Source organism: Oncorhynchus masou, chromosome 6 (assembly GCF_036934945.1).
Source record: "Oncorhynchus masou masou isolate Uvic2021 chromosome 6, UVic_Omas_1.1, whole genome shotgun sequence".
Classification (NCBI taxonomy): Eukaryota; Metazoa; Chordata; class Actinopteri; order Salmoniformes; family Salmonidae; genus Oncorhynchus; species Oncorhynchus masou.
In genome coordinates this window covers 32,607,939-32,752,117 of record NC_088217.1, presented here as the reverse complement: position 1 = coordinate 32,752,117, position 144,179 = coordinate 32,607,939, and the positions used below count along the sequence as shown (strand labels likewise).

Here is a 144,179-nt window from a genome sequence, read left to right as displayed (position 1 = left end):
AGGCCTAGAAAATTTGGATAGGCATTCTATCTACTTAATTTATTTTGCAACATGCACGGTATATTATTTCATAATACAATTGTTTTATACTAGTGTATAGTACTTGGAGCAACCTCGTTACATATACAAATAATTACATATCCCAGCATATTAAAATAATACAGTAACTTTAGACCAGTTGCCAACTTGCCAACAACATAAAACTCATCTTCAGACGCACTTTAATCTCGATGTGCAAACAAGCCTATATTTGATGTTACAATTTATACTGCGGCGGGCAGTAGTACTATAAAATGGTACCTTACCTTTAGTAGACGTATCATAAGGCCTGACCTACATCACAAGGTGCAGACGGCGAGGGTTTGAGTTGAATATGGTGATGATTTCATCATAATCCAATGTATCTGTCAATTCACGCTCAAAAGACAGCAAACTGAAGTGGTTCAGCCTGGCGCTTGTCATTGATGTGGGAAGACGATTTTTTTTCCTAGTTGTTCTTGAGAAAAGTTTCTCCACACTGATGTCATTGGAAGTGTGACAATGATCCTTAACAGAGAGTCTATATTAGGGAAAATATTGTCAGGGCAGCTGTCAAGTACACTCATTATGAGGAAAAGTAATTATTTCCCATGTTCATCTTGCGACCCAACTGCTGAATAAAAACAGTGAATTCAGCATCCTCAATTGATATTGCATAATGATCGCATGTGGTCTTCAGCTGCTCTATAAGGCCGCAGGTTTAGGATTCTTTGGAAAAGAAGGCTGCCACTTGCATGAACCCATATGTGTCTTGAAGTCTTGAGTTCAACTCAGTAACACAGTTGAAGTCGGAAGTGTACATGCACCTTAGCCAAATACATTTAAACTCAGTATTCACAATTCCTGACATTTAATCCTAATAAAGATTCCCTGTCTTAGGTCAGTTAAGATCACCACATTATTTTAAGAATGTGAAATGTCAGAATAATAATAGAGATAATGATTTATTACATTTACATTACATTTAAGTCATTTAGCAGACGCTCTTATCCAGAGCGACTTACAAATTGGTGAATTCACCTTCTGACATCCAGTGGAACAGCCACTTTACAATAGTGCATCTAAATCATTAAGGGGGGGGGTGGTGAGAAGGATTACTTATCCTATCCTAGGTATTCCTTGAAGAGGTGGGGTTTCAGGTGTCTCCGGAAGGTGGTGATTGACTCCGCTGTCCTGGCGTCGTGAGGGAGTTTGTTCCACCATTGGGGGCCAGAGCAGCGAACAGTTTTGACTGGGCTGAGCGGGAACTGTACTTCCTCAATGGTAGGGAGGCGAGCAGGCCAGAGGTGGATGAACGCAGTGCCCTTGCTTGGGTGTAGGGCCTGATCAGAGCCTGGAGGTACTGCGGTGCCGTTCCCCTCACAGCTCCGTAGGCAAGCACCATGGTCTTGTAGCGGATGCGAGCTTCAACTGGAAGCCAGTGGAGAGAGCGGAGGAGCGGGGTGACGTGAGAGAACTTGGGAAGGTTGAACACCAGACGGGCTGCGGCGTTCTGGATGAGTTGTAGGGGTTTAATGGCACAGGCAGGGAGCCCAGCCAGCAGCGAGTTGCAGTAATCCAGACGGGAGATGACAAGTGCCTGGATTAGGACCTGCGCCGCTTCCTGTGTGAGGCAGGGTCGTACTCTGCGGATGTTGTAGAGCATGAACCTACAGGAACGGGCCACCGCCATGATGTTGGTTGAGAATGACAGGGTGTTGTCCAGGATCACGCCAAGGTTCTTAGCGCTCTGGGAGGAGGACACAATGGAGTTGTCAACCGTGATGGCGAGATCATGGAACGGGCAGTCCTTCCCCGGGAGGAAGAGCAGCTCCGTCTTGCCGAGGTTCAGCTTGAGGTGGTGATCCGTCATCCACACTGATATGTCTGCCAGACATGCAGAGATGCGATTCGCCACCTGGTCATCAGAAGGGGGAAAGGAGAAGATTAATTGTGTGTCGTCTGCATAGCAATGATAGGAGAGACCATGTGAGGTTATGACAGAGCCAAGTGACTTGGTGTATAGCGAGAATAGGAGAGGGCCTAGAACAGAGCCCTGGGGGACACCAGTGGTGAGAGCGCGTGGCGAGGAGACAGATTCTCGCCACGCCACCTGGTAGGAGCGACCTGTCAGGTAGGACGCAATCCAAGCGTGGGCCGCGCCGGAGATGCCCAACTCGGAGAGGGTGGAGAGGAGGATCTGATGGTTCACAGTATCGAAGGCAGCCGATAGGTCTAGAAGGATGAGAGCAGAGGAGAGAGAGTTAGCTTTAGCAGTGCGGAGCGCCTCCGTGATGCAGAGAAGAGCAGTCTCAGTTGAATGACTAGTCTTGAAACCTGACTGATTTGGATCAAGAAGGTCATTCTGAGAGAGATAGCGGGAGAGCTGGCCAAGGACGGCACGTTCAAGAGTTTTGGAGAGAAAAGAAAGAAGGGATACTGGTCTGTAGTTGTTGACATCGGAGGGATCGAGTGTAGGTTTTTTCAGAAGGGGTGCAACTCTCGCTCTCTTGAAGACGGAAGGGACGTAGCCAGCGGTCAGGGATGAGTTGATGAGCGAGGTGAGGTAAGGGAGAAGGTCCCCGGAAATGGTCTGGAGGAGAGAGGAGGGGATAGGGTCGAGCGGGCAGGTTGTTGGGCGGCCGGCCGTCACAAGAAGCGAGATTTCATCTGGAGAGAGAGGGGAGAAAGAGGTCAGAGCACAGGGTAGGGCAGTGTGAGCAGAACCAGCGGTGTCGTTTGACTTAGCAAACGAGGATCGGATGTCGTCGACCTTCTTTTCAAAATGGTTGACGAAGTCATCTGCAGAGAGGGAGGAGGGGGGGAGGGGGAGGAGGATTCAGGAGGGAGGAGAAGGTGGCAAAGAGCTTCCTAGGGTTAGAGGCAGATGCTTGGAATTTAGAGTGGTAGAAAGTGGCTTTAGCAGCAGAGACAGAGGAGGAAAATGTAGAGAGGAGGAGTGAAAGGATGCCAGGTCCGCAGGGAAGTTTTCCTCCATTTCCGCTCGGCTGCCCGGAGCTCTGTTCTGTGAGCTCGCAATGAGTCATCGAGCCACGGAGCGGGAGGGGAGGACCGAGCCGGCCTGGAGGATAGGGGACATAGAGAGTCAAAGGATGCAGAAAGGGAAGAGAGGAGGGTTGAGGAGGCAGAGTCAGGAGAAAGGTTGGAGAAGGTATGAGCAGAGGGAAGAGATGAAAGGATGGAAGAGGAAAGAGTAGAGGGGGAGAGAGAGCGAAGGTTGGGACGGCGCGATACCATCCGAGTAGGGGCAGTGTGGGAAGTGTTGGATGAGAGCGAGAGGGAAAAGGATACAAGGTAGTGGTCGGAGACTTGGAGGGGAGTTGCAGTGAGGTTAGTGGAAGAACAGCATCTAGTAAAGATGAGGTCGAGCGTATTGCCTGCCTTGTGAGTAGGGGGAAGGTGAGAGGGTGAGGTCAAAAGAGGAGAGGAGTGGAAAGAAGGAGGCAGAGAGGAATGAGTCAAAGGTAGACGTGGGGAGGTTAAAGTCGCCCAGGACTGTGAGAGGTGAGCCGTCCTCAGGAAAGGAGCTTATCAAGGCATCAAGCTCATTGATGAACTCTCCGAGGGAACCTGGAGGGCGATAAATGATAAGAATGTTAAGCTTGAAAGGGCTGGTAACTGTGACAGCATGGAATTCAAAGGAGGCGATAGATAGATGGGTAAGGGAGAGAGAGAGAATGACCACTTGGGAGAGATGAGGATCCCGGTGCCACCACCCCGCTGACCAGAAGCTCTCGGGGTGTGCGAGAACACGTGGGCGGACGAAGAGAGAGCAGTAGGAGTAGCAGTGTTATCTGTGGTGATCCATGTTTCCGTCAGTGCCAGGAAGTCGAGGGACTGGAGGGAGGCATAGGCTGAGATGAACTCTGCCTTGTTGGCCGCAGATCGGCAGTTCCAGAGGCTACCGGAGACCAGGAACTCCACGTGGGTCGTGCGCGCTGGGACCACCAGATTAGGGTGGCCGCGGCCACGCGGTGTGGAGCGTTTGTATGGTCTGTGCAGAGAGGAGAGAACAGGGATAGATAGACACATAGTTAACAGGGTACAGAAGAGGCTACGCTAATGCAAAGGAGATTGAATGACAAGTGGACTACACGTCTCGAATGTTCAGAAAGTTAAGCTTACGTAGCAAGAATCTTATTGACTAAAATGATTGAAATGAAACAGTACTGCTGGAGTAGGCTAGCTGGTAGTGGCTGCGATGTTGACACTACACTAATCAAGTCGTTCCGTCGAGTGTAATAGTTTCTACAGTGCTGCTATTCGGGGGCTAGCTGGCTAGCTAGCAAGGTTAAGCGTTCCGTTACTTTAAAAGAACGACAATAGCTGGCTGGCTGACCTAGAAAATCGCTCTAGGCTACACAATTGTCTTAGATACAAAGACGGCTATGTAGCTAGCTAGCTACGATCAAACAAAACAAACCGTTGTACTGTAATAGTTACTACAGTGCTGCTATTCGGGGCTAGCTGGCTAGCTACGTTAGAAGAACGACAATAGCTGGCCAGCTAACCTAGAAAATCGCTCTAGGCTACACAATTGTCTTAGATACAAAGACGGCTATGTAGCTAGCTAGCTACGATCAAACAAAACAAACCGTTGTACTGTAATAGTTACTACAGTGCTGCTATTCGGGGGCTAGCTGGCTAGCTACGTTAGAAGAACGACAATAGCTGGCCAGCTAACCTAGAAAATCGCTCTAGACTACACAATTGTCTTAGATACAAAGACGGCTATGTAGCTGGCTAGCTACGATCAAACAAATCAAACCGTTGTACTGTAATGAAGTGAAATGAAAATGTGATACTACCTGTGGAACGACGCGGAATGTTGACCGGGTAGTTGGAGTTCAATTCGGTAGAGGTTGGCTAGCTGTTGGCTAGCTAGCTAGCAGCATTTCCTACGTTAAGGACGACAAATAGCTGGCTAGCTAACCTCGGTAAATTAAGATAATCACTCTAAGTCTACACACTCTAAACTGCACAATTATCTTGGATACGAAGACAACTATGTAGCTAGCTGACACTACGCTAATCGAGTCGTTCAGTTGAGTGTAATAGTTTCTACAGTGCTAGTGGACAGTGGATGTTAGCTAGCTGCTTAGCTAGCTGCTGGGCAGATACGTTAGGACGACGAAATACGATAATTATGCAATTGTCGTTGATACAAAGACGGCTATGTAGCTGGCTAAGAAGAAGTTGCTAAGATTAGACAAATCAAACCGTTGTACTATAACGAAATGTAATGAAAAGTTATAAAAAGTTATACTACCTGCGGACCGAAGTGTAGATGCGGCCGCTCGCTCCAACCGGAACCGGAAACCGGTTATTACAGGTTTTATTTCTTTCATCACATTCCCAGTGGGTCAGAAGTTTACATACACTCAATTAGTATTTGGTAGCGTTGCCTTTAAATTGCTTAACTTGGGTCAAACGTTGTGGGTAGCTTTCCACAAGCATCCCACAAACAAGTTGGATGAATTTTGGCCTATTCCTCCTGACAGAGCTGGTGTAACTGAGTGAGGTTTGCAGGCCTCCTTGCTCGCACACGCTTTTTTAGTTCTGCCCACAAATTTTCTATAGGAATGAGTTCAGGGCTTGGGAGGAAATTATGGCTGGAGACGAATGCCTTCCATGGAAGCAGACGCAGGGAGAAAAGGGAGGACAGTGACGACGCAGGGGTTGGCGGCCACAGTGTAAGCCCAAAAGACAGCCCAGGAATGAGCCAGAGACCGTCAGGGAGGAATGAGCCAGAGCCCGTCAGGGAGTTGAAGGAGGAACTCAACGAAAGATTCCGGAGAGAGGTGGTGGCGATGAGAGTGCTGCAGAGCGGGCGTGCTGAGGAGCGTGACACAAGTCCGGTGTCATCTGCACCATGTATCTCGCCTCCAGTGGGCCTCCCCAGTCCGGTACGTCCTGTGTTTCCTCCATGTACTCGCCCTGAAGTGTGTGTCACCGTTCCAGTACAATTTGTGCCGGTTCTACGCAGCAGGTCTCCAGTGCGCCTCCACAGCCCAGTACGTCCTGTGCTAGCTCCCCGCACTCAATGTGCGGAGTCTGTCATCATTCCGCCACCATCTGTGCCAGCTCTACGCACCAGGTCTCAGGTGCGCCTCCACAGTCCAGTACGTCCTGCCCCTTGCACTCTCCCTGAAGTGCGTGTCACCAGTCTGCTGCCACCTGTGCCAGCCCCACACATCAGGCCTCCAGTGCGCCTCCCCAGTCCAGAGCTTCAGGCGACGTTCCCTGGTCCGGAGCTTCAGGCGACGTTCCCCAGGTCCAGAGCTTCAGGCGATGGTCCACGGTCCAGAACCTCCTGCGGTGGTCCGGAACCTCCAGATCCATGGCCGGAGCGTTCACCTGCATCGATGCCCAGTCTAAGCACGGCGTCCAGTCCCGCTCCATGGCAGGAGTCTTCCTCTGCGCCGATCCCCAGTCCAGGGACGGCGTCCAGTCCCGCTCCATGGCAGGAGCCTTCCTCTGCGCCGATGTCCAGGCACGGCGTCCAGTCCCGCTCCATGGCAGGAGCCTTCCTCTGCGCCGATCCCCAGTCCAGGCACGGCGTCCAGTCCCGCTCCATGGCAGGAGCCTTCCTCTGCGCCGATCCCCAGTCCAGGGACGGCGTCCAGTCCCGCTCCATGGCAGGAGCCTTCCTCTGCGCCGATGTCCAGTCCAGGCACGGCGTCCAGTCCAGCTCCAAGGCAGGAGCCCTTCTCTGCGCCGATCCCCAGTCCAGGGACGGCGTCCAGTCCCGCTCCATGGCAGGAGCCTTCCTCTGCGCGATGTCCAGTCCAGGCAGGTCCAGTCCCCTCCATCTCTGCGCCGATGTCCAGTCCCCAGTCCATGGCAGGAGCCCTTCTCTGCGCCCGCGTCCAGTCCCGCTCCATGGCAGGAGCCTTCCTCTGCGCCGATGTCCAGTCCAGGCACGGCGGTCACCTCAGATCCATGGCCGGAGCCTTCTTCGGTGCCTAGTCCGTGTGCGGCGTACAACCCAGCTCTATGGTCGGGGCCCTCTGCGCCGAAGGCCCAGTCCGGGTATGGCATTCTACCTGGCTCTATGCCCGGACCCATAGTCTGGGGGGGCAAACGTAGAAAAGCTGCTTTTGCAAAATCACTAGTGTCAAACAATTTACTAGACAATTTACTAAACATGACTAACAGGAATAAAAACCTCTTGTTCTGGATTTGTTGTAACAGGGCATCGGCTTCTAATTTGGCTTGTCCACAATAACAATATATATTTTTATAAAATAAAAATAAAAATATATATATTTTTATTTTATTTTATTGCAACAATAATAACAATATTACAGAATATTTCAGGACATCATTAATATGTGACAAGGCATTGAGATATTAACAGACATTCAGAGACATCACCTCTAATAATTTTTACAATTTTTAAGTTTCACAAGTGTGAGGGATTTATAAGACATTTGTACGTCGTCCACTTTGTACATTTGCACGTCGTCCAACCCCCCCCCCTTCCCCAATGGAGAGCTCCCTTTACCTTATAAGGAAGAAATCACCAGCCACACACATTTTGCATTAATATACATAATGGGACAAAATCACTCTCAATCAGTTTAACAATTTCGAGATTGATGATGTTTCTCATATGAAGAATGAGAACACCAAAAAAATTGTCAGAATGTACTTTTACATAAACATTTTGAAACTGTAAAGGATATCATCAACATGTTCTCATCCTTGTAAATTGGGAAATTATGTAACCAAATAATGAAAACCACATATTTAACAATATGACACTTTTAAATATATAAAACCAATGTATTCAATGTTCGTGTCTGCTAGATACAATCCATTACTTGTATAGAAACATCTTTGTCCAAATGATATAGGCTCCCCTATAAAGTATTGTACATGGTGTGTTCCGGTTAGTGCATAGGGTCATGAAAGAGCCATGACAAGTGTACTACTTCCGTCTTCTCCTCCCCAGCGGATATAGAGAAATGGTAAGATCATTTATGTGGTTTACTATGAAAATAAAGACATTTCGACGTTATTTCAACATCAGTCATACGATGAGCAGTATATTGAATATGACATTATTCGTGGTTTACGCGAGGTCTGCGTTAATGCGTATGTTTATCGCTAGATTTGGTTTGGTAGCTAACGTTAGTTAGCATCCCCACCCAAAATGTGAAATCTGTTTTATCTAGTGATGTAACTCTAAGGTACGTTTTTTTTTTTTTAAACTAGTGCCAAATACTGTAATGTAAAGTATCCTTTCAAATGTATTCATAAATATAAACAATTTAGCTAGTTACCCGAAAATGTATCTGTAGTAGTGCATCAGGGAGGTCGCATCTGTTCTTGGATGTTACTATCAAGATTGTAAATTCAAAACGAATACCATGAGTAAATATTCTCATGCCCCATTGCAATATATACCGAACACTAGCTGGTAGAAGAGGGTAGTTTGCCATCTTGCTAGCAATCTCGCTAGTAAGGCAGCCAGCCTAGGTATTTAAGACCGCAAATGTTGTCCAAATTTCTGGCCCCAGGGAATATCAGTTTTAATTTGGTGTAAACTGTGGATTCCAAAAGGCTTTAAATATCATTTAACACCAAAAAAATGGATCCTGGAAGGGAACTTTATGCATCTTAAACACTTTTTGTCAGTGGATGTAGGCGTTTTTGCGATGTCCCCAGGTGTTATTTATCAACTTCCACTAGATCAAACCATAACATTTTTTAACCTGTCTTTTATAGTCCAAGTTAGTCTCTTTTATATATTTTTTTTCATGATGATTTTATATAAGATTTCCTGTGTCCCTGATCACTTTCCACCCTGTTAGTTTGTAAATCTCCATCTTAAGAAAACAACTCCTTCCTATAATGACACCACATTCAGGAAGTGTCATTTCTTTATATAAAAAGTTGTATCTATTTGTTCATGTTAGTCTGTATGTCGCACTCATACATTTCCACCCTGTTAAGCTAAGCATTTTTTTTAAATGAAAATGTTAAAATATGTTTGATAGAGAAGATAAAGTCCTGTTCAAGTTTTCACAATTATGCTAGATCAATCTTGCTCACTCAGAGCTATGGCTAATTTAGGTTTAACACATCCACCCTGTTAGGATTATGCACTTAACAAACTTGAAAATGCACCCAAAAATGTTGTAAGTACCTGAGCTTGAGTTTTTCTGTTGTGCACTGTCCAGTCAAACATGTCCCTTTTCTGATAGAATAATAAAAGTGTGTGTGTGTGTATCGCATACTAGGAATGACCCAGCTCACTATGCACTAGCCACTGATCATGACTCTAGGTTCCATTACATTCCACATAAGTCAACTTATGTACTGGGGTGTTTTGGTTAGAGCCCGGATGCTTGGTCTGAACTAGCCCAAAGGCCGGCAGATGGCGATATTGATCTGGTATTGAGGGTTTCATCTTACCATCCAAACGCATTGTATGCAGCTGGCAATACACTCGTATCCCCGTGGACTGGTTCGTACCAAAAACATTCTCCATCCAGGCTGTAAAGGCATCAATTTCATCCTTAACTATATGTATTAATGGCGAGGAGGGGGACGGGGACGGACGGTGGAAATATGCGTACTTTATGAAACACCACTTTTCCACCACCATGCCAATGCTCCTACTTGATGTTGCGCCCTTCATTCAGTTAGGGGTAAACAGACTGCTGCAACCTGATTGGCCTATCATACCTCGGCATTAGCCACTTCAGCATGGTGGTTGAAATTTTTTTGTAAAAGAAGAAGGCATATTCCTTTATTTTTGCCTTTTAAATCTAGTTAAGGAAAAATTGTCGCCTTTACACCCTGACTGGAGAATGTTTTCGGTACGAACCGGTCCATGGGGGCTGCCTACAATACGTTTTGGATGGAAACTCCTCAATCTCGCCGCCTGTCGGCCTCTGGGCTAGGTCTGACCATTAACCCCCATCACTTTGGAAGCATAAGGACCTAAACATTCATATCAGCAGGAAATTATTTTCTAAAATCAGTTATATTGTTACACAGCTGTTGATGTGCGTGTTTATGAACAATATGAAGACAGCCGACTACTTGTGCTAATTAGCTATCTGCGTCTCCTAATTATAGGTCGCCCGATTAATCGGAATGGACGATTTTAATTAGAGTCGATTTCAAGTTTTCATAACAATCGGAAATCTGTATTTTTGGACACCGATTTGGCCTATTATTTTACACCTTTATGCGTCATTTAACTAGGCAAGTCAGTTAAGAACACAATCTTATTTTCAATGACTGCCTAGGAACGGTGGGTTAACTGCCTGTTCAGGGGCAGAATGACAGATTTGTACCTTGTCAGCTCGGAGATTCAATCTTGCAACCTTACAGTTAACTAGTCCAACGCTCTATAACCACCTGATTACATTGCACTCCACGAGGAGACTGCCTGTTACGCGAATGCAGTAAGCCAAGGTAAGTTGCTAGCTAGCATTAAACTTAAAAAACAAATCAATCATAATCACTAGTTAACTACACATGGTTGATGATATTACTAGTTTATCTAGCGTGTCCTGCGTTGCATATAATCGATGCTGTGCGTATTCGCAAAAAAGGACTGTCTTGCGCCAATGTGTATTGATTTTAAGAAAGGCATTGATGTTTATGGTTAGATACACAAGTATATATTTTTAAACCTGCATATTTAGTTAATATTGCTTGCTAACCTGTCTCGTTGCCAACTCTGAAGACTATTTCTCCCTATCAAAGACAGCCAACTTCGGCAAACGGGATGATTTAACAAAAGCGCATTTGCACAAAAGCACAATCGTTGCATGACTGTACCTAACCATAAACATCAATGCCTTTCTTAAAATCAATACGCAGAAGTGTGTGTGGTGTGTGTGTGTGTATATATATATATATATATATATATATATTTTTTTTTAAACCTGCATATTTAGCTAAAATAAATCCAGGTTAGCAGGCAATATTAACCAGGTGAAATTGTGTCACTTCTCTTGCGTTTATTGCACGCAGTCAGTATATATGCAACAGTTTGGGCTGCCTAATTTGCCAGAATTGTATGTAATTATGACATAACATTGAAGGTTGTGCAATGTAACAGGAATATTTAGACTTATGGATGCCACCAGTTTAGATAAAATACGGAACGGTTCTGTATTTCACTGAAAGAATAAACATGTTTTTTTCGAGATAGTTTTGACCATCTTAATGACCTAAGGCTCGTATTTCTGTGTGTTATGTTATAATTAAGTCTATGATTTGATAGAGCAGTCGGACTGAGTGGCGGTAGGCAGCAGCAGGCTCGTAAGCATTCATTCAAACAGCACTTTTGTGCGTTTTGCCAGCAGCTCGTCGCTGTGCTTCAAGCATTGCTGTTTAACCGATATGAAATGGCTAGCTAGTTAGCGGGTTGCGCGCTAATAGCGTTTCAAACGTCACTCGCTCTGAGACTTGGAGTGGTTGTTCCCCTTGCTCTGCAAGGGCTGTGGCTTTTGCGGCGCGATGGGTAACGCTGCTTCGAGAGTGGCTGTCGATGTGTTCCTGGTTCGAGCCCAGGTTGGGGCAAAAGGGACGGAAGCTATACTGTTACACTGGCAATACTAAAGTGCCTATAAGAACATCCAATAGTCAAAGGTATATGACATACAAATCATATAGAGAAATTGTCCTAAAATAACTACAACCTAACTTCTTACCTGGGAATATTGAAGGCTCCTGTTAAAAGGAACCACCAGCTTTCATATGTTCTCATGTTCTGAGCAAAGAACTTTAATGCTAGCTTTTTACATGGCACTTACTGGCACACACTTTTACATGGCACACACTTTTACTTTCTTCTCCAACACTTTTTAAAAATATTATTTAAACCAAATTTAACAAGTTAAATTTTATTTGAGGCTAAATTGATTTTGATATATCATATTAAGTTAAAATAAGTGTTAATTCAGTATTGTTGTAATTGTCATTTGGGGTGGCAGAGTAGCCTAGTGGTTAGGGCGTTGGGCTAGTAACTGGAAGGTTGCAAGTTCAAATCCCCGAGCTGACAAGGTACAAATCTGTCGTTCTGCCCCTGAACAGGCAGTTAACCCACTGTTCCTAGGCCGTCATTGAAAATAAGAATTTGTTCTTAACTGACTTGCTTGGTTAAATAAAGGTAAAAAATAAATAATTACAAATACATTTAAAAAATCGGCCGATTAATCAGTATCGGCTTCTTTTTGGTCCTCCGATAATCGGCATCGGCTTCGAAAAATCATAATCGGTTGACCTCTGCTCCTAACACCTGTATAAATGGAAGCTAGACACCATAAACATGTCACTGAAAAATACTGTTGACTGCAAATGTTAAAACCGGTTACAGTAAGTGTTGTATTTTGCATTTGAAATTATTTTGATGTAAGAATTGATTCACGTTCCAGAGGTAATTCGCCTTTAAACAGAACATGTAAGGTCCTTGGACTATTAAGAAGTAACAGTAGACTCCTTTAGTCCATTGTAGAACTAGCTATGCACCTGCATCTTTCCTGAATTATTTTTGCTTTGCAGTAAGTAGGTCCAGAGTCTAGATTTCGCTTCCTTATACTCAACACACATAGGGTTGCAAACTTGTCCACTGAAATATTCTCGGCCCAAATCTGATGCAGACTGGATTGAAGTAGCTAGATATTTTCATCCTGAAAATGCAAATCGTGGCAGTGCATTCTACAGCTGTAAGGCCTTAGGCCTGAGCCAATGTGTGCCAACTGTCCTTATCTATTATAGTCTATGTGAAACAGTGGTGTACTTTTAAAGTCACATACGAATGTAATGGTGCAATTGTTCAAACCATGAAAGGCTTCAGCGTGACTAGGCTATATTCTAGGGGTTTCAGTATGTACTCATGCGGTCAATATACTTCCTCTTTACATTTGAGGGATGCAGGGTATATCATTTTAATGGTGATTTCACTAATGTTCAGCAGTCAACGATTTTGCATATATATTTTTGAATGGGGTTGATGGGCCTTTTTAAAACTTTTACTGACTAATGTGTTGGTGAGTTTCTGTGATAGTGAAATCAGTGTAAAATCTGCACTGCAGCCCAAGCCCAGCCATGAGCCTTTGCTATGGAATAAACATTATGCCAGGAATTCTAGCTACAATCCTAGGTCTGCATGCTTGACAGTACTTTTACCTTTCCTCTCGTAAAGAGGTGTCGGGATAAGGGCCATTTAGCTAATAGTTTGAGAATAGTAGGTGGCGTGAGGCGGTATTTGGTCGGCAGGGGTAGAGGCTTCCCTCTTCTAACGTTTCTTTCTCCACTCCCTTTCCTCTCTCCCTCAGACAGCGACTCTGCGCCCGTACCTCAACGCTGTGCGTGCCACGCTGCAGGCCGCCCTCTGTCTGGAGAACTTCTCCTCTCAGGTGGTGGAGCGCCACAACAAGCCAGAGGTGGAGGTCCGGTGAGTGTCGGTGTTTGTTTGTGAGTGTGCTTGACCTAGCATATGTATGCTATCCCCCTCAGGAGAGTGTGTTTGACCTAGCATGTGTATGCTATCCCCCTCAGGAGAGTGTGTTTGACCTAGCATGTGTATGCTATCCCCCTCAGGAGAGTGTGTTTGACCTAGCATGTGTATGTTATCCCCCTCCGGAGAGTGTGTTTGACCTAGCATGTGTATGTTATCCCCCTCTGGAGAGTGTGTTTGACCTAGCATGTGTATGTTATCCCCCTCTGGAGAGTGTGTTTGACCTAGCATGTGTATGTTATCCCCTCTGGAGAGTGTGTTTGACCTAGCATGTGTATGTTATCCCCCTCTGGAGAGTGTGTTTGACCTAGCATGTGTATGTTATCCCCCTCAGGAGAGTGTGTTTGACCTAGCATGTGTATGTTATCCCCCTCAGGAGAGTGTGTTTGACCTAGCATGTGTATGTTATCCCCCTCCGGAGAGTGTGTTTGACCTAGCATGTGTATGCTATCCCCCTCAGGAGAGTGTGTTTGACCTAGCATGTGTATGCTATCCCCCTCAGGAGAGTGTGTTTGACCTAGCATGTGTATGCTATCCCCCTCAGGAGAGTGTGTTTGACCTAGCATATGTATGTTATCCCCCTCAGGAGAGTGTGTTTGACCTAGCATGTGTATGTTATCCCCCTCAGGAGCAGTAAAGAGTTGCTGCTGCAGCCAGTCATCATCAGTCGTAATGACAAGGAGAAGGTTCTTATCGAGGGCTCCATCAACTCAGTCCGAGTCAGCATCGCTGTCAAGCAGGTCAGGGATATTATTTATTCTAATGTGTATAGTCGATAACCTGTCCTTTACAGGTGCAGTTGACAGGCTTGATTTTGGTGACTTTAATACTTTATTTAAACTATAAGGCCTGGTGGGGTGTAGATGGCCAACATACCACGGCTAAGGGTTATTCTTATGCAAAACACAACGCGGAGTGCCCTTAGGCGTGGTATGTAAAGCCATATACCACAAACCCCTGAGGTACTTTATTGCTATTATAAAAGGGTTACTAATGTAATTACAACAGTAAACAATACGTTTTGTGTCATACCTGTGGTATATTGTCTGATATACCACAGCTTTAAACCAAACTACCTGATTTATAATTAAGCAATAACGCATGAGGAGGTGTGGTACATGGTCAATATACCACAGCTAAGGACTGTTCTTAATCTAAAATCTATTTAAATAAACACAATTACACAGCAATCTAAACGCCATACCCCATAATGACAAAGCAAAAACAGTTTTTTAGAATGTTTAGAAATGTATTATAAACAGAAATGCCTATTTACATAAGTATTCAGACCCTTTGCTATGAGACTTGAAACTGAGCTCAGGTGCATCCCGTTTCCACTGATCATCCTTGATGTTTCTATAACTTGATTGGAGGCCAGCTGTGGTAAATTCAATTGATTGGACATGATTTGGAAAGGCACAGAGCAAAAACCAAGCCATGAGGTCGCCGGAATTGTCCGTAGAGGGCCGCTTGGAATTTGCCATAAGGCACTTGAAGACTCACAGACCATGAGAAACAAGACTCTCTGGTCTGATGAAACCAATATTGAACTCTTTAGCCTGAATTCCAAGTGTTACGTCTGTAGGAAACCTGCCACCATCCCTATGGTGAAGCAGGATTATGCTGTGGGGATGTTTTTCAGCGGCGGGGACTTGGAGACTAGTCAGGATCTCGGCAAAGATGAACGGAGCAAAGTACAGAGAACCTTAATGAAAATTCTGCCTGGGTCAAAGGTTCACCTTCCAACCCTAAGCACTCAGCCAAGACAATGCAGGAGTGGCTTTGGGACAAGACTCTGAGTGGCCCAGCCAAAGCCTGGACTTGAACCCAATCAAACATCTCAGGAGAGACCTGAAAAATAGCTGTGCAGCGATGCTCCCCATCCAACCTGACAGATCTGCAGAGAAGAATGGGAGAAACTCCCCAAATACAGGTGTGCCGAGCTTGTAGCGTCACACCCTTGTAGACTCAAGGCTGTAATCACTGCCAATGGTGCTTCAACAAAGTACTGAGTAAAGGGTCTGAATACTTATGTAAATGTGATATTTTAGTTTTTTATTATTTATTAGAAAAAATGTCTACCTGTTTTTGCTTTGTCATTATGGGATAGTGTGCACATTTGGGGGGGGGGGGAATGAGGCTGTAACCTAACAAAATGTGGGAAAAGTCAAGGGGTCTGAATACTTTCTGAAGGTATGTTGACCATATATCGCAAACCCCCGAGGTGCCTTATTGCTATTATAAATGGGTTACGAACGTAATTAGTAGTAAAAATAAATGTAATGTCATACCTGTGGTACACGGTCTGATACACCATAGCTGTCAGCCAATCAACATTCAGGGCTCGAACCACCCAGTTCATAATAATATTTTTAATATTCCTATCTTGTTGCGTTGTCGTTACCCAAACAGAAGAGCATAGATGGAAGGGCAGCTGTACCAATTTTTTTTCTTTTTTTCTCTCTGTTCTGTGAGGCTGTGTTGGTTTGTCATAGACATGAAATTTACTACTGTGATTAGTTGTTTTTTTTACAACCTGGTGACAATTGGTGGCTATTAGCACCCACCAATCACAGGACAGCAGTTCTGAGTCTGACTGCCTTGTTTATTGGTGTGTCACTGCAGGCGGATGAGATTGAGAAGATCCTTTGCCATAAATTCATGCGCTTCATGATGATGAGAGCTGAGAACTTCTTCATCCTGAGGAGGAAACCGGTGGAGGTGAGAGGACTGGTGGTACAACCAACATCTCAAACTTATCACATCGAATGGTCACCCAAATGGTCTTTTTTTTTTTGTCACTCAGACAACATTTTCTGTTAAGAATTGGGATTTATTAGCCCCCCCTTTTTCTCCTTCATTCATCCGCAGGGTTATGACATCAGTTTCCTCATCACCAACTTTCACACGGAGCAGATGTACAAGCACAAGCTGGTGGACTTCGTCATCCACTTCATGGAGGAGATCGACAAGGAGATCAGCGAGATGAAGTTGTCTGTCAACGCCAGGGCCCGTATCGTCGCAGAGGAGTTCCTCAAAAATGTAAGTCTTCATGTCTGTCCTTCTCACCTAGAAGTTTTAAGTTTTATCTGACATCCATGTTTTGACTTCCGCAGTTCTAAGAAAATTCCCAAACATTCCTTACGCTGATCACGACCGTCATCATGGTTTCTGAGGGGTCCGCATCACAGGACGGAGAGGGGGAGGGGAAAACATTGTGACCAGTCATTCGCAATGGAAAAAAGTAAAGATGCATCAGACCAATGGGGTGTTGCCCTACGTCATTGAGGTATCCCTGTGCTCAAAAATATTGATGTTTGTACATACTTAATATTCACAGCCTCGTTTAATTTCTGCCCTTTAGAACAAAGCATTAAATCAGGGCGGGTCCTTAAAATAGAATCCTAATCAATGTTAATGAGCACAGGGAAATGCATGGAGATATCTGATAATTGAAACTATTTGTTTTTTTATATAAATATTATATTCAGACTGTTGCTAAGTTTTTGTTACAACACCTGTTTCTTGTGATAATACACACAGAGCAGACCCTATCATTGATGGAAATGATTGTGATAATAGTGCTGGCAGTGATGAATAAATCCCTTTATTGTTTGTTTGTATTTTGCTGTGTTATTTTACCATAATAGTGTATTGCTTGGACCTGTTTCTTTTTATGAGAAATTTGACATCGCATTCATTAATCAAACTATTTGGGTAAATTTGTAGACGAAATGCCAGCTAGCTTGTTGGGACCTGCCAGATGAAATGTTTGTTTCTACGCAACATGCCATAGATGTATTACAACTGTATGAGACTGGCACCTTGTTAGCTACTACATCATGAATACTATAAATATCTTCAACTATCTAGTAGGCTTTGGTTTGAATTCATATCGTTATTTTATATGGCTGTTAGTAGACCATGGCATTTGCAACGCCAGGACAGGGTGACCCTGGGAATCAAACCCACTCCACTATGTAAAATGTATCCACGCATAACTTTAAATCTCTACTACCAGTAAATCCATTGGACATTAAGGTAACACTATTTGGATAGGCAATCTGTAGATGCTCTATAGTGTAACATGTTCAACTATCTATTAGCTCTAACCATAATTCTAAACCTAGCCCTAAAGGTAACCTTGGCAAGCAGTTTCTTATCAACAGTTTTGATAGTATGACATGGAAAATTTGAACTATCCAAATAAATTGTGACTGAAAGTAATAATTAGGCTACCAACATTCTCAACAACTGTGTGGCCTTGCACACCTCAAACTCAATCATCAAATATGCAGATGGGAGTATGGTAGTGCGCTTGATTACCAACAATGACGAGACAGCCTACAGGGAGGTGGTGAGAGCACTCAGAGTGGTGTCAGTAAAACAACCTCACACTACGTCAACAAAGGAGATGATCATGGACTTCAGGAAACCGCAGAGGGAGCACTGCCCTATCCACATCGAAGGGACATCAGTGGAGAAGGTGCAAAGCTTCAAGGTCCTTGGCGTATACATCAGAGACAAACTGAAATGGTACACTCACACAGTGTGGTGACAGCGCCTCTTCAACCTTAGGAGGCTGAAAAAATTTGGCTTGTCACCCAAAACCCTGACACTTTTACAGATGTGCAATCGAGAGCATCCTGTCGGGCTGGATCACAGCCTGGTACAGAAACTGTACCGCAAGGCTCTCCAGAGGGTGGTGCAATCTGAACAAGGCATCACTGGTGGCAAACTACCTGCCCTCCATGACACATACCGCACCCGATGTCACAAAGGCCAAAAGATCAAGGACATCAACCACTTAAGCCACTGCCTGTTCACCCCGCTATCATCCAGAAGGCGAGGTCAGTACAGGTGCAACAAGGCTGGGACCGAAAGACTGAAAAAAAAGAAGCTTTTATCTCAAGGCCATTAGACTGTTAAATCACTTGCACAGACTTGGAATTACTGGCCACTTTAATGTTTACATATGTTTCATTACTCATCTCACATGTATATACTGTATTATATCCTATTCTACTGTATCTGTCTCTGCGGATCTGACATTGCTCGCCCAATATATTTTTAATTCCATTGCTTTATATTTGTCTATTGCTGTGAAATTGTTAGATATTACTGCACTGTTAGAACTAAAAACACACGCATTTCGCTACACCCGCAATAACTTCTAAATGTTTATGTGACAAAGAAAATTTGATTTGAAATAAAACATCCTGCTTCTGTTGCCTGTTTGAGTGTTTGTTTAATAGCCTACTGATTCCGTGAGCAACAAGCTTCATGCAACGGCATAATGTCGGATAAAGCAATTTCACAGATTCTGCTGTTTATAATTACAAGCATAGCAAAGATTAAGGCTTTACTTTTCTCTCCCGTTAGAACAGACTTGTATTACTAATTTATTTACTGTTTACACTGTTCCAAACAGGCAGAAAAATCATATTGTAATCGAACAGCACCTTTTTGTGACAGACAATGTGCACGCAGCTCTCACACCTATACCCTCCTTTTTCTCGATCTCCTTGTAATTATTACAATTATTATTTTTACAAGTAATGTCTTTATCATTAGTAGGCTTTGTATAGTAAATAGCCTTGTATAACTACCATCGAGCTGTAGGCCTAAGAGCGCGTCCTGTTTAGTCTTACCATAACTTAACGTTAGGCCTATATTTCAATATATACGCTACTGTATAAATCATGCTATCACACATAATAAAATACATGCATGCTTTGAAATGCAATTAAGCATTTTTGTTTTAAAATTAAATAACAAAGGGAGCGTTACACCGAGGAATGAGCGTTACACCGAGGCCTGTACTCTGGAGCAGGATCAATTTGGAGGTGGAGGGTCCGGTAGGATCTGTCATGGTCTAGGGTGGTGTGTCACAGCATCATCGGACTGAGCTTGTCGTCACTGCAGGCAATCTCAACGCTGTGCGTTACAGGGAAGACATCCTCCTCCCTCATGTGGTACCCTTCCTGCAGGCTCATCCTGACATGACCCTCCAGCATGACAATGCCACCAGCCATACGGATCGTTCTGTGCTTGATTTCCTGCAAGACAGAAACGTCAGTGTTCTGCCATGGCCAGCGAACAGCCCACATGTCTGTGGAGCTTGTTCAGTTTATGTCTCAGTTGTTGAATCTTATGTTCATACAAATATTTACACGTTAAGTTAAGAAAATAAACGCAGTAGACAGTGACAGGATATTTTTTTTTTTTGCTGAGTTTATATTAATTTCTAAAATGTATAGCTGGTTTGAGGTTAAGTCATTGAAGTTCAGAGCTATTGACCATTTAAAATATTGTCCTTGCAGCAGACCAATCTTAAAGTGTCTTCACTGACAGTTTTTCAACCACTATAAATTTCTTAACAAACTATAGTTTTAGCAAGTCGGTCAGGACATCTACTTTGTGCATGACACAAGTAATTCTTCCAACAATTGTTTACAGACAGATTATTTCACTTATAATTCACTGTATCACAATTCCAGTGGGTCAGAAGTTTAGATACACTAGGTTGACTGTGCCTTTAAACTACTTGGAAAATTCCTGAAAATTGTCATGGCTTTAGAAGCTTCTGATAGGCTAATTGACATCATTTGAGTCAATTGGAGGTGTACCTGTGGATGCATTTCAAGGCCTACCTACAAACTCAGTGCCTCTTTGCTTGACATCATGGGAAAACCAAAAGAAATCAGCCAAGACCTCAAAAAAAAAAAAAATGGTAGACCTCCACAAGTCTGGTCCATCCTTGGGAGCAATTTCCAAACGCCTGAAGATACCACGTTCATCTGTACAAGCAATAGTACACAAGTATAAACACCATGGGACCACGCAGCCGCCATACCACTCAGGAAAGACACGCGTCCTGTCTCCTAGAGATGAACGTACTTTGGTACGAAAAGTGAGTCCTATATCGACATAACCTGAAAGGCCACCCAGCAAGGAAGAAGCCACTGCTCTAAAACCATCATAAACAAGCCAGACTACAGTTTGCAACATCACATGGAAACTTACCTTTTGGAGCAATGTCCTCTGGTCTGATGAAAGAAAAATAGAACTGTTTGGCCATAATGACCATCATTATGTATGGAGGAAAAAGGGGGAGGCTTGCAAGCCGAGGAAAACCATCCCAACCGACCTCAATCCTATATAAAAATTTGTCGGCAGAACTGAAAAAGCATGTGTGAGCAAGGAGGCCTACAAACCTGACTCAGTTACACCAGCTCTGTCAGGAGGAATGGGCCAAAATTCAATGACAATGCTTTTGGCAATGCTACCAAATGCTAATTGAGTTTGTAAACTTCTGACCCACTGGGAATGTGATGAAAGAAAGAAAAGCTGAAATAAATCATTCTCTCTATTATTATTCTGACATTTCACATGCTTAAATTGAAGTGGTGATCCTAACTGACCTAAAACAGGGAATTTTTACTAGGATTAAATGGCAGGAATTGTGAAAAACTGAGTTTAAGTGTACTTGGCTAAGGTGTATGTAAACTTCTGATTTCAACTGTACATTATGTAATTTACTACTGGTCCTTAACTAAGGCAGAAAAATGTGAAGACTACACAAAACAGTTCAATACTTTGAGCAGAAGACAACAGCAAGAGACTTAACTCAAAATATTTATTACATTTGGATGATGTAGATATTTACATTGACAGAATCATATTCTTGACACGTTGACAAACAAGTCAAAATGAACAAACAAGACATGCTGAAAATGCTTAAAACTATATAATACCAGTGAGCGATTTAATGACATTCAACGCATTACAGACAACTGATTATGGTGATCATTACAAATATACACATTTACACATTTAAGTATCCTTAACTAGTAGACATTGAACAATAGATAAAAACATTCTAGATATAGCATATCACTGATGCAACATGGAAACAAACTTGTCAATCTCTTTAGATTTTAACTAGATGAAGATTAACTTAATTGAAAATGATAGATACGCAAACTGCCTTTATAGGAACAGACTGATTTTATACCAGACATAAAAATTACTAGCTACAATTTGTGTCCCCGCTTTAGAGTCTGCATATCACAGCCTCAAACTTGTAATGCAATAGTTAGTTTAATAGGAAATTCAACAAATACATTATTATTATTTATTTTTTTAAATGGGGTGGACAAACACTAAAATAGAAATGTACAATGTCAACATATATGGTTCTTAGACTGTGTCTGCACAGGCAGCCCAACTCTGATCTTTTGCCAAATTATTGTAAAAAGAGTTGATCTGATCGGTAAAAAGACCAATTAGTAGAAAAAGATCAGAATTGGGCTACCTGTGACAGACACGATTTCAGAAAAGCTCAACTCTACAATTTGATGAAAAGCCATATGTCCTGTATTTAAAATAGGTTTCAAATCAGATTGTCCTTATCTTGATCATATACACTCACACACATACAAAACACACTCACATGCACACACTCTCACACATACCCCGATAGTGGGGCAAATCACCATTGAACTGGATTCCAGTTGTCTAGACTTTCATTGCACAGAAGAAAAGAGAAAGATGAGGTGAACCTGAACGAGGAATATGTCCAATGAAAGATCTGGATGCGTTTTTTTTTCCAATCCCACTGCAAGGAACAAATTAAAAGAGGAATTTGGATTGATTGCTGATTGAGTAGAGGAAGTGGCCATGGTGAGTGATGTCACTCTGTAGTCTTGGGCACTGTCCCTAATCACTGGTGGGCGGGGACTGTGAACAGGGCTTCCTCCGGCATCCGTGAAGTGTCTACATTCTGTACAATGAAAAGAGATCAGTCAGCACTAGGACACAGATAAGGTTAGTCCAATTGACCCTGAACCTCTTACTCGCTCTGTTTTAGAGTGCAAGCCCAGTGAGTGCCACTTGTCTGGGGTACCTACCTCTGGCCTGTCCCTGTGGGTGTTCACAGCTTCCACGTTCAAAAAGACAGACTCTACTTTACAGCCTACAGGGACAAGAAGAGAAGAAAACAAAACAATAGTAAGAGACAGAAATAGAAAGGGAAGAGATTGAGGACAAATGTGTTTTTATGTTATTTTGTCCGAAAACTAGAGGGCAGCAGCAGTACACTGTTTAATACATAGACTAAGGCCAGGGATCAATTAGATCCGTGTTACCCCACAGTAACCAACAATTGCAGGTTTAACAGCGCTGGAGATGTCAAATTAGTAAGCAACTCTTCTTGTGTTCTTTGTCACGAAGCCACACCCATCCCACCCACGTTAGAAGTTAAGAATGAGAAAATGTAGGCTATACTTTTTCCACATTTTGCTACAGCCTAATTTTTAAAAACTGATTCAATTGTTTTTTTCCCCGACATCAATCCATAATGACAATTCAAAAACAGGTTTAGATTTTTTTGCAAATTTAATTACAAAAAAATATATAAATATCACATTTACATAAGTATTCAGACCTTTAACTTAATACTTTCTTGAAGCCCCTTTGGCAGTGATTACAGCATCAAGCCTTTTTGTGTATGACACTACAAGCTTGGCACAACTGTATTTGGGGAGTTTCTCCTAATATTCTCTGCAGATCCTCTCAAGCTCTGTCAGGTTGGATGGGGAGCGTTGCTGCACAGCTATTTTCAGGTCTCTCCAGAGATGTTCGATCGGGATCAAGTCCGGGCTATGGCTGGGCCACTCAAGGACATTCAGAGACTTGTCTCAAAGACACTCCTGTGTTGTCTTGGCTGTGTGCTTAGGGTTGTTGTCCTGTTGGAAGGTGAACCTTCACCCTAGTCTGAGTTCCTCTGGAGCAGGTTTTTATCAAGGACCTCTCTGTACTTTGCTCTGTGCATATTTCCCTCGATCCTGACTAGTCTCCCAGTCTGTCATGTGCCTTTTACTGAAGAGTGGCTTCCGTCTGGCCACTCAACCATAAAGGCTTGACTGGTGGAGTGCTGCAGAGATGGATGTCCTTCTGGAAGTTTCTCCCATCTCCATAGAGGAACTCTAGAGCTCTGTCAGTAACTATTGGGTTCTTGGTCACCTCCCTGACAAAGGCCCTTCTCCCTCGATTTCTCAGTTTGGCCAGGTGGCCAGCTCTAGGAAGTCTTGGTGGTTCCAAACTTCCTTCATTTAAGAATGATGGAAGCCACTGTTCTTAGAGACCTTCAATGCTGCCCAAAAGATGTTGTATCCTTCCCCAGATCTGTGCCTCGACACAATCCTGTCCCGGAGCTCTACGGACAATTCCTTTCGACCTCATGTCTTGGTTTTTGCTCTGACATTCACTGTCAACTGTGGGACCTTATAGACAGGTGTGTGCCTTCTAAATCATGCCCAATCAATTGAATTTACCACAGGTGGACTCCAATCCAGTTGTAGAAACATCTCAAGGATGACCAATGAAAACAGGATGCACCTGAGCTCAATTTCGAGTCTCATAGCAAAGGGTCTGAATGCTTATGTAAATAAGGGATCTGTTTTTTATTTTTAGTACATTTGCTAAATGACTAAAAAACAGTTTTTGCTCTGTCATTAGGGGTTATTGTGTGTAGATTGCTGAGGATTGTTATTTACTTAATCCATTTTAGAATAAGGCTGTAAAGTAACAAAATGTGGAAAAAGTCAAGGGATCTGAACACTTTCTGAAGGGACTGTAGAAGCAATTACACTCAAATTGAATATCATTAAATAATAAGGATTTACATCAGCCTAACGAAGGAGTAGATAACATCACACATTCCAGTGTTTGAACTTGTAACACGGCTACTTGAGATTTCTACTAATGTGACTACCAATGTGCATCCAATGGAAATGTCTGCGATAGGTATAATGCCAGGAGCCGTTTGTGGATTTGACAGATCCTACATTGCCTAAACAAAAACAACGACATGCTATGTGATTGCCAGTTACCGCGGGTTAACGCTGACCTGATTGAATCCTGGACTAACACTACTACTGTACATTTAAACAGTGGTACTGGATTAAAAGTATCCAGGTGATCCGAATCCAAGGGATGAATACATGTCATTGGAGTAAATATACATGGAATAAAGCATGTCACTGAACTCTTATGCTGTGTTACTAATACACTTTTAATGCAGTTATTGACAATAGTATACTCACCATAAGCCACAGGTGTCAGCTTCAGTACAGTGTGCAAAGGGCACTTCAGGTAAGGCAGCTCCTCTGAAAAACAAAAACAGAACGGACAACGATGCCTAAATAGATTCAATTTAGTTGTATTAGAGCTAATGCAATCCTATACCAATGCTTATCTGATCATGACAGGTGAACAGGACATGCAGAACACTCACTCTGAAAAATGTTCATTTTATAGTATAAATGAAGCTGTCATACTGGGGCGTATTACCTGCCCTTTTGACCCCTTGCCTTCCCCAGTCCCCCTGGTCACTGGGGCGTAATACCTGGCCTGGTGACGCCTGGCTGACCCCTCCCTCCACCCCCCCCCACTCGCTCTCTCTTTCTCTCGACCCCCTCTCTTTCTCTTTTCCTCTCGACCCCCCTCTCTCTTTCTCGACCCCCCTCTCGCTCTCTCGACCCCCCTCTCTCGCTCTCTCGACCCCTCTCTCTCGCTCTCTCGACCCCTCTCTCGACCCTTCTCTCAACCTCTCCCTCTCTCGACCTCTCTCCCCCGCGCTCTCAACCTCTCCCCCGCGCTCTCAACCTCTCCCCCGCGCTCTCAACCTCTCCCACTCTCTACTGATACAACCACTGAATATTATTTGACCCTGCTGGTCATCTATGAACATTTGAACATCTTGAAGAACAATCTGGCCTTAATTGCCATGTACTCCTATAATCTCCACTGGCACAGCCAGAAGAGGACTGCCCCCCCCCCCCAAGCCTGGTTCCTTCCTAGGTTCCTGCCTTTCTAGGAGTTTTTCCTAGCCGCCGCGCTTCTACGCCTGCATTGCTTGCTGTTTGGGGTTTTAGGATTAGTTTCTGTATAAGCACTTTGTGACATCTGCTGATGTAAAAAGGATTTGAAGAAATATACGCTACCTGCGCTCTTATCCAGAAAGTAAGCGAGCAGGCAGCGCATGACAGCCTGGTGACAGATGACCAGGACGTTCTCCTGCCTTTCCAGCTCCATGATGACTGGCTCCAGACGCTGCACCAGGTCCTCATAGGACTGAGGGAACAAGCAGAGGCCTGTTAACTTCATATGGCTGCAGGGGCAGTATTGAGTAGCTTGGATGAAAAGGTGCCCATTGAAAACGGCAAGCTCCTAAGTCTCAGTTGCTAATATATGCATATTATTATTAGTATTGAATAGAAAACACTCTAAAGTTTCCAAAACTGTCAAAATATTGTCTGTGAGTATAACAGAACTGAGGAAAATCAAAACAGGAAGTGGCTTCTATTTTTAACTCCATGTTCCATAGCCTCCCTTTGCTGGATTTAAAGGGATATGAACCAGATTCCTTTTCCTATCGCTTCCTCAATGTGTCAACAGTCTTCAGACATAGTTTCAGGCTTTTATTTTCAAAAATGAGCCAGAACAATAACATCGCGTCAAGTAGTCACACGAGTTTTGCTTGCGCAACAGAATTTAGACAGCCATTGTTTTCCCCTCTCCTACTGTGAAAGACATTTGCGGTTGATATATTATCAATTATATAATTTTAAAAACAACCTGAGGATTGATTATAAAAAACGTTTGACATGTTTCTGTGGACATAATGGAAACTATTTGGAATTTTCGTCTGCGCTGTCGTGACCGCTCTTTCCTGTGGATTTCTGAACATAACGCAACAAACAAACGAAGGTATCTTGGATATAAAAATCATCTTTATGGAACAAATGGAACATTTATTGTGTAACTGGGAGTCTCGTGAGTGAAAACATCCAAAGATCAAAGGTAAATGATTCATTTGATTGCTTTTCTGATTTTCGTGACCGAGCTACCTGATGCTAAGTGTACTTAATGTTTATCGATAAATTTACACAAACGCTTGGATTTCTTTCGCTGTAAAGCATAATTTCAAAATCTGACACAACAGGTGGATTAACAAAAGGCTAAGCTGTGTTTTCCTATATTGCACTTGTGATTTCATGAATATAAATATTTATAGTAATATTTATTGTATGTAGCGCTATGCTATTCAGCAGTTGTTGATGACACTTATCCCGATAGGAGGACTGCAGCCATAACAGGTTTTAACACACGCAAAAAGTGTGAGAGAGAGTGAGAGAGAGTGAGAGAGAGTGAGAGAGACAGAGAGTGAGAGAGACAGAGAGAGAGAGACACAGAGAGAGACAGAGACAGAGAGACAGAGAGAGAGAGAGACAGAGAGACAGAGAGAGAGAGAGAGAGTGAGAGAGACAGAGAGACAGAGAGAGAGAGAGAGAGAGAGAGAGAGAGAGAATTGGTGCTGTGATGGACTCACCTCTCCTTTAGGGTAGCGGTAGCGGTATTTGTCCTGGTCTCTCAGTGCAAACTCCTGAGGGAAATGTCCCTGGATCTCCTCATACATCATCTCCTCACACACACCCTGAAAGAGGGAGAGAAAACAAAACAACAAGCCTGTTTAACAGTAAATTTAGGAGACATGGTAACCGTCAATCACATTGACTGACGCAGAGAATAATCTTAGATAGATCTATAATCTATTAAATAATATATACAAACAAAATATAATACCAATAGCCAAAATAGAAACAAACATTTGCACACACATACAAACACATACAGCATCTATCTCGTTGAGAGCCTTCCACTGCTCGTAGGGCACAGCCACAGCCTCAGCTGTCTGGATGGTCCTCTTCATCTGGCTGGTCCACACCTTCAGATCTTTAATGTTCTGCTCTTGGATGAACTTCTCCAGACACTTTGCAAACTGACCAACAGGCAGGGAGAGAAATAATGACGTTACATGCAGTATATATTTCTATTATGAATAGATGGACAGACACATACAAACAAACACCTCCTTGCCCCTGCCAGACAGGCCAGAGTCTCCTCCGATGCGTCCCTTGACGTTGTGGTCACTCTCTCCATGGCGACACAGGTAGATGGAGCGTGGTGTGATGTGGATGTTCATCAGGTAGTAGACGATCCGGCTCTGGATGTGGTCCTGGACCTGGTTCACCAGGTACCTCCGGCCCACATCCATTATCTTGATGTAGGACAGATCCCTGGGGGGGGGGGGGGGGTATGGGTGACTATCAGATTTATTAGCAGTGTGAGGCTGTTAAATGACTGCGGACCTTGTCCATGTGTATTCTCACCTGTCCAATATATTGTTAAAGAGTATTCTGAAACCACTAGTGTATGTATGTGTGTGTGTGTGTACTCACTCACCTGTCTAGAACCTCATCCAGTGGCTGGTAAGAGTTCTCATAGCACTTGATCCTCTTCATGAAATCCTCAACGACCTCTTCTGTATTACAGTCTATGTAGTCAGGACTACCCAGCTTCACTTGCTGCACAGACAGACAGGAAATAAAAACAGGAAGAGGAAATGAGTCAAGAGAAATAGAGAAAGAGCATGCTAGGAGAGCATTTTAGCTAATCCTAACCCTTTTCCTAACCTTAACCCAAGTCTCCCAACCTGCCACGTTAATTATCCTAACCTGCTGCGTAAATTATTCTAACCAGCTTTGGAAAAGTAACTTCCGGTCGTAGCTGTACTCCCTCTAGTCAGAACTGAAAAACAGCTATCTCGCATCATTTCTGAAAGTTAGCCAGGGCATGTCAACATAAAGATGGTAGAAATTATAAAAATCAGGAGGCCTGTCTTACAGGAATATAAAATATCAAAGCAGAAGTCTTGAATTTCCTGCGCAATCATGTCTGATATTTTACATAACTAGTGGCCGACATACAATGTGGAAAGATAGCAGAGATAACACACACCACTATGTTCTCCGCAATGACATCAGGGTCTTCACACACAGACTCCACAAAGAACACCTGGGAGGATGAAAATGAAGATTCAGTATAAAATACACTACAGTGAAGTACACTGTACACTATAAGAAAAGTAGTGAATCCCACAAACAGACAATAACTACAGATACTAATGTCTGAATCTGGGGTTCCATACCTTAAAGCCGTTCTGTTCTGCAAACCTGGTGATGGTCCCTCTCCTCTGCCGTGTGGTGTTCGTGGCATCAAACACCTGAGGCAATCAAGGCCAAACTCCAGTCAGTCACAACATCCTCATTACATTCAGGTTAAGAGTCCTGGGAGCACCAAGCAAACCATGAACATGTATATGAGTTGCGGTGCAAACTCAAAACAAGTACTGTAGACTGAAGATCAATAGTGGGAAAAGGGTACACAAGGTTATTTCTTGCAAAGTAGCCTACATGAACTAAAGGAGGCCGTACAAGTCACTCAGTCAATATGGAAGTGGTCAGATGAAGCGGATGCTACAGGACTGTTTTGCTAGCACAGACCGGAATATGTTCCTGGATTCGTCCAATGGCATCTAGGAGTATACCACCTCAGTCGACGGCTTCATCAATAAGTGCATCGATTAATTCTTCCCCACAGTGACCATAAGTACATATCCCAACCATAAGCCATGGATTACAGGGAACATCTGCACCGAGCTAAAGGCTAGAACTGCCGCTTTCAAGGAGCGGGACACTAATCCGGACGCTTATAAGAAATCCCGCTACGCCCTCGAACCATCACAAACCATCAAACAGGCAAAGCATCAATACAGGACTAAGATTGAATCCTACTACACTGGCTCCGACCTTCATCGAATGTGGCAGAGCTTAAACTACTACAGACTACAAAGGGAAACCCAGCCGCGAGCTGCCCAGTGACGCAAGCCTACCAGACGAGCTAAATGCCTTTCATGCTCGCTTCGAGGCAAGCAACACTGAAGCATGCAAGAGAGCACCAGCCGTTCCGGACATCTGTGTGATCACGCTCTTGGTAGCAAGACCTTTAAAACATGTCAACATTCACAAAGCCACGGGGCCAGACGGATTACCAGGACATGTACTTAAAGCATGCGCGGGCGGACCAACTGGCAAGTGTCTTCACTGACATTTTCAACCTTTCCGTGGCCGAGTCTGTATGACAGTTGAAGTTGGAAGTTTACATACACTTAGGTTGGAGTCATTAAAACTCGTTTTTCAACCACTCCACAAATTTCGTGATAACAAACTATAGTTTTGGCAAGTTGGTTAGGACATCTTCTTTGTGCATGACACAAGTAATTGTAACAACAATTGTTTACAGACAGATTATTTCACTGTATCACAATTCCAGTGGGTCAGAAGTTTACATACACTAAATTGACTGTGCCTTTAAACAGCATGGAAAATTCCCAAAAATGTTGTCATGGCTTTAGAAGCTTCTGATAGGCTAATTGACATCATTGGGTCAATTGGAGGTGTACCTGTGGATGCATTTCAAGGCCTACCTTCAAACTCAGTGCCTCTTTGCTTGACATTATGGGAAAATCAAAAATAATCGCCATCAAAAGTAATCGCCAAGACCTCAGAAAACCCGGAAACTCTAGACCCACTCCAAATTGCATACCGTCTCAACAGATGACACAATCTCAATCTTTCTTGAACTGCATTGTTGGTTAAGGGCTTGTAAATAAGCATTTCACGGTAAGGTCTACACCGGTTGTATTCGGAGCATTTGACAAATAAAATGTGATTTGAATTACATTTACTGTGCACCCTTTTCCCCCAATCATCAACATCCTCATTCACAAACCGATCATGAGCCACACTTAAGTCACTGTGGATCTAACCTGGGTCCAGTCTGTTTATCTAACATTCCACTCCAAGTACTCTGTGTCTTATGTTTATCAGGACAAGGCGTGCCAAGAAGTGAAATGATAGCTAAACAGACTGGTAGTCATACTAGGATCTACTCTACTTACCGCCACCTGGCCCGCCTCCACACTCAGGTACTGGCGCACATCATTCAGCGCTGTCAGTGCACACTGCCTATGGGTGGACACATACACAACAGAATCAAAAAGATGACCAGAAAGTGACACTGTAGGTAAAGATCTACGAGAATGAACTGAATTCAAACTCCACTAATGTAAAGCAACTGGTCAAAATGTAGATATGAATGTAAATACAACTTTGTTTTTTCAACAGTCTCTGCCTATTAAAAAGACCAATAAAGAGTACATTCCCTGCAACTTTGGTCTGTAATGAGATAGAAGTAAATAGAGTGGTGGGTTTAGGCCTAACTTGACCTGTTCAGCTCATTCCAAAACCCCTCATCCAGCCTCACCTCCTGATCTTCAGCCCTCTTCATTGTCTGGACGGAAAAACTCAAAGGACTTGTAGATCTTCACACACTCTCTCCTGTACTGACCCACGTTGAACTCTAAACAACACAGACATACTATCAGTAAACCCTATTTCCTGTGTGTGTGTGTGTGTGTGTGTGTGTGACCTCAAAAGAGACAGCTAATGAGATAGCTTGAATTGGTACCTTTGGTTGGCACACCAATCCAGTTGAGATAGCGGGTCAGCTTCTTGGAGATGTAGGTCTTACCTCTGGCTGGGAGGCCAACTGTCACAATAAGGGTGGGACAGTTGGTCATACATACTGAGAGAGAGAGAGGAGATACAGAAAAATAGGGGGGAAAAATAGGAAGAGAGACAAAAAGTTGAATGACTATTGTACACAAACACAGTGAATGTCAGTGGATGGTACAGTCTGTCGTTGAATCAAATGAGACCGTGATCCATTAATGCAGAATCTAATCAACAACTCAGACCTTAATAAAGGTGGAGACTGGATGGAGTAGTTTTGTTGTATCATTTCAGAAAAGGTAAGCAGATGCAAACAGATACTTGTATACACTAGGTGATTTGTTGATGAAACAAAAACAAACTCAGCAAAAAAAGAAACGTCCTCTCACTGTCAACTGCGTTTATTTTCAACAACTGAAACATAACTGAACAAGTTCCACAGACATGTGACTAACAGAAATTGAATAATGTGTCCCTGAACAAAAAGGGGGCAAAATCAAAAGTAAGTGTCAGTATCTGGTGGGGCCACCCGCTGCATTAAGTCACCCACTGCGTCTCCTCATTGACTGCACCAGATTTGCCAGTTCTTGCTGTGAGATGTTACCTCACTCTTCCACCAAGGCACCTGCAAGTTCCCAGACATTTCTGGGGGGAATGGCCATAGCCCTCACCCTCCGATCCAACAGGTCCCAGACTTGCTCAATGGGATTGAGATCCGGGCTGTTCGCTGGCCATGGCAGAACAAGGACATTCCTGTCTTGCAGGAAATCACACACAGAACGAGCAGTATGGCTGGTGGCATTGTCATGCTGGAGGGTCATGTCAGGATGAGCCTGCAGGAAGGGTACCACATGAGGGAGGAGGATGTCTTCCCTGTAACGCACAGCATTGAGATTGGCTGCAGTGACAACCAGCTCAGTCCGATGATGCTGTGACACACCGGCCCAGACCATGACGGACCCTCCACCTCCAAATCGATCCCGCTCCAGAGTACAGGCCTCGGTCTAACGCTCATTCCTTTGACGATAAACGTGAATCCGACCACCACTGGTGAGACAAAACCGTGATTCGTCAGTGAAGAGCACTTTTCCTGTCTGGTCCAGCGATGGTGGATTTGTGCCCATAGGCAATGTTGTTGCCGGTGATGTCTGGTGAGGACCTGCCTTACAACAGGCCTACAAAGCCCTCAGTCCAGCCTCTCTCAGCCTATTGTGGACAGTCTGAGCACTGATGGAGGAATTGTGCGTTCCTGGTGTAACTCGGGCAGTTGTTGTTGCCATCCTGTACCTGTCCCGCAGGTGTGATGTTTGGATTTACCGATCCTGTGCAGGTGTTGTTACACATGGTCTGCCACTGCGAGGATGATCAGCTGTCCATCCTGTCTCCCTGTAGCGCTGTCTTAGGCGTCTCACAGTACGGAAATTGCAATTTATTGTCCTGGCCACATCTGCAGTCCTCATGCCTCCTTGCAGCATGCCTACGGCATGTTCACGCAGATGAGCAGGAACCCTGGGCATCTTTCTGTTGGTGTTTTTCAGAGTCAGTAGAAAGGCCTCTTTAGTGTCCTAAGTTTTCAATACTGTGACCTTAATTGCCTACCGTCTGTAAGCTGTTAGTGTCTTAACAACCGTTACACAGGTGTATGTTCATTAATTGTTTATTGAACAAGCATGGGAAACAGTGTTTAAACCCTTTACAATGAAGATCTGTGAAGTTATTTAGAGATTTTTACAAATGACCTTTGAAAGACAGGGTGCTGAAAAAGGGACATGTCTTTTTTTGCTGAGTTTAGCATGATTTTGGGGGATTTCCACAAAATGTCATCCATAGAAGGGTCCTTTGTATCTTAAAGCATGGGAGACAAACATCATTAACCTAAATGCGGAATCAGTCAGGAAACGCATCTCATTTTTCTAACAGAAAAACATGTGCCAATTGGCATGTTCAGCATCTCTTTAAAACTAGCAGAGATCCCACTCTGGAACTTTGATATGCCCGTAGAATATATTATGTTCAACAATATATTGAACAATTTGCCAAAACTAGAGTTATTTTATATATTTCAATATCAAATTTATAGTCATAATTTCTCAATTATGCTTTAAAAAGGATACTTTGGGATTTGGTCATTTAGCAGATACCCATAGACTTCCAGTCATTGCGCTAACGCTAGTTAGCATTGACTTGCAAAACTACCTTTCATTTCTTTCATACTGGACACAGAGACATAAATGGTATCCACAAGTTCATCTGACAATGGGGAAGTAGATAAAGTCTTGAAGTATCCAAAATCTCGACGTATCACTTTAAGATACAAATGTCCCCCTCCCCCCACCAAAAAAAGGACCCTTCTATGGATTACATGTTGTGAAAATCCCCAAAAAACATTAGAGATGCTGTGTCATGAACACTGCCAAACACTTAAGGACTGACTTGAGATCAGCCACTCCATAAAAGCCATGACCTGTTAGATACCAGAGTCTGGAGAAGCAGGTGGAAAGAAGAACGAATTGGCCAAATGAGGAAAGAGGAGAAAGTAGAGCAGAGAGGAGCAGTAGGCATGATTAAGCCTTTTGTGTTGTTGACAGAGGGACTCTAGGAAAATCGCTCACATATCTAAGAGCAAGTCAAGCAGACAATGTCTTTGGAAGAGCTGGTGAAGCTGTGAGACACACACCCACACACACACACACACACACACACACACACACACACACACACACTTCCAGATGTAATTAAAGCTGCAATATGTACGGAAATTGCAATTTATTGTCCTGGCCACATCTGCAGTCCTCATGCCTCCTTGCAGCATGCCACGGCATGTTAACAGCAGCAACCCTGGGCATCTTTCTGTTGGTGTTTTTATAGAGCTTTAGTGTCCTAAGTTTTCAATACTGTGACCTTAATTGCCACCGTCTGTAAGCTGTTAGTGTCTTAACAACCGTTACACAGGTATGTTCATTAATGTTTATTGAACAAGCATGGGAAACAGTGTTTAAACCCCATTCTTAAGTTATTTAGAGATTTTTACATTTGTGTCTTTTACTTTCATTTTTTTTTACACCAGATTCAAAAAGCTGAAAATACAATATTTTTGGTTAATGAAAATATATTTCACAACAGTTTAGATGGTACAATGATTCTCTTGCTTGTTTTGTCACATAAATTGAAATTAGGTGAACCATTAGAATTTTAGCAACCAAGAAATTGCAGAGCGACTTCTGCATATTGCACCTTTAAACTAGGGTAAATAGCAAAAAGACTTGATGCTCCTCCTCAGTGTGATCAGACTGCACACAGGCATACTATCTGGTGATCTCAGAATAACCAAGTTTCAGTGGTCACCTGGTTAGGCTTAAGTGAAACAGTCAACCAAAGTTCAAATAGAGTGACACAGCATAAAACACTGACCAACTGCTCCACTAATAACCTAGTTTGATAAAAGTAATTATGTGGCCCCCTTCAAAACAGAGGGAGAAGTAGTCTACTGTACTATAAAATCTGGCTGCTAACTGGCTATCCCTCCTCAACCATTGTAAGCCCCCCCAGTGGCCCTATTGGCTAGGATTGGGGGGCTGGATTAGTGAAATCACACAAAGCCTGGCATGGTTCTTTGTTCTCCTTTCTCCTTTCTCATTACTGTGCCAAATATACAAGCCAATGGGGGAGAAAATCACCTCTGAAATCTGCAGTGTCTGCACCTGAAAGAGGAAGAGTCTCGAGCTCAGCACAAGGAAGCATCTGGAATAGTTCAGTGGGAGACAGTGTAGTTTTTTTAGGGTGAGGACCACTAACCTATAATAAGAACAGGGAACAAATCAACCCTAAAAGACTACAGATCCCAAGCACTATTGATTGAACACTTAGTTGACTCAGCGAAAAGTAATCCGAATTCCACAGCGAGGGAGACAAACCAAGTCTGCAGCGTAATCATCCCCATAAATTAATCATCCCCATAAATAATGCCCCCCAAGGACATTTTCTTCATAAAATCCGCTGGGCCAATCACGGTTGGCACAGGAGTGAATCTGTATGTTGGACTTTAGTAGTTCGGCTGGCTGTTATTTTGCGGCGCAACAATAACAGCAACGTATATTGATAGTTTACCAGTCCCTTCTAAATGCTGCTGGGCCATGGACAGGCGGGGGTCCAAACAAACAAATAATGATACATAATCAGGCGCTCCTGTGCTATGTCAGTTCCATGTCGCCTTCACTGTGAACAGTAGCTCAAATTATGTTTAACAATCCATAGTTAATAAAATAACCTTGTTGTATTGTACATGGACATGGTTGGGTTGTGTGGTGACGGGCAAATGGGCGCATTGTCATCTTCCTTGTCAAATTCAACACAGAGCTTCCTTACCAGTTCGATACCGTAGTAGGCCATGTGCAATCGCATAATTGGCATTAATAAACAACGTTTGACAATTGTAACACCAAGAAAAACATCTTTAAAAGTCTAATCATTAGAGACGAAATGCTGCAACGTTGCACCCTTGGAGAAAATGTTGAGCGCACAAGAACCTGGTCAGGTTGCGCAACGCCGCAGTGTGCGTATAAAAATATGAATATCTAAGTTCCATGAGGTAATGTTAGGCCAACAAAATATAAAAATGTCTTAAAATCATGTGTATCTGCTGTACGCCTCCGTTGCGCCCATTGTGCGCTGTTGGCACAAGCCTGCCAAGGCAACTTACCCCTTCTCTGTGAAATGTGCTTTTCAGGTAGCCCGTTTTTACATGGCATCCATATTTTCTTTAGCGGGTTCTGAGTAAGCTCGCGGGGTGATGTTGCCATCATGACATCTTCGTTGGAAGTCATTTTGGTTGCTGCACCATGCCCCGTTTCTAAGCGACAGAAGTGGTACGTAATGCGGGCTGGTCTGCGCAACAGAGCTGCGAGGGGATGGATGTCATATCGGCTGACGAACATCAGACGTATATTATTACCGTAATGTCTCTACGCTGAGCGCATCAACTGGTGTGAAATATTCATAAATTCCGGACACCACGGTTCTTCGTGCAAGCAGCACTGACTACACCTTTAGATGATCAGATTTCAATAGTTGTGATTTATAGCCCGGTGCCTGTTTGTGCGAGCATGCCAAACATGTTTTTCATAACAAGGACAGCAATGGAATAGGCAAGACCACAAATAGATCTGGGACAAGGCTAGTTGGCTACGTTTATGACCATTTAATAAAGGTAAACAAAACGCTGTAATTTATTTTCTGCTTATTAACATTTCTATGAAAATGATCTTTAATTAACAGAGCATCTAAGTGTGTGTGTGTATTATGTTCTTGTCCAATGATCACTTGAAAAGGGAATGCCAATGTCTGGTTCAGCCTACAGGCCTCGGCTTAAATTATATACATTCATATAAAAAGTCATCTTATATAGGAAGACTTATAAAAGTTCCCGCTCAGCCCAGTCAAAACTGTTCGCTGCTCTGGCCCCCCAATGGTGGAACAAACTCCCTCACGACGCCAGGACAGCGGAGTCAATCACCACCTTCCGGAGACACCTGAAACCCCACCTCTTCAAGGAATACCTAGGATAGGATAAGTAATCCTTCTCACCCCCCCCCCCCCTTAAATGATTTAGATGCACTATTGTAAAGTGGCTGTTCCACTGGATGTCAGATGTCAGATACACCAATTTGTAAGTCGCTCTGGATAAGAGCGTCTGCTAAATGACTTAAATGTAATGTAATGTAAATGTAGCTACTGCACGTTAACTCACACGAGTTTCTTTGAAAAACAAGTCTTCTGCTGTTCACATGCAACGCACATGGGACAACACAACACATAATGCATAGCATACTGTAGATTCACTGGTTATTTACAGCATTCGGTCAGCTTTTAATCAACTATGTTTCAATGGCAATTAGTGAGTAGGGAAACTCATAATCACGCCGGTTGGCCACAAAGATGGTGGATAAAGTGAATTAAAACACGTTTATTATGCAACTATATAACAGTCGGTCTGTGTTTTGAATTGTAGCAATAGGATAAAAACAGCTTTTAAACAGTGTTGTTGTTTTATTGGCCAAATCGACACAAAGTTCTACAGAAGGAAGGTTGATGGAATATAGCATACAGTTTCCAAAGTTGGGGACTCACTTTCAGAGCAGGGGAATCACTGCGCCCCCTTGTGTCATTCCTTTGCGACAAACTGTACTTCGTAAAAACACTAGGCGGGGCTGTCTACCCACTTATTCCCTCAGAGCCACCCAGGAACATTTACTATATGGAAGCGCTTCGCTGCCGAAACCTAATTAGAGATGCAAATGATCAATCAATATCATGTTTGAATTTTATTTTCCTAAATAGGTATGCATTTTTATGTGACAAAATTCAAACTGAAAGGCCAAAAAGATATTGCATTATAATTTTCATGATTTAGTATGCTTGTCTGCTAATTAGACAAATAAATAGCAAGTGCATTTGAGATTATTTCCATGGTACTGTCCAGTACAACAGTGACACATAAAAAAAATGTAAACGCTTAAATGACAAATCATTTCTCATGTTTGTCATTTCATTTCCTTGTTGTGGTAGCATGAATTGTGACAACCCAAAAATAAAACAAATTCTCAATTGGCAATGCTTTTCTATACTTTGTGTAGTTTAATTCAAATGCTTAATTTTGCTATTTAGTTTCCTCATTTGCATTATTGTTTTCGACTTGTGTTGATTGTTAATCAAACACTGGTCAGGGTTTCGATAACGTGAGGCGTTTGCTTACTGGCAATAGTCACGCTCGCTTTGTGTACCCCTTTATTTGTAAATCCTTCTACCTGTAAAGAGATCAACAAGACCTTTCTTGACTTCATCTGGAAAAATAAGTCTCACAAACACAAAAAGTCAGTTCTCTAATAAAGGAGGTCTGGACCCAGCTAGCACAGTGGATCTGGGCCGATTTCGTCTGAGAGCAGTGGCACTCGGCCAACGTCATGTGGCCCCGAGTCTGGGACGCCAGTACTACTTATGGCTAGGATGCAGGGATTGAGCTCAGGGCAATTTCCCATGTGAATTATCTGGCCCAAATGTATTACTTGGGGCTCGGACCAATTGGGGCTACATTCTGGCAGATGATTTACAGGCTGCTTTATATAATTAATTAACATTTAATTATTTATTTATTCGTCCATATTTTCCTCATTGTTTCTGTGATAAAAAAAATACAATTAACATTTCAATTAAATTCTTTAAAGAGTCCTGTGTAGTATTTGAGTATTTTGATACTTTGTGCAATGCAATCGATATACATTCAAATCTTTGTGAATGGAACTTCCTGAGTGGCAGCGGTCTAAGACACTGAGTTGCAGTGCAAACTGCGTTTCTACAGATGCTGGGTCAAGACTCGTGCCGGCCGCGACCAGGAGACCCATGAGGCGTTGCACAATTGGCCCAGAGTCGTCAAGAGTTATGGGAGGGTTTTTCCCAGCCAGGATGTCCTTGTCCCATCATGCTGTAGCAACTCCTGTGGCGGGCGAGGCGCATGCACGCTGACACGGTCACCAGGTATATGGTGTTTCCTCCGAGACTAAATGTTTTTGTTGTGGATGGGTATAATCTGTATGTACATTTAAAATGACTAAATCGGGCTTCTGGTAAGTCGGCTGAACATTGCACAGGCCACCATCAACAGCCTGATCAACTCTATGCAAAGGTGATGTGTCACGCTGTATGAGGCAAACGGTGGTCACACTAAATACTGATTGGTTTGTGATCCACGCCTCTCTTTTTAAGGTATCTGAGACCAAGAGATGCATATCTGTATTCCCTGTCATGTGAAATCCATAGATTACGGTCTAATTTATTTATTTCAATTGACTGATTTCCTTATATGAACTGTAAATCTATGGATTTCAGATGACTAGGCAGGGGTGCACTTGGGAGCCAGGTCCAGCCAATCAAAAAAGTTTTCCCCCACAAAAGGGGTCAGAAATACTCCTCAGTTTCAACAGCTGTCTGGGTGGCTGGTCTCAGTGGTTACACATGGTTTTCAGTTATGAGGCTGGTTTGATGTACTGCCAAATTCTTCAAAATGACAGTGGAGGTGACTTATGGTAGAGAAATTAACAGTAAGTTCTCTGGCAAAAGCTCTGGTGGAACATTTCTGCAGTCAGCATGCCAATTGCAGGCTCCCTCAAAACTTGATACATCTGTGGCATTGTGTTGTGTGATCATAGCTTTCAAACTACAAAAGCTATGATCACTACAAAGATGGTTGACTCGCTTCTAGTCCTTAAGAAACTATGCAGTAATTTGTTTATGTATTATTTCTTACATTGTTAGCCCAGAAAATCTTAAGTGTTATTACATACAGCCGGGAAAAACTATTGGATTTCAGAGCGACGTCAACTTACCAATATTATGACCAGGAATACATCTTTCCCGAAGGGATCCTTTGTTTGGACCTCCACCCTGGACATTGGATCTAATTCCAGAGGCTGAACCAAAACAACGTCATCGCCGCAGGAGAGGCAGACGGAGCAGCCTCCTGGTCAGACTTAGAAAGCGAGCACACCGTTCACCGCTTCCGAGCATATTTGTCGCCAATGTCCAGTTTCTAGACAACAAGGTAGATGAAATTAGGGCATGATTAGCCTTCCAGAGAAGCATCAGAGATTGTAACATTCTCTGTTTCACGGAAACATGGCTCACTCGGGATATGCTGTCAGAGATGGTATAGCCACCGTGTTTCTTCATGCGTAGCGCCGTCATCTCTCTGGTAAGAAGAAGGGCGGAGGTGTATGCCTCATGATTAACGACTCATGGTTTAACAATAACAACATATAGGAACTCAAATCCTTTTGTTCACCCGATCTAGAATTCCTTACAATTAAATGCCGAGTCACAGCCATGTATAACCGACCACGACTTAATCTTGCTCATACCATCCTATAGGCAGAAACTGAAACAGGATGTAGCCGTGACTAGAACCATTCAACGCTGGTCTGACCAATCGGAATCCACGCTTCAAGATTGTTTTGATCACTTGGACTGGAAAATGTTCCAGGAAGCCTCAGACAATAACATTGATTTATAAGCTGACTCTGTGAGTGAGTTTATTAGGAAGTGCACAGAAGATGTTGTACCCACTGTGACTATTAAAACCTACCCCAACCAGAAACCGTGGATAGATGGCGGAATACACGCACAACTGAAAGAGCAAACCACCACATTCAACCATGGAAAGAGGTCGGGGAATATGGCCGAATATAAACAGTGTAGTTATTCCCTCCGCAAGGCAATCAAACAAGCTAAATGTTAGTATAGGGACAAAATGGAGTTGCAATTCAACGGCCCAGACACATAACATATGTGGCAGGGTCTACAGGTAATTATGGACTACAAAAAGAAAACCAACCATGTCATGGACACCGATGTCTTGCTTCCAGACAAGCTAAACACCTTCTTTGCCCACTTTGATGATAATACAGTGCCACTGACGTGGCCCGCTACCAAGGACTGCGGGCCTCCCACCTCCTTCTCCATTGGCCCCAAATATAACTGAACTAAATGACTATCACCCCATAGGACTCACTTCTGTCATCATGAAGTGCTTTGAGAGACTTGTCAAGGACCATATCACCTCCACCTTACCTGCCACCCTAGACCCACTTCAGTTTGCATACCGCTTCAACAGGTCCACAGACAAATCAATTGCTATCACACAGCACACTGCCCTATCCCATCTGGACAATACCTATGTAAGAATGCTGTTCATTTACTACAGTTCAGCATTCAACACCATAGAACCCTCCAAGCTCATCATTAAGATGACACAATCGAGAGCATCCTGTGGGGCTGTATCACCCCCTGGTACGGCAACTGCACTGCCCTCAACCGCAAGGCTCTCCAGAGGGTAGTGAGGTCTGTACAACGCATCACCGGGGGAAAACTACCTGCCCTCCAGGACACCTACACCACCCGATGTCACAGGAAGGCCATAAAGATCATCAATGACAACAACCACCCGAGCCACTGCCTGTTCACCCCGCTATCATCCAGAAGGCGAGGTCAGTACAGGTGCATCAAAGCTGGGACCGAGAGACTGAAAAACAGCTTCTATCTCAAGGCCATCAGACTGTTAAACAGCCACCACTAACATTGAGTGGCTGCTGCCATACATGTAAAAAAATGTATCACTAGCCACTTTAAACAATGCCACTTAATATAATGTTTACATACCCTACATTACTCATCTCATATGTATATACTGTACTCGATGCCATCTACTGCATCTTGCCTATGCCGTTCTGTACCATCACTCATTCATACATTTTTATGTGCATGTTCTTCATCCCTTGACACTTGTGTGTATAAGGTAGTAGTTGTGGAATTGTTAGGTTAAATTACTCGTTGGTTATTACTGCATTGTCGGAACTAGAAGCACAAGCATTTCGCTACACTTGCATTAACATCTGCTAACCATGTGTATGCGACAAATAACGTTTGATTTCATCATCGCTAAGAGTGGGCGACATTTAGTTTTGACTATTACGCTGATGAGACAGCACCAACTTTTTGAAGGCTCTAGATTTTAAACAACAGATTAATTTTTTACTAATATTCATATTTTTACTGTTAATGTGACAGGTTGAATTTATTAGATTACTGGAAAGGGGTTACGGGTTTATTTATTGTTTTAGGTGTCGATTTCACTTAATGAAACACTGTAGTATCTGAGTGTTTTGAGTAGGATTCTTCCTTCCGGACTAAGTCCCCTACAGTATGTATGTTCAGGGAGACATAGGATATCGCGTCTCAAACAACTTTTTATTAAATGTCTGGGATCAAATATCAATGATTGCTGAGAAATGCACCACATTTGCGACAGAAAAACAGTACTACATTTAGATGGGTAACAGGAACAGTCTAAGGTGAAACAGCTATCACAAATGTTGTTGGACATTGGTCTAGTAATGACACCAGGATAATTTGACATGGTTATGGTAAAGAGAGACCAGTCATATAATATGGGAGTGAATTGTTGACTTGGTGGCGAGATACATGTTGCAGTGTCCAAGGGTAGCGTATGCTAAATTAAGAGCACATAAACATTGAGGTAGATTAAAACAAACAATGAATGATCTGAAGGAGTACAGTGGACCTATCATTATTAACATGTTTTGTTTGTAGTTTAAACTTTTGGGTTGCTGAAATGGTGTAGTATAGTGAAGGCTAACAAAATGTTGTTTTTCCGGGAAAATGGGGGTTTCGTGTAGAGGTCGACCGATTAATCGGAATGGCCGACTAATTAGGGAATGATTTTCAAGTTTTCATAACAATCGGTAATCTGCATTTTTGGACACCGATTATGGCCGATTACATTGCACTCAATGAGGAGACTGCGTGGCAGACTGACTACCTTTTACGTGAGTGCAGCAAGGAGCCAAGGTAAGTTGCTAGCTAGCATTAAACTTATCTTATAAAAAACTATCAATCTTAACATAATCACAAGTCAACATAATCAACTACACATGGTTGATGATATTACTAGTTTATCCTGCGTTGCATATAATCGATGCGGTGCCTGTTAATTTATCATCGAATCACAGCCTACTTCACCAAATGGGTGATGATTTAACAGCGCATCCGCGAAAAAAGCTCCGTCGTTGCACCAATGTGTACCAAACCATAAACATCATTGCCTTTCTTTAAAATCAATACACAAGTATATATATTTTAAACCTACATATTTAGTTAATATTGCCTGCTAACATGAATTTCTTTTAACTAGGGAAATTGTCACTTCTCTTGCGTTCTGTGCAAGCAGAGTCAGGGTATATCCCGCATTTTGGGCCGCCTGGCTCGTTGTGAACTGTGTGAAGACCATTTCTTCCTAACAAAGACCGTAATTAATTTGCCAGAATTGTACAAAGTTATGACATAACACTAAAGGTTGTGCAATGTAACAGCAATATTTAGACTTAGGGATGCCACCTGTTAGATAGAATACGTAAAGGTTAGAATGAAAGAATGAATGTTTTAGTTTCCGGATATGGCCATATTAATGACCTAAGGCTCGTATTTCTGTGTTTATTATATTATAATGAAGTCTATGATTTGATATTCGATAGAGCAGTCTGACTGAGCGGTGGTAGGCAGCAGCATGCTCGTAAGCATTCATTCAAACAGCACTTTCCTGCATTTGCCAGCAGCTCTTCGCTGCGCTTCAAGCATTGCGCTGTTTATGCCTTCAAGCCTATCAACTACTGAGATTAGGCTGGCAATACTATAGTGCCTATAAGAACATCCAATAGTCATAAGGTATATGAAATACAAATGGTAGAGAGAAATAGTCCTATAATTCCTATAATAACTACAACCTAAAACTTCTTACCTGGGAATATTGAAGACTCATGTTAAACGGAACCACCAGCTTTCATATGTTCTCATGTTCTGAGCAAGGAACTTAAACGTTAGCTTTTTTACATGGCACATATTGCACTTTTACTTTCTTCGCCAACACTTTTTTTTGCGTTATTTAAACCAAATTGACATGTTTCATTATTTATTTGAGATTAAATTGATTTTGATGTATTATATTAAGTTAAAACTGTTAATTTAGTATTGTTGTAATTGTCATTTATTTACAAAATATATATATATTAAATAAATAAATAGGCCGATTAATCAGTATCGGCGTTGAAAAATCATAATCGGTCGACCTCCAGTGTCATGGTCACTCTGAAATGTTTCCCAGGGCTATGGTCTTGATGAGAGCAGTGAGTGAGATTGAGGCCAGAAATTACCAAATGTTTGTTGTTTGTTTTTACTTTAAGGTTTGCAAATACACCCACCCCCACCCACACACTTGTTATGACTATTTGTTGGTGTTTTAAAAATACTGTTTGATTTATGTGTTCTATTTCCTTTGGGTTTAGTGAGTTTTCCCATCTGTCTTAGAGCTAAGGTATGTTGAAAGTGCACACACAGAAGTGTTTATTTCCTGAGTTTTAATTAAACACATTCATTATTTTGATAAAGAAATGTACTGGAAACCTGGGATACGACATGTATGAAATGTTTGACTGTTTTTCATTAGATTTGTCTAATATAGTGTCTAAACACTTGTTTGAAGGGTTTGTATGACCTTTGACCTCTGTCCTGACTTTCCAGTGTGGTTTGATCACCCTCACTGGAAAGCCATTTGGATAATGAATTTGTCATTTGTAAAACTGATTTGAAGGTCATTTGTATTATTGATAATTATGAAGATTATAGTTCTTAGCCATATTTGTGATTTGGACCAATGTGAAGGAGAGGGCATTGCCTTTGACTAAGGGTAGGCTGCCTTAAGTCTATTTTCCTATGACCGTATGGGTACAATTCTTTTTCTTTATGGAGTTCTTAAGGGTAGTGATTTGAATTTGATTTTGTTACTTGCAATTATTTTATTTTTTGACCAGTAGTAGTGTTTTTAATTGATTTATTTATTTAATTTACACATGGGGAGTTATGTGTCAAAATGGGAGAGGTAAGTCCTCTGAGGTTTTGGATTGAAGTTTACACACCTTGAGTGATACGTAGGAGTGTATAGAGTGATATGTGAAGAAGTGTCATTTTGTGTGGTCTGTTCTGTTTTGATACAAACCTCCAGGTCTGCTGGATTGTTGGGATTTCTCCCGATGGGTTATAGGTCTAACATCCTGATCCTGTGGCTCTGCGCTGAAGTTTACAGTGTGATGAGGAGTATAAGCCAAATTGAAAAAGTTTTTTTTTAAATAGAATGTGTCGTTATTCTCTTTGACACATTTTAGTATTAATACATTGGTATTAAGTATAATTAGTAAAAGTAATAATTTATATAGTTAATGCTTGTCTGGATTTTCTGAATCAAAATTGAACTGAACTGTTGTTCTGATCGGTCCTCTCGAGGTCACCATGAAAGAGAAATCAGTCGGTGTCTTAATGCATGGAAGAGATAATTGGACCGAACAGTGCGTGTACCTCAAAACCCCCTCTAACTGGCTGAAGAAGAGCGACAAAGGCGTTCAATACAACCCTGTCCCGACCACTTCTATTGAGAGTCCTGAGCCAGCAACCGGTGTACAGCATCCGATCGGAGCGATCAACTGCTTTTCTCATGTCTTTTCTCTGAGGATTGTAACCGGAGTCCACATGGAGTGAGCATGGGTAGAAATCTGTTCCAAACTTCTCTTATGTTGCTGGTATACTGGTTGACAAACGGACAAGACATAATGGGTGGTAAAGGTGATGGAGGCTCAGGTGAGACTTTGAAATTGGGACATTATCATGGGCCATCCACTATGAACTGTAAAGCTATCCGAAGAAGACGCCAGAGGAAACAGTTATTTCCATCATCCTGATCTATTGGAGTGTGATAGATAACTAAAGCTGCTTTTATTAAATTGTTGCATTGCATTATGCATTAAATATGTGCTTTTCACGGTCTATGAAGATATAGCTTTGAATCTCAAACTGTATGCATCTTCTGTTTTTCTTCATGGGTTTGTGCAGGTGACTGTATCATGACCTCCACAGACAAGTTGCTAGAATGCTTAGAAAATGTGTTGGAGGTTGAAATGGGAGACATCACTAAGTTTTTTGGAAGTAGGCTGAGCCAGTGCTATAGCAGTTGGTCACGTGCAGGAACCCATGCAATGAGTTATTGCTTTTATGCTTCTTGTTTTATGAAGAATGTATGCATTTTCTATGTGAAATAATGTTCTTAAATCTTGTAAATGTTCTTTTAAAATTGAGAGAATTCTCAAAAATGGGGGATTATGGTGGAAGTTACAAGCTGGTTATAATACTTTAATTGCATCAAATGGTTGTATTATGCAACAGAATAGAGGGTTCTTTTAACTCTCTATTGTGTCTGTGTGAACTGAAAGTGGGCCTCTGGGAGATAACACTGACAGGAGATTTATGTCTTTGGGGATACTGCATTCCAGAGCATGAGTTAATGTTTCTCTTCTATACGGTACTAGGGAGACATGGCTCCAGTATGGCGTTGGGGGGCCAGACACTGGTCTCTACGATGAAAACACAATGAAGCAGATACTGTCTGCTGTGAATTATAATTATCTTTCACACAAATCTTAACCTTGTGACCCATTCCATAAATATGTTGTGTGTTATGTAGACTGAAGGAGGATGGACTTTGCTATAAAATGCTGTGGCTCAAACCAGCTTGTTGAGTTCTCAGTGATCACCTCCAGGGGTGATTACCGACCAACTCCATTACTGCACTAATTCAAAAATAAAGTTTGATTGTTTTGAAGGAATCTTAAGTCTCCTTTTGATTACAATAATTCCACCACAGGTAGCAGAAAGAACAGTTTGACTTGGTTGGCTGGAGTCTGACAATATTTAGGGCCTTCCTCTGATACTGGTATAGAGATCCTGGATGGCAGGGAGCTCGGCCCCAGTGATGTACTGGGCTGTACACACTACCCTCTGTAGCACCTTGTGGTCGGATGCCAAGCAGTTGCCTTACCAAGCGGTGATGCAGCCAGTCAAGATACTTTCAATTGTGGAGCTGTGGAACCTTTTGAGAATCTGAGGGCATGTCATACCAAAGTGTCCACCTGCCAAAAAGCCCCCCCCCGCTATATCAACATTTACATTTACATTTAAGTCATTTGGCAGACGCTCTTATCCAGAGCGACTTACAAATTGGAAACAGTTTGATAAGCTAATGCGTCAAATGTTGGACCTCATTACAGCCAAAATTCCATTATTTTCATCCCTGCTATGTAAACAAAGCTTATTTCCACGACAATTTCATTGATTAAGATGAAAACATTACTTTGAACTACTTTGTGTTCCGTAACATTTCAACAACAAAGTCATGTTCTTGGTTTTAGAAATATCAAAGAAAACGTGTAAACTGCATATTCATTTTCCTTTCAGATCGCAAAGTGAGCTCCCATAAAACTATTAATGTGAAAATCAGGTAAAGTCATACACTGGCTCCTCTGACTGGCATATTTTGAGCTTCCCTTGTCTTACTAAAGTATGCCATTAGTCCTATTATGATTATTTTTCCCTACCTCCATCACATGGCATAGCTCAGTAATACAGCAGTACACTTGTGGTTGAATATAATACAGGACAGACAGTTGAATAATGTTGAACTCACAAATACCAAAAAGGGAATTACAACAAATAATTAAATGAACAGCCTGTGGGGGAAAAAAAGGGGCAATATTGAAGATTGAATTATTTAAAAAAAATAATAAAATAATAATGGTGGAACAGGCGTGTAATGAACTTGTTGATTTTATTTAATATACCCACATGGCAGTTATAGACTGAAATACATGAGTATAGGTGAACATCAACACAAACAATAAAATACAATTTAGTTGGGAAAACATAAGTATGAATTACAAGTACATATAAGTAAAGTTATTTTTTTAAATCCTTTATCTCAATTCTGGTGTGTGGGATAGAGAAGCTGTGGATGCTACAAGTGGTTCTGCTGGTCACTTTCCCTGTAGTGTATCTCACTGTGCCTAGGATGATATGTCATGCACAGGTCCCTAAGCAGATTCTATCAAACCACATGACATTAACAGTAGCTGTAGATAATGTCATGAAAAGTGGGATCTTGGAGGGTGGTTGATCATGGAGGACATCAGGTGGATCAAGGTCTGGGGAAGGGATACGGTATGCGTCCCAGAACCACTAGATCCTGAAGAACAGGAGCAGATTAAAAAGGGAAAGTGAGGCATAGAAGGATGCAGAAAGAAAACACACACAGGTTTACAGGTAGATCCAGGCCTGGTTGAATTGTCCCCATATTGCTTACACCAACACAAGTGCATAGGGTCTAAGGGCTAGGTTTTGATTTGGGATTCCTCATGTCCTCTTTCTTCGCCTCATTTTTAAAACAGATTGGAGGAAAATGTCTGAGGTTCCTCACCTATAAGGGCTAAAGGACTATTATTCTTAGGTTGCTGGTTTGATTGAGCGTGTTTGCCTCCAGGCATCAGTCAGAAAGCAATGACGGCAAGGCACAGTGAACGGTTAACTTGTATACTATTATTCCTCCAAGTAATTTACAACAGGCAGAGTATGTAGAGCTATGGGATGATCACTAGGAAGGCTACCGCGTGTACCATTGACACATACCTAAGGGTGTGGAAGAGCGAATGTGTGGATTCTCAAGGAGAGAGCAAAATACAAAGTGCCATTAATATCAGGTTAACATACGTACTGTACATACTGTAGTTAAAAGTTTGGACACACCTACTCATTCAATAGTTTCTTTATTTTTACTATTTTCTACATTGTGGAATAATAGTGAAGACATCAAAACTATGAAATAACACATATAGAATCATGTATTAACCAAAAAGTGTTCATCAAATCAAAATATATTTTATATTTGAGATTCTTCAAAGTAGCCATCCTTTGCCTTGATGACAGCTTTGGACACTCTTGGCATTCTTTCAACCAGCTTCATGAGGCAGTCACCTGGAATGCATTAAATTAAAAGGTGTGCCTTAAATTATTTTGTGGAATTTCTTTCATTCTTAATGCGTTTGAGCCAATCAGTTGTGTTGGTAGGGGAGTCTTGCTTTGACCAAGAAACACAAGCAATGGACATTAGGCCTGTGGATATCTGCCCTTTGGTCTAATGAGTCCAAATGGTCTTTGTGAGACTCAGAGTAGGTTAACAGATGACCTCTGCATATTTGGTTCCCACCATGAAGCATGGAGGAGAAGGTGTGATGGTGCTTTGCTGGTGACCCGGTCTGTGATTTATTTAGAATTCAAGGCACACTTAACCAGCAATGGCTACCACAGCATTCTGCAGCGATATGCCATCTGATTTGGTGTGTCCAAACATTTGACTGGTACTGTACATATAAATACAATGACATATGACACCACTTATAATATAAACTATAAAAAGGCATCACTTTAAAGGAATTACTCATATTCCATCCATTCAGTCGTTTTTAATGTCCTCGTCGTTAATGTGTTACTACGGCCACCTAGTGGTGCTTTAGTTTAAGCCCTTTATGTGTAGTAACATGGTTAACCTCTCTGGGCAACCCGACGCGTCCCACCTTGCCAACAATAAATGCAAATGCGCTACGCCAAATGCTAATAGCACTCGTTAAAACTCCAAACGTTCATTGAAACTCACATGCAGGGTACTCAATTGAAGCTACACTCATTGTGAATCTAGCCAACAAGTCAGATTTTTAAAATGCTTTTCGGCGAAAGCATGAGAAGCTATTATCTGATAGCATGCAACACCCCGAAATACCAGAAGGTGATGTAAACAAAAGAATTAGCGTAGCCGGCGCTACACAAAACGCAGAAATAAAATATAAAACATTCATTACCTTTGACGAGCTTCTTTGTTGGCACTCCTATATGTCCCATAAACATCACAATTGGGTCTTTTTTTCGATTAAATCAGTCCTTGTATACCCAAAATGTCCATTTATGAAGACTGTGTGATCCAGGAAAAACACAGTTTTCTAAACGCAACGTTATTTTTTTAAATTAAAAAAGTTGCCTATAAACTTTGACAAAACACTTCAAAATACTTTTGTAATCCAACTTTAGGTATTAGTAAACGTTAATACGCGATCGAATTCATCACTGGGCGATCTGTATTCAATAGCATTAAGTCTTCAGACGATGGTCGATATTCTCTCTACCAAAACTTCCAGTGATGACAGGAAGTGTCTCTTCTTCGTTGAACCAAGGAATAACGTCACACCAATTGCCAAGACTGGAGACATCGTGTGGAAGCTGTAGGAATTGTCAACTGGGAGCCATCTATTTTCTCTTCCCATAGACAATACAGGCAACTGGTGCATTGATATTTTTTTTTCTTTCAGGTGATCAGTTTTCCTTGGGATTTTCCCCGAGACACACGTTCTGTTATAGTCACAGCCGTGGTTTAACCAGTTTTAGAAACTTCAGAGTGTTTTCTATCCATACATACTAATCATATGCATATACTATATTCCTGGCATGAGTAGCAGGACGTTGAAATGTTGCACGATTTTTAACAAAATGTTGAAAAAAGTAGCCCTAGCTCTAACAGGATTTATTAACCTTTTACAGCTACCCCCCTACTTTTTTCCATTTCCGCCTGAAGACATACCCAAATCTAACTGCCTGTAGCGCAGACTCAGAACCAAGGATATGCATATTCTTGATTTCATTTGAAAGAAAACACTCTGAAGTTTGTGTAAATGTGAATTGAATGTAGAAGAATATAACACAATAGATCTGGTAATACAATGAAAAACCCATACATTTTTTTTAATTTTTATTGTTGTATCATCATCTTTAAAATGAACAAGACAAAACAAACATTCAGATAGGATGATGGGGACAATTTCAGTGAAAAACATAAGAGGGCAACAGTACTTGTGCAAAGTTTCAGAATGATAACTTCCAAAATGAGTGTGCTACATGACATTTATCATGAAGTCACCCAGGTGTTATCATGAAGTCACCCAAGTAGCCCAAATGTACCCAAGGGGCCAAATTGGTGAAGTTATACATTTTGAATGGAATAACTATATACAAAATACCAAAATTGTATTCTAACACACACCCCCAAAAACTGGAAAAAAAATATATACATTTACAAAATAACATTTTCAATATTTGGAAGATCCTCAGTCCTCTACACAATATTGCGCTGCTGATGCCAGGTGCCATAGCAGTCTCTTTCTGCTGTAAAGCAGAGGGTCACCAAGCATGTGGTGCAGGTGATGGGGGACCTCATTTTGGAAAGAACACAGCGACGCCTCCATGCTGTGCCCTTTTGGCCTTGAGGCACATCCATGCCAGCAGAAATAAATTTGGGCAGATGAACACCACTTGTGGCAGGAGCTGGATGAACCAGCTTCAGTGGGGGATGGACACCTTGGCACTGGGGGCTCCCATTCGGAGTCAGTGTCACTGTGAAAGAAAATGTTCAGTTAGAATAGTTTCACATATGAGCCCTGTATCAACAGGTATAATAAACCAAGATATATATATATATATATATATATATAGAGTACAGGGAACATAAGGTTGAATATATTATTATAGACCTGCTAGATCTACTGTCTCATTTATATTATGACAGACCAGCTCGATCTACTGTCTATTATATATTATGACATTTCAACTAGATCTACTGCCCCGGGGCGGCAGGGTAAACTAGTGGTTAGATCGTTGGACTAGTAAACGGAAGGTTGCAAGTTCAAATCCCCGAGCTGACAAGGTACAAATCTGACGTTCTACCCCTGAACAGGCAATTAACCCACTGTTCCTAGGCCGTCATTGAAAATAAGAATTTGTTCTTAACTGACTTGTCTAGTTAAATAAAGGGTCAACATTTTTTTTTAAAGATCTACTGTCTTTATTATATTACAACAGACCAGCTGTATCTACTATCTCCGTTTCACTTTGACCATTGTTGTGGGCCTGCCCTCCCCACAACAGCCTCAAATCAGCTATTTCATTTCACAAATAATATTTTATATTATTAATTTCAAACAACGGCATTGGCATGATAAAAACTTACCAGTCCAAAACGATGTCCTCTCCGTTCAAAAAAATATTCCTCCATTTGGGAATCGCCAAATTAATCGTCTTCCAACAATCTCTGTCTCACTTTCCCGATCAATTTCTTCTATAATTGTGTGAACATCTGTATATCTAGACTTAGATTTAGCTTTCCCTGACTTAGTCGCCATACTGATTGATATATAAAACAGCTGAAGATGTGCTTTACAAAAACAACGCTGTGCGTAACATGCATTGCTCCTTCCGGTATGAAACTTCAATGGCGAATGACCATCTTTACACTTGAGTTTACTACATGGGTTGGTCTTCCAACACATAAACATTACATATTGCCGTTTACCTCAGCTCATTGGCTATCTACCCAGCTAGATTTCAAGACGATCAGTGGTCATTGGGTTAAAATACAGTCAAAGAAACAGCGGTCATATCATTGGTGCACAATGATGTCATTACTTGTTGTCTTCAAATCGGTTTCTTTCAGTCAATACGTCCCGCGAAATGACCCATCACGTTTGGTTGTGTTACAAACAAACCAGTTGATTGCAATGAAACCAAACATGACTGGAAAAGTCATGTTTAGTGTGTGTATTTTCATTGAATGTGTCCTCGAAAATGGAATGAGACTGAATTCACAACAAAAGCGGTTCACAAAATGTTTTGTGTTAGGCTATAAAAATGGATTTTATCAAACAAAAGACCATTCTTCGTGTAACAATGAGCATTGGGATTGCAAACAGAGGAAGATCGTCAAAGGTAAACTATTTATTTTACTGCAGTTAGTGATTTTGTTACACCTGTGCTGGTTGAAATAGTTGTTTATTGGGCTCTATCCTCAGATAATCGCATCGCATTCTTTCGCAGTAAATCCTTTTTTAAATCTGACAACGCAGTTGGATTAGCAAGATTCTAGGCTTTCGAAACATGAGAGACACTTGCATTTTCATTAATGTTTAATATGACTATTTATGTAGCGATCACCGTATGTTGTCAAATTTCACCCCGCTAACGGGTTCGGTGCGCAGAGAGGTTAATCCAACCGCGTTGTCAGATTTCAAAAAGGCTTTACGGCGAAAGAATACCATGCGATTATCTGAGGACAGCGCCCCACATCAAAATACTTTTTCAACCAGCACAGGCGTCACAAAAATCACAACTAGCGATTAAATAAATCACTTACCTTTGAAGATCTTCCTCTGTTTGAAATCCCAAGGGTCCCAGCTACACAATGAATGGTTGTTTTGTTCGATAACGTCCTTCTTTATATCAAAAAAAGTCAGTTTAGTTGGCGCCAATGATCTCACTCGTTCAACATGCAGACCAACAAATCCAAAAAGTTACCGGTAAAGTTCGTCCAAACAAGTCAAACGATGTTTATAATTCATTCTCAGGTACTCTAATATCTAAATAAACAATACAATTTAAGACGGAGAATAGTATGTTCAATAGGGAAGATGAATAACAAAGAGCGCGCATCTCATTCATGCCCGCAACAAGACTAGATACATGTATCATGACTGAGATACAAAATATCGGTCTAGAAGCTGGGCTAAATAATATTCAAGATATAGCACAATGAATTGTACGTTTAGTTAACGGCTTAATCTGATTTATTGAGTGCTATCCGATTGACAGTTTGTATATCAAGATAAAAAAGAAAGAAAGGATACCTTTCGGAGAAGTGTTCATTTTTTTGAGGAGGGGTACGACTGGCAGTCAAAGTTGGAGAGAAAGCAGCCAGTGGTCAGACATAGGAGGGAGGAGGGGTTGGGGTCGAGTTGAGTCGAGTTGAGTCGAGTGGGCAGGTTGTTGGCAAATGGACGTCACTAGACGCAGGATTTCGTCTGGAGGAAGAGGAGAGAACCAGTTACAGGACGAGGAAAAGGTAGAGGCAGAATCAGGAGGTAGAAAGATTCAAAAACAGAAGGGAGAGATGATAGGTTTTACATCGTCCAGATATTATTCATTAGTGCAGATTAAGAAGACAAGGAGAGAGTCATTTGGACTATTGAGATGTTCCCCGTTTGTTTGTCACTCACTGTTCACTGACTGACATGGTTGAAGTTTCACTCGCTGCAGTGATAGTAGGGATTCCAGAGGAATGGCGCTTTAAAAAAAACAAGGGCAACATACTGTTTGTAATTGAGACATTTTGCTATTTTAAAAAATATATAAATTGTGCAATGTACACACGTAAAATATCTGTTTCTCTTGCCTCCTGATGTTATTTTGAAAGCTTGGCTCGCATTTCTGTTGTTGCTGGGAGGAAGTTGTTTGAGAGGCCCGCACCATGGCAGCCTGGTATGGAACAAGAAAAACAAAGGATAAAACGACCTATTATGAATGTAGTAATTCAGCAAGAAATCAATTAATTTACACACATACATTGATATACAATGGGTAAAGTTATTGCTAAAATAACCTCACTGCAACAGGGTTTCTAATAATCTACTTATAGATCATAGTCTGAAACCAGCCTCTCTAATGGTAGACCCAGGTACAATCTGATCACTCATGATGACCAGAAGATTAATTTATGCAGTTCACCTTTATCCCACATTTTACAGATGATATAGCACTTTTCATATGCTACTCTGTATAAGAGATAGCTATTTAAATCAACTGAATTACAAAGACAAATAATGCAATACAAAGCTTAGCTAGCTCGCTAAATAAAGAGATTTGGAAAAGGGGTCTTACCTCACAGTAGTGTTTGCATCCATCATTTGCAGTATCCATGCTTGCTTGCAGCATGCTCATGCTAGCTAAATCAAGTTTTGCATGCAAGTAAACGTCAATGACCATGCATGGATCATGTTTTGTACTTTATTCAATAATAATCTGAGATTTAAAGATAAAAAATATCATAAATAGTGAAAATAACCTATAACAATGATCGCATTTTACCCTGAATTTTGACTGCATGCGCCTCAGGACAATCAGAACATAACAACCAGCATAGCAACGAATGCTATCAATTTGTATTCTTTCATTACGTAGACTAGGCAGATTTTGGCATGTTCTAGCAACATCCTAGCAACGGACGTTAATAGGACAGATAGAAAAATGAGACTGATATTTCACTGGCTGTATAAATGTAAAGCATCCGCTTGGCGTTTCCACTCACTACCAAATATGGCAGTGAGAGGAAGCCAAGTGGACAGCAGTGGGAGAAGATGGAACGATATGGATTTTGGACAACATTCTGCAAATTTTGTCATCGATTAAACTTTTGATCTCAATACTGTTCCCAAAACTAATCTGTTACAAACAGAGTGGACTACATTTTGTAGACCTTACCCTTTACCCAAAAAATAAAATAAAGGCATTGTTTAGAAGGAGTGCAAAAGCAAATTTAGTTATTACACACATGCACGTCACAGAGTAGGCGTTCCCTAACAGAAATATGCAAATGTTTGCTAGAACGCGCCAATAGGATCTCGCTAGCTCGTGCTTGGCTCTGCCCACCTTCTTGCTTATTCTGCCCACTATGACTAATTTGTTCCCATTTGAAACGACGGGCTATAGTCCATATTGGTTTCCTGATAAAAAATGTTACTTTGCTAATAGCTTCTCGAATCCCATTGTGTGTGTGTGGGGGAAGACTTTTTGGCTGTGGGACACTATTTGGCATGACAGCCTCCTGAATGGGGGAAGGCGTTGTTGTGCCTGCATGACTGTGTTGCTGTGTGTGGACCATGTTATTCCGTAGTGATGTAGACACCAAGGAACTTGAAGCTCTCGACCCTCTCCGCTACAGCCCTGTCAATGTGGATGGGGGCGTGCTCGACCCTCTCCGCTACAGCCCTGTCAATGTGGATGGGGGCGTGCTCGACCCTCTCCGCTACAGCCCTGTCAATGTGGATGGGGGCGTGCTCCACCCTCTCCGCTACAGCCCTGTCAATGTGGATGGGGGCGTGCTCCACCCTCTCCGCTACAGCCCTGTCAATGTGGATGGGGGCGTGCTCGGCCCTCTCAGCTACAGCCCTGTCAATGTGGATGGGGGCGTGCTCGACCCTCTCCGCTACAGCCCTGTCAGCTACAGCCCTGTCAATGTGAATGGGGGCGTGCTCGACCCTCTCAGCTACAGCCCTGTCAATGTGGATGGGGGCGTGCTCGACCCTCTCAGCTACAGCCCTGTCAATGTGGATGGGGGCGTGCTCGGCCCTCCGTTTCCTGCAGTCCACAATCAGCTCCGTTTTCTGCCCCTTAATAAAATGAATGTCTATATGGTGGTTACCTGGTCAACCTATGACGACCACACACACACGGAAAATCTTAGTCTATGCTAAACTGAGGAGTGCTCAACTGACCCTCTTCACCCCTTGCCTATATTAGGGTGACAGTGACAGCATGGTCAAAGATGTCCCAATCCCAGACTAGTCAATAAGTCAGCAGGACTAATCTCATCAGCCAATAGGTAGACACCTGCTGTACACACTTACTGGTAGGCCTAATCATCTTAGTCTCACTGACACACACAAAGTCCCTGGACTTGAGGTAGTTACTTACAGACAATGCCTGGCCCTGTTGCATGTTCATTCTATGTTTTTCATTTGGAAGCATCATTACCTAACTTCCTTTTTTTCTCTGGGTGAGAGAGAGCATTCATGGTTTCAGGAGGATGAGAAAATATGACAGAGTTAATGCTTGCCTGACGACATTGTCTGAAACTGCCATCCTAGAGTCGTGCTAATGTAAAAACAAGGGTCATTTTACAAGAGTTGATAACATCATCATATTGACCGGGTCTGGTCCAACCCATCAGTTTCTGGGACCAATTAGAACATTCAGAATGTGTTTGCATTCTAGAAGACATCAGGATGGGAAGTAAATCCACTCACCATGGAGAAGAAATGCTAGTGCGGGGCGGCAGGTAGCCTAGTGGTTAGAGCATTGGACTTGAACCGAAAGGTTGTGAGATTGAATCCCCGAGCTGTCAAGGTAAAAAACAAAAATCTGTCGTTCTGCCCCTGAACAAGGCAGTTAACCCACTGTTCCTTGGCCATCACTGAAAATAAGAATTTGTTCTTAACTGATTTGCCTATTAACACAACACATCACAGACTTGCCAAACCAGCCGGATCAAGGGTAGTTCTGGAATAACCATGAGACCTTCTTAAAGGTCTAATGTAGGAGAGCCATATCACATGCAGGAACCAGGAAGCAATACTCTTCATTTTAGAAACAAGTTACAAAAAGAATGTGTGATGATCAAGGAAACTAGCTGTGTATTTATTATGCACAGTGGGCTGCATCAACACAGATGCCATGTCCCAATGTAAAGTTACTTTCCACAATCCAAGATTTTAGAGATGATCCAACCACCCCACAGACAGAACAGACTCTGCTTTTAAAGTCAAGCTCTTTCTGAAATATCAATTACTTATTACTCTGTCACAACAACCACCACTCACCTCATCAACTCTACTCCAGCTAAAATGGGATGAGGTAATGGGCTGGCAGTGCAATGACAATTTATGGAGGGTCATACTAGCATTAATCAGTCTTCATTTCACTGCAATGGTTGGTTCTACTCTGTAGTAGGACGAGGAGTTTTTCCTTAGCCCTAACAATAGAACACAGACAGTGGCGTAGAAAGCACCCCGTGAACCAGGGGGACCCACAAGCTTTATGGACCCACTCAGATAGCATATGAACACATCATAAGCCATAGTAAAATGTTTAGAATTATAGGAAATCTGCTTTAAAACTGCAACATTTTCTTTCAACCTTATGGCAAAATGAGTATAGCATGAGATTAGCTCTTAAAAAAGCACGTTTTTAATCTGCCCCATGGCAAAATCTGTTTAATTGCAGGAAATTTGCTTTAAAAACAGCAACATTTCCTCTCAACCACATGGCAATTTTTTTAAATTACAATTCCTAAAACAAACATATCCTTTTGGGGGGTGCTTACTCGAATCTTGCCTGCTGGCATTGCAAAACTGTGCTACGCCGATGAACACAGCTCTGCATTGCAAGCCTTAACACAAACCAAAAACACACCCATACAACCAATTTCATCAGCCTCTCTCTGACCTAACTAATATCGATTCATGGAATAGTCAAAACAATTACCTCAAGGTCCTGCTTTCATTAGACGAGTATCAATGAGAAAATGAAATAAGCCTGTATTGATGATGAAATGGGCCTAAGGACATATTTTTGCATGTTAGTAATAAAATACATTCAATGCATGCTACTCTTACTCTTTGTTCATTATGCAATGTACGCTATGCTATTTAGGAAGCCAAGCATTCTTATCTGGATGGGGATAAAAAGGCTGAGCCCTGTGACCTACACACACAAACACGGATTCATGGACATGAATGAACACACACACATACACTAGTAGACAAATCCCTCCCTGGAGCCTTTAATGGGATTCTGAGTGTGGGTTGAACTTTCACACAGATAGAGAGAGGCAGAGAATGAGGATAAGGGAGAAAAAAGTAAGGAAGCAAGTGATGAGTCAAGAAAAAAAAGGATAGAAAGGGAGATTACAAGCATTTATAGACCTGGAGGCTCCGTTGTTGGCAGAGCAGCAGCCCAGAGAGATGAATATTCCCTGTGGCATACAGTCACAGTGAACACATTACTGGCCTGATCCTACCAATTCAGTCCTCTGCTTACCACAGCACACCTCCAAAACACCTCTTTTTTGTATATACCTGACATAGAAACAGGTGGACCCATAAATCTTTTAACATACACACTCACATAACCTCAAAACACTCTAGGATGAGGGGGTAAACAGCCTCTCGGTCACTCTGACCTCAGTAGCTAGGCTATTTAGTGTCTGAGACAGGGATAGAAATTAAGCTAGCCACTAGCCCGAGGCTAGTGAGCACTTTTCAGACAGGGCTAGTAGGAAATGTGCCAAACTAGCCCGAAATGCAGGTGAAATTTTATCTTTTCGAATATTGCATAGCAGATTTTGGACCAGGGCAAGTAGAAATGTTGGTACACTAGCCCGGCTGGCCAGTGCCCAAAATCCTTAAATTCTTCTGATTCTGATACTTTGGCTCTACATCCAAGATGGTGCAAATATTTTGGTGGCCCCTCTAAAAACAATGTCAATGTTTAAATGACTAATAGGGAATTGGCAAATGTTGCAACTCGGCTACCTCCCTCTGTGTGGTCTGATTGATGCTTGTAGCCACTACTCAGCTTTTTATTGTGTCTGTTCTTCTTTGTAGCGTTTTGTGATCTCATGCACCACTGTGAAGGGCACTTTACATTCATCAAATAAAAATAAAATTAGACTCAGTGGATCGACATGGGCCATAAGTAGAGCCAGGAGTTTTTTCTGCCCATATGACCTGGGCCCTGGAGTATTCCCTGGGGGGCGCAGGACGTTTTGGAGCATTCAGATATGTAATGTAAAACAAACATGCCTCTCCAACATATTCATGGCATTTCTATCTGCAACACTCGACAATGTTTGGCAAATGAACGTGGACCATGTCAGGTGACATGATCAGGTCACGTGGTCCAGCCTGACTCGGATCAATTCTGAAGAAAAGTAGCAATTGTCATCTAAATTGTAAAAAAGTTTAAAACAATTCTAATAAATGCAACAGTTGGACAATAGATGAAGAATACACTCAAGATATACAATAGGAAAATCTATTAAAAAAAATATTTTGTGCGAAAAAAAAGATATGCAAATGAGGCTCATATTATTAAATACAGCAAGTGTGTTTGCATAGATGAATAAAATAACATAAAGGGGTGGAATAGGGCTGCAACCACCAAGCAAATGCTCTGTCTAAAGTACCTGCGCTGTCTAGACTGCCTCATTAATTACTGTGTTTGTTACGTTATGTTGTAGAATTTAACAAATATCAATAGCAGGATACCCTCGGATTAAAAATCAACACGCTTGGCTCTAGATTTGGGCTCCCGAGTGGCTCAACAGTCTTAGGCACTGCATCTCAGTGCTAGAGGTGTCACTACAGACCCTGATTCGATTCCAGGCTGTATCACAACCGAGCGTGATTGGGAGTCCCAAGGGCGGGCGGCGCACAATTGGCCCAGCATCGCCGAGTTTGGCTGGGGAAGGCTGTCATTATAAATAACAATTTGTTCTTAAAACCTCTTTGGGATAGGGGGCAGCATTTTCACTTTTGGATAAACAGCGTGCCCAATTTCAACTTCCTGCTACTCATGCCAAGAATATAAGATATGCATATTATTAGTAGATTTGAATAGAAACACTCTAAAGTTTCTAAAACGGTTTGAAACATGTCTGTGAGTATAACAGAACTTATGTAGCAGGCAAAACCCCGAGGACTAACCATTCAGAATTATTTATTTTTGAGGTCGCGGTCTGTTCAATGAGTTCTCATGGGGATATGATATTTCTTAGGCACTTGTTTGCAGTTCCTACTGCTTCCTCTGGATGGCACCAGTCTTTGAAATTTGGTTGAGGTTATTCCTTTATGCAATGAAGAAGTTCAGCCATCCTAGAAAAGGGTAATGCTGTTGAGACTTGGCCAAGACTTGAAAAGTAGCGTTAGTTTCCTCTCGTCCTCTATTGAAAACAGATAAGACCCGTCTTCAATTTGATTGATTATTAACGTTTAAAAAATACCTAAAGTTGTATTACAAAAGTATGTTAAAATGTTTTGGTAAAGTTTCCTGTAAACTTTTGAGATATATTGTAGTGACTTTGTGCAAATTGGAAGCTGTTTTCTTCTGGACCAAACGCGCCAAATAAATTGACATTTTGGATATATATGGATGGAATTAATCGAACAAAAGGACCATTTGTGATGTTTATGGGACATATTGGAGTGCCAACAAAAGAAGCTTGTCAAAGGCATGTTTTATATTTTATTTCTGCGTTTTGTGTAGCGCCTGCAGGGTTGAAATATGTTACTCTTTGTTTACTGCTGTGCTATCATCAGATAATAGCTTCTTATGCTTTCGCCAAAAAGCCTTTTTGAAATCTGACATGTTGGCTGGATTCACACAAGTGTAGCTTTAATTTGCTATCTTGCATGTGTGATTTAATGAATGTTTGAATTTTATAGTATTTTACTTGATAGCTACCTCTACAAATAGCTAGCTTGAACAAAGTGTTAATAAGATAAATTAATTAAAAAGATTAAAAGCAATACAAATAAGTTCTCCAGTAGGCATCCCTGCAATTGGCCAAGTGGGACATTTGCATCCCCCTATACCAGAGAAGTTGTTCTTAACTGACTTCCCTAGTTAAATAAAAGGTTGTTTTTTTAAGTACACTAAAAAAATAATTACACCTATCTAAACATACTTTACAATGTTTGTGAGATAACATAATCACTATAATCCAAGTGTTCATATTTGAAGTGGCCTTCATTTCAACTGTATTAAATTAGTACTTCTTTCAATTCCACAAAAAATCTTTCTCTTTCCATTGATGTAATTATCAAGACAGTGCTTTAAATCCCAGAAGAAGCTTTAGAGTTCCTATAGATTCAATAAAAAGACAATGTATTCCATTGAGCTCATTTCATCCATTGCGGAGTGCGTTTGACAGGTCATTACAAAAATTCCCGCAGTCATAACATTAACAGGGAAAAACGACAGGCACAAGCAAGAGTATGAAACAGTCGCCTGAGTAAAATGGAAGCAATCAATCCAGCGAGATTTAAGTGCCAAGTGGATTTTGCACCCCTCAAACACAGGAAATAGATGGCTGAGAAAGAGGGTGGTTACTGCTGCTGATGTCATCATTGTCATCATCATCAAGCCTTCAGGCTCCATATCCCAGAACAGGGGTCTTGCATAATAGTGTAGTGTCGTAACGACTGAGTCATGGAATAACACATCAGATGTTAAAATATGGACATAGTACTACATGTTATACTGTGTAGCCTGACAACAGCAGAAGAAAATATACCTATTCAACTGCAAACATTAATGTTTGTTTTTCCATTGGTGGACACTCAGTGAAAAAGCACTGTTTGTGCACTCAAACCCTAGCCTATGTGGCCAGTCTGAAATTGTAATTAGGCTATATTCAGGGTCAAGTTCATGATGCACCCTTATATGGGACAAGACATTGATTGTTCATAAAGAAATCAGCCAAATCTACTGCTGGCATAGTTTGACACTCCCACAAATGCGCAAGAAACAGACCTAGCACTCTCGTAACAGGACTCTCGTAACAGTGTCAGTAAATTTAACTGAAGGTGTAGCTGTATATGCTGGTAGCCTAGCGGTTAGAGAATTGGACCAGTAACTGAAAGGTCGCTGCTTTGAATACCTGAGCCGCCAAGGTAAATCATCTGTTGATGTGCCCTTGGGCAAGGCACTTAACCCTAATTTGCTCCAGGGGCAGCATACTACTATGTCTGACCCTGCAAAACAAAACATTTCACGGTGCCTATTCGGTGTATGTGACAATAAAACATTTTTTGTATTAACAGAGAAAGAGCAGTTTGTCATGCCACAGACAGACTTGAGTTCACCAAGTCTTTTAGAATCCCATAGAACAGCAGATAGGTGCAGCACTGAAATGCTTGCATCTGACATACAGGAGGATCATGGTTTACAGTGACACGTGGTTCAATCAATATATTAACAAATCACAGCATTCTATGACAAGGATTGGGATTTAAAATACCACATTCAAATCCCATTTTAAACAATTTAACAAGACATTTACAAGGGCAACCCACTACCTAAATATTACATCAACAACAGGCAGCTTGTTTACAGCTGACCACTACTATGGTAAACATGCAATATGCCCCACTTCTCCAGTCCTGCAAATGAGATGCCCAAACGAAGCTTCAGTCCCGTTCAGGGACATGACTGAGTGACAACAATCCGTGATAGGCTATTTGTGGATCAAATAAGAAATGTACTACATTTACTAACAAATAACATACCATTATCATTGAATAACATTTCAACATAAATGCATTTTTATCAAATAGCCCATCGGTTGGCATCGTCACTATTCTGCTGATAAAAATGCAACATTTAGGCTACCCTAAATATGTATAATGGACAATTAACGTTCCACTAGCTAAACCACATTGCGATGCTAGCATAGGCACTATCAACAACAGTCTTTGCGAACGCTAAATTAGTATATTAATGACAAATATTCGACCCTTGCTTTCTAAAAAATAATTGACATCACTTTATTATGATTTAAGCAGGCAATAAGGCTCTGTTGTTGGAAAACTAATCTACGTGACGAGCTTGTTTACGTCCTCCGCTAGTTAGCAAACGCAACGCAATAGGGCTGCTGCACACATCGTTGAAACTCCCTCATCGCATCCAGCATAAAATGACAAGTGCTAAGACTCCACCGGCATTGTACCCTACCTGCCATGTCTCGCGTGGCTCGTGGACGGCATGAAACTCTCATTGTCCAGGTTTGAAGGAGAGCAATTGTCCAGCGTGGTTTCGTTTAATGTGAGTCTCTCCGCGGCGTTCAATGACACTGAGCGTAGAGGGTGGAGAGGATTACCGAGCGCGCAAACGCAGCAGCAGATACGCTACAACCGTTGTGTTTAAGCACAGCCACTGAGGTAGGCTATGTGATCCACTAGGTTGTGTTTTACGCTACCACAAATGAATTATATTTTAAAACACAAATGTCCCTGTTTGTTTAACTAAGCCTGTGGCAATGAGATCAGGGGTGCCAATAAGAGTTGAGTGGCGATGAGGTCAGCAAGATTGAGAATTCATAAACTCATCTATTTCACTCACTCACACACACACAATTCAAGGGAAGTTTAGTCAGAGTTCGATGGAGGATTTTACAGATTTTATTTTAGAAAGGGCTTGATTGAGCATCGTATTCTTCACTAAAACATTTTTTCAATGATGCATCATTATTTAACAGTGAATTAATTCAAAATGAAAGACAAAAGTGAAGACTTCAAATAACAACATGCTTGAGAAACAACATGCTTGTGAAAGCAGGGGGATATTTCTCCTCTCAACCTGTTATCTCTACAGCCACTGCCCGCTGTAAGAATCCATCTCTGACTGGCTTGTGGTGTCATCTGCGGAGGAGAAGACAGACATGATGAGCTGCAGAACAGGCCTGACCTGAGACAACCCCAGGGTAAGCTGACATCACAGACTGTGGATCAGATGAGATGGAGAGAGAGATACAGTAGGTCCACCTTTATGATGCTGGAGGTATTGGCGTTTCTGGAATATCTCCCTCAGTGCACTCAGGACCAGGTCAGACTCTACAGCAGAGGGCGAGCCCACCTATCATATGTGTACACACACACAATTGTATCAACCTCACATCGCCATACATTGGACATAGTCTATGACTTTGATTGACATGCCCCAGTCATGTTCTCTTACCGGTCTGAAGCTCATGGTCTTTCTGATCCTCTCAGCGAGTGCCCCTGCAGGAGGAGGAGGGGGGGCGGGCATAGAGGGAGGTTGGGGGACCCAGGGTGGGAGAGGGCTCTTGGAGACATCTCGAGAGCTGACACTCCGTGTGAGGGGGGACGGGAGAGGAGGCAGAGGCCCCTTCCTCAGGGCCAGGGAGGTGGAGGTGGAGGTCCCTGTAGCTCTGTTGGGTAAGGTCTTAGAGGCTGGACCTAATGAGAGACACCAAAACAATTCTGTCCTGTGTTCTTCAGTCTTGGCTCTGGAGACACACAGGATGGGTGCACAGGATTTTGTTCTAGCTTAACACTAACACACCTGATTCAACTAATAATCAAGGCAGTGCAAAAGATTAATCCTCTTAGCCAGCAGGGGGCCTACCTCTGTTGTTCATGTCCCTGCTGTCAGCCTCCACTCCCCCCAGACTGTAGATGAGGCTGCAGATTACTTTAGATGTGTGTCTGTCCGTCACATCCTCCTCATTTTGTCTCTCCATCCTGACCAGCTTCCTCAGAGCAGGGTCCAGCTCTCTAGTCTGCACACAAGTGAGGATGATGATGCATGTGACATTACAATAGCATTGATGACTGTGATATAACAGATATAAATGTACAATTAGAATTTTATGAATTATTCTATGATGATCATAATACGCTGTCAGATCAAAACCTTGTATTAAAAGCAATTACTCTCATCAATGTACTCTGTACATTTCATGACTCTAGGACCAATGAAATGTGTTCAAAATACCTTCTGAATTTCATAATTGTTAATTGGAGATAAGAGGTTTTCATTCGACAGCTACATAATAATGGTTGTGTTATGGATGTGTTAAAATCACAGTGGTGTCAGGTTTGTGCTCACACTGAAGCCTTGCTCTGGGTCCACTCTCACCTGGGACTCCTGTCTGTGGAGAAGATTAAATCAGCCATTTGTCTTTTACTCCATTCTAATGCAGCATCATAAAATATCTCTAATAGTAAATTGTCTGAGTCTGTCTGAGCTCAGTGTGCAGATGTACTATATTTCTCACTCTAACGCATGTGGAGATGGAGTGCTGATCTCAGATCGGCTCTGTTCCTGTTCACAGATACAGCCTGAGGAGAAGTCCACACTGCCAGTATGGTTCATCTGCCCACTAGCTCTGTCTGAGAGAGGGGGGGGAATGGGGGGTTCAGCAAAAGAGAGCAACATATAAAATATTATGGGAGAAATAGAGTGAAAAACCGAGACAGAGAGATGGGGGAAGAGGAGACAAGGGAGAGTAAGAAAGAGAAGAGGACTGGCTTGCCTGAAGCTGAGTGAGCTTATTATAATGTAAATATAATCTGAAGTGTGTGTGTTTCTCTCCAAACCTGGGGCTTGTTGGATCTGTCTCTCCACGGCTGCACAGAACCTCTCTGCCTCTGTCTCATCTGCAAAGTTCAGGCCCGCCTGGCAGTCCTAAACAAACACACACAGCCAGTGTGGGAGGTCATCAAGGACCAGAACAATAACCTTTTCAGAGCTATGCTATTAGCCAAAGCCTTTTTAGAGCCAGTGCTATTATGAGCATGTTACAGAACCAACCAACCAATGAACTCACATAACCCTGTAGGCCTAACCCTAACACTAGCCCCACACCCTGGCTCAACCCTAACCCTAGCCATTAACCTAACCCCAACCCTAGCATAACCCTAACCCTAGTCTCAATACTAACCCTATCACTAGCATAATATCCACACACTGGCTCAACCGTAGCCTCAGCCCTAACCCTAGCTTTGTGTCCATACCAGGCTCAACCTTAACCCTAAACATTAACCTAACCCCAAACCTAGGATAACCCTAACCCTAGCATAACCCTCAACCCTAACCCTATCACTAGCTTAATATCCACACACCGGCTCAACCCTAGCTTCATGTCTACCCCAGGCTCAGCCCTAACCCTAAACATTACCCTAACCCTAGCTTCATGTCCACATCCTGTTTCAACTCTAATCCTCAGCCACCACAACCCTAACCCATTTAATAGCAGAATATTAATTAATTTAATATGCCCTTAAAAGCTGTTCCATGAGCAGATTTATTTATTTGGTCATCAGGATTGAAACATAATTATAGAGTTCTGTTTGATAAGGGAATAACTTAACTCTTAAGATGTGATTTCAGGTGCATGTCACTTACATTTGCAGGGAAGGTGTGGAAGTAGGGGTGGGGTGCAGAGTATCGAAAAGGAACATACAGCTCCTGTTCCCACAGCAACTTAGATCTCTGGTAGGTTAAAGGAGAAAGAGAGTAGATTAGATAATTAAGTGTACATAAAGTTGATTGGAGGTACATAAGACACACTCCCCACCTCTCATCATGAGCCGCCGGGCTGTTACCAAGAACCACATACCGGATTTTTAACAGGGTCGTTAGCAAATTATTTTTTATAGTATTTTCTGCAGCTACCTAGCTCAAATTCTAGATGTCGGATTAAAACGAGACCATAGCATCCATAAAGTGACCATTAGACTTTAAGAAAATTGATTGTATTGACTAAAAGTTTTATTAAGTACATTTCCGTCCATTAAGAAACAAAATTGTGCTACCTTTTTGTAGCATTTCTGACAATGCTAACCATTTTTTTTTAGCCAAAGCTCAAAGTTAACACTGTGTCGGTTGCTTGGCAACAACACAGTTGCTTGCGTCAGGCTGCCAGTCATAATAATTATATATGCAAACACATCTAGGCTACTGTAGATAGCTAGCTATATTGTGGTATTCAAGCTGAGGTTAATCAATAAATACAAGCAGATATTTTGATTAGCTATGTAGCTATCTAGCTAACTTTACCTAGCTAGCTTGTACAAAGTCCAGCAGCTAGCCTCTGTAGCTAGCTAACACCAGTCAGCTGAAAGCTAGCGAAGCAAACAGGCAAGTAAAAGACGCTTGCCAATTAATGTGGTTTTATTTTGATTAGTTATATACCAGTCAGATTAGAACATTGGCATGCTCGCTAACCAAAAAGTGAGGAAAGCTACTTAGCTATATATTTTTTCAAGTAAGGTTTTCATATAAGTGTGAAGTTATATGTGCAAACTGCTTAGCTAGACACTTGTGTGTAATTGGAGAACAAACAAATATGCACAAATAAGCTAGCAAACGTCCTTGGCTGCTATGATAACGTAAGACTGTAATGTTAGCTAACGTGTATAGCCAGTTCATGCGCCACAATATCATACTTTCTTACACAAAACATAGCTAGGTAAGGTTAGTTACGTTCAGTTTAAAACCACCAAACTTTGAGAAACTGCCTTGCTAATCACATTCATTTGCATTGCACAGACCAAGCTACAGTAAGGATCGTACCCTTTTTTCAATTTTCGCCTAAAATGACATACTGTTGGAGGAAATTATAGTTGAAATGATTAATTATGTATCCATTTAAATTAGAACCATTAATTTGAATACTATTATGTTGTGGTATGAAATGTATGGGTTTTTGGTTAAACTCGGACTGAAAATGTAGGTAAAACGAATGAATTGTCTGTACCTTTGCGGGTTTAATGGAGAAGGAGGGTATATCTCTTTAGACAGATAAGAATGTTCTTTGAATTTGCCTTTAGTGGAGAAGAGTATATATTTTAGACAGATTGGAATGTTTGCTTTATGGGGGGAGTAGGAGACAATCTCCAGACCTGAAGACACTACACTATTGTGTGGATCGGAGAAAGTGTGAGAACTGATGACGTCATTTTTATCTTCTCTTTAAAATGTAATGTTCTTTGTATTTGGGGCCAGTACTCATCAAGAATAAATGCTGAACTTGTTTTTAAGACTGGTCTCTCGCTATTTCATGCAAATGATAAACTTACAACTTATTATGAAATAGATAGCCAAAACCAAATTCACACTACAAAACATATAGGAATTTAGAATTCCTCTAACACAAATCTAACTGCCTGTAGCTCAGTAGCTCAGGTCCTGAAGCAAGGATATGCATATTCTTGATACAATTTGAAAGGAAACACTTTGAAGTTTGTGGAAATGTGAATGAATGTAGGAGAATATAACACATTAGATCTGGTAAAAGACAATACAAAGAAATCATTCATTTTCTACTATTATTATTTTTTTCAGAATCTTTGAAATGCAAGAGAAAGGCAATACTTTCAGGATGGAGTCTAGGTGTATTTTGATTTTTGCCACCAAATGACAGCAGTGTGTGTGCAATGTTTCAGACTGATCCAGTGAAGAATTACACTACTGCACAGTATTTTGTATCTAGTCTGCCAGGAGTTTGCCCAAATGTGCCGAATTGGTCAATTGATACATTTTCAAGTACATAGCAATAGAGAACATACAACAATGCTATGGTAATAAAAAATCTAAGTTTACACACTCCCAGGAATGTCATACATGATGGATCATTAGCTTATACACTAACTTTCACACCTCTAGATGGCCGGACAGGATGCAGACATACCGCACGGCCATCTAGATGTGTGTCTTAGTCTAGTCTTCTTCTTCTCTGTTGCATTTCAGAGGGTCTTACCATTTTGTAACATTCAGCTCACGCTGTCGGTCACGCTGGTCTGTATTTAAATTGCAACCATTTCAACGTGTAGCCACCGCTTTCTGGTCTGTTAGTTTTAAACCATTTTACACGCCAATAGCAACCTGGCAATGTACTGGTCTCAATGGTTGATTATTCAGGGTACAGCTACAATCACTTTACACGCTGGCAGCAACCCGGCATGTTTTGGTCTAGTAGTTTTAAACCATTTTACATGCCAGTAGCAACCTGGCAATGTACTAGTCTAATGTACATTTCATTACCAGTCCTTTTATGCACTTTGTAAAAAAAGAGGTGTCCTGTTGGCATAATGTCTGTGCTCACGTCAATTATCTCATTTGGAAGGCTAAAAACATATGGCTGTCTTTTCACAAATAATTTCATATTTAATCATATAAGTTTTACAACATTTAGATGTAAACCTAATCCCTTGAATGCGTACACCTCCAGAGATGCAGTTATTTAGTTATACCATCCTTAATGATATCATAAAACAACAACTGATTTGACATGATTATTGTTTGGAGCCCCACTAACCATTTCCCAAATTATTTATGTTAGAAATATTGTTTCAACGTCCAATCTTTTGATGTTAAATTATTGCAAAGTCTCTCTCTGTTGTAACACTCAGACATTCCAGTCTCAATCCTGCAAAGGCAAGAGAAAGTTTACGGCTGGTTGTTAAGTTACATAACCGGCCCAACTTCCCTCTCTGGTGGGAGAGAGGGGGGAACTCTCTTTGATCCTCACCCATGAGGGAAAGTCATAACAGGGGATACCTAGTCAGTTGTACCACTGAGCACATTCAACCTAATGTGTCTCCTGCATTTAACCCAAACCCTCTGAATCAGAGAGGTGCAGGGGGCTGCATTAATCAACATTAGCATCATTGGCACCTGATTATTGTTGGGATTTTATACCTTGCTCAGGGGCAGAATGACAGATTTTTTCACCTTGCCGACTCGGGGATTTAACCCAGCAACCTTTTGGTTACTGGCCCAACGCTCTTAACTGCTAGGCTACCTGGGTGACATGTCTGGTGGGTATGCAGTGAAATTTTCAGCTTCCAGGAATTGTGTACAAATCCTTGCGACATGGGGCTGGCTGTGCATTATCATGCTGGAACATGAGGAGATGGTGGTGTATGAATTGCACGACAATGGGCCTCGGGATCTCATCGGGTATCTCTGCATTCAAATTGAAATTGATAAAATGCAATTGTGTTCATTGTCCATAGCTTATACCTGCCCATACCATAATCCCACCGCCACCATGGGGCACTCTGTTCACTATGTTGATATCAGTGAACCGCTTGCCCATATGACACTGTACACTCTGTCTGCCATCTGCCCGGTAAAGTTGAAACCGCGATTCACCTGTGAAGAGGACACTTCTCCAGCGTGCCAGTGGCCATCGAGGGTAAGCATTTTCCCACTGAAGTAGGACTGCAGTCAGGTCAATACCCTGGTGAGGACGACGAGCATGCAGATAAGATTCCCGAAGACAGTTTCTGACTGTTTGTGCAGAAATTCTTTGGTTGTGCAAACCCACAGTTTCATCAGCTGTCTGGGTGGCTGATCCCAGACGATCCCACAGGAGAAGAAGCCGGATGTGGTGGTACTGGACTGGCGTGGTTACACGTGGTCTGCAGTTGTGAGGCCGGTTGGACGTACTATCAAATTCTCTAAAACAACATTGGAGGCGGCTTATGCTAGGGAAATTAACATTAAATTCTCTGGCAACAGCACTGGTGGACATTCCTGCAGTCAGCATGCCAATTGCACACTCCCTCAAAACTTGAGACATCTGTGGCATTGTGTTGTGACAAAACTGCATATTTTAGAGTGGCCTTTTATTATCCCTTGCACAAGGAGCACCGGTGTAAAAAACCATGGAAATTAAAAACAAAAATATTTTAAGTGAGAGGTAGGCATTGTTCTGAAGCCAAACAATAAAGGACATTCACATGAACACAACAATGTCTATTTCACCCATGCTCTACCAAGGTTTTCCTGCACACAGCTTTGACCTACTACAGTAGCTACAGTACCAGTCAAAAGTTTGGACACACCTACTAATTAAAGGGTTTTCTTTATTTGTAAAATAATAGTGAAGACATCACACCTATGAAATTACACATATAGAATCATGTAGTAACTAGAAAAGTGTTAAACAAATCAAAATATATTTTATATTTGAGATTCTTCAAAGTAGCCACCCTTTGCCTTGATGACAGCTTTGCACACTCTTGGCATTCTCTCAACCAGCTTCACCTGGAATGCTTTTCCAACAGTCTTGAAGGAGTTCCCACATATGCTGAGCACTTATTGGCTGTTTTTCCTTCACTCTGTGGTCCAACTCATCCCAAACCATCTCAATTGGGTTGAGGTCGTCCATCTGACGCAGCACTCCATGACTCTCCTTCCTGGTCAAATAGCCCTTACACAGCCTGGAGGTGTGTTGGGTCATTGTCCTATTGAAAAACAAATGATAGTCCTTCTAAGCGCAAACCAGATGGGATGGCATATTGCTGCAGAATGATGTGGTAGCCATGCTGGTTAAGTGTGCCTTAAATTCTAAATAAATCGCAGACAGTGTCACCAGCAAAGCAACCTCACACCATCACACCTCCTCCTCCATGCTTCATGGTGAGAACCACACATGCGGAGATCATCCATTCACCTACTCTGCGACTCACAAAGACACGGTGGTTGGAACCAAAAATCTTAAATTTGGACTCATCAGACCAAAGGACATTTCCACCGGTCTATTGTCCATTGTTCATGTTTCTTGGCCCAAGCAAGTCTCTTATTATTATTGGTGTCCTTTAGTAGTGGTTTCTTTGCAGCATTTTGACCATGAAGGCCTGATTCACGCAGTCTCCTCTGAACAGTTGATGTTGAGATGTGTCTGTTACTTGAACAGTGTGAAGCATTTATTTGGGCTGAAATGTCTGAGGCTGGTAACTCTAATGAACATATCCTCTACAGCAGAGGTAACTCTAGGTCTTCAATTCTTATAGTGGTCCTCATGTGAGCCAGTTTCATCATAGCATTTGATAGTTTTTGCGACAGCAGTTGAAACTTTAAAAGTTGACATTTTCTGTATTGACTGACCTTCATGTCTTAAAGTAATGATGGACTGTCATTTCTTTGCTTATTTGAGCTGGTCTTGCCATAATATAGATTTGGTCTTTTACCAAATAGGGTTATCTTCTGTATATCCCCCCCCCCACCCACACCCACCTTCCTTGTCACAACACAACTGACTGGCTCAAACGCATTAAGAAGGAAAAAAAATAGTTTTAAGAAAAAACACCTGTTAATTTAAATGCATTCCAGGTGACTTTAAAAATAAAGAAAAAACCTTGAATGAGTAAGTGTTCTAAAACTTTGACCAGTAGTGTATGTATATATTGGTAAGAAATGGTATGTGAACCCTTTGGAATTAACTGGATTGCTGCATAAATTTTACATAAAATTCGATCTGATCTTCATCTAAGTCACAACAATTTTCACAACAATTGTCTGTATTGAATACATAATTTAAACATTCAGTGTAGGTTGGAAAAAGTATGTGAACCCCTAGGCTAATGACTTCTCCAAAAGCTAATTGGAGTCAGGAATCAGCTAACTTGGAGTTGAATCAATGAGACGAGATTGGAGATTTTGGTTAGAGCTGCCCTGCTTCATACTTGCAAGACGTGAGTTTGCTATTCACAGGAAGGATTGCCTGATGTGAACCAAGCCTCAAACAAAAGAGATCTCAGAAGACCTAAGACTAAGAATTGTTCCCTTGGATAATGCTGGAAAGGGTTACAAAAGTATCTCTAAAAGAAAGTCCACAGTAAGACAAATTTGTCTATAATTTGAGAAATGTCATTACTGTTGCTACTCTCCCTAGGAGTGGCCGTCCTGCCAAGAGGACTGCAAGAGCACAGCGCAGATCTCAATGAGGTTAAGAAGAATCCTAGAGTGTCAGCTGAAGACTTACAGAAATCTCTGGAAGCCTCTGTTGACGTGTCCACAATACATAAAACACTAAACAAGAATGGTGTTCATGGGAGGACACCACAAAAGAAGCCACTGCTGTCCAAAACATTGCTGTACGTCTGAAGTTCGCAAAAGAGCAACTGGATGTTCCACAGCGCTACAGGCAAAATATTCTGTGGACAGATTAAACTAAAGTTGAGTTGTTTGGAAGGAAAACACAACACATGTGTGGAAAAAAAGTCACAACACACCAAAATCAAAACATCATCACAGGTGGAGGGAGCATCATGGTTTGGGGCTGCTTTGCTGCCTCAGGGTCTGGACATCTTGCTATCATCGACGGAAAAATTAATTCCCAAATTTATCAAGACATTTTGCAGGAGAATGTAAGGCTATTGTCCGCCAATTGAAGCTCAACAGAAGTTAGCTGATGCAACAGGACAACAACCCAAAAGACAAGTAAATCAACAACGAAATGGCTTGAACAGAAGAAAATATTCCTTCTTGGAGTGGCTCAGTCAGTCCTGAACTCAACCCGATTGAGATGCTGTGGCATGACCTCGAGAGCGATTCACACCATACATCCCAAGAATATTGTGGAACTGAAACAGTTTTGTATAGAGGAATGGTTCAAAATTCATCCTGACTATTATGCAGATCTGATCCGCAACTACAGAAAACGTTTGGTTGAGGTTATTGCTGTCAAAGAAGGGTCAACCTGTTATTAAATCCAAGGGTTCACATGTTATGTTGGGTGCCTAATGACCAAAAAAGGATGTTATTATGATTATGTATTGCTAAAATAAAGGTTTAAGGAAATACAGGCATGCACCACATTACTACAAGCCAAAACAGCCCAAGCCTAATGGCTTGTAAGTATAAAAGCAAAGCTCGCTTTCATTTCAGAAAAGAAATCTTGAAAAGGTAGCTTAATCAGATAATGTCATACTGGTATGTGAAGAATCCAATACTTTACCTTGTACGCGGTACACATCCCATTATTGTGGAAGCATGTCCTCTAAGAGTATGAATTAGACTTTTTAAGAAGGTTTGAATTCTAAGCAACCTGCATACACATAGTTTGAAGTACATTACTAACATAGCTACTGTAGTAGGTCAAAGCTATGTACTGGAAAATCTTGGTAGAGCATGGGTGGAGTAGGAATTTTGGTGCTCATGTGAATTTCCTTTTTTTTTCTCGGCTTCAGACCTATTTCTACTTCTCATTTAAAACTTTGTTTTTGTTTTTAAATAAAATGCAGTTAATAGTCATCAGTAATATACAAAAGCCTATTGTTTTTTAAGGAACCTGTGCGCTCACGGTGACTGGTAAAGACACACACACACACACACACACACACACACGGAGAGAGATAAAGAGATTCCATTGAGGCCTGCTCTATGGAGACTGAATAAACAGGTCAACCTGGCATCTTGCCAGAGGTCAGAAGCACTTCCCGCTTTTAGTTTTAAACCAGAGACACAATGAAAACAGCCATGACAACTTAACAGCCATAAAAAAATAATAACAAATAAAATATGATATTTATGCACACTATATGGTCTCATACTATTCTGATTGCTGATTAAAAAAAATTGTAAATAAGAGAAAGAGAGAGAGAGAGAGAGAGAGGTAACTCCTCTGAAGGTCTGAGTGTCTGGTGAAGCAGGTGTTATGACTCGTTTGGTGGTTCCTCTGACCTTGACGCAGTACACACGCAGGAAGTAGGAGTGTTGTGAGCTGTCTTCAACCAGACACACTACCCCAGAGCCCTCATGCCTCCACACCTGACGCCCAGGGAAGCACACATACACCTGGGCTACTGCTGAGACCACTGCCTGAAACGGACACACACATATACACACTCACAATTTGTAACAGGTTACAGATTAGGTTCACTATTGAACACACTAGCTCTCACAGTCTCACGACAGAATTAGACGATTAAGTTCAGGCATTAACTCCGAAATCTTAAGGTTAGGCATTAACTCCAAATGGTTGAGGTAAGGGTTAAGGTTTGGGATAGGCATAAATGAAAAATCGCAAACAAATTGTCTATCGCTGGATTAGAATTTACAACCTTTGGAATCAGATGCTTAACCAAAAAATACTTGAAGGTAGCAGTGCTCACTGTTGCCCCTAGTGGACGGTTTCTACATCATCTAATACTGACTTGTATCAAGAGTGACCTTGATAGACCAATACTGACTTGTATCAAGGGTGACCTGGATGTACAATCTATATGATTGTACATTTTACACTTGTAACTTACTACTAGGTCGTGGTATTCAAAATAGATGGCATTTGTATCAACCACAACCAAATTATCACCTCTGCCCTCACACACAGCCATTTCACCTACAGGGCTTCACATGTGATTCACTAGGACTGATAACACTGGAAAGTACCTCAGGACTTTCAAAGATCATCACCATCCCTGACTGGATACTATATATTATTGTTTGTTAATTATTTCATCCTAATATTTTGTCTGCAAAGTGTTTAAAACCAAGGATACAATCCGCTACATATTTATTTGGATAATGAAGCTAAAACTTTAAATTTGGCTCTATACCACAGCCTTTTCGATTTGAGATGAAATGTTTTCTGAAGTGACAGTTCAGAATGTTACCTTTTTTTTCGAGGGTATTTAAATAAATATCTGTTTTAACATTGAGAAATTAATGCACTTTTTATGTACAGTTCCTTCAGAAAGTATTCCACCACTTTGTTGTTTTACAAAGTGGGATTAAAATGTATTTAATTGTCATTTTTTGGTCAAAATTCTACACAAAATACTCTAATGTCAAAATGGATGATGAGTGAGAAAGATGCACAAAGATCATGACCCAAATGCATGCTAACCTCTCACCAGTACTAATAATGGGGGTTAGCATTTTTGGGGGGTATCATATTTATGCCTCAGTAACTTCTTCACTCATCATTATTCATGAGTCATGATTATATGTAATCATGCTAGCACCCACAATAATGTACAAGTGTTCAAAAACATCTTCTATTCTTATTTACAATAAAAGTGATTCCAAAATCACACAATTCATTATTAACCATTAGTTTCCATTGGGCACAACATAATATGAAAAACAACTGCAAATGCATCCAACAAGTTTGTAGAGTCACAAGCCTTATGTAGTCATTGCGTGCTAGGAATATGGGACCAAACAATAAAAGTTTGACTGACTTTAATGCACTATATGTGAATTTGTCCAATTATGACACCCTCAAAGGGGGGGACTAGATACAAGTGCTTTCAATTCTAAACGATAAAACATATGTAAGAAAATATCCTCAAATAAAAGGTGACATTTGGTACTGTTGCTTCATATAAAACATTTAATCTCAAATCCAAAATTCTGGAGTCTAGTGCCAAATTAAACGTTTTAGCTTCACTGTCCAAATAAATACTTAGTGAAGTGTACATGTGGCAACAATGGGGTTGGGTGGAGAACAACAGGGAAATTAGTGAGTCCTCACTGGCCGTCAAGAGCTCAGATACATGAGAGAATGAGGAGAAATACGGAGGGATAACCAGCAACAGAAAGTGTGAACAAAGAGAGAAAGAAGAAAGAATGTTAAAGATGCCTCTAGGGGTTAAACTGACCTTACACTTGGCTCCCAGGAGAGTGAAGAGCAAAGCATTCTCACGGACCGTCAAGAGGTTGCTGAAAACTGGACATCCACATCCGCCATTGCACGCCATCCCTCACTCCTTCTCTCTTTATTCTATCTCTCTCTCTTTTTATCAGCAATTCACTGACAATTTCTGTCTATGTACCACACACTGCAGTCTCAGTCAGAGATCCAAGCTGTCCAAGTACATTTACAGTGCACAAAATGTGATTAGGCTTACCGTCCAGTACATTAATTTAGTACATCCTCATGCAAATGTATGTATGGGTATGCATGGTGTTTGAGGGACTGATGCGTATGTCAGATAAAAAATATACAGGCATAGTACTGTTTTTCACTGACACACACGTCAGTCACTTAAACAGATACACACATTTGCATGAGGAAGTACTGAGTGAAGGTGTTGTGTTGTACTCCATGTGAGACCACATCTTCATACATGATGCATGCTGACCCAAACTTCCTTAAAAATAAAAATTGATTTAATTCAAATAGATCCAGTAAATATTATTTTTTTATTTAACCAGGCAAGTCAGTTAAGAACAAATTCTTATTTACAATGACAGCCTACACCGGCCAAACTCAGACAATGCTGGGCCAATTGTGCGCTGCCTTACGGAACTCCCAATCACGGCTGGTTGTGATACAGGCTGGATTCAAACCAGGGTGTCTGTAGTGACGCCTCTAGCACTGAGATGCAGGGCCTTAGACCGCTGCGCCACCTGGGAGTCCACAAAAAAAAGGCAATGATATTATTGATCAGCCTGTGGTCGGTTGGTCTGACAGCTGGAATCTCATATGTGCTGGTGACAGAACAAGTAAAGGAAAAAGAGAGAGATAAAAGCCTCCAATCTCACATCATTCTGATTACTGCCAACAGAGGACAAACTGCTGCCATCTCAATCTTGAAGGAGTCCAATTAAAAACACATGTTGACCAACAACAATGAAAAGAGGCTACAATTTTCCTGACGAGAAGATCTGACCAGGTCCAGAAAAAACTTGTAATCAGGAAAAACTCCTGGCCCTGGTGATGATTGGTTCAAATAATGACCTTAACTCTGGAGCTCACAGTACTTTTTGCACTGTTTCGCTATGGCTATATTCATCAATCTGGCAAGAGGGCAATATTTATTTTACAATAAAGCTATGGCCTTTGGCTTGCAACTGGAATTGTTTATTTACAGAGCCTTCAGAAAGTATTCATACCCCTTGACTTATTCCACATTTTGTGATGTTAGTCTGAATTCAAAATTGATTATTTTTGTCACCCATCTACACACAATACTCCATAATGACAAAGTGAACATTTGTTTTTAGTTTTTTTGCTAATTTATTGAAAATGAAATAAATAAATGTATAATTTACGTAACTATTCACACCCCTGAGTCAATACTTTGTAGAAGCACCTTTGGTAGCAATTACAGCTGTGAGACTTTCTGGGCAAGTCTTTAAGAGCTTTCCACACTGGGATTGTGCAACATTTCCATATGATTATTTTCTTTCAAATTGTTTATTGATCATTGCTAGACAACCATTTTCAGGTCTTCCCGTAATTGTAAAGTAAATTTAAGTCAAAACTGTCACTCGGCCACTTAGGAACATCCAATGTCTTCTTGGTAAGCAACTCCAGTGCATATTTGGCCTTGTGTTTTAGGTTATTGTCCTGCTGAAAGGTGAATTCATCTCCCAGTGTCTGGTGGAAAGCAGACCGAACCAGGATTTTCCCTGGGATAATGCAAGTGCTTCGCTAAATTACGTTTCTTTTTATCCTGAAAAACTACCCAGTCCTTAATGATTACAAGCATACCTAGAACATGATGCAGCCAGCACTATACTTCAAATATGGAGAGTGGTACTCAGTAATTGTACTGGACTTGCCCCAAACACAGCACTTTGTATACAGGACAAAAAGTGAATTGCTTTGCCAAATGTTTTGCAGTATTACTTTAGTACCTTGTTGCAAACTTGATGCATGTTTTGAAATATTTTTCTGTACAGGATTCCTTATTTTTACTCTGTCAATTAGGTTAGTATTGTGCAGTAACTACAATGTTGTTGATCCATCCTTTTCTCCTATCACAGCCATTAAACTATGTAATTGTTTTAAAGTCACCATTGGCCTGAAATTCCTCTCCGGCAACTGAGTTAGGAAGGATGCTTGTATCTTTGTAGTGACTGGGTGTATTGATATATCACCCAAAGTGTAATTCATAATTTCACCATGCTCAAAGGGATATCCAATGTCTGCTCTTAACAACAACAAAAATCCATCTACCATTAGGTGCCCTTCTTTGCATTGGAAAACAACATCCATCTACCATTAGGTGCCCTTCTTTGCATTGGAAAACAACATCCATCTACCATTAGGTGCCCTTCTTTGCATTGGAAAACAACATCCATCTACATTAGGAAAACAATATCCATCTACCCCATTGTTAAACAATATCCATCTACCATTTCTTTTTCATTGGAAAACAATATCCATCTACCATTAGGTGCCCTTCTTTGCATTGGAAAACAACATCCATCTACCATTAGGTGCCCTTCTTTGCATTGGACGACCTACAGTATGTGATGAGGAGCCAGGGCAGGTTTGTCTTACTCGGGCTGCATTTTCAGTGGGAGAAAGTGGGCTTTTTGTAGTGCCTGGTTTAAGGTCTGCATTTGGTTGTGGATCACACTATGTCATCTGAGGAGGCAATAGAGGACATTTTCAATGTGTGTAGCTCCCTGTACAATGTCTTTAGGAAACCCATGGTGGCTACACAGTACAATGGAGGAAAACAGAAAATAGATTCCAGTCAGAGATGGACTGGCAACCTCACCATGGTGTCAGTCATTTTGAAATCAAGTGACAACATCACAGAGATGTTCAGTTAAATTGAATCTACTCACGCATATGGCGTTGATGTGACACTTGAGGCCACAGACTTATTGAAAGCAGTGACAGAGCCGAGTTTTAAGTTCATTGCTAATATGTGTGACAAGAATTTTTATCCCAATGTTCATAACTCAACAATCACTATAACTTTGACCAATTCCCAGACGTTTGTAAGACCCTGGTTAATGAAGAATTAGACAAAGCTCCCAGTCTGCAATAGAACCATCCTTTATTCAGAGAGTACTCTGAAAATCATACAATGCACATAGCCTTTTATACCACATGAACTCACACAGTAGAAACTCCACCTCTCTTTAGGTGGGCTGTACAAAGTTCACACTAGTTTATCACTTTTCTACCATGAACTCACATCAGTAGAAAAAAGTGAAATTGCAACCATAGCCAGCAAGAACAAATGGACCCCACTCAGTGTTCTTCAAAGATAAAACATGTGGGCATTGAAAAACTTTGTCAAAAGCTTTGGGAATGATGTTGGACTCATGAGTAAAACTGAAACATGGATAACCATTATGCTGTGCTGGGGGAAATGTCATCTACAGCAATGCCATGGATCCAAAGAAAATTCATTCTCCACCCTGAAGATGGGATTCTGTGAACACAAACTGACCATGTTACATCAGCTTTGTGTTATTTTATCCACCCTGAAGATGGGATTCTGTGAACACAAACTGACCATGTTACATCAGCTTTGTGTTATTTTATGGGTATAGGGACAATAACCAGTGAGGCCTCGTGCGTTGCTCCTATTGTCCTGGATGTCCACTTCGGTGGTACTGAAATTGGCATCCTTTCATCGTGCTGACTGGCAGTAGCCTTCTGTCCATGGTCCTGAATCATGGTTATGGTGTGTGCTGTTTTAATGAGCGTATCATGGGCTACCAGTCTCCATGGGGCTTCTCTTCATCATCGCTTGCTTTCTTGTGTGCAAAATAACAGTTGTTGTGTATATGGCTGCATTTCAGATAGGCCTACATGTTGTGTGTAACAGTAGTATAGAACTATTTAGTTTGCTTTTCTGAAACTCTCCCACAGAAAATATTGCGCGCCTGGAGAAGTGGCGGCATGGCTTATTGTAGGTTACGCTCATTGCGTAGTGTCACAAATTAGACAGAAATGTAGTCTATATAGTGCCAATTTGAGCTTGTATATCTTGGTGGGCAAACAAAAAAATTATGTTTTATGCATGCCAGGAAAGCCACAACACTAAACAATACATTCATTGCACTGTAACGGTGACAAACGGTGCCCACAAACTGTTAGGACCTGCCTAAAGCTGTACCAACAGCAGAGCTTTCTTTTCAGCAACATGGAGTGAATCCTAACCACCGCTACAACTGGCTTTCAGCGGTGCCTTGTCTGGCAGGGAAACAGTTGATACAGCCTCATTTACTGCCTTTTTAAAAACCACAGCTGATATGGCTGACTTGCTTAAACAAATGTGGTTTCTACTGACTCCTTGTGGATTTGTGTATGTGGATAAGAACCACATTCTCCTTCAATTATAACGAACGCCAAAATGAGTTTTGACCCACAAACATTATTAAATTCATGTCCCGAAATTCATGTTTATTCTTATATCATTACCACTTAGCTCTAAGTATAAGCCAGTGCAAACAAATGGGCCACAACAAGTTAGGCCTATTCGTTCAGCACTTTCAAAATGGACACAGACAGAAATTCAGATAAATGTTAGTTCCGATAAAATCAGCAAGATGTTGAGGCCTTAACTTGGCTATCCTTTAAGTCACCACACAGAGACGTGGTTAGCCTACCATTTGAAGTATTTTACTAGGCCTATGTGGTCTTAAAAGGAAGGAAAATACAATCATGAGGATACACTTTTATATACAACATACCGACGCACAGAAAACAGCCCTTGTAATATTAACTGGCCCAACAACATTATATAGTATCTCCTCCTCGTCAAGAAAAGCCCATGAGCAAATTATAATACACATAGAAAGCAAAACAATGAAATCATTCCAACATTGCCTAAATTGATGAATAAGATACTAATGAGATAGACCTATATAAGCAATAGAGATGCACAAACTATGGCATAAGGAAACGATGAGTGGATAAGAGGCAATCAGGAATTTCCATTAAGACGTTATTGTGTGAGCAATGATGGACGTAGTCAATATAACTATTTGTTCAGAACTTCTGAAAAGTACAGCGACAGAATTCAGAACATGGGTCGCTCTTACAGTATTCTCCCTGTACACCATGTCAGAACCATAGGATAAATAAAGGGGGCATACAGTGGGGCAAAAAGTATTTAGTCAGCCACCAATTGTGCAAGTTCTCCCACTTAAAAAGATGAGAGAGGCCTGTAATTTTCATCATAGGTACACTTCACCTATGACAGACAAAATGAGAAAAAAATCCAGAAAATCACATTGTAGGATTTTTAATGAATTTATTTGCAAATTATGGTGGAAAATAAGTATTTGGTCACCTACAAACAAGCAAGATCTCTGGCTCTCACAGACTTGTAACTTCTTCTTTAAGAGGCTCCTCTGTCCTCCACTCGTTACCTGTATTAATGGCACCTGTTTGAACTTGTTATCAGTATAAAAGACACCTGTCCACAACCTCAAACAGTCACACTCCAAACTCCGCTATGGCCAAGACCAAAGAGCTGTCAAAGGACACCAGAAACAAAATTGTAGACCATCACCAGGCTGGGAAGACTGAATCTGCAATAGGTAAGCAGCTTGGTTTGATGAAATCAACTGTGGGAGCAATTATTAGGAAATGGATGACATACAAGACCACTGATAATCTCCCTCGATCTGGGGCTCCATGCAAGATCTCACCCCGAGGGGTCAAAATGATCACAAGAACAGTGAGCAAAAATCCCAAAACCACACGGGTGGACCTAGTGAATGACCTGCAGAGAGCTGGGACCAAAGTAATAAAGCCTACCATCAGTAACACACTACGCCGCCAGGGACTGAAATCCTGCAGTGCCAGACGTGTCCCCCTGCTTAAGCCAGTACATGTCCAGGCCCGTCTGAAGTTTGCTAGAGAGCATTTGGATGATCCAGAAGAAGATTGGGAGAATGTCATGTGGTCAGATGAAACCAAAATATAACTTTTTGGTAAAAACTCAACTCGTTGTGTTTGGAGGACAAAGAATGCTGAGTTGCATACAAAGAACACCATACCTACTGTGAGGCATGGGGTGGAAACATCATGCTTTGGGGCTGTTTTTCTGCAAAGGGACCAGGACGACTGATCCGTGTAAAGGAAAGAATGAATGGGGCCATATATCGTGAGATTTTGAGTGGAAACCTCCTTCCATCAGCAAGGGCATTGAAGATGAAACGTGGCTGAGTCTTTCAGCATGACAATGATCCCAAACACACCGCCCGGGCAACGAAGGAGTGGATTCGTAAGAAGCATTTCAAGGTCCTGGAGTGGCCTAGCCAGTCTCCAGATCTCAACCCCATAGAAAATCTTTGGAGGGAGTTGAAAGTCCGTGTTGCCCAGCATCAATCCCAAAACATCACTGTTCTAGAGGAGATCTGCATGGAGCAATGGGCCAAAATACCAGCAACAGTGTGTGAAAACCTTGTGAAGACTTACAGAAAACATTTGACCTCTGTCATTACCAACAAAGGGTATATAACAAAGTATTGAGAAACTTTTGTTATTGACCAAATACTTATTTTCCACCAAAATTTGCAAATACATTCATTAAAAATCCTACAATGTGATTTTCTGGATTTTTTTCTCTCATTTTGTCTGTCATAGTTGACGTGTACCTATGAAGAAAATTACAGGCCTCACTCATCTTTTCTGTATAAGCAGACGATGAACGCTTACAATAGTCGATGATGACATTTTCTTTAAACAAGCTATAGGCTACCTGTGCACTACCAAGTCAGAAGAGTAGGTTAAGTTCTGAGGGGGAAAGGGACAAAATTATTAGGGTGAAGCACATGGGCTACTAACAGATTACTACACAACATGCACAAAGTATTACTTTCTTAGCTACAGTATACATATCTCCCTGGCATATTACGGTGCATTCAGAAATTATTCAGACCTCTTGACTTTTCCACATTTTGTTACGTTATAGCATTATTCTAAAATTGATTCAATTGTTGTTATCAATCTACACACAATACCCATAATGAAGAAGCAAAAAAAGCTTTTTAGAAATATTTGCAAATGTATAAAAACTTAAAAGCGGAAATATCACAAGTAATCAGACCCTTTACTCAGTACTTTATTGAAGCGCCTTTGGCAGTGGTTACAGCCTCGTGGCTTCTTGGGTATGACGCCACAATCTTGGCACACCTGTATTTGGGGAGTTTCTTCCATTCTTCTCTGCAGATCCTCTCAAGCTCTGTCAGGTTGGATGGGAAGCGTCGCTGCACAGCTATTTTCAGGTTTTCTCCAGAGACATCTGATGGGGTTCAAGTCTGGGCTCTGGATGGGAGACTCAAGGACATTCAGAGACTTGTCCCAGAGCCACCCCTGCTTTGTCTTGGCTGTGTGCTTAGTGTCATTGTCCTGTTGGAAGGTGAACCTTTGCCCCAGTCTGAATGCTCTGGAACAGGTTTTCATCAAGGATTGCTCTGTACTTTGATCCATTCATCTTTCCATTGATCCTGACTAGTCTCCCAATCCATGCCACTGAAAAACATCCCCACATCATGATGCTTCCACCACATTGCTTCAATATCAGGATGGTGCCAGATTTCATCCAGACATGACGGTTAGCATTCAAATCAAATCAAACTTTATTTGTCACATGCACTGAATACAAGTGTAGACTTACAAGCCCTTAACCAACAGTGAAGTTCAAGAAAGGCCAAAATAATTCAATCTTGGTTTCATCAGACCAGAGAATCTTATTTCTCATGGTCTGTGAGTCTTTAGGTTCCTTTTGACAAACTCCAAAGGGGCTATCATGTGCCTTTTACTGAGGAGTGGCTTCCATCTTGCCACTCTGCCATAAAGGCCTGATTGGTGGAGTACTGCAGAGATGGTTGTCCTTCTGGAACTCTGGATCTATGTTCTATGGAAACCAGTTTTTTCGCAGAAAAATCTGATCATTTATGAACAATCTTGGCCATGTTTGTTATAATTAAGGAGAAGTCTAGGTTTCTTCCTAGGTTTTGGCCTTTTTAATTCTGCTTCAACACCTGCAATAACACTTTGAGATATCATATTTTATTATTTGATTTGTACTGGGATTCTGGGAATGGATTTGATGAATATTTATAATGGCTGACTCCAACATGGCAAAAAATCACCAGATGTTTTGGAATCTATCTTTAATTCTGTGAATAAACATTGAGTATTTCTGGGATTTGATGTGGCTCTCTGCAAAATCACCGGATGTTTTGGAATCAAAACATTACTGCACGTAACGCGCCAATGTAAACTGAGATTGTTGGATATAAATATGCACATTATCGAACAAAACATACATGTATTATGTAACATGATGTCCCATGAGTGTCATCTGATGAAGATCATCAAAGGTTAGTGATTAACTTTATCCATATTTCTGCTTTTTGTGACTCCTATCTTTGGCAGGAAAAACGTTTTTATCCCTTGCTTGCTAGCTAGCCAACTACGGCTAATTTACAGTCACGTCAAACAGTGCAGACAGAATAATAAGAGTAGATGCATTTGTTTAAGCTGTTTTCTAGTGACATTTATTTGGACACATCCATAACAATGAGCTAATGAGGTATGATTTTGCCTGGCATAGAAAATGTGCTCTCTCATCAGGACACTGTTGGTCAGAGGAGCTAGCCAACAACACAGCTCACACAACTTCAAACTGAAGCTGGAAAGTCTGCAAACTAACTGCACTTCTTTTCATTTGACCTTTTTTCAATTGACATTTCTTTGTATATATCCATAAAAATGATGCCAGCTGATTCATTATTTCGACTGGCTGAGAAACGCTGCCTGCCTCTCTCTCGCCTGGGATGATGAGACAATGGAATGCTCAGTCAAATGGAACAGAGTAAATAGGCATTTAAACGTCATAGATTTAGCTGGTGGTAATTTGTGGAATAAACCCCCGCTGGAATGCGCTTTCAACCAATCAGCATTCAGGATTAGACGCACCGGTCGTATAAAAAGCAGTCGAGCATTTGAAGGAGACGTAATTACGTTAATTCAAAAGAAGGGCTTTATCAACTCCTAAGAATATTGGGGTGTTTGTATTCTGACTTTTTTTTAAACTGTGAGGAATTAATAAAATAAGTAATATAAACACAAGATCAGTAGCCTAGAGGTTTTAATAAAACATCCCCTCTTCGCTCTCCTTTCCCCTCAGCCTTTCACTGGCTGTTGCAAACCGTTGCGCATCCTCCTCCTAATCACGCACCACCTCCCCCTCCTCACTCCTCTCCCTCAAACCCCCAGCAGCAGGTCTCTTGCGTCGCTTGTTGAGCAGTGGGTTATTGGACGTGTCTAGATCTTTGATCTTCACCTGGTCATAGTCCACACGCATGGTGGACAGAGCACTGGTCATCTCCTCCTGGATGAAGACAGTACAGATACAGTGCCTTAAGAAAGTAATCATATCCTTTGACTTATTCCACATTTTGTTGTGTTACAGCCTGAATCTAAAAATGCTCACCCATCTATACACAGTACCCCATAATGACAGTGAAAAGAAAACAACATGCTTTTAGAAATTTGTGCAAACTTCGTGAAAAAGAAATACAGAAATATCTCATTTACATACAGTAACAGTAAAAAGTTTAGACACATTACTTTTTTTCCCTTCATTTTTACTATTTTCTACATTGTAAAATAATAGTGAAAACATCATAACTATGAAATAACACATATGGAATCATGTAGTAACCAAAAAAGTATTAAACAAAACAAAATATATTTTATATTTGAGATTCTTCGAAGCTTCCACCCTTCCACCCTGCCTTCATGACAGCTTTGCACACTCTTGTCATTCTCTCAACCAGCTTCATGAGGTAGTCACCTGGAATGCATTTCAATTAACAGGTGTGCCTTGTTAAAAGTTCATTTGTGAAATTTCTTTCCTTCTTAATGCGTTTGAGCCAATCAGTTGTGCTGTGACAAGGTAGGGTTGGTAAACAGAAGATAGACCTATTTGGTAAAAGACCAAGTCCACATTATGTCAAGAACAGCTCAAATAAGCCAAGAGAAATTACAGTCCATCATTACTTTAAGACCTAAAGGTCAGTCAATCTGGAAAATTACCAGCCTCAGAAAATGCAGCTGAAATAAATGCTTCCGAATTCAAGTAACAGACAAATCTCAACAACTGTTCAGAGGAGACTGAGTGAATCAGGCCTTCATGGTTGAATTGCTGAAAAGAAACCACTACTAAAGGACACCAATAATAAGAAGCGACTTGCTTGGGCCATTAAACACGAGCAACGGACAGTAGACCGGTAGAAATCTGACCTTTGGTATGATGAATCCAAATTTGAGATTTTTGGTTCCAATTGCTGTGAACTTTTGTGTCCAAACGTTTGACTGGTACTGTAAGTATTCACACCCCTGAGTCAAAATTTTGTAGAAGCACATTTACCAGGGATTACAGCTTTAAAGGGACATTTCTAAATGAAAAGGGTAGAGGAAAATAAGTAGGCAATTAGTAGACAATTTCCTTTTAAGTCGTCTTGGCTATGTCTATCAGTTTAACACATCTGGATTTGGGGATTTTCTCCCATTCTTCCTTGCAGATTTTCTCACGCTCTGTTAAGTTAGATAGAAAGCGGCAAACAGCAATATTCAAGTCTTTCTACAGATTTTCAATGGGATTCAAGTCTGGGCTTTGGCTGGGCCATTTAAGGACTTTCACATTCTTGTTCTGATGCCAATGTTGCTTTGGCTGTATGTTTGGGGTCATTGTCCTGTTGGAACATAAATATTTGACCCAGTCTAAGATCATTTGAATTATGAAGCAGGTTCTCATCAAGGATTTGCCTGTGCCTCCCAGGTGGTGCACTGGTTAAAGGTGCTGTACTGCAGCACCAGCTGTGCCATCAGAGACTCTGGGTTCGCGCCCAGGCTCTGTCGTAACCGGCTGTGACCGGGAGGTCTGTGGGGCGATGCACAATTGGCCTAGTGTCGTCTGGGTTAGGGAGGGCTTGGCTGGTAGGGATGTCCTTGTCTCATTGTGCACCAGTGACTCCTGTGGTGGGATGGGTGCATTGTGCACTAACCAAGGTTGCCAGGTACACGGTGTTTCCTCCAGCACATTGGTGCAGCTGGTTTCTGGGTTGGATGTGTGCTGTGTTAAGAAGCAGTGTGGCTTGGTTGGGTTCTGTATTGGAGGACTCATGACTTTCAACCTTTGTCTCTCCCAAGCCCGTACAGGAGTTGAAGTGATGAGACAAGATAGTAGCTACTACAACAATTGGATACCATGGAAAAAAAGGATTTGCTGTACTTGGCTCCATTCATTGTTCCCTCTATCCTTACTCTCAGTCCCTGCCACTGAAAAGCATCCTCACAGCATGATGCTGTCACCACCATGCCCTAGGCCTGCTTGCATGTTCCCTTTTCTCAGGAGTTGCTTCCATCTGGCTACTCTCCCACAAATCACAGATTAGTTCAGTGCTCCAGAGACTGATGTCCTTCTGGCAGGTTCTCCCATCTCAGTCAAGGGCTTCTGTAGTTCTGTGAGAGTGGTCATTGGGTTCTTGATCAATTCCTTTACCAAGGTCCTTCTTGCCTGGTTACTCCGTTTGGTCGTACAGCTAGCTCTAAGCAGAGTCTGGGAAGTTCCATACTTTTTCAATTTGCCAATGGTGGAGACCAGAAACATTCAACACTAGAAATGTTTTATAGCCTTCCCCAGATATATTCCTCATCACAATCTCTGAGATCTACGGACAGTTCCACGGACTTCAAGATATCGTTTCTACTCTGACATGTAGCGTCAACTGCGGGACCTTATATAGATAGGTGGGTTTCTTTCTAAACCATGTCCAAACAATTGAATTAGCCACAGGTGGACTCCAATCAAGTTGTAGAGACATCTCAAGGGTGATCAAAGGAAATTGGATGCACCAGAGCTCAATTTGGAGGGTCATAGAAAAGATGTGTGAATACTTACAGTGGGGCAAAAAAGTATTTAGTCAGCCACCAATTGTGCAAGTTCTCCCACTTAAAAAGATGAGAGGCCTGTAATTTTCATCATAGGTACAATTACAGGCCTCATCTTTTTAAGTGGGAGAACTTGCACAATTGGTGGCTGACTAAATACTTTTTGCCCCACTGTATGTCAATTAAGATATTTCTGTAATTCATTTTCAATATATTTGGCACATTTTCCTAAAAACATGTTTTCACTTTGTCATTATGTGGTATTGTGTGTAGATGGGTGAGAAATTTTTTTTATTTAATCCAGTTTGAATTCAGGCAGCAACACAACAACATTAATTACATTTGGAATAAGTCAAGGGTATGATAATGTTCTACAGGCACTGTAGACAGTTGCAATATGGGTCTTACAAATCTACTGTTTAACACCATCCAGTGGCTTCTTAATGTTAGTGTTAGATTAAACTGGGTCATTGATATGCAGTGTTTTTTCATACCACAGAGTGTCAGTGTTTGACAGCTCTCTAGACTCACCTTGACATCGTCCCACAGTTCTCTGTCCTCTGTCAGAACACGGGATGTGTGCAGAGGAGTAGGAGGAACCACCATCGACTGCTTTAATGTCAACACGTACGCACGTACACACACACACACATACACATACACACACACACACACACACACAGTGTGAATGAGTCTCATATTATCAACCGCACTCAGACAGTGTTCTCAGACATGCAGTAAGCAGCACCCTCACATTGATCCAGGGGTGGTTCATGAACTGCCCGATGGTCATCCTCTCGTTTAGGTCTGTCTTCAGCAGCTGGTTGATCAGCTGTTTGGCTACAGAGGGTATGGTCATAGATCAACAAGCATAACAAATAAAACATGAACATCAGGTAAACTAGACAAGATGTCTGTCAAAGGACTTACAAATCACAACCGTAGACGAATCCGTCCAAAATATTTTGTAATTAGCAGAACATAGTTTGTATTGCAGTGAAGCCTCCACCTCTAGTATAGACCATCCCAACCCACAGTATTCAATTGCCTCTTGTCTGACCTTCCTCCGACACTTCGGCCCACTCAGGGTTAGGGAAGTTGTACTGGCCCATCCTGATCCTCTGCTTCATCCCTGGAGAGATGGCCTGGCCCGTGTTAGAGTAGAATGGAGGGAATCCACACAGTCTGGGGATACAGCACACACTTTACTCATTCAACAGTCATTCAACAGTCATTCAACAGTCACTCAACAGTCCTTTAACAGTCATTTAATGGTCATTAAACGGTCCTTTAATGGTCCTTTAACAGTCCTTTAACAGTTCTTTAACACTCATTCAACAGCAATTCAACAGTAATTTAACCGTCCTTTAACAGTCATTTAGCAGTCTTTTAACAGTCATTTAACAGTCCTTTAACAGTCATTTAGCAGTCTTTTAAAAGTCATTTAACAGTCATTTAACAATCATTTAAAAATTCATACTAAATACAAGGAGAGCGAGAAGGAGAGGTAGAAAGCAAGTAGTGGACCATGAGGAACCGAGTGTTGAAAGAGAGGGAGAGGAGTACCAGGCAGTGAGAGGAGTACCAGGCAGTGCAAAGAAGAGAGAGTAGGAATGAGGCCCAGGAGGGAACAGTAGGGAGAGTGAGAGGAGTACCAGGCACTGCAGAGAAGGGAGAGTACGAATGAGGCCCAGGAGGGAACAGTAGGGAGAGTGAGAGGAGTACCAGGCAGTGCAGAGAAGGGAGAGTAGGAATGATGCCCAGGAGGGAACAGTAGGGAGAGTGAGAGGAGTACCAGGCACTGCAGAGAAGGGAGAGTAGGAATGAGGCCCAGGAGGGAACAGTAGGGAGAGTGAGAGGAGTACCAGGCAGTGCAGAGAATGGAGAGTAGGAATGATGCCCAGGAGGGAACAGTAGGGAGAGTGAGAGGAGTACCAGGCACTGCAGAGAAGGGAGAGTAGGAATGAGGCCCAGGAGGTAACAGTAGGGAGAGTGAGAGGAGTACCAGGCAGTGCAGAGAAGGGAGAGTAGGAATGATGCCCAGGAGGGAACAGTAGGGAGAGTGAGAGGAGTACCAGGCAGTGCAGAGAAGGGAGAGTAGGAATGATGCCCAGGAGGGAACAGTAGGGAGAGTGAGAGGAGTACCAGGCAGTGAGAGGAGTACCAGGCACTGCAGAGAAGGGAGAGTAGGAATGATGCCCAGGAGGGAACAGTAGGGAGAGTGAGAGGAGTACCAGGCAGTGCAGAGAAGGGAGAGTAGGAATGATGCCCAGGAGGGAACAGTAGGGAGAGTGAGAGGAGTACCAGGCAGTGAGAGGAGTACCAGGCAGTGAGAGGAGTACCAGGCAGTGCAGAGAAGGGAGAGTCCTGTGTGACTCAGTCGGTAGAGCATGGCGCTTGCAACGCCAAGCGTCGTGGGTTCGATTCCCGCTGGGGCCACCCATATGTAAAAGTAGTGGCCACAGCCGACTTGTAAGTCGCTTTGGACAAAAGCGTCCGCTAAATGGGATATATTTATTTATTATTATTAGTAGGAATGAGGCCCAGGAGGGAACAGTAGGGAGAGTGAGAGGAGTACCAGGCAGTGCAGAGAAGGGAGAGTAGGAATGATGCCCAGGAGGGAACAGTAGGGAGAGTGAGAGGAGTACCAGGCAGTGAGAGGAGTACCAGGCACTGCAGAGAAGGGAGAGTAAGAATGATGCCCAGGAGGGAACAGTAGGGAGAGTGAGAGGAGTACCAGGCACTGCAGAGAAGGGAGAGTAGGAATGATGCCCAGGAGGGAACAGTAGGGAGAGTGAGAGGAGTACCAGGCAGTGCAGAGAAGGGAGAGTAGGAATGATGCCCAGGAGGGAACAGTAGGGAGAGTGAGAGGAGTACCAGGCAGTGCAGAGAAGGGAGAGTAGGAATGAGGCCCAGGAGGGAACAGTAGGGAGAGTGAGAGGAGTACCAGGCAGTGCAGAGAAGGGAGAGTAGGAATGAGGCCCAGGAGGGAACAGTAGGGAGAGTGAGAGGAGTACCAGGCAGTGCAGAGAAGGGAGAGTAGGAATGAGGCCCAGGAGGGAACAGTAGGGAGAGTGAGAGTGAATAAGAAGCCTGTGACTTGATTCTCACACACCTACTGTCACACTTATAGCACAAAGACACACTAGGTACTCACAGGATGTACATGATCACGCCCAGAGACCACGTCACATGACTTGTCATACTTCTCTGGACCGAGCACCTCGGGGGCTGATGGACAGACAGACAGACAGACACAAATAGAGACCAAGAGACAACTAGTCAGGCAGACAGACAGGCAGAGACAGGGGCAATATGTGGGGAAAAGTCAACCATAAAATGTTATAGCCTACACCATTCACATCTGGATTGTATACTACACTACTACTGATGTAACAGACCCAACCACTCACCAACATAGTAAGGGGTGTAACAGGGTGTCTGGAGGGAGTTGTGGAGGGTGGTCTCCTTGGCAAAGCCAAAGTCAGGCAGTTTCAGAACACCTTTGCTCTCCTTGGTGGTGTAGAGCAGATTTTCAGGCTGTTGTGTGGAGGGAGGTGTAAAAAAGACGAAAGCACTAAGTACATCATCACTAAAACCACCAGTGGTAAAGACACCTGTCAGTGAGTGTCTGTGAGTGATGTGTGTCTAGAAGTATAGTCCCACCTTGACATCTCTGTGAGCTATGTCCATGTGGTGGAGGTACTCGATGGCCGTACCTATGTCCCTCATGATCTCTGAAGCCTCTGATTAAAAGCCATGACATAAACCTGATTAACATAGAGCATATGGGTCACCGTAAATCACAGAGCACTGTAAATGACACAACACAGTTCCCTGTCATAACTCACCTCTCTCTGTGAAAGCCTGGTCCCCTTTGGCCTGAATGCGACTGAACAGCTCCCCTCCCTCCATACTGAGACAGGAAGTAAAACAAGAGACACAGATCAGATCTTCTTAAAATTAACAAGACAACAAAGCTATTCTCCTAAACAAGGAAAGCATTGTCCCTTAGTAATTACTAGGCAATTACTGAGCCCAATCTACAGAGCCCAAAGACAATGACCAAGGATAGCGGGAACATCATTTGATGTTTGTGTAGCTTTTCATTAGGCCCAGGAGTTATTTTCTGACCACATGACCTGACCAGGAAACACTCCTGGCCCTAGTCATTAGTAATGTTTTTAAAGTCTAGACTGGCATGCTTGATAAGCTAAGAGAGAATACATACATCATAGACAGATGCATTCTGGTTTATGTGGTCTGTGTGTTCTTTACCACTCCATGACGATAACCAGGCATTTTTTCCCCTGGTACATGTTGTCATACAGGCTGAGGATGCGAACAATGTATGGACCCCCCGACACTCTCCAATGAAGCTCCATCTCCCGCCGCGCCTTAGGACTATCATGCAGAATCTGCAACCACAGAGGAGGTGGGGATAGAAACACAGAGAAAGAAGGGAGATAATACTGTGCAGGTTTCAGAAACATACAGTATTTACTATGACAAGGTATGATGATGGGTGCAGCTTGTATCTGTATTGGAACGTGAATGTGTATCTATGCAACATGTATGTGCTGTGAGTGTGTTTTTGTGTGCATGCGTACATGTTGTCTATAGCCACTTGGAGGAATTGATCAAGAGCATAATAATAGCTTCAATCAGGTTAAAAGCCCTGTGACCAATCTTAGTCCCACCGCGCTCTCTCTCTCTCTCTCTCTCTCTCTCTCTCTCTCTCTCTCTCTCTCCTCTTTCTCTCACTCTTTCACTCTTGCTCTTTCTCACTCTAACACACACACACATACACAGTCTCTCCATACTCTCATATCAGTCATTCCATCATCTGAAATACAAACCTGGACCATTCATTCATATTACAGTTTTTGTTCAGTCAATTTGGCACATATTTCAGATGTAAGTGGTATATTTTCTAAACTCCAAGTACAAAACTCTTAACTGAAAACAATTGTATTTCATGTTCAGAACCTTTGATTTTGCATTCATTGGGGTTTCACACATCTTTCATCCCTGAGTCATTCATGCAAGTTTTCCATAAAATACATTTAGTTTAGTCACCAATACATCAGATATTGATAGACTCCCCATTTAGTCATTTTAACTACCATTTAATCCAATAGTAAAAAAAGTTATATATACATTTCAAAACGGTTCTTTTTGAAGTGCTGAATAGAAAGAATGTCATACAGCATTTGATAATTCTGTAACCTGACAAGCACAATTATTTTTATAATGTGTATCCAATTACAGTTTGTGGGCATTTTGAGAAGTATGTCATTCTTACAGTTTCATTATCCCTATAGAGTACAAATGTAGGACAAATCATAAGAAACTGGGGTATTTTAAAGCAGTTGGCTATTAAAAAAAGGAGCACGGCGTTGTATGCCATTCCTGCCCCATGCAACATTGAAAAATCACCTTTTCTACGTGACTTGTACACTGATACAGTATCGCCTCTCCTGTCTCTCTGCTTGAAATCTATCGGCTTACAGTGGATAACAGAAATTCAGATAATGAGTGGAATATATTGTTTTATATTATTATTTAATTTGTTATTTAACCTTTATTTCACTGCATTGTACACTACGCTACAGTATAATTCCAAATGGTGGCAAATACCGAGCCGGATTAAGAAATCATAGGTCCCAGGTATTTGTTGTACTCAGTCAACTGAAAATGTGCTTGGAATTTCGAAACATGAGCCATTTGATGATCTGTTTAGATTTTTGTTTAGATTCTGTTTAGATTTTTGTGCTTAGAGTTTTTAATATGTACCACATACTTAAAATTGCACCAAAGTGATTGAAAAAAAATGTAATTTGCTTTGCAGGAGGATTCCCTGCAGAACATTTAGAATGAATGCTGTATTTTATAAGTGCATTCAAAATGTACCAGCAATAACACACTTGCAAAGGGATTAGATGTGAGGTTGGGAGGGATCCCATATCCCCAGACACCACAGTCAGAGAAACTAGCCTCTCCTCTGTTTATGACAGGAACTAGTGCATTGTGGGACAGGAAGGAGAGGGCAGGTTGAGATTAAACTGTTTATAGAGGAGGAACCTAATACTCAGCCTAAACATTGTTCATAACACAAACACTGACAGAACAGAACATAAGCATAAGCATGTATTCACATGTGCCAGTATAACTGATCCTCCTCCTAATCACATTTCATCCACCTATCTTTGGTGTACCTGGAAAAAAAGAATGTGGAACTATTTTGGAGATTGAGAATGTTCCAATGAAAGCGGGCTCATGGGGTTTCAGTTCTTGTTTTTTAAGAATATTTCTGGTCGCTCTCTCTCTCTCACACACACACATGCTAACTAACTGACTTTGCAGGTTTTACACAACTAGTTGACGTAGAAATGTTTCCAAATTGCTCACTATTTCAGTGGTTGACCTTCAAAGGACGGAAGTAAACACTCAACATTTAATCAGACCACAGAGCCCCGTGTCCAGAAGGATAGATAGAGCGTAGAGTGCATGCCAAGGCAGAACTTAACGACAGGGATGGACAGTTTTGGTCGCATTATATGCAAGCTTTTGCTCCAGCCCAGCACAAACACACCAGGTTAAACTAATAGTAAAGTAAACTGAAGGCCTTCATGAGTTGAATCAGGTATATCAGAACATGGCTGAAACAAAAGTCTGCACACTGGGGTCCCTGTTGCACATCCCTAATTCAGGACCTCACCAGAGTAAATCCTCCTAGATGGAACATAGAATCAGTCCAGACAGAGCATGGCATTGTCCATACAAAATTACATTGACCACAGGCACTAACACAAAACCCTCTGCATAAGACCCGGTCCCAGACAGTACATCCCTGTCTCTCCCCAGATCTGTATGTGCAGGAGTAATCTAGTTAGCTTAAAGGGCAGCACTGTTGCCGCCTGTGGCTCCTCTCCAAACCGGCTCACAGAGAGACAGTTAAATCTGCCCTGATCTATTGGTGATATCAGTGCTTACGTGGACCTATTTAAAAGAGAAACAGGCAACTTCGTCTTGTTTGTTGGTACAGTAAATATATCAGAGGAAGTAGAGGAGACTCAGGTGACAGTAACTTCCCTGCATGAATGTCAACTTCTGCACATCAGACACTCTATACTGCAAGCATGTGCACTGATGCCCACGTATGTACTGTAAATTATTGGGGATGTGACTGGCAATCATATGTTTTTAGCATTATATCCAAGGTGGGCGTATGTCCTTCATACAACTCCAACGCAAATCAGACAAAGGACTTGATTCCATTGGTACTAGCCAAACCAATAAGAAAGATGCAAGAGACTGAGGAGGAGACTGTCTGAGATGAAAGAATAGTGAATAATTGATTACTATTCTCCCCATTATCATCACCACTGAACATTATCATGTGTCCTGTCATTTACATCAGTGGGTAAGGAAAGAAAGCAAGCAAGACCTAAAATACATGGTTCCACTTGCGGCTGATGACTGATGGTCTCTCTCTTTCTCTCTCTCTCTCACACACACACACACACACACACACACACACACACACACACACACACACACACACACACACACACACACACACACACACACACACACACACACACACACACACACACACACACCTTGAGCGCACATTTATCCCCTGTATTCTTGCAGTAGCATTCCAGCACTTTCCCATTGATACCCAGTCCTAGTACTTGAGTTGTTATTTTGTAGTCCTCTGTGACTGCGTTGCGTTTGAAGTCCAGTTGGCAATGAGCGGGCAGTTGGAAGAGTGTGGGACCGCTTAGGGTGTCATTGCCTGGGATGTATGGTCCGCTGCCATCAGTCATCCCCTGAAGCTGAGGGTCGGATTGGTTCACCGACTGCTTCTCCTTCCCATTACCATTATGTTGCATGATGCGTCTCTTGCCGTGCTCTCCAGGGGAACAGAGAGAGAGTGCAAGAAGAGACAGTGGTGTCCTGGGGATATATCACCTTCCCTGTCCAGTATCAGGCTGCAGGGTCACTGAACCCCCCCCCCCCTCTCTCTCTGAGACTCAGTTATATATTTTTCAGAGGCCTTGGTCGATTTTACTTTAGATTATGGCGCAAAAAGAGGCTAACTAATCCCCAATTGTTTTATTTCTTTCGAGGAATAGCTACTCTATAATAATATTGGCACATCGACAGAATAATACTTTTCAGATTGTATATCTAGAATAGTTCAATTAAGCATTTTGAACGTCACTATGAAGGACATTCTAATTTATGGTATAGTTTACAATTGATTATGTAAAATATGATGTTGTATCTAAAAAAAATGGAACACAGGTCATTTTACCCCAGCAAATAAATTTGTACCGCATGTCCAGTTTGGTTGATCAAAATGCCAAGAACATTTCCTGCAAAACAATAAGGCCAAATAAAACCAGGATAACAGTCCTTATTCTCTCCGTTATTCTCCTCTTCTGTACCCTCGTCTGGGTCTACACCAAAGTCCCCTACGTCAGCGCAGCACAGCTCATTCACACTGCGTTTATTTTAAAGGAGCCGCTACGCGTAAAGAAGGCACTGCCAGTTTATAGCAGAGAGGAAGAGGCGAAGCGAAAGTTCACTCTCGCCAAAATTTGTCCAAAATAAACCCAACGCGTTACAATGAGCTTATTTTCGATGTAAACTTGTCACCTGTCTTCCCGCCTTTGGGACAACTACTCCCATTGTTAGGGCGGATACATTAGTATCTCGTCATTATATACAGATCTGTTCATAGGAACTCGTCAGGCATTACGAACCAATCACTAACATCCAATTCTTATCCTTACACTTGAAACAAAAAGTTGAAAGGGACAAAAATGCTAGTCAGTCAGTGGTAGTCTTTATTACCTTCACATACAAAATAATAGCCCAGTAACCATATTCCATATTCCAACATAAAAAAAGTATTTGAACTACCCTATGCAAGTACAATATTATATCTGATGCTTTAAAGTGCTATTACTGGTGCTATAAAGTGTGATTACTGTTGCTTTAAAGTGTGATTCTTGGGGCTTTAAAGTGCTATTACTGTTGCTTTAAAGTGTGATTCCTGTTTGCTTTAAAGTGTGATTATTGGGGCTTTAATGTGATATTATTGGTGCTTTAAAGTGCTATTACTGGTGCTTTAAAGTGCTATTACTGTTGCTTTAAAGTGCTATTACTGTTGCTTTAAAGTGCTATTACTGTTGCTTTAAAGTGTGATTACTGTTGCTTTAAAGTGTGATTACTGTTGCTTTAAAGTGTGATTACTGTTGCTTGAAAGTGTGATTACTGTTGCTTTGAAGGGTTATTACTGTTGCTTTGAAGTGTTATTACTGTTGCTTTGAAGTGTTATTACTGTTGCTTTGAAGTGTTATTACTGTTGCTTTAAAGTGTGATTATTGGGGCTTTAAAGTGTTATTACTGTTGCTTTGAAGTGTGATTACTGTTGCTTTAAAGTGCTATTACTGTTGCTTTGAAGTGTGATTACTGTTGCTTTAAAGTGTGATTACTGTTGCTTTAAAGTGTGATTACTGTTGCTTTAAAGTGTGATTACTGTTGCTTTAAAGTGTGATTACTGTTGCTTTAAAGTGTGATTACTGTGGCTTTAAAGTGTGATTACTGGTGTTTTAAAGTATTACATATAACACGAATTGTGATTTGTATACACACAAAATGGGTGATGGAAATCCACATATTTATACATACCAATCGAAATGTTACACACCATAAGGTACACACCTGTTTTTACAATGTCCCACAGTTGACAGTGCATGTTAGAGCAAAAACCAAGTCACAAGGTGGAAGGAATTGTCCGAAGAGCTCCAAGACAGGATTGTGTTTAGGCACAGATCTGGGGAAGGGTACAAAAATGTCTGCATCATTAAAGGTCCCCAAGAACACATTGGTCTCTATCATTCTTAAATGGAAGAAGTTTGGAACCACCAAGACTCTTCCTAGAGCTGGCCGACTACCAAACTGAGCAATCAGGGGAGGAGGGCCTTGGTCAATGAGGTGACAGAGAACCCGATGGTCACTCTGACAGAGCTCCAGAGTTCCTCTGTGCAGATAGGAGAACCTTCCAGTAGGACAACAATCTCTGCAGCACTCCACCAATCAGGCCTGTATGGTAGAGTGGCCTGACAGAAGCCACTCCTCAGTAAAAGGCACATGACTGCCCACTTGGAGTTTGCCAAAAGGCACCTAAAGGACTCTCAGACCATGAGAAACAAGATTCTCTGGTCTGATGAAACCAAGATTGAACTATTTGGCCTGAATGCCAAGCGTGACATCGGGAAGAAACCTGACACCATCCCTACTGGTGGTGGCAGCATCATGCTGTAGGGATGTTTTTCAGCAGCAGGGACAGGGAGACTAGTCAGGTTGGAAGGAAAGTTGAACGGAGAAAAGAACAGAGAGATCCTTGATGAAAACTTGCTCCAGAGTGCTCAGGACCTCAGACTAGGGTGAAGGTTCACCTTCTAACATGACAACGACCCTAAGTACACAGCCAAGACAACGCAGGTGTGGCTTCGGGACAAGTCTCTCAATGTCCTTGAGTGTCCCAGCCAGAGCCCGGATTTGACCCATATCGAACATCTCTGGAGAGACCTGAAAATCATTGTGCAGCGATGCTCCCCATCCAACCTGACAGAGCTTGAGAGGATATGCAGAGAAGAATGGGAGAAACTCCCCAAAAACAGGTGTGCAAAGCTTGAAGCGTCATATTCAAGAACACTCGAGGCTGTAAGCACTGCCAAAGTTGCTTCAACAAAGTAAAGGGTCTGAATATTTATGTAAATGTTATATTTCAGTTTTTTATTTTTAATACATTTGCAAACAATTCAAAAAAACTGTTTGCTTTGCCATTATGGGGTATTGTGTGTAGATTGATGAGAAAAAACAAAACAATTTAGTCCATTTTAGAATAAAGCTGTAATGTAACAAAATGTGGAAAAAGTCAAGGGGTCTGAATTACTTTCTATATGCACTGTACATAAAAGAACACCATGTTAACTCATTGTTTTCAATTGATGATTGGCAATAAGACTTGTATATATACAGTTGAAGTCAGAAGTTTACATACACTTTAAACTCAGTTTTCACAATTCCTGACATCTAATCCATGTAGAAATTCCCTATTTTATGTCAGTTAGAATCACCACTTTATTTTAAGAAGGTGAAATGTCCGAATAACAGTAGAGAGTGATTTATTTCAGCGTTTATTTCAGCATTTCTTTCATCACATTCCCAGTGGGTCAGAAGTTTACACACACTCAATCAGTAATTGCTAGTATTGCCTTTAAATTGTTTAACTTGGGTCAAATGTTTTGGGTAGCCTTCCACAAGCTTCCACAATACATTGGGTGAATGTTGGCCCATTTCTCCTGACAGAGCTGGTGTAACTGAGTCAGGTTTGTAGGCCTCCTTCCTTGCACACGCTTTTTCAGTTCTGCCCACAAATCTTCTATAGGTTTGAGGTCAGGGCTTTGTGATGGCCACTCCAATAACTTGACTTTGATGTCCTTAAGCCATTTTGCCACAACTTTGGAAGTATGCTTGGGGTCATTGTCCATTTGGAAGACCCATTTGCGACCAAGCTTTAACTTCCTGACTGATGTCTTGAGATGTTGTTTCAATATATCCACATAATTCTCCTCCCTCATGATGCCAGACTTGTGGAGGTCTACAATTTCTTTTCTGAGGTCTTGGCTGATTTATTTTGATTTTCCCATTATGTCAAGCAAAGAGGCACTGAGTTTGAAGGTAGGTCTTGAAATACATCCCCAGGTACACTGCCAATTGACTCAAATGATGTCAATTATCCTATCAGAAGCTTCTAAAGCCATGACATAATTTTCAGGAATTTTCCAAGCTGTTTAAAGGCACAGTCAACATAGTGTATGTAAACTTCTGACCCACTGGAATTGTGATACAGTAAATTATAAGTTAAATAATCTGTCTGCAAACAATTGTTAAAAAGTTACTTGTGTCAAGCACAAAGTAGATGTTCTAACCGACTTGCCAAAACTATAGTTTGTTAACAAGAAATTTGTGGAGTGGTTGAAAAACAAGTTTTAATGACTCCAACCTAAGTGTATGTAAACTTCCGACTTCAACTGTATGACATCCATGATCAAGTGATCATCTTAGTTCTGCTCTTAATTCAGGACAATCTGGTATTGTGAATGGTGGTGTGGATTGACACAATGAATATTCTGTGTGTGTCCTTTATCATCTGACTAGCTAGCTGTGTTGTGAGCAGTGTGCTGATCTAGACCTGCAGGGCCCTGTCTAACACATCTTCGTCCTGCACAGGGTAGGGCATCGTGACGCGAAGCTGCCTTTGCTCCTCCATGGTACGCTGGATGGTCTCATAGGCGTTGGAGTTCCCCGACCAGCATCGACGAGCCACCTGCAGGGATAAGGTGCCAGGGAGTTTTATGTCACTCAAGTATAAAACATGAATCCTTTATTAATAGGATCTGTGACACAATGGGATTTATATTACATGCACCCTTTCAACCTATTCCGTCATAATAATTCTATGAACAGTATTTATGAATAGATATCCAAGATAGCTTCCCCTTTCAGTCCCCATCATCACCCCTCTCTCACCCCGTTAGAGACGTCCCAGTTGAGCATCAGACTGGCTCTCTTCGCTGCCTCCTCCGTCCCGTCCAGGAGCAGACCAAACCCTCCGTTCATCACCTCACCCCTGGAGAGAGACAAGAGACAGACAACACAGTCTGACTGAGGGGAGGAGGGGACATGACTGGGACTCTAAACTGTGGTTCCATATTCAGATTAGGTAACTGTATTTGACCTTGGGAGAGAAACAAAGACATTGAAAGATTGTCCATCCATGAGAAAGACCCCAACATTTTGGTTGTCAGGGGCACAATGTTTCCTAGTTAGTAAATGTCTTATAGGTTTTGGTCTCATAGATGTTTGTCTGCTATCCTATCCTTCTTTCTTCCTTCCTATCCCCAGTTTGAAAGGTGAAACTCAGATCTTACCAGCCGACCCCTCCACCGTTGTGCAGGGACACCCAGGTGGCTCCTCTGAATGCATCGCCTACAAAGTTCTGGACCGCCATGTCTGTCAGGGGGCAAGACAGGCACACAGTGACAAAGTCACACTTTCACATACCCGAGTTCAGTCAAAGTGGATGATTTCTAGCCACCTAGACTAACACACTGACTAATATAATGATGATCATGACAAAATAATGTCTGTCTAAATGATGAGTGTGGTCTAGTGTACCTGCACAGAAGGCAGAGCCGTCGTACACATTGGAGGTCTCTCTGAAGGGACTGTCTGTTCCACTAACGTCATGGTGGTCTCTACTGATGACCACAGGAGCCTGGACAGAAAACACACACAGTGTCACTGTGTCTGTTTGCCTACTGCTAGCTTACTGCTGGTCTCCGGGACCTGGAGGAGAAGGTAGGCTAAGTGGTGAACACACACACTCTCCCACTGTCTCTCTCAGACACACACACACACTCTCACCATAGATTTACCTACCCACTGTCTGGGCACCAACCAAAACATATAACTTTAAATGAACATATAAAAAACCATAACATAGAGATGGGTAAGTAAGACTTACCGAAACTCTCCTATCAGCAATAGCTTGATTGATGGCCAAGGCAATACACACACGGCCTTTCTGGTCTGAGTAGAGGATTCTGGCTTGGGAGCCCACCACCTACACACAGAGAAAACAGTTGTATAATACATTTCTTATTTATCTAGTATCAGGATGTTAATGATTAACATTGTGTCTTATATGTGTCCTATTAATTAATACCATCCTGTGTTTTCCGGCCTCACGGATCCAGCGGATGTTGTCGTTGTACTGCTGTCGCACACGCTCAGTCACATTGGCGCTGATCTCCTCCAGGACAGTGGCGGCGATGTCATCAGTCAGTGTCAGGTCACGGGGGTCACCGGAGGTGCAGACCCAGCGGAATGGTCCAAAGCCCAGGGAGAAGATGTCACTGCAGAGTGGTCAAGGGTTAGGGCCAAGAGTTTGACCTGATCATGTGACCTGACCAGAAAACTCACCCTGTCACTCACCCCATGATGTGTTGGACGTAGGATGGGTAGCGGAACTCTGTCGCTCCGCCTCCCTCCTTCTCTACCTCCGCTCCTGGAGAAAGAGAGATGAACACAAACCTAGATGTTATCAAACTGGAGAGGACTGCGGACATCACTAGACATGCTGTGTTCAGTCTATTCTTCAGCATGTGTATCGGGACCTTAAATTTACCCCTTAGCATTAGCCACAGATCTTGGATCACATTACCTTACTCCCAATGCTAATATTAACCATGAAGGGGTGATGTAATATCCGACCATGTGTCAGTGAATCAGTATGGTGGTGGTGGTAGTTTAACTGTAGGACTCACCTGCTCTCTGGGCCTCCAGGAGGAAGGCGTTTCCATAGTCCCAGAAGAACATCCCTGCCTCAGACAGCTTGTTGATGGCAGCTACCTGTCTACAAAGGCTGGGGGAGAGGACGGGAAGACCACCACAGGTTAGAGAACAACCCCTCAACCTTAACCACAAACAGATCAGGGGTCTCCAACTCAATCATGGTAATTTTTGATGAATAGTTGATTTGCTGAATCAATTGTTTGATATGTGACTGGAATGGAACCATAGATGGCACACCCAGTAGCTCTGCAGGACCAGAGTTGGAGGAGACCCCTGAATTAGGCCAACTGCCTTCAAAAAAGGTACAGCATCAAGGTCTAACCTCTCATGGACCACGGTTTTGAAACGTGCTGGGTCTGTGGCCATGAGCTGGTTGGCCTGGTGGAGGCTGAGCTGAGCTGGGTAGTACCCTCCACTGAAGGGGTTGTGGAGGGAGGTCTGGTCTGAGCCCAGGTCCACCAGCAGCTCTCCTGTCCTCTCATACTCCGTCAACAGACGCTCCCTGGCAGAGAAGGAAACAAGGGATCCCAAAGGTATTTACACTAATAGTGACTGAGGTGTAGATGCCCCATATAGACATGGTATTACTTAATTCCAGCCCTTGGTTGACATCCCATACATTTACATTTACATTTAAGTCATTTAGCAGACGCTCTTATCCAGAGCGACTTACAAATTGATACTTACCATAAGTCCACAACATTGCCATGGTAACCCAAGCTGAGGGGAGTCTTGGATCTCTTGGCTTCTCTATAGAATACAAAATTAGAGGGACCATCTGATAAATCACATAACCTAAACACACAGGTGCTAAAGTCATGATGTGTGTGTGTGTGTGTGTGTGTGTGTGTGTGTGTGTGTGTGTGTGTGTGTGTGTGTGTGTGTGTGTGTGTGTGTGTGTGTGTGTGTGTGTGTGTGTGTGTGTGTGTGTGTGTGTGTGTGCGTGTGTGTGCGTGTGTGTGTGTGTGTGTGTCTTGATCTGCTATTACCTAATGCGTTGGATGCAGTGTTCTATGTCACTGGTGACCTCCATTAACCAGCCTTGCTCATGTCTCTTCCTAAGGGGCACCTCATCTACCTAAACAGGATCCATGCAAAACACAATCACATATCACATTAACACACATCCCAAAGCTCTCCGTCATACAAAAATGGAACAGACATCGCTACCATCACATAGGTAGATTAACAGCAGGGCGGGTGTTATTGGCCAATAACAAAGTAAACACACTGGCCTCAGCAATGACCCCCACACAGCCAGCGATGACAGCAGCCTTGGCCTGTGCACCGCTCATGCCCCCCAGCCCCGATGTCACCAACACCCGGCCCCTCAGGTCATCAGACCCCAGATACCTCCGCCCTGCATTCAACACTGTCAGCTAAAGAAGGAGGGAGAGAGAGAGACGGGAAGAAGAGGAAAGAGAGGCAGACACAATGTTAAGACAACGTCAATGTGAATTTCAAAGGGGATAGTGCCCTCTACTGTTGACTGTGAGGAATTACCATGGTGCCATGGACAATCCCCTGAGGCCCAATGTAGCAGTAGCTACCAGCAGTCATCTGACCATACCTAGGAAAACAAACAAAAAACACATCTTTGGGGGGTTAACAAAAACTATGAATGGGTAAAAACAACTAACAGGGTTATATTTGTTACTTACATTGATACACCCAAAGCAAACATCTTCTCATACTGCTCTCTGGAGGAGTAGTTTGGAATGACCTGAGAGGGAGCGAGAGAGAGGATGGGAGGATGATGGCAGAGGGAAGGAGGGAAGGAGGGAGATCAAACTGAGAAAACCTAAATGGTAACGCCAAATCAGTATCTAACTGAAATGCGGTAGAGCACAGTCTTGGAAAAAAAAGTGCTATCTAGAATCTAAAAGGGTTCTTTGGCTGTCCCCATAGCAGAACCCTTTGAAGAACCCTTTTTGGTTCTATACATAGCCATTTTGGTTCCAGGTAGAATCCTTTTTGGTTCTATGTAGAATCCTTTCCACAGAGGCTTTTACCTGGAACCAAAAAGGGTTCTACTATGGGGACAGCTGAGGAACCCTTTTGGAACCCCTTTTCCCAAGAGTATAGTGAGGAGAGGCGGAGGGAGGGATGTGTGGTTACCATGCCGTTGGTAATGATAGCGCGGGGGGAGGAGGGCAGGCTGGGGAACAGCCCCGCTGGATGACCACTGTACATGACCAGAGTCTGCTCCTCTGTCATCTCACTCAGGTAGTACATCACCAGGCAGAACTACACACATGCGCAAAGATATATAGTAATTAATTAAATTCTGTCTCCACGCGGTACAAATAGAATTACACACACATTACCATACACAGATACAGTGGGGCAAAAAAGTATTTAGTCAGCCACCAATTGTGCAAGTTCTCCCACTTAAAAAGATGAGAGAGGCCTGTAATTTTCATCATAGGTACACTTCAACTATGACAGACAAAATGAGAAAAAAAAATCCAGAAAATACATAATGCCATCATAATTGCATGTTCTGTGCTTACCTGGGCCCAGTTACTGAATACCTGTCCATTTCCCCCATAGGTAACCAGCTCCTGGGGAAACTGGAGAGCAGAGCAGGGGAAGATGATAAAGCAGCCATAGATAGCGTGACTTAGGTGGATTAATACATTGTTTTAGTTCAATTAAATAAAGTGAGCTGTTGTGTACAGTATGTGAGAGTGGTGGTTACCTGGGCAACTGCATGGTCCAGGTTGTTCATGATCATGAGCATGATGGAGGCAGCTTGGCGTGTACGACAGGGGTACTGATCTATAGGGTAGGCCCTGAGGACACATGCACGCCCGTGCAGTACATGCAAACACACACACACACACACACACACACACACACACACACACACACACACACACACACACACACACACACACACACACGTATGAATGAACATACTTCACACACTACCCTCTCCACATTTCCCAGCCGACCAAGACACAGCTGCAGGAGGAATGATATAAACCAGAGATCACAGCAACACTAACAACAGACAACATCCAGGAATAGCCTCTTGTGCCTGTGCACACTGAAGATTCCCTGAGGACACATGCACGCCCGTGCAGTACATGCAAACACACACACACACACACACACACATACACGGACTGATCAGGGTGTGGTAGACCATATCATGGCATCAACAGATAAAGAGGAATACTACAGATGGGGAGATGAGAGGTGGTGTTAGGTGATTATACTGTACATACCTCATATGTATGAGGGGACAGAAGCGGTACATGTAGATGTGTCCATACTGCCTGAGCTCCTGGGCGAATTCAGCAGCCAGGATGTTGTGGTGGGAGGGGGGAAAGTAGCGCAGGGCATTCCTCAGGGCTAGCTAGAGAGGGGGAGTAGATTAGGGGGTGAGATAGGAGTTCAGAATGGTGTGGCCCTCTTCTTCTTTTGCATCCTTTTTTCCACTAACTTTCTGGTCATTTGTGTTTCACTCCCCCTCTCTATCCATGAAAGCACCCACTCTTATCTCTCTTAATCATTGACAGTGCCCTTTGCTCCCAGTCCTGGCAAACATTAGCGAAGATGATAGAAGGTTCTGAGGAGATGAACCAACACTGTCTCCTACCCTTAAGCCAAAACATTCCACTGTGCTGAGTATGTGAACCGTGCTTTATTGATCCCAATAGATTTAATAAAATAATTCACATGCACTGTGCGTTGTTGTGTTCTGTGTCCTCAAGTTTCTCCAACAGTATGTGGATACAACATTCCATAAGCTTGAATCTCAACCCCATCAGCTATAAAGATTCACTCTCAACGAGTAATAAAACAGTGGGTATGATTTGACACATTAACTGCCATTTCCTATCTTTACTACATTCACTATCACTCTACCTCTGTCTGGATCAGGTAAGACAAGCAAATGCCTTTTATAGTGGCAAAAAGCAAACTACAACAAAGATGTGGGGATATACACTGAGTATACAAAACATTAAGAACACCTGCTCTTTCCATGACATAGACTGACCAGGTGAATCCAGGTGAAAGCTATGATCCCTTATTGATGTCACTTGTTAATAAATCAACTTCCATCAGTGTAGATGAAGGGTAGTAGAAAGGTTAAAGAAGATAAAGATTTTTAAGCCTTGAGACAATTGAGACATGGATTGTAAGATGGCACCAATAGAGATGGCAGTTTCGCTTCAAGTCCTTAGGAAACTGTGTAGTATTTTGTTTTTTATCTATTATTTCTTACATTGTTAGGCAGAAAACATTAACTGTTATTAAACACAGCTGGGAAGAACTATTGTATATCAGAGAGACGTCGACTTACCAGCACAAACAGCATTATGACCAGGAATATGACTTTCCCAAAGCAGAACCTTTGTCTGCACCTCCCGGGAGCATTTGAACTGATTCCAGAGGCCGACCCAAAACAATGCCATCAGAGGAGAGGGTGCTGGAGCGGTCTTCTAGTGAATCTTCGGATGCGCGCACACAACCCACCGCTTCCAAGTATATTACTCTCTTAATATCCAGTCCCTAGTTAACAAAGTCGCCGAAATTAGGGCAAGTGTTGCTTTCCAAAGAGATATCCGGGATTGTAACATACTCTGTTTCACGGAGACATGGCTAGCTGGGGACATGCTGTCGGAGTCCGTATAGCCAACAGGATTTTCCGTGCATTGCGCCGACAGGGACAGACATATCTCTGGTAAGAAGAAGGCGGGAATGTTTTGTGATATAATCGTAACAACATCCAAAAACTCAAGTCCTTTTGTTCACCTGAACTAGAATTCCTCACAATCAAATGCCAACCATATTATCTCTCAAGAGAACTCTCCTCAGTTATCGTCACAGCCGTGTATATCCCCCCGCAAGTGGATACCAAGACGGCCATCAAAGAACTTCACTGGACTTTAGGAAAACTGGAAAACATATATCCTGAGGCTGCATTTATTGTAGCTGGGGATTTTAACAAAGCTAATCTGAGACCAAGCCTACCTAAATTATATCAGCATATCGATTGCAGTACACGAGCGAGTAACACACTTGACCACTGCTACTCTAACTTCCGCGATGCACACAAGGCACCCTTTTGGCAAATCTGACCATGACTCCATCTTGTTGCTCCCCTCCAATAGGCATAAACTAAAACAGGAAGTGCCCATGCTTAGGTCTATCCAACACTGGTCTGACCAATCAGAATCCACGCTTCAAGATTGCTTTGATCACGTGGACTGGGATATGTTCCGGGTAGCCTAAGACAGTTTACAAGGAAATGTATAGGAGATGTTATACCCATTGTGACTACTAAACCTTTCCCTAACCAGAAACCGTGGATTGTTGGCAGCATTCGCGCAAAACTGAAAGCACGTACTATCATATTTAATCATGACAAAGCAACTGGAAACATGGCAGAATACAAACAGTGTAGTTATTCCCTCCGTAAGGCAATCAAACAAGCAAAGCGTCAGTATAGAGACAAAGTGGAGTCACAATTCAACAGCTCAAACACGAGAAGTATGTGGCAGGGTCTACAGACAATCACGGATTACAAAAAGACCAGCCTCGTCGCGGACATCGACGTCTTGCTCCCAGACAAATTAAACAACTTATTTGCACCATCATGGCCCGCTAACTAAGAATGTGGGTTCTCCTTCTCCATGGCCGACAGAGTAAAACATTTAAACGTGTTCACCCTCGCAAGGCTGCCGGCCCAGACGGCATCCCTAGCCATGTCCTAAGAGCATGCGCAGACCAGCTGGCTGGTGTCTTTAGGGACATATTCAATTAATCCCTATCCCAGTCTGTTGTCCCCACATGCTTCAAGATGGCCACCATTGTTCCTGTTCCCAAGAAAGCTACGGTAACTGAAATAAGTAACGAGGCACTCACTCATCCTATAACCTCCACCCTACCTGTCACCCTAGACACACTCCAATTTGTTTTACCGCCCCAATAGGTCCACATATGATGCAATCACCATCACACTGCACACTGCCCTATCTGGACAAGATGAATACCTATGTAAGAATGCTGTTCATTGACTACAGCTCAGAATTCAACACCATAGTACCCTTCAAACTCATCAGTAAGCTTAGGGGCCATGGGTCTCAACCCCTTCCTGTGCAACAGGGTCCTGGACTTCCTGACGGGCCGCCACCAGGTGGTGAGGGTAGGAAACAAAATCTTCACCCCGCTGATCCTCAACACTGGGGCCCCACAAGGGTGCGTTCTCAGCCCTCTCCTGTATTCCCTGTTCACCCACAACTGTGTGGCCATGCACGCTTCCAACTCAATCATCAAATTTGCAGACAACACTACAGTGGTAGGCTTGATTACCAACAACGACGAGACAGCCTACAGGGTGGAGGTGAGGGCCCTCGGAGTGTGGTGTCAGGAAAATAACCTCTCACTCAATGTCAGCTAAACAAAAGAGATGATTGTGGACTTCAGGAAATAGCAAAGGGAGCATCTCCCCTATCCACATCGAAGGACAGCAGTGGAGAAGGTGGAAAGTTACAATGTGTACATATCACCAACAAACTGAAATGGTCCAAGTACACAGACAGTGTGGTGAAGAAGGCGCAACAGTGCCTCTTCAACCTCAAGAGACTGAAAATATGTGGCTTGTCACTAAAAACCCTCACTAACTTTTACAGGTGCCCAATTGAGAGCATCCTGTCAGGCTGTATGGCAACTGCACCGCCCACAACCGTAGGGCTCTCCAGAGGGTGGTGCGGTCTGCACAACGGATCACCGGGGGCAAACTATCTGCCCTCCAGGACACCTACAACACTCGATGTCACAGGAAGGCAAAAAATATCATCAAGGACAATAACCACCCAAGCCACTGCCTGTTCACACCGCTTCCATCCAGAAGGCGAGGTCAGTACAGGTGATCAGCAGGAGCGGTAGAGATACTTTTAATGATCAGCTATGAAAAGCCAACTGACATTTACTCCTGAGGTGCTGACTTGCTGCACCCTCCACAACTACTGTGATTATTATTATTTGACCATGCTGGTAATTTATGAACATTTGAACATCTTGTCCATGTTCTGTTATAATCTCCACCCGGCACAGCCAGAAGAGGACTGGCCATCCCTCATAGCCTGGTTCCTCTCTAGGTTTCATCCTAGGTTTTGGCCTTTCTATGGAGTTTTTCCTAGCCACCGTGCTTCTGCACCTGCATTGCTTGCTGTTTGGGGTTTTAGGCTGAGTTTCTGTACAGCACTTTGAGATATCAGCTGATGTAAGAAGGGCTATATAAATACATTTGATTTGATTTGAATTTGATTTGATCAAAGTTGGGACAGAGAGATTGAATAGCAGCTTCTATATCAAGGCTATCAGATTGTTATTTCATTTTTTTTATTTTACCTTTATTTAACTAGGCAAGTCAGTTAAGAACACATTCTTATTTTTAAACAGCCACCACTAGCACAGAGACGCGGCTGCCTACCTACAGACTTGATATCATTGGCCACTTTAATAAATGGAACACTCGTCACTTTAATAATGCCACTTTAAGGATATTTACATATCTTGCATTACTCATTTCATATGTACAGTATATACTGTATACTGTATCCTTCACTATCTATTCTTTACGATCTATTGCATCTTAGCCGCTCTGTCACTGCTCATCCATATTTTTGTATATATATCCTCATTCCATTCCTTTATTAGATTGTGTGTATTATGTTTTGTTGTGGAATTTGTTAGATGTTAGGTTTGGTTGTGGAATTGATAGATATTATCTGTTAGATACTGCTTCACTGTCGGATCTAGAAGCATAAGCATTTTGTTGCACATGGTTAGCAGATTTTATTGTGAGTGTATGTGACCAATACAATTTGATTTGATTGTGATTGTGTGCCATTCAGAGGATCAATGGGCAAGACAAAATATTTAAGTGCCTTTGAACTGGGTATGGTAGTAGGTGCCAGGCACACTGGTTTGTGTCAAGAACTGCAATGCTGCTAGGTTTTTCACTCTCAACAGTTTCCTGTGTGTATCAAGAATGGTCCACCACCCAAAGGACCTACCCAACTTGACACAACTGTGCAAAGTATTTGAGTCAAAATGGGCCAGCATCCCTGTGGAATGCTTTCGACACCTTATAGAGTTCATGCCCGACAAATTGAGGCTGTTCTGAGTGCAAAAGGGGAGCGGGTTTGGTATACTCAGTGTAGATGTATAATCATCTTGTGAAGATATGCATCTTTGGTCTAGTTTACTACTAACATACCACATTAATGCATTATGGTTTCACTCATAGATAAACAGAGAGGCCTTAAAAGCAAAAGTACTTCAGTATTGCAATACTCAATCTGCAGATAAATCCCTGAGTATGACGTCAATGCTGGTTGACACATTCTGCATTCAGAGATGTGACAGTATGTCTGTGGACTCACCCTCTCCTCCTCTGGAGTGAGGTTGGACGTCCTGACGGGTGCATGTGGCACACTGGGGTCCCGGCCCCGATTGGATGGCATGGGGTCCAGAGGCAGGCCGCTACACAACTCCTTCAGGTTTGACATCCTGTCCACTGTGTCCTGTCACACTATGGAGGATTTTAGCAGGATCAGAGGAGAGACAAACCCAGAGAGACACACAATGTCTGGGATCGCAGGAAAAATGGGCACGCAGCTCTGTAGCTCACTGCTGACCACTGTTTATCAGAGTAAAGGGTCTGTAGTCTGTGGGACAGCTACCTGTATAAGGTTGAGATAAGGGTCACCCTCCTCTCGCCACTCCCATTGGCTATCTGGCCGCTTTCCCCTCCTCACCCCACCAATAGCAGGGCAGAGCCAGAGAAGGGTGTGTGGTAATAATTTATTTTCTAGTGAACATGATGTGGCACACGCTTCAGTCGACAAACATTGGGGATGTATCCCAAAAGGCACCCTATTCCCTAAGTAGTGCATGACATTTGACTGGAGCCAGCCTTATGGGCTTTATTCAAAAGTAGGACACTACTTAAGGAATAGGATTCCATTTAGGACGCAAACGGGCACTGACCTCTGACCTCTCAGCTAAAACATGTAACTCAGTTACACAAAAGAAAAACAGAACCTTTGGCCAGGCCCATGTTACCCACACGCAAACACATTTTAATAAGGAAAATACCACCTATAATAATAACTAAGTATTAACCACAAAAAATAGGTTAATTAATAAGGGTAGGAAACAATTATGTCCGGGATGCAATCAACTTAAAAACGTTTTCTCCTTCATTTCACCCCCCAAGAAATGTCATGGTCACCTGTCTTCATCATTTAGCCTGCACATGCTCAAAACTGACAGGGTTCCTTTCAGTAGAAGTAGTCATTTCACAGCCACACATTGCTGATCCAGAACTCAAGGCCAGTTGTATGGAGTTCAAATATAGATTGTGTTGTAATGCTTAAAAGTCCACCTGTTAGTCATTCTAAGTAACATAATAAAGAAATCCCCATCAAATTCTGTCTGTTTAAATCAAATCAAATCAAATCAAGCTAGAGATATCATGTTTTTTACATGGTCTGTGTCTCAATCCAACGCATCAGCATATGTCAGCCTTCCGCATCTGCAGTGGATGGTGGCCAAGCTACAGCAGTGTTTGTCAGACCATGAGACATCCCGAAAATCTGTTTTCTCACGAAAACATTCAAGTCAACTTGCAAGATTGCCAGCCAACTAGCCTCCTAACGTTAGCCCTACTAGCTTGCTAATGTTAGCCCTACCAGACTGTTAACGTTACGTTATCACTGAATGAATCAGCCAGTTACTATCAACACTTAGTTTGCAGCTACATTAAAATAAACCAACGTTTTGGAAAAACATAATGCCATCTAACCAGTTATCGAAGAATGTTAGCTTTATGCAGTTATCTTAGCCAGCAAGCTAGCCAGCAAGCTAACGTTGGCTATTTAGCCACCTAGCTATTAGCTTAACCAGCCTAGTCAACCACCATGGTTATGGTTGTCAAGCTAGAGCCCATCTACTGGAGACCAGCTAGAACCCAATTAATGATACACAACTAAAACATAAACAAAGAGAGCAGATACTTACAGATTGATGGCTGGGGCCCATCTGATGTTAAAACTTTTAAAAGAGTGCAGGCTGAGTTAGCAACCAAAGCGAGGGGGAGGTGGTGCTTCAACGGCGCGTTAGAGTCAGGAAAATCCTGAAAAAAATATATATATATAGATTCCAGATGTCAGTCAGCTAGTGCTCTAGCACTAAGCTAAGGTGGAAAAAGTTACAAAACTCCCAAAGCCTACTTCACAGAGAACATGCTGATCAATTTACAAAACTAAAAGGAGAACAGACAAGGTACAACACAATTACAGAAGCAGGTATGAATTTCTCTTTCATTTTGAGCCCATGTCAAGAAGGCACCAGAGCCTACCGTGCTAACGGGTTCCCACTAGATAACACAGCACAATGTCTGTGAAGTGCATGAGGTGTGGCTAACATTAGTCAGCTTGAGCTAGCAACTGAGATAGCACTGAGTAGATACTACATATGATGTTGAGAAATGGTACATTGTGGATAGTTTAGAAGATATCTGGAAATAAGTTAATAAATATGTAATACATTTACATTTACATTTAAGTCATTTAGCAGACGCTCTTATCCAGAGCGACTTACAAATTGGTGAATTAATACCCCAAACCCTAACTAGTTTTGTACTTCTGGGTAACCAGATCATGACAACAACTAAGTTAATAAGTCTTTGACCACACTGTGTTGTTACATTTGGTATTTGGTGTTTTATTAGGATCCTCATTAGCTATTTTGATCGCAGCAGCTACTCTTCCTGGGATCCACACAAAACATTAAATAATACAGAACATTAAGAGACAGGAATAGCTCAAGGACCGAACTACATACATTTAAAACATAGCATTATATAGATATTATATTCTCCCCTACATAGCCTACATATCAGTACATACACACAAAATACCTAAGTCAAATAGGGGATAGGCATTGTGCGGTGAGGTGTTGCTTTATCTGTTTTGTTTTTTTAAAACCAGGTTTGCTGTTCCATGCAATCATGGCTCTATATAATACTCTAAGTTTTCTTGAATTTGTTCTGGATTTGGGGACTGTGAAAAGACACCTGGTGGCATGTCTGGTGGGGTAAGTGTAGGTGTCAGTGCTGTGTGTATATTGACTATGCAATCAATTTGGAATTTTCAACACATGAATGTTTCTTAGAAAAACAAGAAGTGATGCAGTCAGTTGCTCCTCTACTTTTAGCCAAGAGAGAATGGCATGCATAGTATTGATATTAGCCCTCTGATAACAGTGAAGAGAAAGATGTACCACTCTGTTCTGGGCCAGCTGTAATTTTTCTAGGTCTTTCTTTGCAGCACCTGACCATATGACTGGGCAATAATCAAGATAAGATAAAACTAGAACCTGCATGACTTGATTTGTGGAGTGTGGTGTCAAAAAAAGCAGAGCATCTTTTTATGACAGACAGACCTCTGCCCATCTTCACAACCATTGAATCAATATGCACAGATTGGGGTATTGTTGTATGGTGGTATTGAACCTTTTGTGTTGTGGATATGTGGTGGTGTAGGGATGTTATGTGATGTACTGTTTTATCTTTAGCTCATTCAGTACAAACATAGTTCAACTGATTTATCTTTTGTTTTATATGTAAAGTGGGTGCTTTGGTGTGTTTGGACCCCAGGAAGAGTAGCTGCTGCCCTGTTTTGACCGTGACAGTTTACAATCCACGGCGACACCAAGTAATTTAGTCTCGCTCAACAGCCACATTATTCATTACCAGATTCAGCTGAGGTCTAGAACTTAGGGAATGATTTGTACCAAATGCAATGTTCTTAGTTTTAGATGTTTAGGACTAGTTTATTACTAGCCACACCCATTCTAAAACTGATTACAACTCTGTTTAGGGTTGCTGTGATTTCACTAGCTGTGGTTGCTGACACATATAGGGATGAATCATTAGCATACATAGATACACAGGCTTTGTTTAATGCCAGTGGCAGGTCATTGGTAAAAATACAAATGAGTAGAGAGCCAAGAGAGCTGCCCTGCGGCATGTTTATCATTAGAGAAGCTTCCATTAAAGAAACCCTGTGTTCTATTAGACACAGTAGATAGCTTTAAATCCACAATTTGACAGAGCTGAAAAGCCATAACCTGTTTTTGAAAAAACTTATGACCAATAAAGGCTGCACTGAAAGCTAACAATATAGCGCCCATAACCTTCATTATTTGAACCAATAATCATGTGTCGATGCAGTACATGTTGAGTTCCCCTCTCTATAAGCATGCTGAAAGTCTGTTAATTTATTTAGAGAAATAGCATTTATCTGGTCAAACACTATTTATTTTTACAAAGTTTGCTAAGAGTTGGCAGCAAGCTGATTGGTTGGTTGTTAAAACCAGCAGAGTGTTTAACCATTCTTGGATAGTGGAATGACTTTAGCTTCCCTCCAGGTCTGAGGACAAACATTTTTCTCCAGACTCAAATAAAATTAATGAGAAATAGGAGTGGCAATATAGTCCACCACCATCCTCAGTAGCATTCCATCTAAGTTGTCAATACCAGGTGGTTTCTCAATATTGATGGACAATAATACTTTCTACATTACAGACACTAACTATATATACCATTTCATGTAAGTACACAATATAGGGTGTTTTTACAGTGATTGTATATTTATAGATCGGCTGAGTGATTTTATTGGAGATGTGTCATATGTCAGTTGTGCAGAGGTAAGGACGGAGTCAAGCGCAGGACACAGAACTGAGTAAAATAACATACTTTACTCTGAAAAATAAATCAGCCAAAATAATTCATGCAGGGATAACAAACCCTAACACAAACAACTAACACAAACCTAACTAACAAATAATAATAACGTAATGGGAACCAGGTGTGTACACAAGACAAAACAAATGGAAAAAAGAAACGTGGATCAGTGGCAGCTAGAAAGCCGGTGATGACAACCGCCGAACGCCGCCCGAACAAGGAGAGGTACCAACTTCGGCGGAAGTCGTGACAGAACCTCCCCCCCAACAAAGACCCGGGGGATAAGGCGCAGGGCGATCTGGGTGGAGACGATGAAATTCCTGCAGTAAGGAAGGGTCCAGGATGTCCTCCGCCAGCACCCAGCATCTCTCCTCCGGACCATACCCCATACCCCTACTCCACGAGGTACTGAAGGCCCCTCGGCCGACGCCTTGAGTCCATGATGGCTCGCACAGTATACGCCGGGGCCCCCTCAATGTCCAGAGGGGGCGGAGGAGCCTCCCGCACCGCAGACTGCTGGAGCCGACCAGCCACCACTGGCCTGAGGAGACACACATGGAATGAGGGGTTAATACAATAATTAGGGGGAAGCTGTAACCTATAACATACCTTGTTCAGTCTACTCAGGACTTTAAATGGCCCCAAAAACCGCGGACTCAGCTTCCGGCAGGGCAGGCGAAGGGGCAGGTTTCAGGTCGAGAGCCAGACCCAGTCTCCCGGTGCATACACCGGGGCCTCACTGCAGAGGCGGTCGGCGCTCGCCTTCTGTCGCCTGATGGCCCGTTGCAGACGTACATGGGCAGCGTCCCAGGTTTCCTCCGAGCGCCGAAACCATTTATCCACTGCAGGTGCCTCGATCTGACTGATGCCACGGTGCCAGAACCGGTTGATAACCTAGTACACACTGAAATTGAGACAGGTTAGTGTAGGAGTGGCGGAGAGAGTTTTGAGCCATCTCTGCCCAGGGGATGAAAACCGACCACTCCCCCGGCCGGTCCTGGCAATAAGACCGCAGAAACCTACCCACATCCTGGTTAACTCTCCCCACTTGCCCATTACTTTCGGGGTGAAACCCTGAGGTCAGGCTGACCGAGACCCCCAGATGTTCCATGAACGCCCTCCGGACCCTTGATGTGAACTGGAAACCCCGATCAGACACTATATCCTCAGGCACCCATAGTGCCGGAAGACGTGTGTAAACAGGGCCTCCACAGACTGTAGGGAGACCGGGCAAAGGAATGAGACAGGAGGACTTAGAAAACCGATCCACAACAACCAGAATCGTGGTGTTTCCTTGTGACGGAGGAAGGTCCGTCACAAAATCCACCTATAGGTGTGCCCACGACGAGTAGGGGTTGTAATTTCCCTCTGGGTAGGTGTCTAGGTGCCTTGCACTGGGCGTACACCGAGCAGGAGGAAACATACACCCTCACGTCCTTAGCTAAAGTTGGCCACCAGTACTCCCCACTAAGACAGCACACTGTCCGATCGATGCCAGGATGACCAGAGGAAGGTGACGTATGAGCCCAACAGATCAATCGATCACGAACATCAGACGGAACGTACTTACGTCCAACTGGACACTGGGTGGGAGTGGGCTCCGCACGTAATGCCCGCTCAATGTCCGCGTCAACCTCCCATACCACAGGTGCCACCAGGCAAGATGCCGGAAGTATGGGAGTGGGTTCCATGGACCACTCCGCTGAGTCATACATCCGAGACAGTGTGTCTGGTAACCTGGCCTTAGCGTTCTGGAAACCTGGTCTGTAGGATAGAGTGAACACAAAATGGGTGAAAAACATGGCCCACCTTTCCTGGCGAGGATTTATTCTCCTCGCCACCCAGATGTACACCAGATTGCGGTGGTCAGTCCAAATGAGAAAAGGGTGTTTAGCCACCTCAAGCCAATGCCTCCACGCTTTCAAAGCCCCGACAACAGCCAACAACTCCCGGTCCCCCACATCATAGTTTCGCTCCGCCAGGCTGAGCTTCTTCGAAAAGAACACACAGGGGCGGAGTTTTGGTGGGATACCCAAACGCTGAGACAGCTGAGCTCCTATCCCAGCCTCGGACACGTCCAGGAGGGATCAGGATGAGCCAACACAGGAGCAGAGGTAAACCGAGCCTTCAGGTGACCAAAAGCACTGTCCGCCCCAGCTGACCACTGCAGTTGCACCGGTCCCCCCTTCAGCAAAGAGGTAATGGGAGCCGCTCCGGTAGTAGTTGCAAAAACGCACCTCCTTTACCGTGGTTGGAGTCGGTCAATTACACACGGCTGAAATGCGGACAGGCAGTACCCTAGGAAGGAGATGGACTGTTGGAGGTACAGACATTTCTCAGCCTTAACGTACAGGTCAAGCTCCAACAGTCGACCAAGCACCTTGCGCACCAGAGACACATGCTCGGCGCGTGTAGCGGAGTATATTAGAATGTCCTCTATATACCCCACTACACGGCATGACGAGGTACTCATAGTGCCCAGAGGTGGTACTAAATGCCATCTTCCACTCATCCCCCTCCCCGATACGCACCAGGTTGTAAGCACTCCTGAGATCCAATTTGGTGAAGAAGCGCACCCCATGCAATGACTCAGTCACACTGGCTATGAGAGGCAGAGGGTAACTATACTTCACCGTAATCTGATTTAAACCTCTATAGTCAATGCACGGGCGTAAACCTCTGTCCTTCTTCACAAAAAAAGAAACTCGAGGAAGTAGGTGAAGTGAAAGGCCGAATGTATCCCTGTCCCAGAGATTCGGTGACATATGTTTCCATAGCCGCCGTCTCCTCCTGTGACAGAGGATACACGTGACTCCTGGGAAGTGCTGCGTCTACCAGGATATTTATCGCACAATCCCCCCCGTTGATGGGGTGGTAGTTGAGTCGCCTTCTTTTTACTGAAGGCGAGAGACAAATTGGGAACCAGAGGGTTAAATAGGGAAAGAATAATAACGTAATGGGAACCAGGTGTGTACAATCAAGACATAACAAATGGGAAAAGAAACAAGGAGAGGGACCAACTTCGGCGGAAGTCGTGACAAGGTGGATTTGGTGGATGCGTCCTTGGTCAAAAACAATATTCAAGCATGGTGGTGTAAATGGTGTTTCATAAAGAAAGTATGCATATTTTTGCCATTAAATAAAGTTGAGGAAATCGAAGCCTTTGCAGCCTGAGTGGAGAATGTTTTAGGCTTCCAACCGGTCCAGAGGGTATATGACTGTTTTGCCGGCTGCATACAAGTCATTTGGACTGTAAAATGAACTCAACATCGTCATCTGCTGCGCTTTGGGCTATATGTAAAGTAAACGTTAGGCTACCTTTATTTTTATTTTTTTACCTTTATTTAACCAGGCAAGTCAGTTAAGAACAAATTCTTATTTTCAATGACAGCCTGGGAACAGTGGGTTAACTGCCTGTTCAGGGGCAGAACGACAGATTTGTACCTTGTCAGCTCGGGGGTTTGAACTCTCTCGTTAGGCTACCTTCCTCCTTGACCAGGACATTTCTTCGATGTGGTATCTAGTTGTGCTGTTCAAGGTGTCAATGTGGTTCTGAGTTTCCTGGAGTTTAGTTTCACAACTAGGTGGCTAACACACAAGATTTGTGGGCAACTTAATTGGGGCAAACAGGCTCGTGGTAATGACTAGAGCGGAATCAGTGGAATACATTAAACACATGGTGAATTGCCATTCCATTTGCTCCTTTCCAGCCATTATTATGAACCGTCCTCCCCTCAGCAGCCTCTACTGCTTTATAGCGCCTTCATATTTTTCTGACTAGAGGGAGTACAGCTACGACCTGAAGTAACTTTTTTTCGTAGCAGGTTAGGATAATTTTTACAGCAGGTTAGGAGACTTCGGTTAAGGTTCAGAAAATAGTTACAGTACACCGTTTTTGTATTGGTACATCTGATGACATCAGCACAGAGTTTCTCAACCCAGAGGTGCGAAATCGCGAAACTTCCGGGAACCCAAGCAGACGAGGCAGGGTTTGAGAAGACAATGACAGAAGTGAAAAAATATTCCTTAGTAGTTCATTTTCTCGAAATCTAAAGGCACAACCTAGATTCGAGCCATTGTCTTATGTAGTTGAACATGTTATTACTCCAACCTCGTGAGAGTGACAAACTGGCACGTTTTAATTTCTGTAAAAAACAACTTTACATCAAATGATTTGATGACATGCACAGTTCGGCGCAAGATGACGTTACTAACATCCTCTCGTGTCGGCGTGTTTCTACGCATGAGCTCAGCTAGCCAATGTCACCATGACATCACCTACAAGGGTGATGGGATTTCTATTGGAGAAGCAGTATAAGCCAAAATATGAAGCATCTGGTTTGGTGTTTCCACTCAATACCAAATATGGTGATGAGAGGAAGCCCAGTTGCCGGCAGTGGAAGAAGATGGATTTTGGTCGACATTCTGCTCCTTTTCTTATCAATTAAACTTTTGATCTCAATACATTTCTGTTTCCAAAACTATAATATGTTACTAACAGAGTGGACTAAGTTTAGTAGACTTTACCCTTTGCCAAAGTTTTTTTTAAACTGAGTTATTTAGGAGTGCGAGGGCGAATTAAATTAGTGCACATGCGCACTTCATTAAGTAGGCGTTCCCTAACGGAAATATGCAAATATATGCTAGAATGCGCAAAAATCATATTTTTAGCTCGTGCTTGGCTCTGTCGGCTCTTGTCTGCCCACCTCCTTGCTTGCTCCACTATGATTAATTTGCTTCCATTGGAAACGACAGGCTGTGGTCTATCTTGGCTTAGTTAAAAAAATATTTGACGGCAGAACGAAGGACCCCTTTTATCTGCCCCTCTTATTCCTGATGTAATTCGTAGTGAACAGTCACACTGTTTGAGAAGGGGGTAGCTGCATCCCAATATGGAGAACAGAGTATCAAATTTAATTTAATTTGTTCACATATATTTAGCAGATATTATTGCTGTATTGTAATTCACAACAATACACACACCTAATAGTAAAAGAATGGAATTAAGAAATATATAAATATTGGGACAGGCAATGTCGGCGTGCCATTGACTAAAATACAGCAGAATACAGTATATACATTCGAGTGGCGCAACAGTCTGAGGCACTGCATCTCAGTGCAAGAGGTGTCACAACAGTCCCTGGTTTTATTCCAGGCTGTATCACATCCAGCCATGTTTGGGAGTCCCATAGGGCGGTGCACAATTGCGTCGTCTGTGTTTGGCTGGGGTAGGCCGTCATTGTAAATAAGAATGTGTTCTTAACTGACTTGCCTAGTTAGGTAAAGGTAAAAAATGAAACGAGTAAAACTACATAAACATTAAAGTGACTAGTGATTCCATGTCTATGTATACAGGGCAGCAGCCTCTAAATTGCAGGGTTGAGTAACCGGTTAGAAGCTGGCTAGTGATGGCTATTGTCATGACTTGCCCTTTTAGGTGAGGATCATAGGCACCAGATTCCCCCCCTCCCACCAGTTTTATGACGGTCGTAAATACCTGGAGGAAAACTCTCTTACACTCTTTCAGAAATGTAAGTTAAATCCCTTTAACAGAGAGAGACGTTGCAGTACGGTAACACCAAAAAGTTTAATAATTAAACAATATTTCTGTAATCCGAACAGTTGGAAGGCTCCATGGGTACTTAAACAATCATGTCAAATTAGTTATATCACAAATTAGAAATTAAGGACAGTAGAACAACATAACTATCTCTGAGTATATTTCCCAGTGATCAGATTCACATCTGTTGTGGACTTATATGATTAGATTACACATGAAATAATTTGTCAGAAGATGTAATGTGGCTGTGATCTCCCCCAAGTGCATATTAAATAGGACTCGTGACAAAATGTACATTAGGCCAGCAACATGAGCTGAAAGGTACAGAATGGCTAGAAACACTGAAACTTTCAACAGAGAAGAAAATCTCTAGTCTTCAAAGAAAAAACAAAAACTTTCCCCAAAATGAGTTTTTATTGAGAATTATTTTTTTTCTTCCCAGAATACATTTGTTCAGAACAGCATTTTTACATATAAAAAAAACCCTGTTATTTTACACTGTAGATGAATTCAATGCTTGGTATATATACAGAACCAAAATTCACGGTGTGAAAGTGTTTAATACAGTCATGCTCAAAGCAGACAAAAAAAACAAAAACAATCTTTCCTCACCCAACAAAATGGGCAAAAAGGTATGAATGTGGCATATAAGTACGATTACATCTCCCTAAACGTACACCACCTCCCTTCAGCCCAGTTTCAACAGAGGACCTATGAGTGGTTCACTTGATAACTCTTCCAATGCACACTTTCATAAAAAGTAAACACTTGACAAAGCTGCACCACATTCTAAGAGCCCTACGCTCAACTTTCTGATCCTACAGTATTATTGGAGCACGGCTTTAAACAGTCACATGTCTGGCAGACAAACATGGTTATATTCAGAGAGTCTTTACCAAACCTTCCCTTGCTACTCAATCAGTGAAATGAGTGGCCATCAGGTCAAAATCTGATGACCACTCAAAAATAAACATACTAAAGAGCCCAGTAGTGAAGGTACACTCTACATTCATGCCTATATCCTCCAGGTAATTGAGGTGATGGAATTTAAGCAGAAAACCAAAGCGTTCCTATGTATACTGTGTTGGTTGTATGACGTCAGCCCAGTAAGAGGGACCTCCCTCATCCCAGTGCAGTATACATGCTTGTATACTACAGAGCCGTTGTCGCAGTCTGAAAAGGGACAACACCCCCGCCCCTCATAAACGCTTGTGGATCAGACCATTTTAATAGATATGAAACACTTCAGATGACCCTGAGGAGGCTAACAAGTCTTAGGCAAACTGTTACAGAGCGGTTGATCAGAGTGTTGTGAATGTCAGGATGTAGTCAGTCCCACCACTTCACTTCACTACACACACACACACACACACACACAATTCTGTTTGGACTGAACCTCCTGTAGGCCATGTCAGGGGAGATGCCAGAAAGCATCCGGAAAATGACACAAGAGAGAACAGATTCATTGTGCAGATAAAAAAAATGTAAATGGACATAAAATAATGTGAATAATAAGAGTTTTGTAGGACTTGGTCTGATCTGGGGCATGTCCATTAAGACGGTTGCTTCGTCACAGGTGTTGCAGCCAGGTGTCGGACTAGAAGAGCAGGGCTCCCATGCTGCCCACTTCACTCTGCTCCTTGACGAATATCTCAAAGTACTGGTAAATGATGGTGACGGCCAGCAGGATACCCGTGCCAGAGCCAATAGCACCCAGGAAGTCCGCCATGACAGATAGTCCGCCGATACAGAGACCACCAAAGGCCGCCGCTGTGGGGATGTACCTGGAAAGCACAGAGGCAAGATTTCAGCTTGATACAGAAGGCAAACTCAAGTAGTAGTGCACCAATCATTACCTGAAGAAAGCATGTTTGGAAAAGTGTCATCTTAAACCCTGTTAAATTAAGAAATGGATTGTTATGGCTAAAAGGTTCGAGTTTTGACTAAGATAGTTTACCTGTTGAGTTCATGAACCATAGAGGTCTCTCTGTGTCCCCTCATCACCATCTGCTGCTCCTTTAGCTGCTTAGCCACCTGGGAGAGCAAACATACTCATGGATTACATTACATGTACAGGTCCTCTGAAACATGCCATCCTGAAATGCCGTAGACATTTTAGGAGATTCCTACATCAAAATTATAAATTTATGATTACATAGTCCAACAAATGTACAGGACATATGGTAGAAGGACTTACATCTTTGGCAGAAGAGCCAGACACCTCAATCCAGGTCTTGGAGAAAAAGGCACAGGATCCTAGCATGAAGCAGATGTAGATGGCAGCGTGGATGGGGTCGTCTAGGACCGAGCCAAACGACTCCGGGGGAGAGAAGTAGTAACAGAGCCCACCCACTGGGTAGGCACGAGCTGGACCACCTGACGATGTGTCCTACAAACACACAAGTCTGGTCAACTTATACATTCTGTGTTGCGCGATATGTTCACATCGAATCAGATTTGATTGGTAGTGTACACATTATCACAGGTGTATGTTCCTAGCTCCAACAGTGCAGTAATACCTAACAATACACGCAAATCCCCAAAATAAAAAGGAATTCAGGAATATTAGAATGAGCAATGTCAGAGTCAGGAATATAAATGTATACTGTATGTATAGACATTATGGACAGTATAGAGAAATGTGTGTACAACAGTAGTTATATACGATGAGTCTTGACTATAAAATACAATGTACACACATGAAGTGTGTAAAACAGTATTTAAACATTATTAAAGTGACAAGCGTTCAATGACTATGTACATAGGGCAGCAGTCTCTAAAGTGCAGGGATGAATGCCGGATGGTAGCCAGCTAGTAACAGTGACTTAAGTTCAGGGTGCTGTGGGGCTGGTAATGTGACAAACCTTGAGTTTAGAGTTCGGACATGGTAGTTCAGAGAAATGGTTTAAAATGGTGTGTACTTGGTGTGTACTTACAGACCAGGTGCCCAGCAGGTTAACCAGGAAGTTGCCACTGAAGCGAGTGGAGAGCATCTGAGAGATGACGTACAGGTTGGACACAAGGGCAGACTGGAGGATGATGGGAATGTTGGAGGTGTAGAAGAGCTTGATGGGATAAGTGTTGTACTGGCCACGGTAACGGGCAGACTTGATGGGCAGGTCCACCCTGAAGCCCTGTAGAGAGACGGGTGGAAGAGAGACATTGTAAGAGAGGGTAGAACATACCCACATCATAAATATATAGTGTCTAAATGGTCATTAATAAAAAAGGTTAAAAAAAAATGTTTTATGCATTGTGTTGTTTTCTGACAATAACAAATGTGTTCTTTAACAGGTTTAAAGGAAGAAAGACAGTTACTGACCTGGAAGTATATGACTACACCAAAGACGAAAACGGTGGCGAGGAGGTTCAAAAGATTTGGCAGGTTCTGGCGGTAGAAGGCCTCTCTCAGGGCGCGCACTTTGTCTGTTCGCGTGGCCAGCAGGTGGAAGAGGGCAATGATGGCTCCCTCAAACTCTGTACCTAAACACAAGAGACTAAAACATCAGCCTCACATCTAGAGACCACCTAAACTACCCTTGACCCCTGGGGTTCTTCTCAAGGCCAAGTCAATCTATAGGAGCCATAGTTGGTCTTGTAAAATTACCACTTGCATATAACCAGGTATTATCTCTGATAGTGGAAATTAGTAAGTCTGTCCTAAATGTACACCAAAACAGGGCACATCAGTTTCAATGTCTCAGTTTAGCCCGTGAGACCTGCTGTCCTTCTCCCACAGCTGTCTGGTCTGGTGTCTTACCTCTGCCAGTGTTGACAGTGGTGGGGCTGAAGGCCTTCCAGACAATTGTCTCACAGATGTTGGTGGCAATGAACAGGGAGATACCAGAGCCCAGACCATATCCCTTCTGCAGCAGCTCATCCAGCAGCAGCACAATTAGACCTGCCACAAACAGCTAGAAGGGGAGACAGGTGGGTTAGAGACCGAGACAAACCACTCACACTGGAGCCCTGTTTGACTTCCTTTAAATAGACAGTGGGGCAAAAAAGCATTTAGTCAGCCACCAATTGTGCAAGTTCTCCCACTTAAAAAGACGAGGCCTGTAATTTTCATCATGGGTACACTTCAACTATGACAGGCAAAATGAGGGAGAAAAAAAAAATCCAGAAAATCACATTGTAGGATTTTTTATGAATTTATTTGAAAATTATGGTGGAAAATAAGTATTTGGTCAATAACAAAAGTTTCTCAATACTTTGTTATATACCCTTTGTTGGCAATGACAGAGGTCAAACGTTTTCTGTAAGTCTTCACAAGGTTTTCACACTGTTGCTGGTATTTTGGCCCATTCCTCCATGCAGCTCTCCTCTAGAGCAGTGATGTTTTGGGGCTGTTGCTGGGCAACACGGCCTTTCAACTCCCTCCAAAGATTTTCTATGGGGTTGAGATCTGGAGACTGGCTAGGCCACTCCAGGACCTTGAAATGCTTCTTACGAAGCCACTCCTTCGTTGCCCGGGCGGTGTGTTTGGGATCATTGTCATGCTGAAAGACCCAGCCACATTTCATCTTCAATGCCCTTGCTGATGGGAGGTTTTCACTCAAAATCTCACGATACATGGCCCCATTCATTCTTTCCTTTACACAGATCAGTCGTCCTGGTCCCTTTGCAGAAAAACAGCCCCAAAGCATGATGTTTCCACCCCCATGCTTCACAGTAGGTATGGTGTTCTTTGTATGCAACTCAGCATTCTTTGTCCTCCAAACACAACGAGTTGAGTTTTTACCAAAAAGTTATATTTTGGTTTCATCTGACATTCTCACAATCTTCTTCTGGATCATCCAAATGATCTCTAGAAAACTTCAGACGGGCCTGGAGATGTACTGGCTTAAGCAGGGGGACACGTCTGGCACTGCAGGATTTGAGTCCCTGGCGGCGTAGTGTGTTACTGATGGTAGGCTTTGTTACTTTGGTCCCAGCTCTCTGCAGGTCATTCACTAGGTTCCCCGGTGTGTTTCTGGGATTTTTGCTCACCGTTCTTGTGATCATTTTGACCCCACGGGGTGAGATGGAGGGAGATTATCAGTGGTCTTGTATGTCTTCCATTTCCTAATAATTGCTCCTACAGTTGATTTCTACAAACCAAGCTGCTTACCTATTGCAGATTCAGTCTTCCCAGCCTGGTGCAGGTCTACAATTTTGCTTCTGGTGTCCTTTGACAGATCTTTGGTCTTGGCCATAGTGGAGTTTGGAGTTTGACTGTGAGGTTGTGGGCAGGTGTCTTTTATACTGATAACAAGCTCAAACAGGTGCCATTAACACAGGTAACGAGTGGAAGACAGAGTAACCTCTTAAAGAAGAAGTTACAGGTCTGTGAGAGCCAGAAATCTTGCTTGTTTGTAAGTGACCAAATACTTATTTTCCACCATAATTTGCAAATAAATTCATTTTAAAAAATCCTACAATGTGATTTTCTGGATTTTTTTCTCTCATTTTGTCTGTCATAGTTGAAGTGTACCTATGATGAAAATTACAGACCTCATCTTTTTAAGTGGGGAACTTGCACAATTGGTGTCTGACTAAATACTTTTTTTCACCACTGTACCTTTTGTGGATGTGAACCTCGCTTTAAACTATCCAATCACTTACAGATTCATAGTGATAACCTCTGAAAAGGTAGCAAGAAAGGAGTATTGGACCAAGGCCTGAATCTGAGGGGGATAAGAATATGACAGAGGGGTGGAGAGGAGGGCTCACCTGGATGATGATGAGCAGACAGATCCCAGCGCCCATATCGGAGGGGTCTCCATACATTCCAGTCATCACATACACGATGGCCTGACCAATGGTGATGATCATACCAAACACTGTAGGAGATAGCAATGGGTTAGAAATGATATGGCCTCATTCACAGTAATGCTTAAACTTGACAGAATTAGGTCAAACTAGGAACAAGAAGTGTGGCTTGTGGTCTTACATTTCTGTGCTCCGTTGAAGAGGGCCCTGTCTTTGGGGGTGTCTCCCACCTCAATGATCTTAGCTCCGGCCAGGAGCTGCATGATTAGGCCGGAGGTGACTATGGGAGAGATTCCCAGCTCCATCAGGGTACCTGGATGGACAGGAGAGACCCAGGGTAGGTTAACAGGAGAGCAGAGCCATAGAGTTGTTCAGCCATTCAATCAGAAATAATACCAACTACCCACTCAAGTCAGAGATACAATGATCACTCCTAGTGATCAATTCATCATTCACTTATCAATTCACAGTTACTAATTAACTCATTCATTGCCATGTCCCTTGATGTATCAATTCACAGAGACATTAATTTATTCACTTGTTGTCTCTACATTGCAAAAGTGACAACACACCTCTGTTGGAGGCCAGAATGACTCTCATCCAGTAGAAGGGATCTGCAGAGTCTGAGGACATGATGCCAAAAAGGGGAATCTGGAGGATAGGTGACAGACGTTCAGGAGTGACTTTTTATTTTACTCAATTAAAATGCTAGGAAAAAAGTGTGTAAACAATACATCAGATATTTACCTGGCAGCAGACAAGGAAAATGAAGAGAGTGATGGCTGTCCATAGTACCTTCTCTCTGAACTGGATCTGTTGAACAATGCAATTACAGTGAGACATGGAAGCAACAATGACAGCAGGAACAACAGAGGTTTATACAGTTGAAAGTAAAACACACTTGTCTTCATAAAGTAAAATATTGTACCTTTCTTTCAGGTTTCTGGATTTCAGGTAATACTGCACAGAACGGCTTTATTACCTCCAGGAATTTGACTGAAAACAGACAAAAGGAGGGATGTTATTCAATAGACTCGCCATAATAAACATAAATCAAGGCCAGTGAATGACCTAACAATGTATTGGGGGACGTGGCATAGCGGTACATGCATAGCGGGTTAGATCTTTGGCTATAAACTAAGCGAATTCACTATGAAAACAGATCTTTCTACACACAATTGTTAATCCAATGTAAAACATTTAGCATATCAGCCAATGTGTTTCAGTAAACATGTACTGCTTATGATACGAGATATTTAAACCTTTGCCAAACACCGGCTGTTCGCTAAGCGTCGTCATCACTAATCTGGATGTGTCGGTCTGCATCCAATATAGCTAACGTTAGCTGTACTATCTAGACAACGTTACATGTTAACTAGCATGCAGCAGTTATCATACTCCGTTATATCAATTACCATGTAACACTGGTTGATATGATATCAATGTAACGTTAGCTGACTGGACATAATAAAAAGTAGTTAACATCTGTACAGCTAACGTTAGCAAGCTAGCTGGCGTTAGTTAGCAAGTGACACTGATAGCTAACGCGTTAGCTGGCTAACTAGCTAGCTCTTTTAAACTTCCGTTTCTTGACAACTGACAAAACTAGCCATTTTCTTGCAGGCATTGCGGTTGAAGACAGGAGTTAAAAATATGCGTGAAACAAAGACCACTTGTCCAGCTAGCTAACAGTTAGCTCTAGCTCCAATGAAAATGGCCTTAGATCCAATCATTGAAAAATGACATAGCCTGCATCGGATTCATCAAAAGTTCCCCGATTATGTGAAATCGTCCTTTACTTTAGCTAACTACTTTAGTCTGGGGGATACTCACTGCCCATGATGATTTCCCAAGCGTTACGATCTTTGAGTGTGTGGTCCTTATGTGTCAATAGGTCTCTCCAGTTTTCGTTCTGACTACCGGCGAAATGCTCTACAGCTGAGAAAGAAAGCGCGTTAGAGACACGTCAACACTACACAAGCAAAGATAGAACAATGAAACAGATATTTCACTGGATGTATAAATGTGAAGCATCCGGTTGGCGTTTCCACTCACTACCAAATCTGGTAGCGAGAAGAAGCTTACTGGCGCGAAGAGGGAACGAGGTGGATTTTGGTCGACATTTTCTCAGCGATTAAACATTTGATCTTAATGCGGTTTTCTGTTCCCAAAATCGGGTATGAACAGGGTGGGCTAAGTTTTCTAGACCCTACCCCTTGCAAACGTAGAAATCGCGCTGTTTAGGAGTGCAAAGGCTAATTGAGTTATTGCACACGCGCACTTCACAGAGTAGGCGGTCCCTTACGGGAAATATGCGACTATATACTAGAACGCGCAAATGGATATCGCTAATGCATGCTTGGCTCTGCCCCCATCCTTGCTTGTTCTGCCCACTATGACTCATTTGTTCCTATTGGAAACGACAAGCAGTGGTCTATCTTGGTTTAGTTATAAAAAATATTTGACACAAGCGCTCCAACAGAGACGGAAGAGGAAGCGAGACACACAATCGTTTTTTTCCCTGGTTCAATGAACTAAATAATACCAGACCCAGCTACTATTGCATTGGTGTCACACCCAGTTCAGTAGTCAGGAACTAACGCTTTTTCAATGGTTAACGGCATCCAATAAATGTTTCATTACCGCAACGTACTCGACTGGAGTATAACTCCCTTATACGTTGCTTAAAAAATAATAATTAAAAAAAAATACAAAATAAATCAACAAATACCCTAACATCTAACCTTACACTCATTAAACACCCACCACCATACTCCACTATTTAAATCTATCAAGTCCTACAGCCTGAAAGGATCTGACACCATCACTCAACACACTCTGTAACTCTTCTAATGTCAAGTCTCGTACACCTAAATACTTCTCTGCAGCTGCCACCACAACCTCAATTTTCTGCAACTTATATTCCAACTCTACAGTACAGTTGATAACCATTGCTATAAATGCAACAACAAAATCAAATCTTACTGAAACATATCACTTGTTGGCCTATTCCTCTGTACTGGTAGAGATCTACTACTCACACCACTCCTCTCAGGACCCCTCCACCTTGACCCATCTTCCTCTACTTTCTTCACAATCTCAGAACACAACAACTTTTGCGCTACTCTAACCCTGGAAACCTCGACCTGCTTCTCTCACACCGGACATTTCTGATCCCCCAGCCACATGGGCACCACTACAATAAACACACACAACTTCTTTCCCCAATGCTACACATTCCTTTGTCTCATGCCCTTCTGCACACTTCTCACACCTAGGAATCTCCCTCCTACACCCAGCTGCCACAAGCCCATAAGCTTGACACCTGTAACAACGTAATGTATTCAGAAAAAAACTAAAAATAACAGACAACGACTTTTCTGTTTCACCATTCACGCCACCCTGTCTGCATCGCACCAAATGACGAGCATCACAAATACCAGGAACCTTCCCTTTCAGTTGGTCAACTTTCACATTCACCACTACCCCAGTAATCACTCCTTTCAATGGTGCCCTTTTCTTGAAATCATAACAATTTACATCACTTGTCCCCATTCGCTTGACACGGACTGCCTGCTCCCTCTGACCAGCAGAAACAAAAACAATTATCACAAGACCATTTCTGGTTACCTTCACCGATTCCACAACACCCAACTCTGTTTTCACCAACCCTGAAACCACACATGGATCAGCCAAAAGATAACTATCCACTTTTTCCAAAAATGTCACTCCTTCACAAAATCATCTTTAACAGATTCATCATTTCTCATGTATTCGATCCAACGTACAGTACACTCTGCTTACATTTTCCACCATTATTCTTAATCAAATCAAAGTTTATTTGTCACGTGTGCTGAATACAACCTTACAGTGAAATGCTTATTTACAAGCCCTAACCAACAATGCAATTTAAGGAAAAAAATAGGTGTTAGGTAAACAAATCAAATCAAATCAAATCAAATCAAATTTTATTTGTCACATACACATGGTTATCAGATGTTAATGCGAGTGTAGCGAAATGCTTGTGCTTCTAGTTCCGACAATACAGTAATAACCAACAAGTAATCTAACTAACAATTCCTAATCTACTGTTTTATACACAGTGTAAGGGGATAAAGAATATGTACATAAGGATATATGAATGAGTGATGGTACAGAGCAGCATAGGCAAGATACAGTAGATGGTATCGAGTACAGTATATACATGTGAGATGAGTATGTAAACAAAGTGGCATAGTTAAAGTGGCTAGTGATACATGTATTACATAAGGATGCAGTCGATGATATAGAGTACAGTATATACGTATGCATATGAGATGAATAATGTAGGGTAAGTAACATTATATAAGGTAGCATTGTTTAAAGTGGCTAGTGATATATTTACATCATTTCCCATCAATTCCCATTATTAAAGTGGCTGGAGTTGAGTCAGTGTCAGTGTGTAGGCAGCAGACACTCAATGTTAGTGGTGGCTGTTTAACAGTCTGATGGCCTTGAGATAGAAGCTGTTTTTCAGTCTCTCGGTCCCAGCTTTGATGCACCTGTACTGACCTCGCCTTATGGATGATAGCGGGGTGAACAGGCAGTGGCTCGGGTGGTAGATGTCCTTGATGATCTTTATGGCCTTCCTGTAACATCGGGTGGTGTAGGTGTCCTGGAGGGCAGGTAGTTTGCCCCCGATGATGCATTGTGCAGACCTCACTACCCTCTGGAGAGCCTTACGGTTGAGGGCGGAGCAGTTCCGTACCAGGCGGTGATACAGCCCGCCAGGATGCTCTCGATTGTGCATCTGTAGAAGTTTGTGAGTGCTTTTGGTGACAAGCCGAATTTCTTCAGCCTCCTGAGGTTGAAGAGGCGCTGCTGCGCCTTCTTCACGATACTGTTTGTGTGAGTGGACCAATTCAGTTTGTCTGTGATGTGTATGCCGAGGAACTTAAAACTTGCTACTCTCTCCACTACTGTTCCATCGATGTGGATAGGGGGGTGTTCCCTCTGCTGTTTCCTGAAGTCCACAATCATCTCCTTAGTTTTGTTGACGTTGAGTGTGAGGTTATTTTCCTGACACCACACTCCGAGGGCCCTCACCTCCTCCCTGTAGGCCGTCTCGTCGTTGTTGGTAATCAAGCCTACCACTGTTGTGTCATCCACAAACTTGATGATTGAGTTGGAGGCGTGCATGGCCACGCAGTCGTGGGTGAACAGGGAGTACAGGAGAGGGCTCAGAACGCACCCTTGTGGGGCCCCAGTGTTGAGGATCAGCGGGGAGGAGATGCGGGGAGGAGATGTTGTTACCTACCCTCACCACCTAAGTAGAGAAAGAACACCCCCCAACCCCCAAAAAACAGTAAAAATAACAGTAGTGAGGCTATATACAGGTGGTACTGGTACAGAGTCATGTGCGGGGACCGGTTAGCCAAGCTAATTGAGGTAATATGTGCGACGATCATCTGAAGAAGTAGACCAAGGTGCAGCGTGGTAAGTGTTCATGATCTTTAATACTTAGAACACCAAACAAAAGTCCCGTTCTGCCAGCTTCACAGAGCTAACAAAAAAAACAAGATCCCACAACATAGGTGGGAAAAACAGGCTACCAAAGTTTTTTTTATTTTTTATTTTTTTATTTTTTTATTTCACCTTTATTTAACCAGGTAGGCTAGTTGAGAACAAGTTCTCATTTGCAACTGCGACCTGGCCAAGATAAAGCATAGCAGTGTGAACAGACAACACAGAGTTACACATGGAGTAAACAATTAACAAGTCAATAACACAGTACAAAAAAAGGTGAGTCTATATACATTGTGTGCAAAAGGCAAAAGGCAGTATGATTCCCAATCAGAGACAATGATAGACAGCTGCCTCTGATTGGGAACCACACGAGGCCAAAACCAAAGTAATACAAAACATAGAATGCCCACCCCACATCACACCCTGACCTCACCAAATAGAGAAATAAAAAGGTTCTCTAAGGTCAGGGTGCGACAATATGTACATGTACAGTTGAAGTTGAAAGTTTACATACACTGTCACGCCCTGGCCTTAGTTATCTTAGTTTTCTTTATTATTTTGGTTAGGCCAGGGTGTGACATGGGTGATTTATGTGTTTTGTCTTGTCTAGGGTTTTTTGTAGATTTATGGGGTTGTGTTCAGTTTTTGTGTCTCGGTAAGTCTATGGTTGCCAAGATTGGTTCTCAATCAGAGGCAGGTGTTTTTCGTTGTCTCTGATTGGGAACCATATTTAGGCAACCATATTCTTTGGGTATTTTGTGGGTGATTGTTTCCTGTCTTTGTGTTTTATGCACCAGTTAGGACTGTTACGGTTTTCACGTTTATTGTTTTGTAGTTTGTTCATGTTTGAGTTTTCTTATTAAAGAACCATGAACTATAACCACGCTGCGTTTTGGTCCGCCTCTCCTTCCCAGGAAGAAAGCCGTGACATACACTTAGGTTGGAGTCATTAAAACTTGATTTTCAACCACTCCACAAATGTCTTGTTAACAAACCATGGTTTGACAAGTCATTTTTCCAACAATTGCTTACAGACAGACTATTTCACTTATAATTCACTGTATCACAATTCCAGTGGGTCAGAAGTTAACATACACTTTGCTGACTGTGCCTTTGGAAAATTCCAGATAATGATGTCATGGCTTTAGAAGTTTCTGATATGCTAATTGACATCATTTGAGTCAATTGGAGGTGTACCTGTGGATGTATTTCAAGCCCTACCTTCAAACTCACTCCCTCTTTGCTTGACATCATAGGAAAATCAAAATAAATCAGCCAAGACCTCAGTTAAATATTGTAGACCTTCACAAGTCTGGTTCATCATTGGGAGCAATTTCGAAACTAGAGATGAACGTACTTTGGTGCAAAAGTACAAATCAATCCCATAACAACAGCAAAGGACTTTGTGAAGATGTTGGAGGAAACAGGTACAAAACTATGTATACCCACAGTAAAACAAGTCCTAAATCGACAACCTAAAAGGCAGCTCAGCAAGGAGGAAGCCACTGCTCCAAAACCTAAAAAAAAAAAGCCAGACTACGGTTTGCAACTGCACATGGGGACAAATATCATACTTTTTAGCGAAATATCCTCTGGTCTGATGAAACAAAAATAGAACTGTTTGGCCATAATGACCATCGTTATGTTTGGAGGAAAAGTAACATCTCAAGACATCAGTCAGGAAGTTAAAGCTTGGTCGCAAATTGGTCTTCCAAATGGACAATGACCCCAAGCATACTTCCAACGCTGTGGCAAAATGGCTTAAGGACAACAACGTCAAGGTATTGGAGTGGCCATCACAAAGCCCTGACCTCAATGCTATAGAAAATGTGTGGGCAGAACTAAAAAGCGTGTGCGAGCAAAGAGGCCTTGCAAACCTGTCTCAGTTACATTACCTCTGTCAGGAGGAATGGGCCAAAATTTACCCAATTTATTGTGGGAAGCTTGTGGAAGGCTACCCAAAACGGTTGACCTAGGTTAAACAATTTAAAGGCAATGCTACCAAATACTAATTGAGGGTATGTAAACTTGTGACACACTGGGAATGTGATGAAAGAAATAAAAGCTGAAATAAATCATTCTCTCTACTATAATTCTGATATTTCACATTCTTAAAATAAAGTGGTGATCCTAACTGATTTAAAAAGTATGTGGAAGTATGTGGGAACAGTAAACTGGGATACGGATTAATTGAATATGTCCGTAAACACACCAGCCAGCTGGTCTGCGCTTGCTCTGAGGACTTGGCTGGGGATGCCGTCCTGGCCGGCAGCCTTGCGATGGTCAACCCTTTTAAATGATTTACCCACGTTGTCTGCAGTGAAGGAGAGCCCACAGGCTATGGTAGCGTGCCGTGTAAAAGCGAGCAAAGAAGTTGTTTAGTTTTCTGGGAGCAAGACATTGTGGTCTGTGATGGGGCTGGTTTCCTTTTGTAGTCCGTGATTGACTGTAGACCTTGCCACATACCTTTCATGTCTGAACTGTTGAATTGTGGCTCTACTTTGTCTCTATACTGACGCTTAGATTGTCTTGTGGAGGGAATACCTACACTGTTTGTTATCGGTCATGTTTCCTGTCACCTTGCCCTGATTAAAAGCAGTGGTTCGCGCTTTCAGTTTTGCGCAAATGTTGCCATCAATCCACGGTTTCTGGTTGTGGAATGTTTTAATAGACGCTGTGGGTACATCACCTATGCACTTGCTAATAAACTCGCTCACCGAAACAGCGTATTCATCAGTGTTATTGTCTGATGCTATGTGGAACATATGCCAGTCCACGTGATTGAAGCAACCTTGAATTGTGGAACCCGATTGTTCGGACCAGCGTTGAACAGACCTGAGCACGGGCGCTTTCTGTTTTAGTTTCTGTCGATAGGCTGGGAGCAATAAATGGAGTCATGGTTAGCTTTTCCGAAAGGAGAGCAGGGGAGGGCTTTATATGCGTTGCGGAAGTTAGAATAACAATGATCCAGGGTTTTGCCAGCCTGGGTCGCGCATTTGATATGCTGATAAAATTTAGGGAGCGTTGTTTTCAGATTAGCCTTGTTAAAATCCTCAGCTACAATAAATGCAGCCTCAGGATATGTGGTTTCCAGTTTACATAGAGTAGCCTACAGTACAGTGTAGGTCCGTTTTTTCATAATCTCACTGAAATCTCACTGTCTCAATGAAAAATGTGATGTCTTTGATGGATATTATTATTATTATATAGAGACATAAAAATATGGACACGTCATTGGCATTAAATAATAAATGGATGACTTCCTGCAAAGAAATACAAGTGAATCACTCTATTTCAGTGAAGGGCCCATCATGGGACAAAAAATGTACTGTTCTGTTCATTCTAGTGTACTTAGGCAAACTTGTTTTGTCTGGCAACATTATGCTGTGGGTTTGCTTGTCTGAGAGCCTCAGATAATGTCATCAAAAGCACCAACAGGAAACAGCACATCCTCATTATTACAGCAGTACATCTGACATATTCTGGCAGATTCAGGTTCAGTGTTTGAAATACTTAATGAATTATGTGTATATGATTATGGGCTAACCGTTATATTACTGATGTTACTGATATTGGCAATATTTTCTTAAAACTGCATTTTAAGTAAGCATTTCACTGTAAGGTCAACACCTGTTGTATTCGGCGCATGTGACAAATACAATTTGATTTGATTTACTCATAAAAAAACATTAACAAAAAAAATGCTATTATTTATCTTAGGGAAAAAAAATGCAGACCCCCAGTTGAATACCCCTGCTGTAATGTAATATTGTGGATCAGGAAGCACAAGCAGTTGTGAAAAATAATGTGTGGAATGTTGAAATGTGTATGTAAAATAGGCCCAATCACCAAATGACACAAACAGTTGTGTGATGGTTTCCTGGAATTACTTGTGATATTCAAACGTGACAGGATATTTTTGTCACACACACACCACACTTCCGTTTTCATCCTCCTTGCCTTTCTTCGTCTGTCTATAGGGGACATTCCAGCACTTTGCTGCTGACACAGGTGATTATTTCATTCTGTTTCTCCACAGATCAGCTAGTCTGTCCTCCATCTAAACTAGGTCATAGAGCACACGCCTGTGTTACGATCCACTATACATTACCTCTTTCATGCATTTCACACCCTTTCAGTCATTCATGGTGTACTACAGTACAGTATGGTAGACCTTTAGTGTAATAACATTTTGTTTTCAAAGCCTGAAGGAATCATTGGAATAGATTATCGTTCTACAGAATGATACATTGGACTACAATAAAAATGTTGGTTTCACTACCATGTTTTATCTGCACTGATGTTCTTTATCTTCCTTCCTGTCATCCTGACAGGGCTGATTGAGAGTTTGTTTGGCTTGTTCTTGTTGTGTTTGTTCTCAGACAACCACCGCTTAAACCAGAAAGTGAAAGTGGGGGTTAATGAGGACAGTTTGAGGAACTCAAATGGAGAATCTCAATTTCATACTCCTCACGTCCTCTCTCCTTCTCAAAACCTACTGGATCAGAAAGCTACCTTCTCTTCCAATGGGTTTTGAGAAGGAGGTGAGGAGAGAGGAATATGCAATTGAGATTCTCTCAAGGCAAGGTATTAGGGGGTTGTGTGGTAGGGACAGGTGCAGTGAAGGTTAGATAATGAGAGTATGTTTCACTTCATACACAGATGCAGTCACGCAGACGCACGCACATACGCAGTATACCACACCACGTTGTGTATCTGCACCAGTAGAAGCCTCTCTCTCTCTCTCTGTGTGTGTGTGTGTGTGTGTGTGTGTGTGTGTGTGTGTGTGTGTGTGTGTGTGTGTGTGTGTGTGTGTGTGTGTGTGTGTGTGTGTGTGTGTGTGTGTGTGTGACTAGTGGGAGTAGAGATCACAAGACCACCACGGGACTGGGCAGTGAGTCACTGCACCCTGCTCTACTCTGCTGTTTTATCCTCCTGTAACAACCACAGGCTCTAGGATAGAGCAGGGTCAATAGAAACCAACTGGGTACCAGTATGGAATACACACACACAGGATTATAGAAATATCACTTTTATAACAATGATCTAAGTTTAAAAATAGCACAACAGGTCTGTAGTGGGTGGGCTTGGAAAACATCTCAAAAGTAATTTACAGTGAATCGCAAGTCAATGTTTACATGCAATGTTCTGTTCTTAAATAATCAACGCATCTCAAAAGCCCCAGCTAATCTCCAAAGTAGACACGGTAAACTTCACACACAATACTTCAAGTAGGGATAAATAAACAAAGACTGCTCTTGCAAAAATAAGGTCATTGTGCAATTACACATTAAAACACAAGCAATACCTTTCCTGGCTGTCTCCAAGTCCAACACAGCCACCAAACAAGTTGTACTCAGAAAGAATACTTACATTTATCACTTTCAAATACACGTGGAGTGAAAAAGGATTGTCAACAGCAAACTGGAAATGTAGATTTGCTCCCTTGCTCAGACATTGCATTCATCAACCAATGGTTGCTTGCCACCTCATCGACTGTGCCGCCAGGCACCAGATTGCTATAACATATGATGTGGTTATCTGATATGTAAAATACTTATCTGGGCGTTGTAAGACGGCAGTAATGTCTGAGCAGAGGAACACGTCCTATGGCTGGTGCAGCCTTGCAAGGATTTGGAGACAGCAGCAGTTCTGTCCCTGTCCTTTCCCTTCTCTGAGGTTTACTGGCAGACTACACTCATAAGGTGTATTGCTACCTCCTACTGTACGGGGTAGTAAAAAATACCCCCCAAATAAAAAATGTTTTGGATGAACAAATCATACACAAACCCAATTCATACCATTACCCTGAATTTCAAACAAAAACTGTACTATTCAGATCCCTACACAGGCTCAGGAATTTGGGAGTGGGGAACCTCTTCATTCAGTACTCCCTGTAACATTTTGGCTGTAAAGTCCTGGAGAGCCAGACATCTATTTGCCGCCTTCAGAATGACGAGTGCAATTAATCACTTGCGCTATGAACACAACAAAGTCTACCTTCTTCACTATTAGTATGTCGGGATTCTTCTCGTGCATGGCATTCACTGCAGACTGTGGGACATCCTCTACCATCTCCTCTATACTCACTAGATGGTCCTGATCTTAGCTTCTGCAACCTTCATCCGTACAGGGCACCCTGGGAACGTGATTCCCATCACAATTACAACAACATGCTTCATCTGACTCTTCAACTACTACATATTTATTCCTTTGACAAACACTTGCCACGTGTCCAAACTTTTTACAATTGTAACACTGCAACGGCTTCTGTACATATGGTCTCACTGCATTTCTCACATACCCAAGATTTACATACGTTGGGAGAAACACTTCACCAAACGACAGTAACACCGATAGGCATTGCTCCTTCCTTCCTTCCTTCCTTCCTTCCTTCCTTCCTTCCTTCCTTCCTTCCTTCCTTCCTTCCTTCCTTCCTTCCTTCCTTCCTTCCTTCCTTCACTCGATTCCATCAATGTGCGTCTACCACTCCTGGAATGTTCTCCCTAATCCGCACAGCCTCTATGTCCAGCGAAACACCACAGATAACACCTTTAACCGGTGCCCTACTCTGAAAGTCATAACTTTCCACATCATACAGTGCCTTGCGAAAGTATTCGGCCCCCTTGAACTGTGCGAACCTTTGCCACATTTCAGGCTTCAAACATAAAGATATAAAACTGTATTTTTTAGTGAAGAATCAACAACAAGTGGGACACAATCATGAAGTGGAACGACATTTATTGGATATTTCAAACTTTTTTAACATATCAAAAACCGAAAAATTGGGCATGCAAAATTATTCAGCCCCCTTAAGTTAATACTTTGTAGCGCCACCTTTTGCTGCGATTACAGCTGTAAGTCGCTTGGGGTATGTCTCTATCAGTTTTGCACATCGAGAGACTGAAATTTTTTCGCATTCCTCCTTGCAAAACAGCTCTAGCTCAGTGAGGTTGGATGGAGAGCATTTGTGAACAGCAGTTTTCAGTTCTTTCCACAGATTCTCGATTGGATTCAGGTCTGGACTTTGACTTGGCCATTCTAACACCTGGATATGTTTATTTTTGAACCATTCCATTGTAGATTTTGCTTTATGTTTTGGATCATTGTCTTGTTGGAAGACAAATCTCCGTCCCAGTCTCAGGTCTTTTGCAGACTCCATCAGGTTTTCATCCAGAATGGTCCTGTATTTGGCTCCATCCATCTTCCCATCAATTTTAACCATCTTCCCTGTCCCTGCTGAAGAAAAGCAGGCCCAAACCATGATGCTGCCACCACCATGTTTGACAGTGGGTATGGTATGTTCAGGGTGATGAGCTGTGTTGCTTTTACGCCAAACATAACGTTTTGCATTGTTGCCAAAAAGTTCAATTTTGGTTTCATCTGACCAGAGCACCTTCTTCCACATGTTTGGTGTGTCTCCCAGGTGGCTTGTGGCAAACTTTAAACAACACTTTTTATGGATATCTTTAAGAAATGGCTTTCTTCTTGCCACTTCCATAAAGGCCAGATTTGTGCAATATATGACTGATTGTTGTCCTATGGACAGAGTCTCCCACCTCAGCTGTAGATCTCTGCAGTTTATCCAGAGTGATCATGGGCCTCTTGGCTGCATCTCTGATCAGTCTTCTCCTTGTATGAGCTGAAAGTTTAGAGGGACGGCCAGGTCTTGGTAGATTTGCAGTGGTCTGATACTCCTTCCATTTCAATATTATCGCTTGCACAGTGCTCCTTGGGATGTTTAAAGCTTGGGAAATCTTTTTGTATCCAAATCCGGCTTTAAACTTCTTCACAACAGTATCTCGGACCTGCCTGGTGTGTTCCTTGTTCTTCATGATGCTCTCTGCGCATTTAACGGACCTCTGAGACTATCACAGTGCAGGTGCATTTATACGGAGACTTGATTATACACAGGTGGATTGTATTCATCATCATTAGTCATTTAGGTCAACATTGGATCATTCAGAGATCCTCACTGAACCTCTGGAGAGAGTTTGCTGCACTGAAAGTAAAGGGGCTGAATAATTTTGCACGCCCATTTTTTCAGTTTTTGATTTGTTAAAAAAGTTTGAAATATCCAATAAATGCCGTTCCACTTCATGATTGTGTCCCACTTGTTGTTGATTCTTCACTAAAAAATACAGTTTTATATCTTTATGTTTGAAGTCTGAAATGTGGCAAAATGTCGCAAAGTTCAAGGGGGCTGAATACTTTCGCAAGGCACTGTACATTGACATCTTGTTAAGCCACAGTGCCTTCTCCTTTTGAGCTGTTAACACACATAAAATCAGCATCATACGGCTCCTGGTCACTCAAACCGATTCCATTTTACCCAATTCGTCCTTCACCATCTTCGAGACTGCAAACAGGTCACCCAAAAAAACATAATTGCTTCTGAATCGCACTAACCATAAACTGCTGTTCATTTCCAACTTTAGCCCTTTTCACTCTACTCTTCTTCACCATCGTCCACTCATTCTCACCAACTGTACTCATGCTAAAAGAATCACACAATACTTCCGCCATTGCTCCTCCAGTCATCCCCCGACTCCCTCGCTCTTTGCTGTGAAAGATGCGAGAGTTTGTGTTCCCGAAGTAGCACCCATATTGTTCGCATTCCAGCACAGCTGTTGCTTCATCAACTTTTTCTCAATTTCAAGTATTCGCCATATTTTGCTTCCTGACTTCCCTCTCGAGGCCTCATAGTTTGTCACCAACCAAGCTAGCTAACCATCCAGGCCCTTTCCCTGACTCCAGGAAATGCAGCCATTTTAAGATAACAGGTGCGGAAGCTGGTCACAATCACACCTGCAATCAATTAACCCAAACATAACCAATTACTTCAAATAGACCAATAGCAAGCTCACAGTTCACAATCTCATGACTACCATGTTTCTCTCATCTAATAGAGACACCTCCTCCTCTTCCTCCCCCATCTGTCTGATTGCTAACTGGAACACACCAGGAACAATGAAACAATCAAACAGCCCAGGACATGACCCTACTCAAAGGACTCACTTTCTTTCTTCTACAAGTCTTTTTCTCTCTTCTCCTTTTCTCTCCCTACCTCTCTCTTACTCTGATGGTCTCTAACTCTCTATTCTCCCTGTATTTCCCCCTTTGATCATTTTCATTTTCTCTCCGTCCTCTCTCTGACTGCTCTTTTGTCTGACAGTAATAATACCAGATATAACGATTTATTATGATTGTCACCCTAGCCTGTTATTATCAGAATTCTATTATATTATGTATGTTGAACACATTAGCCCAATCAAGCAGTGTTCTTTTCTATTATTAGGTAATATAATATCCCCTGTTGCTGGGTCAAACATTGTTCTCTTTTCTGTATTATAACATCTATCTAACTCATAACAGATTATCTCTGTTCTATTCTTGGCTTGGGTTACTACTTTTGCATGTAGACTGACACACAGAGGCTTCTCTGATTGACAGTGTACTGAACAGTATAAGAAGAATGATAGGTTGCTGTATTGTATTGTGTGTACTGAGCAGGGTTTGCTGGTTTATGTTTGGTTAGCCTTTGCCTATAGCCTTTGGACCCTGCTGTCTGTTTTACCAATGGGAGGTATCAGGGGAACATACACTACATGACCAAAAGTATGCTTGGCGAACATCTCATGGGCATTGATATGGAGTTTGTCCCCCTTTGCTGCTATAACAGCCTCCACTCTCCTGGGAAGGTTTTTCACTAGATGTTGGAACATTGTTGCGTGGACTTGCTTCCATTCAACCACAAGAGCATTAGTGAGGTCGAGCACTGATGTTGGGTGATTATGCCTGGCTCGCAGTCGGCGTTCCAATTAATCCCAAAGGTGTTCGATGGGGTTGAGGTCAGGGCTCTGTGCAGGCCAGTCCAGTTCTTCAACACTGATCTCGACAAAACAATTTATGTATGGACCTCACTTTGCACACGGGGCATTGTCATGCTGAAACAGGAAAGGGCCTTCTCCGAACTGTTGCCACAAAGTTGGAAGAATGTCATTGCTGTATCATTAACATTTCCCTTCACAGGAATTAAGGGGCCTAGCCTGATCCATGAAAAACAGCCCCAGACCATTATTCCTCCTCCACCAAACTGTACAGTTTGCACTATGCATTCAGAAAGGTAGCGTTCTCCTGGCATCTGCCAAACCCAGATTCATCCATCGGACTTCCAGATGGTGAAGCGGGATTCATCACTCCAGAGAACGCTATTCCACTGCTTTACACCACTTCAGCCGACGCTTCGCACTGAGCATGGTGATCTTAGGCTTGTGTGTGGCTGCTCGTCCATGGTAACCCATTACATGAAGCTCCCGGCGAGCAGTTATTGTGCTGACGTTGCGTCTAGAGGCAGTTTGGAACTCGGTAGTGAGTGTTGCAACCAAGGACAGATGATTTTTATGCGCTTCAACACTCAGCGGTCCCATTCTTTGAGCTTGTGTGCCCTACCACTTCGCGGCTGAGCCATTGTTGCTCCTATACGTTTCCACTTCACAATAACAGCACTTACAGTAGACCAAGGCAGCACTAGAGGGCAGACATTTGACAAACTGACTTAGGTGGTAGGTGCCACGTTTTAAAGTCACTGAGCTCTTCAGTAAGGCCATTCTACTGCCAATGTTTGTCTATGGAGATTGCTGTGTGCTCAATTTTATACACCTGTCAGCAACGGGTGTTGCTGAAATAGCCGATTCTACTAATTTTGTATATTTAGTCTACGTCAAGTAAATAGCCCCCATGATCTCCCTGGTGACCCGCAGAGATGAGATGTGTCCCATATATGATCAGCTGTCTGTCAGTCAGACCACCGTCAGCCCAGTCCCCGATCATACCACAGAGGTCAAGGCCAGAGTGATACACTTCAGTGGGCTTAATCTGTCCCATGATCCTCGGCAGCAGTGGTCAGTCAGACGGAGGAACATTGTGTCCCTGACCAGCTGACCTCATGTCCCTGGTATGGCAACTGCTCGGCATCCGAACATAAGGCGCTACAGAAGGTAGTGCATACAGCCCAATACATCATTGGGCCAAGCCCCCCACCCCCGCCTGCTTTGTTTTTACACTGCTGCTACTTGCTGTTTATTTTCTATGCATAGTCACTTTACCCCTACCTACATGTACAAATTACCTCAACTAACCTGTACCCCCACACAATGACTCTGTACCTGTACCCCCCGTATATAGCCTCCTTATTGTTATTTTATTGTGTTACTTTAGTTTATTTAGTAAATATTTTCTTAACTCTATTTTCTTAAAACTGCATTTTTGGTTAAGGGCTTGTAAGTAAACATTTCACTGTTGTTATTTGATTTAACATGTGGGAGGGGACCAGTAACGTTATGATCAAACTTTATCAGTGTTGAAGCAACAGTCATTTTCTATACTTTGGTCATCATACTTTGTTCTGGTTTCCTTCACATATCATCTATACACGTTGTGTACCTCATCTATACACATCATATAGAGCTATGTAAAACTATCCTATTTTTTAATGACCCTTCAGCTCAATTGTCCAGCACAGTATAACACCAAATCTTTTTATCTACAATTACTGTAGAGCCATTTCTTCTTCATTTCTCAGAAAGGCTCGGGGCTCAGGGCCTGTGTTCTGATCTGTAGAATTATGGCTCAGGTTAAACCTAATGGGAATCAAACCCACTTAACCTGGGAGCGTCAGCAGTATCTCTCTACCATTGATTAACAGGCTGTGGTGTTACAGATGGAGGAACGCCATAACCCAATTTCAGTAAACACAGTGCTTCAGTACTGCTGTCCAGTCCAAAGGTTTAATCCAGATTATTCAAGACTACTCATGCAGAGCTGTAAAAGACAGCTCCCCAACCCCTCTAGTCCTTTCTGTGTTATTTAAAGTCAAAGATAGTGACTTTAAATAACATATTTGTAATATATTTGTAACATATTTGTAATATTATACTCATCTGATGATTTTGAGCCCTGTCCTATCATTCACTTTGTATTAAGACATTTTCTACCTTTTTTGGCATTGAATGTGTTTATTAAAGACCCAATCAGCATAGCTGCCCTTGATTGCCACTTAC

The 144,179-nt window shown here is 42.3% G+C and overlaps 4 protein-coding genes, 1 long non-coding RNA gene and 2 pseudogenes across 7 annotated transcripts; 1 reads left to right on the top strand and 6 right to left on the bottom strand.

Moving 5' to 3' along the window:
- Positions 1-7,930: 7,930 nt before the first annotated feature.
- arpc4 (actin related protein 2/3 complex, subunit 4) lies at positions 7,931-17,151 on the top strand. Its single transcript, XM_064968406.1, has 6 exons — positions 7,931-8,012; positions 13,347-13,465; positions 14,157-14,268; positions 16,154-16,249; positions 16,400-16,570; positions 16,645-17,151. Exons 1-6 carry the CDS (start codon positions 8,010-8,012, stop codon positions 16,648-16,650), a joined length of 507 nt encoding a protein of 168 aa, XP_064824478.1. The 5' UTR covers positions 7,931-8,009; the 3' UTR covers positions 16,651-17,151.
- A 4,002-nt stretch (positions 17,152-21,153) lies between these two features.
- Positions 21,154-35,906, bottom strand: LOC135541910 (6-phosphofructo-2-kinase/fructose-2,6-bisphosphatase 4-like; annotated as a pseudogene).
- Positions 35,907-47,259: 11,353 nt separating this feature from the next.
- LOC135541911 (uncharacterized) lies at positions 47,260-63,038 on the bottom strand. Of its 2 annotated transcripts, XR_010456010.1 has the most exons (3): positions 53,592-54,085; positions 53,223-53,396; positions 47,260-47,692 (listed from the first exon to the last, which is right to left on the bottom strand). It is a non-coding gene; the product is annotated as an uncharacterized LOC135541911 (long non-coding RNA). The 2 variants fall into 2 exon arrangements; XR_010456009.1 differs by lacking the exons at positions 53,223-53,396; positions 53,592-54,085 and adding an exon at positions 62,884-63,038.
- Positions 63,039-63,321: 283 nt separating this feature from the next.
- si:dkey-197j19.6 (actin nucleation-promoting factor WAS) lies at positions 63,322-76,288 on the bottom strand. The gene is made up of 10 exons (XM_064967202.1): positions 76,071-76,288; positions 74,149-74,286; positions 66,079-66,165; positions 65,271-65,358; positions 64,949-65,063; positions 64,780-64,822; positions 64,297-64,450; positions 63,886-64,127; positions 63,693-63,783; positions 63,322-63,569 (listed from the first exon to the last, which is right to left on the bottom strand). The coding sequence occupies exons 1-10, from the start codon at positions 76,167-76,169 to the stop codon at positions 63,517-63,519; spliced, it is 1,110 nt and encodes a 369-aa protein (XP_064823274.1). The 5' UTR covers positions 76,170-76,288; the 3' UTR covers positions 63,322-63,516.
- A 9,064-nt stretch (positions 76,289-85,352) lies between these two features.
- Positions 85,353-96,536, bottom strand: LOC135541561 (MAP kinase-activated protein kinase 2-like; annotated as a pseudogene).
- Positions 96,537-96,919: 383 nt separating this feature from the next.
- Positions 96,920-111,200, bottom strand: uroc1 (urocanate hydratase 1). The gene is made up of 19 exons (XM_064968405.1): positions 110,932-111,200; positions 105,760-105,890; positions 105,228-105,321; positions 105,040-105,099; positions 104,645-104,773; positions 104,188-104,249; positions 104,030-104,096; positions 103,762-103,905; positions 103,516-103,604; positions 103,214-103,276; positions 102,849-103,028; positions 102,499-102,596; positions 102,167-102,239; positions 101,898-102,087; positions 101,697-101,795; positions 101,348-101,447; positions 101,101-101,182; positions 100,700-100,799; positions 96,920-100,496 (listed from the first exon to the last, which is right to left on the bottom strand). Exons 1-19 carry the CDS (start codon positions 111,055-111,057, stop codon positions 100,356-100,358), a joined length of 2,028 nt encoding a protein of 675 aa, XP_064824477.1. The 5' UTR covers positions 111,058-111,200; the 3' UTR covers positions 96,920-100,355.
- A 9,666-nt stretch (positions 111,201-120,866) lies between these two features.
- On the bottom strand, positions 120,867-128,843 carry LOC135541908 (protein transport protein Sec61 subunit alpha-like). 2 transcript variants are annotated; one of them, XM_064968402.1, is made up of 13 exons: positions 128,698-128,843; positions 128,446-128,550; positions 127,541-127,608; positions 127,360-127,425; positions 127,185-127,263; positions 126,794-126,925; positions 126,574-126,683; positions 124,619-124,772; positions 124,181-124,341; positions 123,795-123,992; positions 123,056-123,247; positions 122,816-122,892; positions 120,867-122,642 (listed from the first exon to the last, which is right to left on the bottom strand). In XM_064968402.1, exons 2-13 carry the CDS (start codon positions 128,450-128,452, stop codon positions 122,456-122,458), a joined length of 1,431 nt encoding a protein of 476 aa, XP_064824474.1. In that variant the 5' UTR covers positions 128,453-128,550; positions 128,698-128,843; the 3' UTR covers positions 120,867-122,455. The 2 variants fall into 2 exon arrangements, with proteins under 2 accessions (XP_064824474.1, XP_064824475.1); XM_064968403.1 differs by lacking the exon at positions 128,698-128,843 and adding an exon at positions 128,668-128,685.
- Positions 128,844-144,179: the final 15,336 nt, after the last annotated feature.

Coding starts and splice junctions, on each gene's coding strand:
- uroc1 (XM_064968405.1), bottom strand. CDS start 111,057: ATGTCAAACCTGAAGGAGTTGTGTAGCGGCCTGCCTCTGGACCCCATG. Junction 103,605..103,761: donor GTGTGGGGGTCATTGCTGAG/GCCAGTGTGTTT, acceptor GATCCTGTTTAG/GTAGATGAGGTGCCCCTTAG. Junction 103,029..103,213: donor GGCAATGTTGTGGACTTATG/GTAAGTATCAAT, acceptor CTTCTCTGCCAG/GGAGCGTCTGTTGACGGAGT.
- si:dkey-197j19.6 (XM_064967202.1), bottom strand. CDS start 76,169: ATGGCGTGCAATGGCGGATGTGGATGTCCAGTTTTCAGCAACCTCTTG. Junction 66,166..74,148: donor TGCGTGTGTACTGCGTCAAG/GTCAGAGGAACC, acceptor TTAACCTACCAG/AGATCTAAGTTGCTGTGGGA. Junction 64,128..64,296: donor CAGGGACATGAACAACAGAG/GTAGGCCCCCTG, acceptor GTCTCTCATTAG/GTCCAGCCTCTAAGACCTTA.
- LOC135541908 (XM_064968402.1), bottom strand. Junction 127,426..127,540: donor TCCAGAAACCTGAAAGAAAG/GTACAATATTTT, acceptor ATTGTTCAACAG/ATCCAGTTCAGAGAGAAGGT. Junction 124,342..124,618: donor CACTGTCAACACTGGCAGAG/GTAAGACACCAG, acceptor TCTTGTGTTTAG/GTACAGAGTTTGAGGGAGCC.
- arpc4 (XM_064968406.1), top strand. Junction 13,466..14,156: donor AAGCCAGAGGTGGAGGTCCG/GTGAGTGTCGGT, acceptor TATCCCCCTCAG/GAGCAGTAAAGAGTTGCTGC. Junction 16,250..16,399: donor TGAGGAGGAAACCGGTGGAG/GTGAGAGGACTG, acceptor ATTCATCCGCAG/GGTTATGACATCAGTTTCCT.